Below are 144,179 nucleotides of genomic sequence, written 5' to 3'. Positions count from 1 at the left end.
GGTAATAGATGGAAATGCATACCAGCTCGAAACACTGGAGGGGAAGGTGGTGCCCCAGGAATGGAACATAGACAACCTGTTAAAGCACTACCTTTGAGAAGAAGTGTTCCAAGCTGCATCTACAAACTTGTGAAATTTTGCCAAGGTATTTAGGTTGACCTAGGCAGCAATGGTCTCGCGGGCCTGGGCCAACTCGCATTGCATCATATCGCTCAGCCCGCAGAAATGTTGGTGGTCCTCCTCTCCACTGATTTGGACGTCACACATTTGGGCCTACAACGCACTCATGCTCGCCTGTAGCACGTCTCTCTCCTTCTGGCCCTCATGAACCTAGTCCAATAGGACCTGCGCAGTGGTGTTCACCTACCGAAAAGAAGAAAAGTATGATCAGAGCATAAGTCGCAGAATCGAAAAGCAGAAACTTTGCAAAGAGACAAACCTAGGTCAGCCTCACGTCCCTCCTAGCTGACTTGAGGTTGGAAGGCAACAGGACCTGTTGAGTACTGATCATTACTCATCGGTTTGCCGCCTCCCTCAAGGTCGACGGCAGGAGCATAGTGTGGCAACCACATCTCGGTGCTGGCCGAGGTCCCCTCCATCGAGGAGAGGTGATCTGCCCTTTGCTTCTTCCTTGAAGCCTTCTTCTCCTTGGAAGCCACCAACATTGATGGCATACTTGCCATATTTGGAAAAGGGAAAAAAGAGTTAGCCAAGCTGAAAATCAATAAAATACCGAATGCAAATGCAGATGACTCAATGGCCGACCTACCTACGTGACTCAGGCCGGCTATATAAGCATGGGCTCAGCTAGAACGTTCTCTACCTCGATCATCTGGCAGACAAATTCTTGAACCACGGCATGCAACTCCTTGCTAAAACCCTCACTGAAGCTCCAGCAATCGCTATACCAAAGGAGCACCGGAGGCTCTCTTCATGTTACGCAAGCTAGTGAAGATGTCTAGGTTCAAAGGAAATTACAGTGGTGGCACAAACTAATCAGCCCCACTAGGGTCTGAATTGCACTGGGGACGTGCTGACCCAAAGAGACACCGTAGTACCTCAATACCAAGAGAATGAAAGGGTGTAGAGGGAATTGAAGGCTGGTGACCAGCGCCTCCTCATAAATGCAAACGACATCCTGATCGTGATCCCAAGGATACTGGTCCCCTGACAGTTTGCTTAGGTTGATACAATTATACTTGCTAGGGATTTGGTAAGTGTGGTATAACTCCACAATTCGCTCCCCAAACAGTTTGGTCAGGTCGAAAACAGCTATTGCCCACTCGACCTCATGCCTTCTCCCTACTAAAGATCCAACACAGAACTCCCCTATAGAGTCCTCCCCTAAGGAACTCGCTGTTAGACAGTTTTGTATGCCCTTAGCTTCAATCAAGATGATGTACTTTATGAATTTATTGTAAATGAATAAAAATGCATATTTGATTCATGTTCCCTTGGTATGTTTTTGTGTAATACCCTTAAACTGGACACTTAATGAGACTCGTGTTAGTTTAGAATGTTCACAGCTAGTGGGTCGGCCTGGGGAGACCTATCTTGACAAGGCTGACACTATGGTGCCACCAAGTCGGTTGAGGTGGCCTGTCTCAGCTGCCAGGGTGAGACCCTAGGCACATACAATGTAGGATTAATTGAATCCATGAACTGGACCAGATTTCCAGTATTGCCTTGGACTTTGGAGATTGATGGGCAAAACTGAAAAGTTACACCCGACCCCTAGACTCGATTATGATACTGCACTAGGTGTCGGATTGGGCTGTCTTTGATATACCATTCAGTGAGATCCTTAGCGGGGGTCAAAACCTGGGTATGTTGGGACAGTCTAAGAATTCATCTTAGTGGGTGATCATAGTGACAGGATCAGCCCCTTTGTCGGACAAAGGTAATGATCGGGGATACACTCTCACTAATGGAAACCAAGACTGCCGATTTCAATCGTTGAGATTTGTTTTGCAAAATATATTTTATATGAGATAAAAGTATATATATTATGGTTTCGAAATGATTTGCAAAAGGTTTTAATTCCTGGGATCCATATAAGCGGAGAGTGCAACACTGTTCCTTGCAGCCGAGGGAGAGATCCTCTCTTGTCGGGCAGTGTATGATCATTATGGGCTGAGAGGTTAAGTGTAAGACCATTGAGGATAATACCTGATGGGCTAATCTTACATCTGCCCACAATCCTTGGGTGTTACAAGGTGGCTTGGCCCAGGGACCACTTAGGGTAAGTGTTGGGCCCATAGAGCCCATGAGATGGGATTCAGGGGGTGCATTGTCCATAACAGTGTATTCAGCTAGGCCTTGTAACAAAGGTTGGGCCGAACCCATGTGGCTGATGTGTAGATCAATGTTTGGGTCTCACGCCATACAAGGAAGCCCAACTGGGCAGCAGTTAGGAAGGTTAAGTGAGTACATAAGCTTAATGGGCCTAAAGCCCATTTTGAACTGGGCTATTTAATTAGTTAATAATGGGGCGAATTCTGAGATGAATTAGTAGATAGGATAGGGTCTTGACCCTATCCACTCAGAGAGTCCAGATCTAGAAACCACGTAATGAGATTAGGAGAAAGCTAATCTAATCTGCAGATAAGATAAGAGTTTATCCATATCACCTAAAGAGAGATTTTATCCAAATATGATTTGGATAGGCATCTCCTAATTGGATTAGGAGCTGATCTTTTAGGTTAACAAAAGCAAGAGAGGGCGGTAGCCTTTAGAAGAAATCACATTCAGATCCTCTTCAGTGCTGAAATCAAGAAGGAAGAATTAAGCATCTTAGCAGAATTTTTTTCTTGCCACCTACCTGTTCTTGCCACCCTGTTTGCCAGTTCGATCTCTAGTTGTGGGAGAAGTCAAGATTCAATCTTGACATTAGTTCTTTGAGAAAGAATTAATAGAAAGCTATGCTCACGTGCCATCCAGTTGATTCTTGCGAAGGGTCAAGTTCTTTTGAAAGAACACTACTGATTCTGCTCCACCCTGCACTGTGCCATCTTTAGTGGGAGCAGATTTTGGATCTTTCCTTGGGCGTGAACACCTCCATTGTGAGATACTGCTTCTCCGTGTCAGGTATAATCCCTCCCTACTCCTTTTGGTTCAGATCTAATTCAGTTTATGGTTCAAGAATGATCATTGAAAATATGATTTTCTAAATAGGGAATTCGATTCCTAGTTGAAAGGAGATTTTTTTTTTTGAAATCCGCCCCCTTATTTCGCAATCTTTGAGCGTCCATGTGATTGATATCCTATCCCTTCACTCACTTCATCATTCAACTTTTGGTCGGATGACCTACTACTAGAAGGGTTGTGAGACATCAGAAGAGGTAAAATACTCACCAGAAAAGGTAAAGGAGACCGAAAACAACAACTAACAGAACCTCGACAGAGTGAACAAGGAGTAGTAATCGGATAGTGACCTCCAGTGAGGGGCAATTGATGAGGGGTAATTTGGTCCTCCAAATCATCTTGCAACACATGGCTTTCGAGTAAACCTTGACATTGAGCAAGCGAACTAGCTTGACAAGCTAGCTTGGAGCACCTCGTCTAGGTCGACCTCCACCTCGGCAAGGCTGAACTGGCAAGTTCCCTAAATTACGACGACCTGTCCTAGAAACTGGCCGAGCTATAGGAATCTACAGCGACTTGCGAGGAAAACCTGTTGACTTGGACTGACAATAAGTTACCAACCCGAGATATCCGAAGCGCTTATACCTTGACCTTTAGACCGACTTAATGCACTGCATGACTTAGAGTTATTCGGGTAACCGTAACCGGCATATTAATGCCCCCAGCTAAGTGGAAATGGCTCTGCAAAAAGGTGAGACCCGTTAGAAGAGGGCTCTGACCACTGACACCTATATAAGACACTCAATTTTACCTATAAAGGTATGTGTGATTACATGACCTCTAGCTCTCTAACTCTCTCACTCGCTCAAGAATTCTAAAAACATTCTCTAACTTAAGCATCAGAGTGCCCTCCCCAGGTAAAAACAACCCGGACACTCTAATCTTCTTTTTTGCAAAACATATCAGTTTGGGTAGGAAACCATTTGAATGAGCATCCGAGTTATCTAACACAAGGAGCAACCAAATCGTCCAACATCAGGTAGTTAATTAGTTCTTTGAAATCTAATAATCTCTTTTTCTCTATTAAAATATTCAGATTGTCTTTGGTTTGTTATTAGTTTGTTTTTATCTCAATTTTCATTAGCAAATTAGCTGGCCCCTCCATTCTCTTATTCATTTCTAAGTGTTCTTTATCTTGGTTTTATTTATTAGTTGTGTTCTTTGACTTTTCTTAATTATTCACTCCATCGACATATTCATACATTCTATTCTTTTTTTTTCTTAATTTAAATTTACATTATGTAATGACGTCATCCTCCACCTTAATTTTTAGTAGTTTTTGTTTACACTCATGAATAGGAGACTGTTGTCTTTCCCTTTATGCATGATAGGATACTTAACTTTTTTTTTGGTAAATTCAAATTCCACCTTTTTTTTGCTTCTACATTTCAACATCCAAAAGCATACTTTTCTTGAAAGAAAATTTCCTTTTCAATTAGTTTTTTTATTCTAAGTAGCACCGATCTAACCAGTAACCAAACATCTTTCTCATCCCACTTTTTGTTTGCACCCCTCAATCATCCGTCACACCACCAAACCATCTTCTATTAGATTCTCCATAGCACCTTTCATTTATTGGATCAACACCACGTCCGCTTCCTACCCCAACCACCTATGCATTAGTCGATCTTTAGATGGCACCGTCTTAATTTACTTTTTCTTTTTTCTTTTTCTGTTTTTATTTACATACATTCTCATTTTACTTAAATTCATTGATCTCTCTTTTATTTTCTATAGTTAATCTTTAATCTTTCTTGGAAGTTACATTTAGAAATCAATTTATTCTTTTAGTTAGGTATGCATTCTTCTTTTCGTCTTTAATGATTTATCTTGCCTAGTTGTTAATTAAATAGTTAGAGTTTTTTTTTTCTCTGGTTATTAGTGTAGTATTTATCTCTTTTAAGCCCAAAAAATTATTAAATATTTTTTGGAATATTGGTGAAGTAGAGGCCAGTTTAGCCGGGCATGTGTGGGGTGCCTAACACCTTTCCACACCATACCTTGGTCCCCGGACCCTAAGAATCTCATCTCCTTCGGGCAGTGAATCACCAAGAGATAAAACTTTTGTTTTTTCTTGAAAAATCTTGGGTTTTCTTAAATTCCCAATTTCAAAAAATTTAGGTCACGACTCTACACTCCATCCATATTCTAACCACCCTCCGGGTTGGGTAGCCACAAGACAATATCCAAATTAGAATCCGAGTAGAAAATCTGATATTCGAATTCGACTTGATATTCGAAAGATATTGAAAATTAATATTCGAATTTGAATCTGATTAATTATTTGAATATTTGATTCTATCTGAATTCAATTAATTAATTATTTTTGGTAATTAATAAATATATAAAATAAATATTTTATTTATATAAACTACATAAATATATAAAATAAATAATTTATTTATATAAATTACATAAATATATAAAATATTTATATAATTTAATTATTATTATATATAAATTATATAAAATAATTAAATATTTTATATATTATATATAAGAATTAAATAATTTGTCGAATTTAGATATTAATCGACTTGAATCAGGTCATATCCAAATTCAAGTCTAATTAACTATTCAATATGAATATGGTATCCGAATTCGATTCGATTATGTCGAATCTCGAATTCGAAATCGGATTTTCGAATACCGTTGACACCCCTACTTATGGTCCATGTACAAATTAGATTCACATAGCACATCACACATAGTTGATAAAAAATCAACTAACTAAGATCCAATTAGCTTAACACATTATCAACCCATTGTTGGACCCCATTTATCCAATAAAACTTGTCTTGGCATATGAGTCCAACTGTAAGAAGCAGTTCGGGCCATATAGCAGTCCATGCTGAAATTGGCTTATCTTACTTTAATCTAAATCTAACTTGGTTTCACAAGTGTGGGCCAAATTAGTGCATGCAATGGCCGATCAAATCACTAGCCTAGTAACAAAAATGATCACTCAATCAGTGATCTAAGGGGATGTTAACAGTTCCCAAAGAACCCTAGGTTTAGTCCATGAAAGGTGGACTAAAACTAGGTCAAATTGGCATAGGATTTGTTGCCCAAAACATGCATCAATTCAAAAGAACTATGGCCTGAAAATTTCTACAGGAATCCATCGATCTTGTTCTCCATCATCCTCTGCAATCTCCAACTTGTTCTCCAATGTAAACAAACTTAGAAAACCCTAATTTATAATGCTTAAAATAGGAAAAAACACAATACATCTTGCCTAGAAAAAATAAGAAAAAATAATAAATTACAAACCATAAATATAAAAAACCCATGTGTGCATTAAACTTGCCACCAATAAAGAATTCAATTTCTATCACACTTTCAACCCAAGAATTCAAAAATTCACCATAGAATCATTCCAAATAATATTAAAAATGTAAAGATTAAATTTCAGATCATTGGCCCCAAACTGGGAACCGAATTCTCAGTTCATATGTCAACTAGGTCAAATCAACTAGACTAGTTCATGCCGATTTGATATTTCTATCAAATCTGATTTGGTTCAATCCAAGAACTGAACCTAGTGCTCTAATACCATTGTTGCAAGGGTTAGAAATCAGGTTTCACATGGACAAACTAGGTTTAGTAGCTACCCAAATTATTAAAAATTTTCTAACCAACCTCGGAACCGATTTCCTAGTGATTTTGGAATCTGAAATTTCGGGATCGATCTTGCACAGAACTAGACTAAATTTGAAACCCAAATTAAAACTGATCATACCTGATACAGAAACCATAGTGTTCAGCACCCATAGTGGTAGTTTAAGCCAAATATCAGTCCAAAAATTGGCCTCTAACTAAAAATGTCAGAGTGTGTGCGTAAAACCGATTCAACAACACTGTTTCAGCAAAACTAGTTCTCAACTTGCTTGAATCGATGTAGGTATATGAACTTGATATCCTCTTATGTTTTTCTTGCAAAACACAATAGAGAACTGATGGAAATCAGCCCCAATCATAGCTGGGTCAAATTTAGGTTTCTCAGAGGCAAGGGGGAGGAGAAAAGAAGAGAGTAAGAGAGTGGAGCTCCCCTCTTAGTCTCTTATATAGAACACTCTCCTAATCTTATTAGGAGCTAATCCAAATCAAAATTGGATTAGGACTTTATCTTTAATTGATAAGCATTATTTTCTTAAGAGAATGGGTGCTCTATACACATATTTATACCATTTTCAACCTAAATCACATGACAACTTAAGCCCATATTATTTAATGGTTCACGTCTCAAAGTGTTGAATGGACACTTTGGGCCTAGATATTGTATAGAGTGGGATCCAAAAGTTCTCACACAAGTCCATAAGGGTTCAACCCCACTTGTGGAAGAGATTAGGTGAAATTCACTGTCAGGGATAGTGAACCCCTAACCCAATCAATTTAGGCTCAGTTTGGGCCCAACATTTACACATAAATGATCATTGAATTCAACCACCCTATGAAGGCCCAAGGATAATGGACTTAAGTAAAACAAAACCCATCAAGTAATCAGCCCTGTAGTGGTCTCTTACATCCAAGCACTCGGTCCATAATCATCAAAACACTACTCATAAGGAATGACCTATTCTCTGACTACAAAATGCAGTGTCACATTCTTTTCTCGAATGGACCACATGATTAAAATCTTTTGCAAATATTTTTCATAAAATAGTAATATAGCATATAAATACTTTTTGCAAATCAGATTTCAAATACAATTGAAATCCACTACCGGTAGTTTAGGTTTCCATTAGAGAGAACGTAAACCTTGATATTCACTTTGTCTGATAAAGGGGCTGATCCTACCACTGGTTGGTAGGATATTCACTTTCCCAAACTACCTCAACATATCCAAGTATTTGACCCTTGATGGATCTCACTAGTTGGTATATCAAAGACAACTAAGTCTAGAACCCAGTGTAGTATCATAATAAAGTTTGGGGTTAAGTGCAAATTTTCAGTTTTTCCCATCTATCTACAAGGTCTAGGGTATAACTGGATATTGTCCAAGTTTAGCGTTTCTTTTAAACACCCACTAACTATGCTTGGGATCTAACCCTAGCAGTTGAGACAAGCTGCTCCACCAGTTTAGCGGTACACCATTGTTAATCTTATCAAGGTAAACTCCCCAAGTTTACCCAATGGTTGAGAACATTCTAAACTAACATGAGTCTCATATGTGTCCAGTTTAATGAGTAATTCACAGAAACACACCAATAAGAACATGAAACAATGATGTACATTATTCATTTATTGATAAATATTTGTGTACATCAATCAATTGGAGCTAAGGTCATATGTTGTCTAACAAATAATAAGAATATAAAATATAAATAATTTAAAAAGTAATTAAATAATATTATAAATAACAAATTTTTAAATATTTTAAATATAAAAAAATTAATAACTAAATCACATTTTAAACATTATTTAAAAACAAAATATAGATTAAATAATAAAATTATGTAATAACTTTGAAAAAGTTTATCAAAAACACAAAATTAATTATAATAAATTTAATAATATTCAATGATAAGAATATAAAATATAAATAGTTTTAAAAATTTAAATATTATTGAAATATTAAAAAATAGATTAAATAACTTAGAGGTATTGAAGCTTTTTATTAGTTAGTTATTGCATTTTTGTTATAAATTTATTTTTAATAATTGTATATTTTCACTATAAATTTCCAATAATTATTGGAGATTAAGCTATTATTATTTGTTAGAGATTAGACTATTAATTTAGCTAAAATTAGGAATATTCACTAGGTAGTTCAGTTCAGTTAGGTTGTAGATTGTTTTGCCAACCAAACTGATTTGGTCGGGTTGGGGAATTGGTCACTTAAAACTGATCGACCATTAGAAAAAGTCGGCCAACTTGAGTTGTATCGGTCAATGTTTTAAAAACTAGCTCGGAGATTGACTGGCTTTTGCATCCGAGTCATGATCACCAGTTCAACCATCCAAGTCGAATGTGTTAGGTTGTTCAACGTCAACACTCTATATATTAAAATAAGTATATATTTAAATATAAATTTGTATATGTATATATGCATTATTTTATATTTTATTTACTTTTCTTAATTCAATTTTTATTTTTTTATTTATAAAATTCATTAAAAAGGAAAAAAAGGGTTTTTTCACAAAGATAACAAGGCAAGGCGCCCATGCTACACTGGGATGCATAGACCTCGAAAAAATACCCAAAATCACCTTAATCAGACATTAGAGTGCAAAGTTATGGCATCTTAAAGTTTACACATACATTAAATATGCAACATGCAACCTGGTACCAAGTTGAATGAGTCAACGGTTGAACCATCCAAATTGGGTGATTTTAAACTGAATGACAGGTTTCAATAATACCGGACCCAAAATCAAAGCCGGGTGCCGATTCAAATGATTCAATTGAACTGACCATCAAAATGGATAGATCAGTTAATCTGGCCCATCCAAATGACTTACCATATCAATCCAAAAGTCAACGTATAATGAATGAAGTTATCAAGATAATTTAATTTCCTTAGTGATTCAACGTATAATGAATGAAGTTATCAAGATAATTTAATTTCCTTAGTGATTCGACGTATAATGTTGATGCTAGTAGTTTACTTTTTAGATTTTCTTCTTATTATTGTTTTGGAGGCGGTGAAGAACCAATTCCGAGTCGTTGAGAAAACTGAAAACCAATACAAAGCAAGCAAATTAATTTTAAGCATGAACCATTTGAGAAGAATAAGATTTGTCTTTTGTCGTAATATTTATTTAAAATAATGAAAAAAAACCAAATTAGCTAGAGTAGCTCAGTTGGTTAGAGCGTGTGGCTGTTAACCACAAGGACAAAGGTTCAAGCCCTTCTTTTATAAACAATCCACTGTTCTGAAAACCTGATCGGCCGGTTGAACCGGTTGGACCGTGACCCAGCCCCTAGCCGGTCCAGATATACCCCAAAATCAGTACGGTATGTCAAAAAAAAAAAAAAATTGGGAATTACCGGTCAGCCAGCCAGTTGAACCGGCAAGCTGCAAAAGCGGCCCCGGTTTTGTATAACCGGCCTTTTTTTTTCATTTTCAGATTTAGTACAAAAAGACAAAAAGTGTTAAATTGGGCCAAACAGGCCCTTAGGTCCAAATCCATTCGAATCCCAAATCGACCATTGATCTCTGATTCTTTAAAACGGCAAAACCTAACGTAATACCACCTGACCTAACCCTCACCAGCGCCTCCAGATCCGTCGACGCCATTACCGTCGCCACCAATAGGTTCTCCTCTCTCTCTCCTTCTTTTTCTTCCACTGAATTCTTTTAGTTACACCTAAATTTAAAAATTTTAAAGTTTATTTTTTAATTATTGAACTTGATTATTTGATTAGTCATGAAATTCCAACTTGATTTTTGCTTCGTTTGGAATTTGATCATTCCTTCAAGCTTTCACTTCAATCCACCGAATGGAGTCTCCAAATAGTTGCTCAGTCTTGCAGCTTACCTAATTGTTTAAGCCCTTCCAAATAGTTGAAAATTGAAATTGAATTTAGAATTGTGATTTGTGATACTGACTTACTGAGTATTTGAGTCTTGAATTTTATTGGATTGTTGATGTATTTGTTTTCGTTGTGGGACATATTGTCTTAAACTCTGAAAATTTGAAGTGTTATTGACTTATTTCTATCTTGGATTAATTTTCCTTCATATTCAGTAATTTTTTTGATTTTTGATTTATTATATTATATTTATTACATCAGCATGGTTCAACTTCCGTTGGACCTCTTACCTGTGAAGCTCTGCCTTTGTCGGGTCGATGTCTGATCAAGTTCTCAGAACATTGAAACAATCAATCAACTGCCATAATCATAGTGGTAACTGATTAGCTAGTTTTATCAAAATTGAGGGGGGTTCTGACTTGTCAAACCTTTTTGTATCATGTCTTTTTGGCATCATAGATTTTCTTTATGGGTTATTTGAACTTTTATCGGCATTTGGGTTTACATTTGATTGGTGGATCTAAAATACAAAATTCAGATCTGAAAATGGGTTTACACTTTTATCGGCATTTGGGTTTAAACTTTTTAGACCTCTAAAGTCTGAAAATATTGCTTTTCAAATGCCACTTACATTTGGGTTTAAGCCTGATTAACAGATCTAAAACCCAAAGTCAGATCTCAATTGGTATGAGCCGGACCAGGTACTTGTGCTGTCAGACACGTTTTAAACCTTGGTGAAAGACAAAAATATCCTCATACAATTTTCAAATGACTCGTAATGCCCTTCATATAAGTCAAAAATCAGGTCATTCAACTCCTCAATTGGAACAAGAAAGGAGCTCCACCACCGTCAAGCTCTTTACTGCATATGATTTTCTTAACTTTGTGCACTTTCAATTCTTCAATTCGGTTTCATAATTTTCCTCATTTCTGACATTTTTCGTTCCTTTAGTTCCGATTTTCAAAATCGAGGGCATCAAACCTATTGACAATCTCTACAGCCATGAATATCTTTTGACTTGTAGGTGACATGACGCATTTGATTAGTATCCTGGTGCTGCTTCTCAAAATCTACGCTACCAAACTGTGTTAAGGTGATGCAAATTTCCCCACTTGGACTAGAAATTAGGGTCCTTGGCTTAGTATTTTCCAGGGTTTTTGTTAAAATCTTGTTGTTGCAATTAGGGATTTTGCTTAAGACGTAGGTGCAGGTATATAGTGCTCACTCAATCCCTCAAAGCACATTAAACACTGTATTGATACCACATGGACACTTGCAATCAGCCTACAGTTAACTTTCCCTCTACGATGAACCCGCAATACATTACAGGCCTGCGATGAACCTACAACGCACATCGCAGGAACCGCAATAAACTCGCAGTTCATCGCATGCTCTCAATGAGCCCACTCGTAGCTCGAACCAAGGCAAACCTAGTTTGAACTTGGGTTTGAGGTTTGCATACACGTAGACCTACAATAAACCCTCGGCCACTACAGTGTCATGGCTCGCCAAGAAGTTGCATCTAGACGCCACCTACGCATGCAATGTTGAGTGGACGAACATGGTGAGGCGCCACGTAAGACTAACAAGACGTCACCCGCCAGGCGGTGACGTCACTAGTGCCATGTCAATTAAGGCACGCAAGAGGTAACAGAACATGCGAATTATGAGGGTTCCTGAGTGAAAGGAAAGCCAATCCTTGGAAAGATCCCCATGAGACACATGGTGAAACCCTAGTGGTGCACTTAATGATTGACAACAAGCCCAATATTCCATTTCCTAATAGGAGACGAGCACCCTTATCTCCTTCCTTTTAGGATCTCAGGATCTCCCCCATAAATAGAAATCCTCATCATATTGAAATTCATTTGGCAATTGAGCACCCTTACCATTGACTCCCAACTCTATCACCCAATCCTCATCCACTCCCGCTCCAACTGTTGGTCTTTCTCTGTCTTTCAAAGAGACCGCTCCCCAACCTAGTCTTTACCCTACCTACAACAGGAGCTATACACATTGGTGTTCCTGGCTTAGTGCTTGGATCTCTTCACCCACTTCATGCTAAGTCCAGGGTAAGAAGAATGGAAGTGACGGTAATTTAGAATCGACTTGGTTTTACTATTTGGTCTTTTCGATTTGGGTTTAACGGATTGTATTTTGTTGTGTTGTCTCTCCTTGGTAAAAAAGGATTGATGAACAATGGTGATGGGATTCCACAATTCTTTTAGTCTTGGTTGTTGATAATTATTAATTTATTAATTTTAATTATTTTAATAGTTTTTAAGATATTAATTTTCTAATTATTAAATATTATTTCATGGATTCATGGAATTTATTTGAATTTTCAATATTATTTTATTTTTTAATTTTAATAATAATTTTTTTTATAATTTTAATGTTTTAATTTTTAATATATTTTTATCAATTAATTTTTATTTTAATTAATTATTAATTATTATTAATTATTTGTATTGTTCAATATTTTTTTTGAATTTAATAAATTCTTTTTATGAAATAGTGCAAATTGAACTCAAAATTACCAATTAATCTATATTAGGGTAAAGTATTAATATCGGGGAATTTCAGATGTTGAATGATTGATCCAACACAAACAACCTTAATTATTCAAAACCTCAAAAAAAGTATAAATGCTGCTTTTGAGATTTCAAACACAAATAGTATTTTTTTAATTTTTCAGATTTCAAATTTATCAAACGCCATTTCTTGTCTTAATCGAATGAGATGCATTTAGAATGATAAAATGATGTTCATTCCCTCATTAATATCATCTATTCAATAACAACAACAACAACAATAAATAATAGCATTTTGTTTACATAAATAATAACATTTATTAATACTATTTAATAAATAAATAATAATAATAATTCAAATAATATTATAAAATATTATTTAATAATAGAAATAAATCAATGTTGTAAATATTTATCATTAATTAATAAATATTATTATTAATTTATTTAAATAAACTATAATATTAGTAATAATATTCTTCTTATTATTTAATACTAATAAATATATTACTATGAAATAATTATCATAATAAAATAATAAATGATATCATTTTAATTTAAACAAATACTAATATTTAGTAATATGTTTATTAATAATATTAAAGCATTTTTATTTATAATTTTTCAATAATATAAATAAATTATTATTATTAAGAAAGTAATAAATAATTATTTATTTTAATAAATCATAATATTTGTTTATTAATAGAATAATATTTTTATTTAATATTCTTTTTATTATTTATAAAAGTATCAAACAATGTAAAATAATAAACTTCACAATTTCAGATATTGAAGAATTCTCAAACTCAAATGATCTTTATCTTTTCAAAAATCTCCCAAAAAATAGAAGATCATTTCTACTTCTCAAATTTCACATTTGATGTTGGCGCACATGGCAGGCTCAAGATCGCACCACGTAGCACGAGCCAAATCACATCCTGGCTGTCTGCTGCTAACTAACTCTTGGCGAGTTCAAGTATAAATAAGTGGCGTCACTATGAGGTAATCCATCTTGGCATTTATTTCTCTAAGCTCTCTAGCTCTCTGGTGACCTCATCTGAGCTATTTGTACCCAGGCCTCATCTGACCCCTTTGTTACGCCCTTGCTAACTTGACTATCAGAATCTCCACCCCTGGGATAACAACTTTGACATGCTCCATGATCCTCAAGTCAGACCTTGCAACCATCAGACACATCGGCCCTCGGTTGACGGAAGCATAATTACATTGTTGCCCTCAGCCCATCCTTGGCAGCAACAACACCCAATAATAACTTATAACATTTTAGCTTTTAAGAAATTTTTTTTGGTAAACATCTTTTAAGACATCAAATTTTAGATTTATCAACTCCACCTTACTTTCTACATGACATCTAATCAAAAAGCTCTCGAGCCACTAGGGGTGTAAACGGAGCAAATTCGAATCGAATCATGCTTGGTTCGAATTCGAAACCGATTAAATAGATGGATATTTGAATTCGATTAGATATCCAACGGTTTCTTAAAGCAAGACATCGAATTCGAATTTGCCTAAATAATCGGATATTCAAATTCGATTTGAACTCAAAATACATTTTTAACACCAACCTCTTTCACTAGGGGAAGAAGAAGAAACCTGGTTTGAAGTTTTTTTTTTTTTTTTCATTCCCTGTTGATCTAATATTCAAAAAACAAATTAATTTTTTCTTTTGAATCATAGTCATCTATTTGATATCGCTGCAACAAGTGTCGCCATTAGTGTGGTCTGCAACAAAGAGATTGTCCACCATGTTCATGTGCTCTGCAACATCAAGAGGGAAAGAGAGCAAGAGATAGGGAGAGAGGAAGAGAGAGAAAACGACTAAGGAAAAAAGAATAAAAAACACCTGTATGTAAAAAAAAAAAAGGAATGAAGAAAACAAAGATTAAAGTTAAAACTTTCAAGTTGTAGACCAAAACAAGAGAAGTTGTGAAGAAGAAATGTTGCAAGAGTAAGAACGGAAGAAGAAGAAAGATGAATAATACATGCCTTTTGATAAAAAATATTAAAATATTACTTTGATTGCTCCAAAAATCATGACATCTTATCTCTTCAATTTTTTATTATTAAAATATAACAAGTATTAAAATATTACTTTATTTGACCGAAAAATAATCATAGTTCATTCAATTCTTTATTATTAAAATAATATTATAAAAGAAAATTTCAAAAGTCATCCTTCATTGTACTCCAATAAAATAATATATTAATATATTTATTTAATATGAATATAATTGCATCACTAATATCGATATATATGTATAATATATATTATCGAATCGAATATTTATCGAATATATATGAATATATAGTATCGATACATACGTATAGTATGAATATTTATCAAATCGAATAAACTCCTACTTGAATTCGATTCAATTAATTAATCGGTAAAAACACTTCATTGGAATTCGACTTGATTATGTAAATCTCAAATTCGAATTCAAATTTTCAAATGCCGTTTACACCCCTACGAGCCACATCAATATCTCTAGAATTCGAGTACCCAGAAACCAATGTGGTCGAAGATAATTCAGCTATGCTAAACACATTGCAAACCAACCCACATTTTATAGCAATGAGATCCTAGTGCTGAGCGTACGAAGAATAGGGTGTTTGATCTGGTCGAAGAGAATTTCAGCGTAATTGAGGTTGTTAGATTCAGCAAGGTTTTAAAAATTGACCCGGAAATGGAATCATTCTGATTACCGGTTTCTGGGTCAGCGGTTCAATCGTCTGGGTCAAACGGTTCGAACGGTTTAAACATCTTATCCATTAGATTGAAATATTAGGGTAAGATGCATACTATATAAGAGAAAATAAGAGTTAAAACTTGAAAGAAAACTATCGGCTAAACTGAAAGAGTTTAGAAGAAGAAGAAAAAGAAGAAGAAGAAGAAGAAGAAGAGCACTTGCAGGCTTGCAGCGGCAATGACAATGGCGACGATGACGACGACAGCAATGGCGAACTACAACGGCAACAATGGTGGCGTTCTCAGTCTCAGATCTCACTCTCTCTCTCACCTTCTCGCTCGAGAAAGATATATATGAGATTTCTCGGTCTTGGATTTGAGATTTCTCAATCTCAGAGGTTTCTCACATCTGAGATCTGAGTAGCAAATCATTCTTCGGGTCGAATTGTTTACCGGTCAAATCATTTGGGTCAACAGTTCATTGACTAATTCAACAGTTTTTGACCAAATGCCGGGTTTGAGGTAGAATGGAACCGGTCGTCTGAACGGTTTCCGGTCCAAACGGTCCGATCGTCCAGGTCAACGACGGTTCGAAAGCTACGAGTCTGGTTGTGGTAAAGATGTCTCTGGCGAGACCCGAGGTTAGAATGCGGGTATGGATTTGTTTAAATTCCGACGAACTCATATTTGAATTCGATTCAATTAATTAATCGGTAAAAACACTTCATTGGAATTCGATTTGATTATGTTAATCTCAAATTCGAATTCAAATTTTCAAATGCCGTTGACACCCCTACGAGCCACATCAATATCTCTAGAATTCGAGTACCCAAAAACCAATGTGGTCCAAGATAATTCAGCTATGCTAAACACATTGCAAACCAACCCACATTTTATAGCAATGAGATCCCAGTGCTGAGCGTACGAAGAATAGGTGTTTGATCTGGTCGAAGAGAATTTCAGCGTAATTGAGGTTGCTAGATTCAGCAAGGTTTTAAAAATTGACCCGGAAATGGAACCATTCTGATTACCGGTTTCTGGGTCAGTGGTTCAATCGTCTGGGTCAAACGGTTCGAACGGTTTAAACATCTTATCCATTAGATTGAAATATTAGGGTAAGATGCATACTATATAAGAGAAAATAAGAGTTAAAACTTGAAAGAAAACTATCGGCTAAACTGAAAGAGTTTAGAAGAAGAAGAAGAAGAAGAAGAAGAAGAAGAAGAAGAAGAAGAAGAAGATAAGCACTTGCAGCCTTGCAGCGGCAATGACAATGGCGACGATGACGACGACAGCAATGGCGAACTACAACGGCAACAATGGTGGCGTTCTCAGTCTCAGATCTCACTCTCTCTCTCACCTTCTCGCTCGAGAAAGATATATATGAGATTTCTCGGTCTTGGATCTGAGATTTCTCAATCTCAGAGGTTTCTCACATCTGAGATCTGAGTAGCAAATCATTCTTCGGGTCGAATTGTTTACCGGTCAAATCATTTGGGTCAACAGTTCATTGACTAATTCAACAGTTTTTGACCAAATACCGGGTTTGAGGTAGAATGGAACCGGTCGTCTGAACGGTTTCCGGTCCGAACGGTCCGACCGTCCAGGTCAACGACGGTTCGAAAGCTACGAGTCTGGTTGTGGTAAAGATGTCTCTGGCGAGACCCGAGGTTAGAATGCGGGTATGGATTTGTTTAAATTCCGACGTGTTGGTGAAAGAAAGCATTCAGAGCTTGGGAGAGCTTCGGGTGGTGAAACAGAGCCATCTTTCGTGCAAGATAACCTGAAGAGTGAAGCCATAATCGAAATCAACTACTTTCATTTCATGCATCGCTAGGAGATGGAACCCAGAGAGCAAGCAGTTGAGTATCTGAGTCTGACTGCTCTTCCGTGAATCCGGTTTTGCTCCTCACACCAACCCTCACAGCATTTTCAGCTATGCATTGGTTTGGGAATGAAGTATGTTATCATACATGAGACTAGTTACTCTGTCAAATATTCACCCAATAACTTCTTCCACATGGCATAGAGTTCTCTTCACTCCTTTCTGAAATTTTGAACCGAGGAGGACCGGAATCCCTTCTGCAACTACTCTAATTTTCCATGAATAGCGGATCAAGTAAAATAAGAAATGTTTCCTCGAAAGGCCTTGTTCTTTCCTTGCTAGATTCATGCAAGAACATGAGAGAGTTTAAGCAAATACATGCTCGGATCATCAAAGAAGAAAACCCATCATATGATGTCTCGTTTGCAACTGCAAAGTTGGTCTCTTTTTATGCAGTCTCACCTAATGGAAACATAGACTATGCTAAAACTGTTTTCGACCAGCTGCAAAACCCCACAACCTTTATTTGCAATTCACTCATCAGAGGTCTGTCCTCAAGTAAAAGCCCGCATGAAGCCATAATATTTTATCAGAAAATGCTTAACCAAGGATTCAAACCCAACAATTTCACATTCCCTTTTGTGATTAAGGCGTGCACTGAAATGTCGATGAATCAAAATGGAACATTGATACATACCCATGTCATTAGAAGTGGACTGGAGTCAGATTATTATATTTGCAGCTCCTTGATTCATATGTATGCAAATGGGAAAGACCTAGAAGCTGCGAAGCAGTTGTTTGATAAGTGCTCTGATAGGGATGTAGTTTCCTGGAATTCAATGATTGATGGTTATGCAAAATGCGGGAATATGGAGCTTGCCTTATCAGTATTTGAACGGATGGTATGCAAAGATATAGCTTCTTGGAATACAATGATCAATGGGTTTGCAATTCTGGGGAATATCAAAGAAGCCAGGAGGTTATTTGATGAAATGCCTGAGAAAAATGTGGTTTCTTGGAATTCTATGTTGGCAGGGTACGTCAAATGTGGGGATGTAGAGGGTGCACGACGAATTTTTCATGAGATGCCTCAGAGGGACGTTGTGTCTTGGAATGCGATGTTAGCCTGTTATGCGCAGACTGGGCGATCAAATGAAGCTCTAACCTTATTTGATGAAATGCGAGTGGCAGGTATAAAGCCAACTGAAGCTACAATGGTCAGCCTGTTATCTGCGGCTGCCCATTTGGGTGCCTTGGAGCAAGGAGCCCACCTGCATGCATACATCAATAAGCAAAAGATCAAAATTAACACTATTTTGGGGACTGCTCTGGTAGACATGTATGCAAAATGTGGAAGCATTTCTCATGCCAAGCATATCTTCAATTTGATAGAATTTAAAGATGTTCTCGCTTGGAATACCATTATAGCTGGCATGGCCTTGCATGGCCAATTTTTAGAAGCCTATCAGCTTTTTATAGAGATGCTAGAGGAGGGCGTGAGGCCAGATGACATAACATTTGTAGCAGTACTAACTGCATGTAGTCATGCTGGGATGGTGGAAGAAGGTCAGAACCTCCTTGCTTGCATGAACAACACTTATGGGATTGATCCGAAGGTTGAACATTATGGGTGTGTCATTGATCTCCTTGCTCGGGCCGGGCTTGTAGAGAAGGCCATAGAGTTAATTGAGACCATGCCTATGGAGGCTAATGCTAACGCCTGGGGAGCATTACTCGGAGGTTGCAGGATACATGGGAATGTTGAGGTGGGTGAGAGAGTGGGGAAACGCCTTATCAACCTTCAACCTCACCATAGCGGCCGGTAAGTTGTTCTCTAATAATTTGTGATTTGTTTTCTAAAATCAATTTCTATAACTAAGCAAAAACTTGGATTCTTGGGTTTGCTCCAATGAAATCTTATTGAACAAGATTCTTCATTTTATCTACTTGAAACCATGATTTAGGGGCCATTGCTTGGTGAAATGATAAAATCTTGGCATGACAAGAGGGAATACAATTTTGAGTCTGTGAGAGCAGCCACTTTGAGCAAAAAAAAAGGGTGGGGGGGGCAAAGGTAGGTCTGCATCCAGTCAACCCATCCCAAGGCCCAGATAGCTAGTACCAACATTGGATCATGGGCTTTTTACTTGATACCTTGATTTAATTCTGCTTTAAGCATGATCTAGACTTGGTTGCTATTGCTCGGGAAGTCATAGTTAACTCTTTTATTTTGAATCAAAATATTGCAAGTAAATTATAGTTCATCTAATAATTAGAAGAACAATCTAAGGTCTACATTCTCTGTCACATAGTTGATGAAATGGCTCTACCAGAAAAAAGTTGATGAAATGACATACATGCATTCTAGTTAGATTGACCCTTTTATCGATCTAAACTAGATCTTCTATTTTCTAGGATAAAATATTACCTTAAATATATCCATGTTCAGAGTTTCCCTTGCAGTTAGAAATAAAATTGTTTTTCTGCAAATTATTTTATGGTTCTGATCATTGTATTCTGTCAGGATCTAGCATAGGAGACAATCTCCTATTTTTCAAACAGAACACTGCCCCCTACTATATAGTATATACATTACAGTTATGACTATGTTATTAAAGAAAAGAATATGTTTATGGAAAATACATAATTAAAAAAAGTACATTTATATTGACTTTTCATTTTCCTTTTCAACAGCTATGTACTCCTCTCTAACATATATGCTGCTGCAAAACGATGGGATGATGCAAGAAAGGTGAGAAACCTAATGAAAACCAAAGGAGTTGTTAAATTGCCAGGGGTAAGTATGATAGAGTTGAAGGGAATTGTTCACCAGTTTGTATCTGGTGACCAGTCCCACCCAGAATCAGACCACATTTACAACAAGTTGTCTGAGATATGTACAGTTCTGAAGAATGTAATTGGGTATTCACCAGATACACAGCAGGTCTTGTTTGACATAGAAGAAGAGGAGAAAGAGTATGCAATATCCATTCACAGTGAGAAGCTGGCTATTGCTTTTGGCTTCTTACACTTGGGTCCAAGGGACACCATTAGAGTGGTGAAGAACCTTCGAGTTTGCAGAGATTGTCATAGCCTCACAAAGCAAATTTCAAAGGTTTATAATCGAGAAATAATAGTAAGAGACAGGAATCGCTTCCACATCTTCAGTGATGGCAAGTGTTCTTGTATGGATTACTGGTAGATGCTTGAGTTCTTTGTGTTTGAAGAGAATCCAAGTTTTATTGGAAAAAAGCACTAATAACTGTAGGAAATTGGGAAATGGAGTGTTGCCACAAGGGGGCCTGATGTTTTTCTTTCCTGGCTAAGAGACAGACTGCTGGAATGGTACTTCTGGTAATGATTGAATGTATTCAGATCAATATCCTCCATGATCTCAAAGGATGTTTGTCAGTACCCAGGAGCACCATTCTACAGCAGTCCCTCTGTTAAATACACTTTTTTTCCCCAAAAACTGCAGAAAAAATGGCAATCAAGGTATTCAAGTTTCGTGGGGCTGATCATAATTGCTTTGAAAGGCATTGGGGTTGTTGCAAGCAGAATTTTACAGTGAAAATGGCATAGAAAATTGTATTAACATGATCTAGAGCTATAAAATCTTGTATCTAAAGACAATGCCTACAACAGGGAAATCCTTAAGTTCTACTGTATTCATTTTGTTCAAGAACTCACATCCCAACAATAATGACAACGATTCTGTGGCAGTTTTGATGGATCAACCATTATATTATGGGCTATCTTTTTACATTTTCCTTTATATTTTTTAGCTTATTTTTTTTTTTTTGCTGCTGCTGCTGCTCATACAGAGGTGTTACTTTAATTGTTGTATTCAGTTATACAAGTTAATGTTCAAACAAGTGGTGCTAACATTGGCTCCCACAGTGGACTGCTTTCTTCTTTGTTCTCTTCTTCTCTCTTCTCTTTTCTCTTCTCTTGTTCTTTCCCACTTTCTCTATCTATTTTTCTGGTTTTATTCTTTAGCTTTTGTTGCTGTACAAAACAACTTTGTATCGGAGCAGGATTACCTATTCTTTTACACAAGTGGGAAGCCCAAGCACTATGATTAGCAGTGTTCATGGAGAATTGAAGTGGCTGATTACTTCTGATATTGTTGACTGTGTTTTTAACATCTTTTGAAATCAAATTGATTTGATGCCAAGAAATGGTTCTTAGAGAGTGCTTCCCAAAAATCAAGAAAAATCAAAGTTTTTGAAGATCATATCGGTTCAAGGCTATAGAACAGGCCAGGAATTGCTCGGGTATTAATCAATTAATATTTTCTTGGTCTTGAGATCAACAACTATTTTGCCTTCTATTTGTAGGTAAGATAGTAATAGGGTGACTGATAGTTTGGCTCTTGCTTAAGTTTCCAGATTTCTAAATTAAATACGGATTTGTTATCTATTAGTAGCCTTACCAAAGTTTTAATGTGTTCTGTGATTTTCTTTCCTAATTGTTGTTTTTTTTTTTCGTAGAATCTGGAGTCCAAGAGATTAATTGGCAGTGTCAAACTGTCAATGAGAAGAATGAGGTATATACCTTTTGGATATTCTACCTGGGAGTTCTTATTAGAGTCATCACTCGGTATGCAGGTTTGGAGTTCTATTAATAAAGACAGAAAAATAAAATTAAAAAACAAGTCTCATTGAGAAGAAAGAAGGAAGAAAAAGGAGAAAGAAAAGGAAGAGAGGAGAAAATACGTCTATTGTTAAGCAATGGGAAGTTTTCTCTGCAAATTCCTTCTGCAAACATAACGTCCATCTCTTATCACAATCTTGTTACGGTTTTCTTCTTCTCTCTTTCATCAATCTATAAATTTTATATATGAAAGAAGAACTTGTGAACAAAGAGGGTAATAAATCATCTACAATTAAGTGCTTTTCCTCATTTGATTTGTTTCCTCTACTAAAGTGCTTTTCCTCATCAGAATTCTTGCTATATACACCATAGACCAGTATGATTGCCACATCAACACTTCACTGACATGGTATCCCATTCCCAAGGGACTATGGTCCATATAGCACGAGTACTGATGTGACGCTACCACCTAATCTCTTGTTATGTGCAATAAGAGGGCTGGCACATGTTAGACGTGTCTGGCATGTTCTGTGTTATTAAAAAGTCATTAGTGTCAAATAACAGAAATGCCCTTTGCCACATGGCTCTTGCTACTTGCTACATAAGCACTGTGCTGACATTGCATCCAAAGGTGGTCTCTGTGCTGATATGGCATTTCCATTATACATATGTTGACATGGCAGTGCCATATCATCCTGACATACTGACATGTGGCATAGGCTTCAAAGCTTCGATGGTCCTCGATACGGACCACAAAAGCCATGTGATGTGGGGATGTTCTCATCTCTTATCTCTATGTGAATCTTGGGCTTAGGCCTTGATCTTGTTCAGTTCTATGGACCTAGCATTGAGCCTTTGATTCAAGAACTCGGGTTGGGTCATTGTTCCGGCCCATGGTCCTAGAATAAGGCCAGTTTTAGCATAAAGGTCCAAAGCCTATTCACAAGGTACTTTTGAGACAAAAAGGGTTTTGCTTGTTTTGTTGTCCTTTGAGGGCCATGATTCATATACATTGGAGAATAGAAGAGTCAACAGCAGGTAACAAAGTTAATTCTTATTTTATTATTATTTCTTAGAAAGTGTGGCTTTAAATTTGACCCAAAATGCGTTAAGTAGAGGTCATTTCACCACATTCCGGGTAGAGGTCCAAATGGCTAGGGCTTGACACCTAGAGAGAAAAGCTATCCGATAAATTAAGACCTTGTCATTTAGAGAGAAACTGCCCTGAAGAAGAATAAACAAAGGGAAAGAGGGCCAAAAGTTCGCTCTTGGAGGGAGAAAGCATTCCAGAAGGTTAGATTATGGATGTTACTCTAGGTATTCAGTTGAATCCAGTATTTTGTATCTGTTTTACGTTCTAGGTAGATCTTTTTAAGGTGTATAAAGGACTTGTATAAGTTGGAGTCCATTTGTATCTGTTTTACGTTCTAGAATTGGAATTAGAATGGTGCAACCATTTGGTTGGGTGGAATTGGAATCTTCATCCCATTCCCAGTGGTTGTAACAATAACAAATGAAAATGATACCCCCCCTCAACACTTCTCTTTAAAGATTCCTACTTTCCTTCAAAAGGTGCTACACAAGATCACCAAAACAAATAGAAGCTAAATCACCTTTCCAACATTCTCACTCATCTCTCATCACTCCCTCCTTGGGCAGCTGAAGTTTGAAGAACCAAACCGAATTGAAACTCCAGTGAGGTAAGTCACACCACTGATTTCTCTCTCTCTCTCTCCCCCCTTTCCTCTTCTTCTCCCTCTCCTTCTCTCTCACACTTTCTTCCTCCCCCTGTTTTTCCACTGCAGCATACAAAACCACCAAGTCACCATTTTCGAGTGTAAACTCTCATCCCTACAATAACATATGATTTGATTTGTTTCAAGTCTTGTAGTTTGTTTAAATTCTTGTAGTCTATTTCACTAGTCTGTTGGTAAAGAACCTTCCTTCCATATTGTTTTCTTGATAAAAAAGAAAGAAAAAGGTAGGAAGAGGAGAGAGAGAGAGAGAGAGAGAGAGAGAGAGGAAGAGAGAAAAATTACTTAGAGAAATACATTTAGGAATGCAATCCTCACATTGTTCCATATAAATGTCTTCCTTGAGGAAAACATTTAGGAATGCAGTTTTCACATCCATCTATCATATTTCATAATCATAATAAATTGCAATTATCATGAGAATCTGGATTGATTTTATCATAGCTACAGGTGAGGAGGTTTCCTCATAGTTTATTCCTCTTTTTGAATGTTACTTTTGCCATATGCCTTGCCTTATAGGTTTATAGTTTCACATCGATACTTCTCTTTCTCTTGAATATCCACTTGCAACCAATGGACTTTAGGTTCTCAAGGGGATCAACAATGGTCTGGACACCATTGGAATATATGGATTCTATTTCAACCTGCATGGCTTTCTTCCAAAGTTTAGAGTCTACATCAATCATGGCCTCTTCATAAGTAGGTGGACCCAACTCTACTTCCTTTATGTTTGTTTGAAACTCACCCAAATACATAATCCATATACTCTCCCACTACAATGAGGCGCTACTAATGCAGGTTATATAGCTTCCTAGAGATCTAACTCTACAGCCTCTTGTAAGGGTGCACCTTCTTACGAGGCTTCTTGAATCTCTTCTTGCACAGTCATAGGTGTATCTTCTCGAGGTGGCACCTCCTCAACTATTGAAAACTTAAAATAGTTTATTAGGGCGTGTCCTACACAACTATAGGTGTATCAGGTTGGGTGCAATTTGGGCAATTGGTCTAAGTAATGGCATAAGAGGAGCTAGCCTCTTTGGCTAGGAGTAGGCCTATTTCATCTGAGTCCGTTAGGATTCAAATTCAAATCCAAGATCTTCAAATTTGATCGGATTTCAGATCAAATTTAGATGCAAGTTTTCAATAATGGGATCATATTTGGATTTTGTTGAATATGATTCGAATTAGATATGAGTCATGATCACTGGGGACAGTGGGTAGTTCATGCAAGACCATATGAGTAGTCTTTCCACCCAAGAGAATCCTATCCTCAAGGAACCACTGGGGACACTTGGATCATACTGTACCCTTTCATTTCCTTAGGATACCCCATGAATAGACACACCTTAGTTATAGATTCTAACTTAGTCACTTGCAACTTCTTGAGATGTGGAAGTGAGCCCCACACACAGAAGTGTTGCAATAAGGGCTTTCACCTCATAGGAAGTCTTGGGAACAAACTTAGTATGATCCTTGTTTAGGGTGTAAATGGTAGTCTGTAGTGTATATCCCCAAATGACATGGGTAGAGTTGCATGGTTCATCTTAGATCTAACCATGTCCATCAAAGTCCGATTTCTTCTCTTGGAAACACCATTGTGTTATGGAGTTCCATTCTCTCTCAATTATTCCTTAAAATCATTGCTTACCCCTATTAGAGAAAAGAGTTTTGATATCTTTTTCAAGATGCTTTTCAACTTGGCTTGATATTCTTTGATTTTTTTTTATCAACAAAAGAGAACTTTATTTAAATTTAGGGTTAAAATAAAATTTTACAGCTTGTGTATGGGATTAATGCTCCCAAACTATTACATATTTCTGTCTCACTTTACATTGCAGCCCAAAATAGTTGTTGCCTCAAAGCCCCTTGTTTGGCAAGATAATCGGCTAACGCATTTGCACTCCTTCTAACCCATTTGAATTCAGCCTTTACCTCCTTTACAATCTTTTCCACTTCCCTTAACACTTGTTTAAAGGTCCACGGAGTACTTCTATTGTTTTTAGCCTAAGAGATGATCACCTTTGAATCACCTTCAACATCAATATGCTTAAGTCCTAGTTGCTTAGCTATCTTCATCCCTTGTAGCAATGCCATTAACTCAACTTTTAGAGAGTTGCCAATGCCAATTGGTCCAAAGAAAAAAACTAATATTCTCCTTTTAGAATTTCTGATTACTCCTCCAAGAGAGCTTCCATCAAAATTCAGTTTAATCTTGTTGCCTTCCGGATGTTTTCATTCCATCCTTACTTTCTCTTTCACTCTTGAGGATTGTGCTACTTCTATCCAAGATCTTAGAATGTCTGTGATTGAGAAGTCTTGGAAGTGTTAGACAGTTATGCCCTTAGCTCCAATCAGATTGATGTATCTTTTGACATTTATTGTAAATGAATAAATTACATAATTGATTCATGTCATTGTTGTGTGTTTCTGTGTAATACCCTTAAACTGGACACTTGTGAGACTCGTGTTAGTTTAAAATCTTCACAACCGTTAGATAGAACTAGGGAGATTTATCCTACCAAGGCTGACATTGATGTGCCGCCAAATTGGTTGGGGTGGCTTGTCTCGGCTTCCAAGGTGAGACCTAAGGTACATGTAGTGTGGATTTTCTTGAAACCTTGAATTGGACCAAATTCCAGTATTGCCCTGGACCTTGGAGATAGATGTGCAAGACTAGAATGTTACACCTGACCCCTAGACTCGATTGTGGTACTGTACTATGTGTCGGATTGGATTATCTTTGATATGCCAATCAGTGAGATCTTTAGAGGGGGTCAAAACCTAGGTATGTTGGGACAGTCCGAGAATTCATCTGAGTGGGTGATCATAGTGACAATATCAGCCCATTTGTCGGACAAAGTGAATGATCAAGTAATGCACTCTCTCTGATAGAAACATAAACTGTCGGCAGTTGATTTCAACCATTGAAATTTGTTTTTGCAAAATATATTTATATAGAGATATACATACAGCCGAGGGAGAGGTCCTCTCTTGTCGAGCAGTGTTTGATCATTATGGGATGAGAGGTTAAGTGTAAGACCATTGAGGGTAATATCCGATGGGCTAATCTTGCATTTACCCACAGTCCTTGGGTTTTTATAAGGTGGTTGGACCCAAGGACCATTTAATATAAATGTTGGGCCCATTAAGAGCCCATAGTGATGGACTCAGGGGTTCACTGTCTTCTATAGTGAATTCGGCCAGGCCTTGTAACAAAGGCTGGGCTGAACCCATGTGGCGATGTGTAGATCAATGTTTGGGTCCCACGCCATACAAAGAGAGCCAATTGGATAATAAGTTAAGGGGTAAGTGAACACATAAGCTTAATGGGCCTAAAGCCCAATTCGAACTAGGCTTAAGTTTCTTAATTAAAAGGAGACAAGATATGATTTATAATCTGATTAGGATTAGCTGAAGGATAAGATAAGTCTCATCCATTCAAGAGTACAGATCCAAATATCAGATTTGGATTAAGGAACTCTCTCCTAATTAGATTAGGAAGCTGATCCTGACAAGGCAATAAATAAAGGGGGCGAAATCCTCGGTTACATAACACAATAATCTGTAGAATTCTCTCCTATTCTTGCCATCCCTACCCAATTTGATCTCCTCTTGAGGAATTGATCAAGAAATGTTCTTGATATTGTTTATTGGCTAAAAAAACAATCTGAAGTCGTGCTCACAGCCCCTGTTCAATTCTTGTTGAAGGATCCCGGTTCTTGCTAAAGAGCCATCTTGCTGATTCTGCTTCAGCACACACTGTGCCATCTTCAGTGGAAGCAAGTTTTGGTATTCTCCTTAGATGTGAACACATTCATTAGGTTTTACTACTACTTTGTATCAGGTATATCCCTTTCCTCTCTTTTGGTTTCAGATCTGGTCCGGTTTTGGATTCAAGAATTATCCTTGGAAATGAAGATTTCTAAAATAGGGAATGCGATTCCCAAATGGGAGAGAGAGAAATTTTTGAAATTTCACCCAGCCTTCCTACAGGGTTCGGCCATCCATATGATGGATCTCTCATCCCTCCAGTGGTATTGTAGCCATGGTTTGATTCTTGAACCGAAATTGAACCATATTTGATCTGCGGAAATCTGGAAGAATAGGTAATTTCAAATCTGGAAGACTAAGGTAATTTCAAATCTTTTGTCATAGAGACCAATATGTTGGTTACTTCTGCTTCTTGGTGTATTGACTCCGGGGCTTCTACTCTTGCATGTAATACATTGTAGGGGTTTAAGACAAACAGAAGACTAAGTGATGGAGAAATGATTCTTTACTTGGGGACTTCTCCAAGCATTGTAGCTATAACCATAGGAGTTGTAGAATTGTATTTTAGAGAATGAATAATTACATTAAAATATTGTTTTTATGTACCCAATTTGAGAAGAAATTTGATTTCAGTTTCAAAACTGTGTGCGGATGGTTATTTTGTTCTTTTTAGTAATATAATTACTATCAAAAGGAATAACAAATTCCTCACATATGGAGAACTTGAGAGTGGTCTATATGTTCTCTATCATTCTTTGGAAACAAATATAATTGAAACTACGTCGGATAATAACCTCAAGAGAAGAACCCGTGATACAGTTAATCCCACGTGCCTGTGGCATTACCGATATGACCACATTAACATAGGTCATATCACTAGGTTGGCAAATAATGGTCCTTTAGATTTTCTAACTATAGAAGATCTTCCAACCTGTGAACCTTGCCTTTAGGGTAAGATGACAAAACGATCATTTAACGATAAGCCTAAAAGATCAACAAGCACGCTTGACCTTATACATCTGAAGGAATGAGAGATCCATCATATGAATGGCCAAACCCTGCAGGTAGGTTAGGTAAAATTTCAAAAAATTTCATCTCCCCTCAGCTGGGAATCGCATTCCCTGTTTTAGAAAATCTGCATTTTCAAGGATCAATCTTGAACCATAAACTGAACTAGATCTGAAACCAGAAGCAAGAGAGGGATATACCTGATACGGAGAAACAATATCTCCCAATGGAGGTGTTCACGCCCAAGGAAGGAACCAAAAACTACTTCCACTAAAGATGGCGCAGTGTAGGATGGAGCAGAATTAGCAATGTTCGTCCAACGAACCGAACCCTTCACAAGAATTCGCTAGAAGCTGTGAACACACCTTCAGATCAGCCTTTCCCCAAAGGCTGATATCAAGATCCAATCTTGATTGTTCCTGCTTGAAAGAGGAGATCGAACTGGCAGTTATGGCGGCGACAGGAAGGAGACAAGGAGAAAATAGCGCAGTCTCACTGGGCGCTATGTTCTCTCTCTGAATTTGATAATGTGATCTTCTAAAGGCTGTCACCCCTTCCTCCATTTATAACCTTAAAGGGATCAACTCCTAATCCCATTAGGAGTTGCTGATCCAAATCATATTTGGATCTGAATTCCCTTTAAGAGATTAGATCAGCCCTCTCCTAATCTTATCAGGAGGTTTTTAGATATGAATCTGTATTCATATTTGGACTCTATGAGAGGATAGGGTAAGATCTTATCCTATCTATTAATCTAATCTCAGGTCCGCCCCTTCATTTAACTATTCAAATCAGCCTAGTTCGAAATGGGCTTTAGGCCCAATAAGTATATGTGCTCACTTAGCCTTCCAAACTACTGCCCATTTGGGTTTCCTAGTATGGTGTGGGACCCAAGCACTGATCTACACATTAGTCACAAGGGTTCGGCCCAACCTTTGTTACAAGGCCTAGCTGAATTTACTAGAAAGCCAGTGAACCCCCTAAGCCCATCACATGGAGTCTATGGCCCCAACAATTACACTAAGTGGTCCTTGGGTCAATCCACCATGTAACACCCAGGGATTGTGGGTAGATGCAAGATTAGCCCATCAGGTATTACCCTCAATGGTCTTACACTTAACCTCTCAGCCCATAATGATCAAACACTGCTCGACAATAGATGACCTCTCTTTCGGCTGCAAGGAACAGTGCTACACTCTCTACTCACATGGATCCCGGGAATTAAAACCTTTTGCAAACAATTTGAAACCGTAACATATATATATATATATATATATATATTTATCCGTATAAAATATATTTTACAAAATAAATTTCAACGATTGAAATCGGCTGTCAACAGTATTGGTTTACATTAGAGAGAGTGCATCCCCGATCATTACCTTTGTCCGACAAAGGGGCTGATCCTGTCACTATGATCACCCACTCAGATGAATTTTCAGACTGTCTCAACATACCCAAGTTTTGACCCCCTCTAAGGATCTCACTAATTGACATATCAAAGACAACCCAATCCGACACCTAGTGTAGTATCATAATCGAGTCTAGGGGCCATGTGTAACTTTTCAGTGTTGCCCATCAATCTCCAAGGTTTAGGGCAATACTAAAAATTTGGTCTGGTTCAGGGTTTCAAGTAAGCCTACACTGCATGTGCCTCGGGTCTCTCCTTAGTGGCTACGACAGGCCACCCCAACATTTGGCAGCACACCAGTGCCGGCCTTGGTAGGATAAATCTCCCTAGACTTATCCAACGGCTGTGAGCATTCTAAACCAACACGAGTCTCATAAGTGTCCAGTTTAAGGGTATTACACAGAAACACACCATAAGAACATGAATCAAATATGCACTTTATTCATTTACAATAAATGCCATAAGTACATCAATCTGATTGAAGCTAAGGGCATACAACTGTCTAACAGCTCCCACTTGCATTTAGGTCCAATCTGGTATAAGCTGGAGTCCCATACTTTCCACGTTTGCTACATTTTCCGCTGATGCTACCCTCTGAATCAGGACATCCCCTCTACCAACAATCTTCCGCAGTACATGGTACTTCCTCTCGATGTGCTTCGACTTCGAGTGGTCTCGTGGCTCCTTAGCCTGAGCAATCGCTCCATTGTTGTCACACAACAACGGGATGGGTGATGTGTTGGACGAAACTACTCCCAATTCGTGAACGAACTTTTTCATCCACATGGCTTCCTTGGAAACTTCACTTGCGGCAATGTATTCGGCTTTGGTTGTGGAATCTGTCGTGGACCCCTATTTGCTGCTTTTCCAGCAAAAAACACACAATCCTATCGTGAAAACATACTCAGATGAAGACTTTCTATCATCTGGATCCGACTAGAAATTAGCATCAGTATTCCCTTGGATCTGTAATGAGCTACCATCGAATACCAGACAAAACTCTTTTGTCTTTCGAAGGTACTTCAGTATATTTTTCACAGCGGTCCAATGCTCCTGCCCTGGATTGGCTTGGAATCTGCTTACCACACTCATTACCTGACCAATGTCAGGACGAGTGCACAGCATGGCATACATGATGCTCCCTACGGCTGAGGCATAGGGAGCATCCTTCATGCCCTCAGTCTCCTCATAAGTCTTGGGAGACATCTTCTTGGAGAGAGTGACTCCGTGCCTGGAAGGAACATTTCCATTCTTGGAGTTCTCCGTGCTGTATCTCTTGAAAATTTTGTCAATTTTAGTAGATTGGGATAATCCTATTATCCGCTTTGATCTATCTCTATAGAGTCAAAGACCCAATGTATAGGAGGCTTCTCCAAGATCTTTCATGGAGAATTGCTATGAAAGCCATAATTTTACCGTAGTCAACATTCCTACATCATTCCCAATTAGTAGAATGCCGTCTACATACAGAACCAGAAATGTAACATTATCCCCATTGGACTTCCTATAAACACAGGGCTCATCCGGATTCTACTCAAAGTCACTTTTTGACGGTACAGTCAATCTGGATGTTCCAACTCCTAAAAGCTTGCTTAAGTCCATATATGGATGTATTTAACTTACATACCATGTGTTCATAACCCGTAGCTATGAAACCTTGCGGTTGCTGCATGTAGATATTTTTAGTAAGATTTCCATTCAGGAACGTAGTTTTGACATCCATTTGCCAAATCTCATAGTCATGGTATGCTGCTACAACTAGCAAGATCCGAATGGATTTAAGCATGGCCACGGGCGAAAAGGTTTCCTCATAATCGATGCCCTCTTTCTGAATATACACTTTCACCACAAGACGATCTTTGTAGGTCTCAACCTTACCATCGGGGCCCTTCTTCCTCTTATAGATCCATTTGCAACCAATTGCTTTTACCTCGGGGGGCGGATCTACTAGAGTCCAAACTCCATTGGTCTCCATTGAGTCCATCTCAGCTCTCGTGGCATCTATCCACTTTAGGGAATCTATGTTCAACATGGCTTCCACATAAGTTAGGGAATCCTCCTCACTAGTCAAGGCTTCCACCAGGTAACTATCCTGGTCATAGCCAAAAGGGATTGGTGTTCTAGACACCCGAGTAGATCTTCTAGGTTGGTCAATACTTGAAACTTGTGGGACACCTCCCACTGACCCTGAGCTCTCCTCATCAAGAACTATTTCTTGACGATGTGAGTCCAGGATATAATCATTCTCCAAGAACTGTGCATTTCAGCTGCAGAACACCTTCTACTCACTTGGGTCATAGAATAGGTAACCCATAGAGCCTTTTGGGTAGCCTATGAATAGGCAACGACTGGTCTTGGATTCCAACTTGTCCGCACTCGTTCTTTTAACGTGTGTAGGACAACCCCAAATCTTCAAGTGTTTAACACTTGGTTTCTTTCCAGTCCAAAGTTTGTATGGAGTATTCGGAACCGATTTGGTTGGAACCTGATTCAACACGTATATCACAGTATCTAATGTGTAACCCCAAAAAGATGTGGGTAACTCTAAGTGTACGAGAAGTGACCAGATCATATCCAATAAAGTTCTATTCCTCCTCTCTGAGATACCGTTAAGCTGCGGTGTAGCAAGAGGAGCCATCTGTGATACTATCCTATTGACCTTCAAGTAGTCCCTGAATTCGTCTGAGAGATATTCGCCTCCTCGATCTGATCGAAGGGCCTTAATTTCTCTCCCTAAATGTTTCTCAACCTCTTGTCTAAGCTCTTTGAACTTTTCAAAGGATTCAGACTTATGTCTCATTAAGTACACGTAACTATACAGAGAATAATCATTGGTAAATGTAATGAAATACACGGGCTGGTTACGAATCCTAATATTCAGGGGACCACATACATCACTATGTATAAGGTCAAGCGTGCCTGTACATCTTTCAGGCTTACCATTAAATGGACGTTTTGTCATCTTACCCTGAAGGCAAGGCTCACAAGTTAGAAGATCTTCTACAGTTAGAAAATCAAAAGGACCATCCTTTACCAACCTTGTGATATGGTCAACAGCGACATGGCCAAGTCGGTAATGCCACAGGCACGTGGGATTAACGGTATCATGGATTCATTTCTTGGGGATATCAGTCGACGTAGTTTCGGTTATGTTAATTGTTAGAGAAGGATGTAGAACATAGAGACTTTTCTCCAGTTCCCCGTATACGATGAATCTGTTGTTTCTTTTAATAGTAATCGTATTACTAAAGAAGACAGAATAACCATTTGCACAAAGTTTTGAGACAAAAATCAAATTTCTTTTTAAATTCTGTACATAAAGACAATCTTTAAGTACAATTATTCCTTCTCTAAAAATTAACTCTACGGTTCCTATGGCCGCAGCTGCAACACTTGCAGAAGTCCCCAAGTAAAGCATTACTTCTCATTCACTCAGACTTCTGCTTACCTTGAACCCCTGTAGTGAGTTACACGCATGAGTTGAAGCCCCGGAGTCAATACACCAGGACACAGAAACTACCAACAAATTGGTTTCTATGACACAAGATTTGAAATTACCTTTCTTAGATTCCAGGTATTGAGGACAATTCCTCTTCTAGTGGTCGGTCTGCTTGCAATAGTGACAAGCATCTAATGCCTTGTCTTTCCTCTGCTTCTTGGGTTTGGTGTCCTTCTTCTGGGGCTTTCTCTTTGCCCTCCTCTTCTTGCCCAATTTGCCTGCTTCAACAAGCATGGCAATGGGCTCGTCCTTCTTAATCAATTCTTCGGTCCTCTATAACATATTGCTGAGTTCCTGCAAGCTGACATTTAGCTTGTTCATGTTGTAATTCATGATGAATTGATTGATTTAAGGACGGAGGCAAAGAGTTGAGAATAGCATCTATCTGGGTTACCAGATCTAGCCCGGATCCAAGAGCCTCCAGTTCGTTATTATAACCCATCATTCGAAGACAATGGTCATGAATTTTTTGGCCCTTGGACATCTGTGCAGTCATTAACTGTTTCAAGACCTTCTATCGAGTAGAACGGTTCTTCTCTTCATACATTGTTTTGAGACTATATAATATGTCTTTGGCAAGTTCGATCTGATCGAACTGCCTCTGTATTGGATTGTCCAACGAGGCAATGATATAGTAGCTGGCAAGGGAGTTTTTCTCCTCCCATTCTTGGTATTCTCTTCTTCGGGCCTCAGAAGCCCTATCTCCCAGACGATCCGGGGCGGGATTCTTGGACACCTTATCCAACTTCTTAGAGGTCAAGACCAGCATGAGGTTATGATACCATTCAGCAGAGTTTGGGCCCTTAAGCTTGTTGTCATCAAGAAGCTTTGCAAATTGTCCGTTTGCCATTTTCTGATAAAAAAACAAACATCAGTCCACAACCTAATTTGATTCATGTTCATTACATAGATATGACTTTTAATCTATGTTCCATTCCCATTTTCATCTCTGAGATTTTCCTCCTATCTCAGTGACGGAGACAACGACTTGCCTCTGAAAATGTGGGAAACCACATTGGGTGCATGGAGCCAACTGTTTCAGCTGCAAAACCCCACCACCTTTCTGTGAAGGATCATATCCACTCATATGAGCTTTCCCTTTGGCCTCTGTCAGACAATGTTCATAGCCATTTTAGGTTAAACATTTCTGTCCAGTGAGTGCTTACCCATCATATTCGTGAATGCCAAGGTACCGTGAGAGAGTTCCCATTCTCTGGTGAAGCCCCTCCCACATCAGTCTATGACGCCCCTATCATCTTATGAAACACTCAGACAAATCTAACAGCAAATGGATAACCCATTTTCTAGTGTGTTTCCTCATTATTGAAGTACCCATCTTCTTGCTAATGATAGAAGGCCTTTAGAGAGTTCATCATATGAATCTCCCGATCACATGCACTCATATTGCTGGAGGGAACAAGAATTATGCCCTAGCTTAATTTAGGTCAAACCAAAGTGGCTCCCATTGACTTTCATAAAGCCAGATTTTGGTGGGCCCTAATCGGCTAGGGTTCCGCACGTATCCTCTTCAGGAGGTGTGGGGCCCACCACTGAGGGAGATCATCCAATGATCTTTAGGGACACCATGGCAATGATGTGCATTCAGCCATGGTGTGCGCAAGAGCCACTATCGTATCTGCATGGGCCAAGTACTTATGGCCCATAAATGTTGCACATCACACATCCATGCATCACATGCAGGGATAAAGTGATCCAATCAATTAAATATATGTAAAGCCCATAATTAAAGCCCATTTTAATCCATAACATTATCTAAGTATTTGGGCCAAATTAGGGTTGAGTAGTTCGGCCCATATAGCTTTCTTGCAAAAGTGGGCTTTTAGTAGTTTTAACAGTTTAAAACTGGGCCTTACAGGTTGGGCCGAATTAAACGCTTAATTAATTATCAATCCTTAGGCCCATCAGTGGGAAATTAGGGCTGACAATTAGCCTTGATCGAACCCTAGATTCGGTCCAACCAGTTTTGACCATTCTGGTTCGAATGGGTCTAGGGTTTGATCTTTAATTAAACATTTAATCCAAGAAAATGATCTGAAATTAAATACTGATCAAAGAAAAGAAAGAATCAGTCAAAGAGGGTTGTTGGCACATCACATCCTACAAAATAGAGGTTAGATCACATAATGCAGTTTCATAAACTGCAAATCGCATATAGTGATATTCCCATCTACGAAATCTCCTTCCTGCGCTGCCATCTTCAATCCAAAAATAATAAAATAGAAATCCTGAAATTTCTATTAATACTACATCAGATCGAATTCTATACATTCAGTCTAAAAAATAAAAAAAATATTTTATAGACCAAAAGTAATAAATAAAACAAGAAACTACAAAATCGCAGTTTTCTACGCCAATCAAGATTTCGATCTCCAGTTGTACTAATAGCCCATAAATCAAGAAAATTATAAAGAACAATTCTAAATAAAATTCAGATTTATAAAATTTAATTTCAGACCATTCGCCCTCTATCTAGGAAACAATTTTCCAAAAAAAACCCTAATCTGCGCAAATCGGGTAGAATGCCTTCTGTCCATTTGCGTAGGTTCAGATCTGCATTAATTTGGTTCAAGACTTGAATCATGGCTCTGATACCACTGAAGGAATGAGAGATCCATCATATGGATGGCCGAACCCTGTAGGAAAGTTAGGCAAAATTTCAAAAAATTTCCTTTCCCCTCATCTGGGAATCGCATTCCCTGTTTTAGAAAATCTACATTTTCAAGGATCAATCTTGAATCATAAATCGAAGCAGATCTGAAACCAGAAGTATGAGAGAGATATACCTGATATGGAGAAACAATATCTCCCAATGGAGGTGTTCATGTCCAAGGAATGAACCAAAAACTGCTCCCACTGAAGATGGCGCAGTGTAGGATGGAGCAGAATCAGCAATGTTCGTCCAACGAACCAAACCCTTCACAAGAATTCATTGGAGGCTATGAGCACACCTTCAGATCAGCCTTTCCCCAAAGGCTGATATCAAGATCCAATCTTGATCGTTCCTGCTTGAAAGAGGAGATTGAACTGGCAGTTATGGCGGTGGTAGGAAGGAGGCGGCAAGGAGAAAATAGCGCAGTCTCACTAGGTGCTATGTTCTCTCTCTGACTTTGAGAATGTGATCTTCTAAAGGCTGCCGCCCCTTCCTCCTTTTATAACCTTAAAGGGATCAACTCCTAATCTCATTAGGAGTTGCTGATCCAAATCATATTTGGATCTGAATTCCCTTTAAGAGATAAGGATAAACCCTTATCTTATCTGCAAATTAGATCAACCCTCTCCTAATCTTATCAAGAGGTTTCTAGATCTGAAGCTGTATTCAGATTTGGACTCTATGGTGGATAGGGAAAGATCTTATCCTATCTGCTAATCTAATCTCAGGTCCGCCCCTTCATTTAACTAATCAAATCATCCCAATTCTAAATGGGCTTTAGGCCCAATAAGTATATGTGCTAACTTAGCCTTCCAAACTACTACCTAGTTGGGCTTCCTAGTATGGCGTGGGACCCAAGCATTGATCTACACATCAGCCACAAGGGTTCGGCTCAGCCTTTGTTACAAGGCCTAGCCGAATTCACTAGAAAGCCCAGCCTTTGTTACATGCACTCTCTGCTCACATGGATCCCGAGAATTAAAACCTTTTGTAAACAATTTGAAACCGTAACATATATATTTTTATCCGTATAAAATATATTTTGCAAAACAATTTTCAACGATTGAAATTGGCTACCGGCAGTCTTGGTTTCCATCAGAGAGAGTGCATCCATGATCATTACCTTTGTCCGACAAAGGGGCTGATCCTGTCACTATGATCACCCGCTCAGATGAATTTTTAGACTGTCCCAACATACCTAGGTTTTGACCCCCTCTAAGGATCTCACTGATTGGCATATCAAAGACAACCCAATCCGACACTTAGTGCAATATTATAATCGAGTCTAGGGGTTAGGTGTAACTTTTCAGTTTTGCCCATCAATCTCCAAGTTCCAGGGCGATACTGAAAATCTGGTCCGGTTCAGGGTTTCAAGTAAACCTACACTGCATGTGCCTCGAGTCTTATTCTGGCGGCTGAGACAGGCCACCCCAACATTTGACAGCACACTAGTGTCAGCCTTGGTAGGATAAATCTCCCCAGACTTATCTAATGGTTATGAACATTCTATACTAACACGAGTTTCATAAGTGTCCAGTTTAAGGGTATTACACAGAAACACACCATAAGAACATGAATCAAATATGGACTTTATTCATTTATAATAAATGCCATAAGTACATCAATCTGATTGGAGATAAGGGCATACAACTGTCTAACAATACTGATGTATGTGGTCCCATGAATGTTAGAACACATAACCAACACATTTATTTCATAACATTTACCGATGATCACTCTCAATATGGTTACGTGTACCTAATGAGACACAAGTCTAAATCCTTTGAAAAGTTCAAAGAATTCAGGCAATAGGTCGAGAAACAGTTGGAGGGACACATTAAGGCCCTTCGATCAGATCGAGGAGGCGAATATCTCTCTAACGAATTCAGGGACTACTTAAAGGAAAATGGGATAGTATCACAATTAGCTCCTCCTGCTACACCATAGTTAAATGGTGTGTTAGAAAGGAGGAACTGGACTTTATTGGATATGGTTCGATCACTCCTCGTATACTCATAATTACCTACATCCTTTTGGGGTTACACATTAGAGACTGTAGTATACGTGCTGAACTGGGTTCCAACCAAATACATTCTGAAGACTCCCTATGAGCTTTGGATCGGTAAAAACCAAGTGTAAGACACTTGAAAATTTGGGGTTGTCCGGCACATGTTAAAAGAAAAAGTGCTAACAAATTGGAATCTAAGACCAGTTGTTGCCTATTTGTAGGTTACCCAAAAGGCTTTGTATTCTATGAACCAAGAGAGCAGAAGGTGTTTTGTAGGCGAAATGTCTATTTCTTGGAGGAAGGTTACACCCTGAACAATTATTATTAGGAAGTTGTTCTTGATGAGGAAAGCTCAGGGGTAGTGGGAGATGTCCCCCATGCTCCAGTTAATAACCAACCTAGGGGATCTACCCGGGCATCTAGCTTCTATTCGTTACTGCTATAACCAAGAAAGTTACTTGGTGGAAGCCACGACCAGTGAGGAGGATCCCGTGACTTATACGGAAGCTATGTTGGATGTACATTCCTTGAAGTGGGTAGATGCCATGAGAGTTGAGATGGACTCAATGGAGACCAATGGAGTCTAGACTCTAGTAGATCTGCCCCCTAGGGTAAAAGCAATTGGTTGTAAATGGATCTATAAGTGGAAGAATAAGTGAAAGGTTTCCTATTCCCAAGCATGATATTCTTTGAATTTCTCAAAGGACTCAAACTTGTGGTGCATCAAGTAGATGTATTCAAAACCTAGAGCAATCATCATTAAAAGTGATGAAATATTCATAGCCTCCTCTAGCTTTGACATTTAAAGGACCACACACATCAATGTGTATCAATTTTAACAAATTTAGGCCCTTAGTCCTTTCCCTATAAAGGGATCCTTGACCATTTTTCCTTGTAGGTAGACTCATAGGTGGGAAACTTCTCAATCTGCAAGTTCCAAAGAGGACCAACTTTTATCAACCTTGTTAATCCTATCCACTTCAATATGGCGAAGTTTGGAGTGCCATAGAAAAATGGGATTTTGAGAGAACTTTTTCTCTTGAGCTTACTATCTCATTAGGAATGGTGGCCTCATTTTGCAAAGCAATTGGCTTTGAGTACAACTGAAACAAACCATTTATCAATCTCAATGAAGCAACTAATTTATTTCCAAAACAAATGCTATAAGTAGTTCTAAAATTAACAACAAAACTATTACCCAGGAGTTCGGAAAAAAAATTAAGTTTCTTCTAACCTTAGAACAAAATAAACAGTTTTCCAAAACTATTTTAAAACTAAATAGTAATATCTTATGGCCACCATCGAGATCTCATCCTCTAACCCAAGCCCCAACTACATTTTTCCTTCATTTAGCCTTCTACTTATATGAAGTTCCCACAAACAAATTGCAAACATGGTTGGTGGCTCTTCAATCCATACACCAAGAATCAAATAAACCAACCAAATAATTAGTTTCTACAATGAAGATCTATGTACCTTTTCCTTTCTGATCCAAGGAATCCTTGCAATTGCTCTTCCAGTGATTGGGCTTTCCATAGTGGAAACAATTTCCTTTCTATTGGCCATTTTTCTTCTTGTTACTTTGTCCTCCTTTTCCATTTTGTCCTTGGACATTTGGACATAAAGAACTCTTCTTCTTTCTCTTCTTTGTCCTCCTCTGTTTAGGTAGGAGTGGATTCGAGTTGAGCTGAGCCGAGCTATTTGAGATCAGCTCGCCAAAAAAGTGTTAGGTTCAAGCTCAATTCGAGCTAGAAACTTGAGCTCAAATTCGACTCAGCTCAAAAGTTCAAATGTTTGAGCTTGATTATGAGCCAAGCTTTTATAAAAAATAAAAATTATTTTCAAAAAATTAAGAATTATAAAAAAATATTTATTAACATACATATAAAAAATAAAAATATTATATATACAAATATTATTATATATAATAAAAATTATGCTTGCAAGCCTCACAAGCCGAGCTTCATTGGGCTCGAGCTCGGCTCGAAGCTCGATTTAAATCAATCCAAATCAAGCTTTTCACAAGCCAAATTCAAATACCTCATGAAAAGCCAAATTCAAATCAAGCTTTTCACAAGCCAAATTCAACCCTTCAGGTACTTAGAGCCCCAAGCTGCTTTTGGCTCCGTATCAATTATCAAATCCTTTGTAGTTTGTAACTAGCCGAAGAGAGCAGATAAAGAGAGAGATCCTTCTCGTTCATGTTGTAGTAGTTCAGAACAAACTTGTTTAAGGATTCAAGTAGAGATTGCAGAGCTTCATCAACTTGAAACTGGGCATTGGTTTTTGCACACCCTAAGGACCATATGTCTAGCAGAGCAAACTTCTTGCATCTTGGTGTTCAATATAGTGCCCTCATGACCATATGTCTAGCACTTTGGTGTTGTTCTCCAAACTTCTTAGGTTATCTATGATTTCCGTTGCAGTTAGGAAGTTCTAGTGTTGATGTTGCACAGCAAGTACATTTGACATAGATGCCAAAATGTGACACGTTGTCGTTTTGTTAGCATCTATCTAACCACTTCCTGTGTTTCTCTCTTTTTCGATCTGGGAAGAGAGGCTCATCCATCATCCTTAAGCACAAAGAAAATCTTTTTACCAACCATGACAAAGTCAAGGTTTCTTATCCAGTTAACATGATTCGATCTAGTCAGTTTGTTACCATCCAAGATCTTTTCAAGTGGATTAAAGTTCATCATCCCAATTACAAACAATAAATAAACCATATTAGTTGGTTAACCAAATTAAACCGATCATATTTGAGGTCTTTTGATGAATTATAATGGATTCCTAAATGTTGGTTCCCCATTAATTAGACCAATACAAATTGGGTATCAGAAACTTGTCCCTACTTTACACTGGATAATTTCTCAACTGCTTAACAAATCGGTAGTATCACTACCATATTGTTTGATTAAATGCATTCCTTTCCCTAGCAAGATACACTTAAACCTCTCCTCCTCTGGGTGATGATTCCAAGTTTTTGTGTTCTCAAAAATGGAAGTTGGCAAGAGCAAAAAATCAAAGGAGCATCTCTTTTTCATTGAGTCAAGGTGGCCTTGGGATCCTCTTTTACATGAGTTCTCCCTAGTCACATTCATTCTTTTAATGGGGATTTGGGTAATAGGCATTTTATTAGGTCAGGTCAAAAGTATCTAGCCAACATGCAATTACCCTAAGTCAATTTTGCAATGGAGAATGAAGTTTGCCTGTTGCAAACAAAACAACAATCATCCAATGCTTTTGATAAATAAGTAAATAATATATCTATATCTGTCTATCTATCTATCTATATATATATATATGTGCGAGTAGATTAGCGATCTCACGTACCAACATTTTGTGCATGTAAAACAAAGCATGACTTTGACTTTAGACGAAGGCTTCATTCATGAATGTTGGTTTTGAGTCCCCTACTGTTGTGAAGCCTTTCGAGTCCGGTGACCTTCGAGGGAGAACGGGAGAACGAACGAGTTTCCCTGTCGTTTCCGGCGACCTTCGAGTAAATGGCATCCCCTACCCCCTTCTCACTTCAGTAGTTCAGTCTCTCTTCCTGCTCCCCCACTCCCTACCCCCTCTCTCTTTTCTGGAAAAACCTTCTGTCTCTCTCCCTTAGTCTCAGGCCCTCTCACTCTCAGACGTCTAGAAATCACATTCTCTTAGTCTCAGACTGAAAAAACAACTTCAAGAGATCAAAGGTTGAACCATCTCAGCCACTCCCTTTTATTGAGATTTTCTTTCCTTCTATTTGTATGCAACCTCTCACTTCTGAGTTTTTTACGTAAGTTTTCTTCCAAGCAAAAGTTTCAGCAACTCCGGTTGCCGGCATTGAAAAATTTTCAGTTGTTACAAACGTTATAGGAGTTTCAGACGTTTTACCTCTCACTTCTGAGTTTTTTACGCAAGTTTTCTTCAAACGTTCCCAAACATGTAGGAGGTCAAACCTCTATTTTATTGAGAAACGACGCATAAATAACTGAAAAAATGAAGATTTAACAAAAAAAGAGTAAAAAAAAACAAAGAAACAGGTGCAAACTATACGGGCCATGCATCGACCCGTATAACATTTCGGGCGAAGAAGACGACGAAAACGGGTCTGCGATGGCCCATTTTTTAATGACCCGAATATGAATACTCGGGTCCAACTGATCGAAACCCGTACTCATTACGGTTCATTTGGACCTGTACACGGTACGGGTCAGTTGGAAATGTGCACAATATATTTTAAATAATAATAACAATTAAATATTTTAGTGCTCTTAATTAACAATACTAATTAACCATATTTTCAATAATTATAGTATTTTCATAAATACAGTATTTATTAACAGTTAATAGTGTTTTAATAATTATCTCTATTTTAATAAATACTTATTAAAATACTATTAACTGTTAATAATTAACCGTTAAAAAACATTGTTAATGATTATAGTGTTTTTGTTAATTTCAATATTTTAATACTGTTAATTAACAATGCTAATTACCCATATTTTCAATAATTAGATTATTTTCATAAATACAGTATTTATTAACAGTTAACAGTATTTTAATAATTAATAGTATTTTCAGTATATTTCATAATTACAGTAAATATATTATTTTAACAGTATATTTGATAATTACAGTAAATATAGTATTTTAACAGTATATTTGATAAACAGTATTTTAATAAATAATAGCATTTTCAATAATTAATAATATTTTAATAATTAACAGTATTTTCATTAATTTGGCTAAAACGTAAAAAAAAAAAAAAAAAGAAGCCGTACAAATATAGTGGGATCTTCGGCCAGATCCTACGCGTGGTCAAGGGTGAAGGGACAGTCAGGTTAGATTGAAGTGATAAGTCGGTCAATGTTCAGTTTTGATGTAATTTCGAAATAGGGAAACATGTTGCTTTAAATTTGTGCGGCCAATTGATGTTTAAGAGAGAGAGACAAGAATTGCTATTATTTCAAAATTTATATTACATCAATTATAAATGTTAACAGCAAAAAAAGAGAAATTCATAGGATGTATTGAATTTTGTTAAATTATAATTTTGCAAACTTTTTTAGATATTTCAATTAGATAAACTAAGCAAATTAATTTAATTAGTTATCTTAATTTATTTATAGTAACTTAATTGATTGAACATGAAAAATTAAATAATTTATTAACTCAGTTAATCTAAATAAAAAATAATTTTACAATCACAACTATAACTTTAAAGTAATTAAGAAATATTAGTAATTAATTGCCAAATTAATAAATTCTTTTAAAAATTAATAGTTTTACAATCACAACTAATACTTTAAAAATATTTATTAATTGACTTTTGTACAATGCAAATATGTAGAATGCAAAATCTTGTATTTTGTATTATTTATATTGTACAGATTTGTATTTGTACTCTTTCCAAGGCCCTAATTGATAATACTTAAAAGTATTTATTTAAACAAGTACTTTTAAGACATGAAATTATATATTAAGTGATTTTTAAGTATTCATAGTGTTTGGTAAAAAAGAGGATAAGAAGTATTTATTATTAAAAAAATGATTTTTAAAAAGATGACATAGATGTGACTTTTTTTTTCATTACTTTTTGAAGAAGTGCTTCTTCTTTCGAATGGGACAAACCTGTCCCTGTTTTTTTCTTTAATGATAAAACTATCTCCACTCGTGTTTATCATCTTTTCTTCATTCGAAACCCTACAACAACCGACAGCGGTGGCATTTGGTTGCAGGTCCACCAACGACGTTTGGTTGCAAGTCCATCGGTGACGTTCCACGGTGAGCAAAAGCCACCGCTGATGAAAAAAGAAAGAAAAGTTTATCATCTTCTTCTTCCATTCGGTCTCTCTCTCGTCTCTGGTAGGGACCGGGAACCCCTTTTTATTGCTCGCTTTATTACCCTCCTTTTTAGGACTATCTTTCGGGTTTCTAGGGTTTCTGATTTTCATTTCCGTTTTTTTTTTTAACCCAAAACCACCAAGTCCATTTCTTTTTCTTCATCATCTGTGTGATTGAATTCCTGGTTGCCGATAATTTTTAGTTTCCGCAGCATCTCAATGACGACTTCTGTGAAGAACAACTTTTTACCCCCATCCCTAATATCTAATCTACAAGACGTTCTAACTAGCAGAAAAGGTGGCGGCGACGAACAGTCCAAGAAGACAGACGAATCCACAGAACCTTCTTCCTCTTCTTCCTCTCCCTCCTCTTTTGATCAGGATTGCTCCAAACCTATTGTGTTAGTCACTAATGCGGATGGAATCGATGCCCCAGGCCTTACCTTCCTGGTTGAGGCTCTGGTTTGACAAGGTCAATACAATGTTCATGTCTGTGCCCCCCAATCGTGGGTTCTCTTTTTCTCTCTATTTTTCTTCTTGTCGTTTTATTTCTATCTGACCATATTGGGACGTTATCTAATTTTGTTCATTTCTGCACTGCGGTGGCTTAGTGATAAATCTGTCTTCGATCACTCGGTCACATTCTGCGAGACGCTTGTCGGGCTTTCTTCCTTTGAAAGTTGTTTTTGACACTTTCTTCACTTGAATAGGGATTTGGGAGCTTTTCTTAAGAGTTACAATTATTGTTGATAAGAATTGCTAAATTTTCTAGTTTATTACCGATTGAAATAGAGTTAAAGAGGAACAATCAACTTCTCGAGCCAACACTTGATGAAGAAAGAAGGAAAAGTTACCGATGGTGAACATACAAAAGAAGTTTTGAAATGGTAGCTCCAATTGTGGAATCACATTTGGTGGAAAACAAATCAAACGATATCAATTTTGATAGGTGGCGCTGGTATCCATAAGTATTCAAATCCTTCATCGGAGATAAAAGCAGAATGTATCCATAATAACAATTTTACATCCATTGATCTAAGAGAGAGAGAGAATCAGAATCAGAAGATAGGAAGGGTAATAAAAAATGGTTTTCAGTAAAGGAGAGAAGTAGCAAACCAAAGACAAAGTGGCGCGATACAGAAAAATTGCAATATTATAACAATGTCTTCCAGAGAAATCACAGCAGAATCATCGTGGAATGGTTGAAAAATCCAAAGAAAGGAAAAAGAAAGATAGACGGAAAAATGAGACTAGGGAGGCAGAAATGAGAATCCGAGAATTTTGTGAAGGTTGTTAATCCTGTTATCCAATCTACAGTTCCGGTGAAAAAAATAAGAGAGAAATCTGAGTGGAAGGTAAAATTGTCATTTGTATCAATATAAACACTTGTGAGAAAAGTAACCTACCAAACATCTCCCCCTCAATAAATGCTTAAATCCATAATAAGTAATCTGAAAAATGGATTATCAAACAAACTTGGTAATTGTTAAAATAAGTACTTCTAAAAATATACTTATATAACAAGTACTTAATCATCAAATTGAGCCCAAACTGAGCTACAAAAATAAAACTAAAATCCTTTGCTTCGCAACTCATTTCTCTCATGTAGCCATGGGCAGAAGCCCTTTCTTACCTTTCGTAAATAATATAAATGATATCTGTGAAATATCTTCCAAACTCTATTAAGAACACCAATTATACCATTTACAAGACAGCAACAACCCAAGGTAGGTTCTCTTTCAGCGACAATCTAAGATAGCTTTCATTTTTCCACCGACTTTTTGGTTGTATGAAAGAAGTGGAATTCTTTCTCTGTCCAAACAGTTTTTTATTCTGCATGTGAGTTGAATAACAGTAAAATGCCCTGTGGCACAATGACAGTGCCCAAGTCCTACATGTATAGTATGCCATGTAAATAGGGTGCAACTTCAGTAGGTTTGGTTGGATTGTATCAAAATTTGAATGGGCTCGGGATGAAAATTCAAGCCCAATATGGGGTAAAATTTATTGGCATCATCTCCTTGTTTGTAATTCTATCAAGAAAATTAGACAGTGAATTATCCCTCATGTCATCATCATTCCTCCAACACACATGAAGTTGGGGCCTACTATGTGGTTTACTAATTTGGTATCTAACACTTCAAATTTCACATTTTCTTGTTGATCTCATGTTTTTTCTGACATCCAGTGTAATTTGATAGTTATGGTGAGGTGTCATCTGATTCGGTTGACTTTTGGCCAAAATTCTCACTGCAGAAAACGGTGGATGATGCTTTCGAACCATTTTGAACACGCACTGCTCAGCTTCATCCCATTGTCAGTCTGATTCAAGTACAAGTAGCAGAGGGCCCCCGCATAAGTAGTTTTAAAATAAATTATTTTATACAGGGCGTTGCAAGATTGAAAGTCATTAGAAAAAGAAAAATAAACTATTTTTTTAATAAAAGAAAAATTAATTGTTTTCATTAAAAAAACAAAAAGTAGCAGTAAAAATCTGAACATGAAAGAAAGAACTCATTTGTGTTCAAGTAACTCAACCTCTCTTTCAAATGGTGAAACAATGTCCTTAAGAAATCAACATCTGGAGAATCCATATGCCTTCAAAAGCATGAGAAACAAACACACAACCAAGAATATGTTTTTTTTCTTTGTTTTTGTTTTGAGAAATTTTCAAACCAGATGGTTTTGACTTGTTTTTGGAACCGGCAACAAGAAAAGCAATTTACATTGTAAAACGCCCTTTAATCACATCGGGGTCCACATTCAACATGTCAATGTGGGACCGACATTTACTAATCAAATTTTGATGATACATAATAAGAGTACATGTAAAATACTCAATGACAGATACATAGCAGAAACAAGTGGGCCTACACCAATAAAGCATAAATTAACCATGTGGGCCCCACATCCATAAGAGAAAATATGAAAATTATGCCCATCTTGAGTCATTTTTTAATGCAATTTAGAACAAAAGAGCACTTTGCACAAAAAAAAAAAGAAGAAAAAAAAATAATAATAATGTGGGTAGTGGTAGAAGGGGATGCATGAGGAGTTTCTTCAGCATATATTTCTTCAGTTGTTTTTAGCAACAGCAAACCCACCAACACCCGTCGCAGAGGGGAAACTGTTTCACATCTATTTAATTCCTTGCAGGAAAAGTCCTGTTTCCAACGACTTGATCAGTACCACAAACAAGTACAAGATCGTCATAACTGTCGATTCTTTACCTACGATTTTGTCCAATGTTGAGAGAACCAGAGAGGGAGAGGTTCATCGGTTAGAGATTCAACCGAGGTCGAACCATGATGGCGTGGCACATATGTATATATTATAGGTTATATAAAATACTATATATAATATATTTTATAATTTTTAATATACTTAAATATGATGGATGGATGACAAATCCTTTATTTTTAAAACAACGACCAAGGTCGAAGTCTCTTAATTTACATTTTCTTTAAAATACATGTGTAACAAGGTAATATATACAATAAAGAATCATTAAATAGTACAAGTAAAGAGGTGGATTAATGGTAATTAAGCTATATGAAAATAAAAGGTCATGGGTTCAAATCTTGTTAAGCACATTTTAAAATTTCAAGTATTTAATAGCCCGGGCAGTTTCATGAAACTGGCACCAGTTTTCCGATTAAACCGGCCGGACAGTCAGTTTTCACCAGGTTTATAGCAAAACGGTTATACACAAAATTCAGAGTATGTTTCCACGCATGCCATCTTGACTTGTGATTTTCCCATTAATCTATTCTCTATACTAGAAAGCAAGCTTCCACCCTCTATAGAACAAGTCAACATAACATATCCACATTTCCCCAGCCACCCAAAAATACAATCAACATTACAAGCAACCCAACAAACTAAAATTCAAGGTATATCTAGTAAAAGCTATGGACTCACTTTATCCAAAAGACCAGTGGCAGTTAAACAAAAGCATGAGAGAGCACAAAACTTGGAACCATGTCAACATTCCCCCAGTGACTTGAAAGGTGCACAGGTAAGGAGCATTTCAGGTCCTGTGCCTGGCAACCCCTTTACAAAGATGCACACTTAGTGTACCTGGCGTGCTTGTGCCTCAGCTTAGGCGTGTGACCTTTTAAAATATTTGCTATTCATCATAATAAAAAGATAATTAAATTATAAAATCATTTTTGTTGGGATTAAGAATCTTAAGATCCTAATATGGACTTGTTTAGGCTTAACTCAAGAGGCTTGGTACAAAGGCAGCTCATAGAAATAGAAATGAAAGATGTTTAACATTGTATTAGTTATTTTGGAATAGTCTAAAAAGGAGTAAGAGAAGGGAAAAGAAGAAAAGGGGATTGCTATGAAAAAGGAATTTTTTTGGGCCTCTAAGTTGACTCAGTGAAGATCCTAAGTTTGAATGTGAGAGGTTTAAGAAGTGCAAAGAAAAAAAGATTAATAAGGAGTGTCCTTAGGAAAGAAAGGCCAAAGATTGTTATGTGTCTAAATTATGATTCAAGAGACCAAGTCATCAAAAATAGATAGAAGATGGGTCAAAAGTATTTGGGGAATTAGAGGACTTAGCTGGACTTTTACCTTTTCATGAGGAGTGTCAAGGGGAACTCTTACAATTTGGAAGAATGAGGAAATGGAATGTGTGGACAAGTTGATTAGCCAACTTTTAGTCTATTAAAAACAAAATATCCTCAAATGAAAGAGAATGGGCCTAAACAAATGTTTATGGTCCTAAATCTTACAAAGATAAAAAATTGTTTTCGGAGGAGCTATCTATAATTAGAGGTTTGTGGGAGGGCCCTCCAATGGACTAATTGACTCCCTTGAGCTGAAGGAACTCCCTGTACTGTAATTTCAGAGGAGCTATCTCCCCAGATTGTTTTCAGCTAGATAGGTTCCTCTTTCAATCTCCCCTTGTTGTAATGGGCCTTAGGCTCATTTTCTTTAATGGTTCATATCCCAAGGTGTTGTATGGCCACTTTGGGCCAAAATATTGTATGGTATGGGACCCACAAAGGTCTCACACAATTCTATAAGGGTTCAGCCCCATCTTTGGAAGAGGTTAGGTCGAATTCACTGCTCAGGGGCAATGAACCATTGACCCAATCAGCATGGGCTCAGTTTGGGCCCAACATTTACACGTAAATGATCATTGGATTCAGCCACCCTATGAAGACTCAAGGATAAAGGATTTATATAAGATAAAGCCCATAAGGTAATCAGCCCATAATCATCAAAACACTACACATAGGGAAGGACCTCTTACCTGATTGCAAAATGCAGTGTCACACTCTAATCGGATGGATCCCAAGATTAAAACCTTTTGCAAACATTTTTCATAAAATAGTAATATAACATATAAATACATTTTGCAAATCAGATTTCAAATAAAGTTGAAATTCACTAATAGTAGTTTATGTTTCCATCAAAGATAGTGTAAATCATGATATTCACTTTGTTTGACAGAAGGGTTGATCCTATCACTATGATCACCCACTCAGTTAATTTCCTAAACTACCTCAACATACCCAGATATTTGACTTTTGATGGATCTCACTGATTGGCATATCAAAGACAGTTCGATCTAAAACCTAGTGCAATAATCAAGTCTGGGATTAAGTGCAACTTTCTAGTTTTGCCCATCTATCTCCAAGGTCCAGGGCATAATTGGAAATTGGTTTGGGTTCAATGTTTCTTCCAAACACCCACTGATTGTGCTTGGGGTCTAACCCTAGTAGCTGAGACAAGCTACTCCACCAATTCGACAACACACTAGTGTCAGCCTTGTCGGGATAAACTTCCTAAATGTATCCAATGACTGAGAACATTCCAAACTAACATGAGTCTCATAAGTGTCCAATTTAAGGAGTAATTCACAGAAACACACCAATAAGAACATGAAACAATAATGTACTTTATTTGTTTATTAATAAATGTTTGTGTACATTAATCTGATTGGAGCTAAGGGCATACAATGTCTAACAAAATGTCACTTTTATTTCACTGGTGCCAAAGAAGGAAGCAAAAACCCCAAAGGGTTACTAACCAATAAGTTTGATTGGGAGTCTTTTTTTTATAAATAAAGTAAATCATTATATTAATTTAATTTAATAAGTGAAAGTTGATACAAGCAGACTTGGAGAAGCGCGGGATGCATACTCTCCAAGGCAAGAATCAAGCTACAACTGTGCCCAATACAATTGGTCCTTGGCTACCCCTTGCTTGGCTAGACAGTCAGCCATAGCATTGGCTCCCAACCCATTGTACTCTTATAGTCAAACCCCTTGCTAACCACTTGAACCTCTTGACTTCATTATTATAACACAACACTACAAACCCAGGATTTAGTAGCCAACTAAATAGCAAACTGTACACCGTGAATTGGATCTAACAACTCTACCCTAGTGGAGTCCCCAATACCTAGGGGGCTCGAGAAAAGAAGTACCACATTTCCGTCCTTACCCCTTATAACCCCACCCAATCCAGAAGGACATGGGTTGCCTTGACTACCAACATCAAAGTTCAGCTTCAAAACCCCTACAGGAGGAGGTGTCCATCTTACACTTGCTTTAGCCTGGAAGAGCTACTTTCCACTACAGCCCAATTTCTCCACAAATCAATAAAGGAGAAATGAAGGAATAGTTATGAGGATTTCAACTGATAGATTGCCTAGTTCAATATGCATTCCTTTAGGTCTTGTAAATTTCTCTCCTTCTCTTGAAACACTACATTCCTCTCTTCCCCAACAGTCTAGATCAATACTGCTCTTGCAAACCTCCACATTAATCTTCCTGTCTTTTGGTGCCGGGTAAAAGTAGAAGGATCAAAAACCATGCTTACTATAGTTGGCCTATTCCACCTACATCCAAACAACAAAAGAAGCCAATTCCACAACTTTATAGAAGGATCAAGGTGCTTTCATTGAAGCAAGGAAAATTGTAGATCAAATCTTAGTGGCCAATGAGTGTGTTGTAGAGAAAAGAAGGGGTTGGTGTGCAAATTGGACTTAGGAAAGGCTTATGATTTAGTGGGTTGGACTTTCCTTCTAGATATTTTAGAGAGAACTAGGTTTGAATCAAGATGGACAATGTAGATTGAATGTTGTATTAGCTCAATGCAATGGAGTTGCAAGAGATTTCTTCTCTGCCAAGAGAGGGATTAGGCAGGGACATCCATTGCCCCCCTTCCTTTTTATTGTGTTTGTACAAGTCTTATGTAGAATGATAGTTAAGGTGGACCGTTAGATAGTTTACGTGCCCTTAGCTCCAATCAGATTGAAGTACACTAAGTTTTATATAGTTCATTATTGTTTTTTATGTTCAGATTGGTATGTTTCTATGAATTACCCCTTAAACTGAACACCTATGAGATTTGTGTTAGTTTAGAAAGTTTCCAACCATTAAATAAACTTGGGGAGTTTATCCTAACAAGGCTGACAGTGATGTACTGCCAAAATAGTGGAGCAACTTGTCTCAACTGCTAGGGCTAGACCCTAAGTACAATCAGTAGGTGTTTGTAAGAAACACTAAACATGGACCAATTTCCAGTTATGTCATGGACCTTGGAGATAGATGGGCAAAACTAGAAAGTTGCACTTAACCCTAGACTTGATAATGATATTGCACTAGGTCTTGGGCTGAGCTACTTTTAATATGCCAACCAATGAGATCCTCTTTGGGTCAAATACCTAGGCATGTTGGAGCAGTTTAGGATATTTCCTAGGTGGGTGATTATTGTGATAGGATCAGCCCCTTTGTCAAACAAAGTGAATATCAGGACTTATACTCTCTTCAATGGAAACCTAAAACCACCGGCAGTAGAGGGTGTGACACTACATTTTGCAATCAAGGAAGAAGTCTTTCCCTGTAAGTAGTGTTTTGATCATTTAGGGCTAAGAGGTTAAGAATAAGAGACCATAACAAGACTGAAACCCGATGGGCTTTATCTTATTATATTAATCCATTACTAGCGGAGGGACCCTGCTTCGCAGGGGTTGGAATGGAATCATCGACCTGTTGACCCAGTCTTTGTCCAAAAACCGTTGAATCGGTCAACGACCCATTGACCCAAGCAGTCGAATTGTCGACTCATTGACCAGTTCAATGGTTTTTGGCCATTTTTTTATTTTTTTAATTGGGAACCATCTAGGCAACCAGTTCCACTTTATCCTAATCTTGGTCCCTGGCCAAAAATCGTTGAATCGACCAATGACCCATTGACCCAGGCGGTCGAACCATTGACCCGTTCAATGGTTTTGGGTCGTTTTTTATTCTTTTAATTTTTGTTGTCAGAACGGGCCGTCCATTCGAATCGAACAGTCGAACCGTCGACCCGAAAACCGGTGGCCAGAACAGTTCCATCTTCAGGTCATATGAGTCACATACTCAAATGACATAACACGTATTGTATTGCTTACTGGACCTCAGACACTCAATTTTTTGCCTTTAATTTTTTTGTCAGAACAGATCGTCCATTTTTTTATTTTTTTAATTGGGAACTATCCAGGCAACCAATTCCGTTTTACCCCAATCCCGGTCCCTGGCCAAAAACCGTTGAATCGATCAATGACCCATTGACCCGAGTGGTCGAATCGTTAACCAATTGACCCATTCAATGGTTTTGGGCCATTTTTACTTTTTAATTTTTGTTGTCAGAACGGGCCATCCATTCGAATCGGACGGTCGAACCAACCCAAAAACCGGTGGCTAGAACAGTTCCATTTTTGGGTTGTACGAGTCACACGCTCAAATGACATAACACGTATGATACTGCTTAATGGACCTCACTCAATTTTTTGCTTGTAATTTTTGTTGTCAGAATGGGTCGTCCTTTCGAACCGGATGATCGAACCATCGACTTGAAAACTAGTGGCCAGAATGGTTCCGTAATTTTTTGCTTGTAATTTTTTGTTGTCAGAAGGGGTCATCCGTTTAAACCAAACAGTCAAACCGTCGACCCAAAAACCAGTGGCCAGAACGGTTCTGTTTTCGGGTCGTATGAGTCACATGCTTGAATGACATAACATGTAAGATACTATTTAATGGACCTCACAAACTTAATTTTTTGCCTATAATTTTTGTTGTCAGAACAGACCATCCGTTCGAACCGGATGAACGAATCGTCGACCTGAAAATTGGTGGCCAGAATGGTTCCGTAAATTTTTGCTTGTAATTTTTGTTGTCAGAACGGGCCATCCGTTCGAACAGGATGGTCGAACCGTCGGTTGTCAAAACGTTATTAATAACATTTATCAATAATAGTAAGTAATTATACTATTTAATTAAATAATCATTAATGATAATTTTAATAATATTATTTAGTTATTTTTAATATAACAGTAAATATTAAATTTATGAATAGGATTTATTAACAATATTCATTAAATTAATAATTACCAAAATTAAATTAAATTAATAGAATCTGTCAGTAATAGTCAGTAATTATAATATTTTATTAAATAATCAATAACAATACTTTTAATAATATTTTAAAATATTTTTAATATAACAATAATTACTAAATTTATTAACAGTATTTATTAACAAAAATATTTATAATTTTAATTTAAAGTAAAATTAAAGTAAATATCTATTTATTAACAATATTTATAGTAACAATAATTATTAATTATCACTAATTATATATTTATTAAATTACTGTAATAATCAGTAATTTATTACCAATATTTTTTTAATAACAGTATTTATAATTTTAAAGTAAATATCTAGTTATTAACAATATTTATAATAACAATGATTACTAATTATAATCACTAACTATATATATTTTTTAAATTACTGTAATAATCAGTAATTAAGATATATTTATTAAGTATAATAACAATAATAACAGTAATTACTGGGGTGCTCTCACGTGGGAATCTACTCGCACGAGTAGATTCCATTTCCTGCATGGAGAGAGCACCCCTATATATATAAGATCCTTGGGCTTCACAAGGTGGTTGAAACCAAGGGTCACTTAGACTTAATGTTGGGCCCATACTAAGCCCGATTCGATTGGGTCAGGGGTTCACTACCTATGTGTAGAGAATTCAGCCCATGTGTTTCTAGACATGGGCTGAACCATTATGGACTAATATGTGACCTTTGTAAGGTCTCAAGCCATACATAATTCAAGCCCAACAAGGCTTGCAACAGTTATGTAAGTGAATCACAATGGGCCTTATCCCATTAACCAATAAGACTAGTTAGACTAGTCACATGACAACTTAAGTTGTCATGAGTCAAATATGGGTATGGATATGGTTCAGATCTCCATATTATTAATGTAATTAGAGACCTAACCCAAATCAGACTTGGGATTAATCCTAATTACATTAGGAAAGAGGCCTATATATAAAAGCAAGAGGGAGAGTTCGACATACACTACTCTAGACACCTCTTGCACTATTTCTCTTCTCTCTTGCTTCCCATAAACCCTAGTTCGAACCAGCCAAGGAAGAGGCTATTCTTCCATTATTCTCTACTATGTTTTTTAAGAAAAAACATCAGATTTGAAGTGGTTCTCACAGCTGCATAAATCCCAACTTGTTGGAGATCAAATTCAGCTGAAGGATTGTTGCAGGATCAACCTCCAAATTCAATTGCAGCATCTTCAATTAGGAGGCCAATTTGGCTTTGAGTTTTGGGCGTGAACAACCATTCTGGGAGCTATAATTTATGGACTCTATATCAAGTACACTCAATTTAATTTTGGTTTTCAAATTTGATCCACTACAGTACTAGATCAATCCTAGGAGAATAGGATTTTCCAAGTATCGAGAAACCAGTTCTCGAGTTCAAAATCCTTTTGAAATTTGGCCATTAACCCTAGTAGGTTTGGCCATTAAATACAAAACTTATCTCACTAATTCACCTTACCTCCAATTGAAGCCATCTTAACTAATTCACCTTACCTCACAAAGAAATCACTGCTATATGTAGAGTATTCACCTTCAAATATTCAGCACAACCTCACACACTTCCACAAAACTTATCTCACTTTCAGCACCACCAACTTATTCAATCACACATTACACATCAAATACAAAAGCTAAAATCACTCAGTCATTAAATCAAACACCTGTACTGCACACTGCAGAACCACTCACACACCAAATACAAGAGCTGAAATCACTCAGTCATTAAATCAAACACTTATACTGCACACTACAGAACCATTCACACACCAAATACAAGGGCTGAAATCACTCAACCATTCAACCAAACACTTACACTGCACTCTACAGAACCAACTTGTACTCAGCTGAACACTATTCATCCGAACCTGCTCTCTTCATACCATCGAATAGAGAGCTTCCTACCAATCACCACAAACAGCCACTGCACCACAAACCGGAGGCATGAAGGCCTCCTACAGAGAAAAATGACCACTCCTTTTCAACCTTCCCCTTAATCTCCCAGTGGTTCTTGAGAAATCTGCAAAACCCTAGAGAGGAGGGCGATAAAAACATTGGGTAAACCAGAATAAAAGAGCAAGATGAGCAGATATGAACTTGTTACATGCGCTCTGATACCATGTGAAAACCTTATTTAGTCCTAGGTTACAGTAGAGAAGGAGAAGAAGAAGAAGAAGAAGAAGAGGAGAAGAAGAAGAAGAAGGGTTCGGCCAGTAGAGGAAAATCAGTCCTCTCTAGTCAACCCACTTGTATTTATCTCCAATAACATAGTTACAAGAAAGACCATATTGTCCCTCATAAGTGATGGGACACATAACTTAAACTTAAATAAAACAGACCTTTCACTCTCAAATAGACAAACCCAAATGACCAAAATACCCCTGTTTTGTGTACTCTAACACTTATATTGATGCCAATTAGGCTGGTTGTTCAATACTAGATGATCAAATACAAGGCAGTGCATCTACCTCAATATTGCTCAGTCTTCTCCAGTCCTCTATTAGCTAACAATCTCAGTGCCACCAAGATTGCTTTTAACCCTGTCTTCCATGAAAGGACAAAGCACATTGAAGTGGATTGTCATTTTATATAAGACTTCCTTACTACCAGACGCATTTCACTTCCTCATGTCTCTTCTAATCTTCAGCTGGCAAAAATTTTCGCAAAGGCTATGACAAGGACTTAGCATTCTTTTCTCATGGGAAAACTAATTCTAGTGCCCCTACATCAATTTGAGGGGGAGTGTAGAGACAGGGATAATGAATGTTGAGACAGGGATAGTGATGGATAAAGCTGTAATTTTACTTCTTGTATCATTCTTTCTTTATTCTTTTAGTTTGTACATTTCTTATTGTACTACAAGGACAAAATTGTTCTTTTACCTTTCATTAACATAAATATCACTTTCTTGGTGTGGTCAATTCATTAAACGGACCCAAATCTTCCGTTTCTCTCTTGTTCGAACTGCACTAGTAGAGGCAAGCCCAAACAAATCCAATCAAAGTCTTAAATTCTTAATCCCTATATAAAAGATTTTATAATTTTAATTGTCTTTTAAAAATATCTTTTATTAGGATGAATGAATGAGCAACATTGGCAAATAGGGTTTTTTTTTGTTGGGGTCCAGGGGCTCTACCCCCGGTCCAGCCGCTTAACATAAGAAAACAGATACAATGCACAAATTTTCAGAAGGCATGCACCTAGGGTGAAGCACAAGGCACACCAAGCGTGCGCCTTTTAAAAGTGTTGTGCCTGGGATCCTAGGCAAGGTGCATACCCAAAAATGCACCTTTTTTTTTGCACCGAGGATTGCCTTTTAAATTACTGCTCAACAGTTCATCTGGTTCTGTAAAAAACTGTCAAAACCAACTCCCCAAGAGGGGGCTGTATTAAAGTCTTTCATTTTTCTCAGCCCCAAACCACCATGACTTTTTGGTTTGCAAATCAGACTCTAGATGGTACTTCTTTGAGTCCTTCCACCCCAACCATAAGAAATCCCTCATATTCTTAGTTTTTCCTGCCACCTCACAAGGTAAAGAGAAAAAAGACATAATAAGTTAGAAGACTAGCTAGAATTTTCCTCCATTAGACAAATACTAGGCCTTCCAAGAGGCTAGTTTCTTGCTGACTGTCTCCCACTGCCAAGTGCCAACATCTTGCTTTTGGCCAAATTTACCTTCAGACCCAAGACAGTTTCAAACCAAACAAGAAGGTATCCTAGGTGTACGGTGTACTACCTGCTCTAAACTACCATCACATAAAAATAGCACATCATTTGCAAATTGTATACCATTTTCTCTCACCTCAAAACCTTCCAAGCAGCTTCCTTCATTAGTTCTCTCTATCATTTTGCTTAGACCTTCCAACACAATGAGAACTAAGAGCTTAACTAAATTATGGTTCTGCTCAATAGGAAACCCAAGACTATCAAGAACATGAGAGGTGTTTAGAGAAGCAAGTGAGAAAGCATTTCTGGTCTACTCAAGCCCAATTCTCAAGGGAAATTCCCGAAGCACTGAGATAATTCTCTCTTGGTTTAGAAGGTGCTTGGTCGAGGTTGGATCAAAAGTGGTAGCAGGCTGGACTAACACAATCAGATGGCTCTTGGATGCTAATAATCATATTAAAGAAGAAAGGTCCTTGGTATCTACTTTAAGCAGCTTGTTCAGATGGATTCCCAGGTCAGCATTCATAAAATGTTGTGGCTGACGCCTAAACAAAAGAAAGGATATGAAGGGATTGGCTGAACTGAGGGGGCTAGAAACCAAGTTGTTTGTACTTCTGTATCTGCTGTTTTGTGAGTGGTTATCATTATGACTATACAATGTAGGGTTGCCCCTTGCTTCTATATTTGGTTCACTACTAATAAATTCTCAATGATTGTGTTAATGATCAAAAGGATTTGGCTAGCTTCACAGATAGCACTGGAAGAATGAAACTCCACCCATTAAGATAATGTTTTATCCACCCAATCTTTCTTTGGTTCATCGCTTCAAAGTGACCATGACAGAAGCTTCACAGGAAACTGTTAGATAGTGTGCCCTTGGCTCCAATCAAATTGATGCACATAAACATTTATCTGTAAATGAATAAAGTACGTTATTGTTTCATGTTCATATTGGTATGTTTTCTGTGAATTACCACTTAAACTGGACACTTAAGAGACTCATGTTAGTTTAGAATGTTCCCAGCCATTGGACACTTAAGGGACTGGTGTGTTGCCAAACAGTAGGAGCAACTTGTCTCAATTGCTAGGGTTAGACCCCAAGCACACCCAGTGAGTGTTTACAAGAAGCACTAAACCCATACCAATTTCCAGTTATGTCCTGGACTTTGGAAATAGATGGGCAAAACTGGAAATTTGCACTTAACCCTAGGTATTGGACTAAGCTGCCTTTGATTTACCAACTAGTGAGATCCATCAAGGATCAAATACCTGGGCATGTTGGGGTAGTTTGGGAAATTACTTGGGTGGGTGATCATAGTGATAGGATCGACCGCTTTGTCAAACAAAGTGAATATCAGGCTTTATACTCTCTTTGATGGAAACCTAAACTGTCGGCAGTGGATTTCAACTGTATTTGAAATCTGATTTGCAAAATGTATATGAAAAGGTTTTAATCCCAGGATCCATCTAAGCAAAGAGTGTGACACTACATCTTGCAGTCAGGGGAAAGGTCCTTCCTTGTGAGCAGTGTTTTGATGATTATGGGCCGAGAGGTTAAGTGTAAGAGACCATTACAGGGTTAGTTACCTGATGGGTTTTATCTTACATAAGTCCATTATCCTTGGGTCTTCATAGGGTGGCTAAATCCAATGATCATTTAGTTGTAAATGTTGGGCCAAAACTGAGCCTAAGTTGATTGGGTCAGGGGTTCACTGCCTTGAGTAGTGAATTTGGCTTAACCTCCTTCAAGGGTAGGGCTGAACCCGTATGGAATTTTATGAGACCTTAGTGGGGTCCCTCGCCATACAATATTTAGGCCCAAAGTGGCCAGCAACACTTAGAGGCGTGAGCCATTGGAGAAAATGGGCCTTAGGCCCATTACTAATATGATTAGTTAAGTGATCACACGACAAGTTAAGTTTTTGATAGGCCCCAATTAACCTTACGTATGCCAGGAAGAGGAAAGGTCAACAATCAGCTAAGGGGGGAAATAATTGAACAATTAATCACATGAGGGCAATTATAGCTGGAGGGAATAAGGAGAGTCTTGGGGCATTTATAGCTATGTCGGTTATGAAAAAAGAAGAGTTTTTGGGCATTTATAACTAGGCCAGCTGGGAATTTATAGAAGGAGCCAGTTATGCTATCAGAAGAGTATAAGAAGGGGCTTTGGGGATAGGGGGTGGTATGTTTTTCTTTGAGTAAAGAATATTGTGAGTGTTTGGGAGAGCCGGCGGTCTCTCGAAGAACCGACCAACTGTTAATGTTTTCTGCTGAATGAATACTAGTCTTCTCTGCATGTCAAATTTTTGGGTCATATCAGTGGTATCAGAGCACGTCTTTCCTCGGCCATGGTGACAGCTAAGGAAGTGGCATCGTAGGTGGAGGGATTCGAAGAACGCTTGTCTTCTCTGCATTCTGATTTTCGTCTGGAGACGGATGGCTTACGTAATGATTTTCAGCGTCTCGATCCGGATAAGGTAGCAACTGGACTTTCGAAGATCTTGTCTCTGGAAAGCTCAGTCCAATCTCTGGAGAGAGGCGTTCAAGATCTGGTGAGACGTTTTGATCTGTTGCTCCATCAACAGGTCTCTTCTGCTCCTTTGTCTACAACTGACATTGCTCCTCCTTTAGTCGCATCGAGTTGTGCGGCTGACAAAAGGAAGAGTGTAGCTTTCCTGACGTCTTCTTCAATATCAGTCCCGGAACATACTTCTGATTCACTTCCTCGGAAGTTGGAGTTACCTATCTTTGATGGGGAAAATCCAAACGGATGGCTTTTTCACGCGGAGCGCTATTTTGAGATTAATGGCTTGTTTCCGGCAGAGCGTGTGCAAGCTGCAGTTGTCTGTTTAGAGGGCGATGCATTGGCGTGGTATTACTAGGAAGATGGTCGGCGACCTTTTCGTGGTTGGACAAAATTCAAAGAGCTCCTCCTTGAACGTTTTCGATCGACTCAGGAGGGTAATTTACAGGAGCAACTCTTCTCGTTACATCAGTCTTCTACTGTTAAGGAATATCGTTGCCAATTCAAGGTGCTCTCTGCTCCCTTACAAGACCTGCCGATAATCAGTCCAAATAAGAGCAAGTGTTTTGGGCTGATAGAAAACTCCAGTTATTGAGATGAATCAGAGTCCAAATGTAGGAATTATAATGGGCACTTGGCAGCACTGACATCAGCCAAGGAACTAAGTTTTGCTGGAAAACTCTGCACTAATACAGCAAGAGGGTGCTGGGTTGGAGGAACAGGCTTCAATTCTATAGGTGGTTTTAGTTGGAAGTGGTCTGACAATGCAACACATTGGAATGAGTCCATCTCCCCTGGGGCACCATTTCACTCCAATGGCTCCAATTCATCATGCAAAGGCATTAATCTAATCAATACCTGTACCTCGGTGACTAATGGCCAGCCAAACCTTGTGGGTGAGAGATGCAACAACTCTCATGAGTTCATCTGTATGCTTGATATAGAGAACAAATGCTACCACCTGCGCCACCACAAGGAGTATCTTATCATCCTTGCAACTGTTAGTGGGATGATCCTTTGCACAACTTTGGTTGTTGTAATTTGGTTGCTTGCATACAGGAGGAGCAAGAAGGTCTCGCAAAGCATCTAATCCATCAACATCTGCATCAGTTACCCCATCATGGAAAGTCTTCAGCAATGAGGAACTGAGGCCAATTACAAAGAATTTCAGTGAAGGTAACCGCCTCGTTGGAAATGCCAAGACTGGTGGCACATATAGTGGGTTTTTACCTGATGGAACAAGGGTAGCAGTCGAGATTGAAAAGGTCTAGCTTTCAAAGAAAGAAGGAATTTTATTCAGAGACTGGAAGAGTTGCAAAGCTCCATTATCCTGCTGCCGTTCACGGTGTGCGTCCATCCACTATGCCTGGAGTTACTCATTGGCAGGACCTACCTGATTTTGAAGAATCTTGGGAGCCTTTTGACTTACTTCGAGACCAATTTCCTCATTTTAACCTTGAGGACAAGGTTAGACTTTGGGCGGCGGGTAATGATAGGCCCCGATTAACCTTACGTATGCCAGGAAGAGGAAAGGTCAACAATCAGCTAGGGTGGGGGGGGAATAATTGAACAATTAATCACATGAGGGCAATTATAGCTGGAGGGAATAAGGAGAGTCTTGGGGCATTTATAGCTATGTCAGTTATGAAAAAAGAAGAGTTTTTGGGCATTTATAACTAGGCTAGCTGGGCATTTATAGAGGGAGCCAGTTATGCTATCAAAAGAGTATAAGAAGGGGCTTTGGGGGATAGGGGGTGGTATGTTTTTCTTTGAATAAAGAATTTTGTGAGTGTTAGGGAGAGCCGGCAGTCTCTCGAAGAACCGACCAACTGTTAATGTTTTCTGCTGAATGAATACTAGTCTCTTTTGTTGAAGTTCGAGTGTGTGAACGCTGCTGTAAGTCTGTGAACTGCGTGTCAAATTTCTGGGTCATATCAGTTTTCATGTGACTTGGGTTGAAAACAGGCATGGATCTAGGTATGGAGCACCTATCCTCTGAATAGGATAATGCTCTATATAAAGGAGAAAGAGGGGAGAGTCCAATTGAGTTAATTCTCTCCAGTCTCTTGTTCTCTCCTCTTCTCCCTTGCCTCCTAGAAACCCTAGCACAACCTAGACATTGCAAGAACTGAATTTTATCAGTTTTTCCACTTTGTTTTTGCACGAAAAACATTGGGGAAATCAGGCTCACAAATCCCATTCAATCCAAGCAAGTTGGATAGCAGTTTTGCTGAAACAACGTTGTTGAATCGACTTCTCATACACTCTACGCCACCTTCAGTTGGAGACAGGTTTTGGGACTGATATTGGGTGTGAACTACCACTCTGGGAACTGCGATTTCTGGACTCCATATCAGGTATAATCAGTTTTGATTTTTGTTTCAAATCTGGTCCGGTTCAGTGCAAGATCGATCCAGAAATTTCAGATTTCAAAATCACTGGGAAATCGGTTTTCGAGTTGGGTTAGAAAAATTTTTAAAAATCGCCCATCCATGAAGCATGGTTCAGCCATCCATAATCTGATTTCTAACCCTTCCAACAGAAACACAACCCATGCCCTAGGAATTACAAAGAACTGACAAACAGCTATTTCCAAGTCTATAGCTTTGGTTTCTGTTGAGTTTTGGACCGATAACATTTGTTTTTATTTACAAAGCATAGTTAGAGAGCTATAGGGCCCAAGGCACATTAGTTTATGTTTAAACTAAGAGTGTTTACTTCCTTTTTACAAGTAGCCGACTTACTAAGGGCATACTTATCTTTTTATTCAGTTTTATTTATGAGTATATAAGCTAATGAAATGGGCAGCCAGACCTAATTTTGGCTTCTCCCCACTCTCTTCAACTTCTCTCCTCTTTCCTTCTCTACAGAAACCTTCTCTTTTCTTTCTTTCTTTCTCTCTTTCACAGATTTTATATCAAAACCGAACTTTTGCACTTTTCTACTTGGTACCAAAGCTAGTTTAGGGATTTTTTGAGTTGTTCCATCAGGCAGTCCAAGATAAGCTGACTGCATGATGAGGTAAAGTGCTGATCGAGGATTTCAGGTAAGCCCAATTTTTGGATTTTTTGGTGGATTTGCAATCCCTTGTAGCAGGTCTAGGGTTTATCACCAAAATCAGGAACTAAAGAAAGGGGAAGAATCCTGATTTAGTAGGACTCTTCAATTTTGACCTAGGAAGTGGCGCTCTGGCTTTTTAGGGTTTCTAGAGGTTTTTTGAAGAGGGCGGTTCAAGTCCCAGTCTTTTTGGAGGCCTCTCGAGGGAACGGCAACCTCTTCCTAAAGGAGATAAAATTCTTTCTATGAAGAAGGGAATCTTTGGTGGGAGGGGCTTCTATAGTACCAAGAAGGTGCTTGAGGTTTCTAAAGGAGATAAAACTCTTTCTTTTCATTTCAAATTGATTTCCTAATCTGTTTTGGGAGTTATGGAGGGTTGTGGAGTTGAAAAGAAATCTGCAGATGAAACAGGACTAGGTGGAGGAGATGCTAGCGACCTCTTCGAGGTTGGGACCATCACTACAGTCAAGTTGGATGGTACAAAGAACAAACTACTTAGAATGGTCACAATCTGCAAAGATGGCCATTGGAGCTTGTGGAAAATTGGGGTATGTCACCAATGAAGAGAAGAAACCTGAGAATAACTACTCCTAGTGGGTACAGGAGAACTACATGATGATGACCTAGCCGTGCAATTCCATGTTTCCCCATATAGGTAAAAACTTTCTATGGGCTAACATGGCTAAGGAGATTTGGGGTGGAGTAGCAAGAACTTATTCACAATGTGAGAATGTTGCTAAAACCTACCAAATGAGAAACTAGATGATTGCTACTAGGCAGGGAGATAAGCCTGTTGCAATTTATTTTTCAATCCTCAAAACCTTATGGGAAGAGATAAATCATTTGGAGGCAGTGGTTTAGGAAAGTAGCGAAGATGCAACAACTTATTAGAAGTTGGTAGAGAAGAATAGGGTATTTGAGTTTCTAGCAAGACTTAACCTTGAATATGACATTGCACAACAGCATATTCTCTCCCGAGCATAGTTTTCAAGGCACCAAGGAGAGGCTAAGCGGCAGGGGGTGCCTTGTCACCTAAGCAATGGATTTATTAAGTAAAAATCACATATCCTAGGGTAGTTCCCTAGGTTCCATAACCAACTTTCTTTAATAACTATCCATAATTTTCATAAGAAAATTATAAACTTCATGCTTAAGTCTAGAAAATCAACATATTTATGAGAAGAAAAAAAACGAAAGGAAAGAAAATACAAAAATATAGGGGCTGAACCCCTATTTTTGTTATAGGAAAAGAAGAAAAGAGAAGGTGGAAGAAGATGTGGAAGAAGAAATGTGTTGATTAGACAAAATTTTATTGGTTCAGATTTTGAAGTCATTGAGGGTTCAATACAGCAGTTAGCAATGTTTGTGTTGATTAAACCCTAACAAATAAGAAAATAATAAAAAGAAATTAGTTTATAAACAGAAAAAACGAATATTTTTCTTTAATAATGTCTATTGTATAACTATAATCTCAAAAAAATAACAATATAAAAGTATTTTATTACGCAATATGCAAAACTACTTGGCGACTGGGTGAGGAAAGCCGAGCCTCCAAGGGCACCTTGTTGCTTAGGCGTCGCCTTGACAATTATACTCCCGAGACAATGTAACTCTCTCTCAGGCGTCGCCTTGTTGCTTAGGCGTCACCTTGTGTCTAGAAAGGAGAGTAGGAGGAATGTGATGATGAGAAACCCAGGCCTTGGGCAGTCAGCTAAGGTTAGCACAATGAAGCCTAAGTCGAGTGGGGATAAGGGTGGTAATGAACCAAGGAAGGAGGACAAGAAAGACCCGATTTGTAACCACTGTAAGAGACCTAAACATATTAGAGATACCTATTGTAAGCTTTACCCACACCTTATACTGAGCCGACTCAGAAACAAGAGGGGAAATGTGAATATCGCAATGACTAGTGATTTATGAAGACCACCTACTACAACTTCTCTAGAGTTTATTGTAGCAGCTGCAATGAGAGCTGAATTGGAGAGATATGGAAAGTTTTTGAGTCAAAAGGATACAGTCAATTCTAGCTCATTATCAGGTGGGCAGCAAGATGCAGGTGGATCAGAAGGCAGTCATTCTACTTCATTTGCACATACAGGTAGTTCACATGCCATTGCAAATTATGCATCCACTACAGGTAAAGGAGAACCTCCCTAGACTATAGACTCGGGAGCCTCCGAACATATGACCAATATTTCCACCATCTTCTCCTCATACCATCTTTACTCTGGCAAAGATAGAGTTTCCACAGTTGATGGATCACATGTTCCTATTGTTGGGAAAGGGTCAATTGAGATAACCGATACCATTACCCTACCTTATGTCCTTCATGTACCTAGATTGAGCATTAATCTTTTATCTATTAGTAGCTTGACAAAGAATTTGAACTGTTTAGTGATTTTTCTCCTAGTCATTGTGTTTTGTAGGATCTGGAATCAAAGACGACGATTGGGAGTGGTCGTGAGGTGAATGAAATCTATCTTCTTGTTGTGCTTCCCAGGAAAAAGAAGAAAATGTGTTGATTAGACACCATTTTATGTTCTTCCTTATTTATTGGTTCAGGTTTTGAAGCATAATTGGTTAGGACATTTGTCTTTTGCTTCTTTGCGTATTTTGTTTCCAAAGTTGTTTGACTCTGTCAGCTTGTCCAAACTGGAGTGTGAGGGTTATCAACTTGGAAAGCATTGTAGACATTCTTTTCAAGTAAGCAATAAAAGATGTTCTTCTGTTTTTGATATTGTTCATGCTGATGTGTGGGAACCATATCATATTTCTTTTATGGGCGATTATTGGTATTTTCTTCTGTTTGTGGATGATTATTCTCGACACTCTTGGATACACTTGATGAGATTCCGTGATAAGGTACCTTCTTTGATTCAACAATTCTATCAAATGGTGTTGACGCAGTTTGGGGTATGAGTGAAAGTGTTTAGATCAGATCATAGTTTTCAAGGCGCCAAGGCAAGGCTAGGCGATAGGGGGGCGCATTGCCGCCTAGTCGCCTGAGCGGGTGCCAAGGCGTCACCTAGGCAAAGGATTATTTTAAGTAAAAAGTAAAAACATGTATTCTAGGGTAGTCCCCTAGGTTCCATTATCATATTTCCTTAATAAATATCCATAATTTTCATAAGAAAAGTATAAACTTCATACTAAAGTATAGAAAATCAGCATATTCCAACATATTCATTAGAAGAAAAAAAAAAGAAAGAAAAGAAAATTCAAAAAATATAGGGGCTGAATCCCTATTTCTCTGTTATAGGGAAAGAAGAAAAGAAAAGGTGGAAGAAGAAGAAGAAGAAGAAATTAGTATATAATCACACAAAATTAGTCTTTGAGGGTTCAATACACCATTTAGCAATGTTTGTGTTGATTAAACCCTAACAAATAAGAAAATAATAAAAAGAAATTAGTATATAAACACATAAAATGAACATTTTAGTTTTAAAATGTCTATTTTATCATTATAACCTACAAATTAAGAATATAAAAGTTTTTTTATAAAACGCTATAGAAAACTGCTTGGCGATTAGGCGAGGCAAGCCTCCAAGGGTGCCTTGTTGCCTAGGCGCCTGCCTAGGCATTGCCTTGAAAACTATGGATCAGATAATGCCAGGGAATACTTTGAGAAAAACTTGGAATCATACCTATTGGAGCATGTAGTAGTCCACCAGATCAGTTGTACGTACACTCTACAACAGAATGGTGTAGCAAGAAGGAAAAACAAACATATTGTAAAAGTAGCAAGAAGCATGATGGTGAGCTCTGCAATTCCAGTTCGTTTTTGTGGTGATGCAGTTCTTATAGCAATTTTTTTTTATTAATCAGGTACCTTCTCGTGTTCTTGGATACAACACTACATTCAGCCTTCTTTTCCCTGAGGGAGAGATGTTCCTTATTCCTTTAAGGGTTTTTGGATGTGTATGCTTTGTCCATATTCTTGGTCCTCACGGCTTAAAGCTGGACCCTAAGGCAAAAAAAATGTGTCTTCCTTGCATATGCAGGAAATCAGAAGGGGTATTGTTGTTACGATCCAATCTCCGAGAGTCAATATGTTACTATAGATGTCACCTTCTTTGAGTCCACGCCTTTTTTCTCGGGGGGTTCTTCTCAAGGGGAGTGTTTTGGGGAAGGAAGTGGGAAATCTATACCACTTCTTGTCCCAGTTCCTTTGTCCACTCTAATGTCTGACCCACCTACTCCAACCACTTTGCCACCTCTATTGCATCCTACCTCTCAATGTTTTACACAACAACGCCTATGACAGCACAGGGAGGTTGATTCCATAGCAAAGGAACCCATGTCACTCCCTATCGGCTCATCAGAGATTCTAGGTTCGATTAACATAGACCAAGGTATGCGTCTTGTTTCTTCTGATGGTTTAGTTCTTATTCATACTACTACCCCTGCTCCTAACACCATTGCAGATGACTTAGATCTTCTTATTGCACTCCAAAAAGGGAAGAGGAAGTGTAGTGCTCATTACACCTCACACTATCTTTCCTACAGTGGATTATCTCCTTCCTATTGGACCTTCCTTTCCTCCCTCGACTCTATGTCTATACCCAAGAGTGTTAGTGGGGCTCTCTCCAAACCTGAGTGGAAGACAGCTATGCAGGAGGAAACGAAAGCATTGATTAAAAATTAGGCATGGGAGATTGTAGATTTACCTGATGGCAAGGAGACATTTAGATGTAGATGGGTTTATATAGTGAAGTACAAGGGTAACGGAAGTAATAGAAAGGTACAAGGCGAGGTTGGTTGCAAAAGGGTACACTCAAACTTATGGCATAGATTACTTGGAGACTTTTGCATTAGTGACAAAGATGTGTTCAGTTCGGATTCTCCTATCACTAGCAGTTACATACTCTTGGACCTTTCTTTCAACTTGATGTGAAAAATGCTTTTCTTAATGGAGACCTACAAGGGGTGGTGTAGTGGTGTACATGGATCTTCCAGCTGGTTCTTACAGTGATGTAGCTAAAGAACAAGTATATAGATTAAAGAAGTCTTTATATGGTTTGAAGCAATCACCTAGAGCTTGGTTTAACAAGTTTAGAAGTGCATTGATTGTATTTGGCTATACTCAAATTCAATTTGATCACTCTGTTTGTGAAAAGGAGGGGGATCACTGGTGTCAATACTGATAGTGTATGTGGATGACATTGTAGTCATAGGAAATTATCTGAGTGAGATTGATACCTTGAAAAATCTGCACAAAGAGTTTGAGACTGAGGATCTTGGAGAGCTTAAGTATTTTCTGGAAAACTGAGGTGGCAAGGTCCAAGCATGGGATTTTTATTTCATAGAGGAAGTATGTTTTGGATTTACTACATAAGATAGGAAAACTTGGGGCAAGGGCAACCAATACACCTATTGATCAAAACCATTGGATAAATGCTTCAGAAGGTGAGCTAGTAAAGGATGTTTGAAGGTATCAGAAATTGGTGGGTCAGTTGCTATACTTACGTATGACACAACCAGATTTCTCTTATGCAATGAGTGTGGTGAGCCAATACATTCATGCCCTGTGAGTTCAGCATTGGAAAGCCATTGACAGGATACTTTCCTATTTAAAGGGACACCTAAGTAGAGGCATATTGTTTGCTGACCATGGACATTTGAAGTTAGAGTCTTACACAGATGCTAATTGGGCAGGGTGCCTAAATGGCAAGAGATCAACATTAGGAGTTTGCACTATTGTTGGAGGTAATCTAGTTTCATGGAGGAGTAAGAAAGAATCAATTGTAGCAATGTCAAGTACATAAACCGAATACAGAGCTATGGCACATGCTGTTTCAAAGCTCCTCTGGGTCCGATCCGTGTTAGGGGAAATTGGAGTTGAGGCCGAAGAACCTATGATGCTATATTGTGACAATCAAGCAGCAATTAACATTGCCTACAACCCAGTTCAGCATGATAGAACGAAGCATATAGAAGTGGATAGACACATTATAAGAGAAAGGGTGACATCCGAAGAAGTGTGCTTACCATATGTTGCATCTGACTTGTGTAGAGAACACTGATGTGGGCCCCACTGCAGTGGTCCCCACTGTGTTCGTAGGACAGCATGTGTAGTTATTTGTTCCAGTTATAGTAGTGTCAGTTTGAGTCAGTTTGTTAATTTAGTTGTTATTTATTTAAGCTTTTATTTACTTTATTTATTATGTAAGTACTAAGGGCAGATGTGTCATTTCCATTATGTACTAAACATAACCTATAAATAATAAGAAAGTGGCGGCGGCAGATTAGTAAGAATCTGTCCCTCCTTTCAACCACTTGTGTTCTCCTGTTTCTATTCTATTCTCTCTCCTTTTCTCTCATTTCTTCTGTTTTGTAAACCTAAAAACTATTAGGATTCAAGACTGATTACAGTCTTGATCTTCTACTTGGTATCAGAGCCTATCTAGGGCTTCTCATGTGTGTCTAGTCCAGCCGACCACATGAGGACTAGCTAGGGCTGGAAGCTTTGAAGAAGTATTCGGTGGCTGAATCTTGGAGATTACCAGGAGAGGTTCGCAACAGTTGAAGACTTGCCGCAGCTTGTAGAGAGTTGGCAATCAGGAAGAAGCAGCGAAGGTTAGGGTTCAGGTAACCCTAGAAGACAGTAAATTGAGATCAGATTTCGGATCAGATCAGATTTGTGTTGGTTTCGGATCAGTTTTCAGACCTGCTTGTTTGACTCTGTTTTCTGGTATAGTGACTCTAACAGTTTGTAGCCACTGAATCTTGATCAAAGATGGAGTTTAAGGGTCAGGGAGAAAGTAGTTTTGGAAACACAGTTATGGTAGTGTATCTGAAACCAGGTTTCAGATTACAACTATGAGATTTGATGGGTCAAATTATTTGGAGTGGGCTCAATCAACCATGATGGCTATTGGAGGAAGGGGAAAACTGGGTTACCTCTTGGGAGATGTGAAAGAACCTTCCAAGGAGGACCCAACATACACCAAGTGGGTTCAATAGAACTATTTGGTTATGGCGTGGCTGTGTAATTTTATGCAGCCACATATCAGCCGAAATTACTTGTGGGCAAAGACAGCCAAAGAGATGTGGGATGTTGTGAAAGAAACCTATTCCCAACCCCTTAATGCTACCAGAGCCTATGAACTGAAGTGTGAGGTGAACAGCCTTAAACAAGGAGAGAAACCAGTTTCTGTCTACTTCTCTACCTTGAAATCCTTGTGGCATGAGATTGACCATCTAGAGACCCTTGAGTGGGAGAGTCCCAAAGATGCACAGACTCACAAAAAGCAAGTCAAGACGAATAGGGCATTTGGGTTTCTGGCTGGTTTGAATTCAAAATATGACATTGTGCAACAACAGATATTGACAAGAGATAGTGTGACCCTTTCTCAAGCATACTCCCTGGTGCATAGTGAAGAGACCAGGAGGAAAGTCATGATGCAGCCTCAGGCCTCTTTCCCAACCTTGACAACTATTAAGCCTAAGCCAGGGGGTGACTCAGAAAGGGACCGGAAGAAAGAAGATAAACGGGATCTGGTATGTGAACATTGCAAGAAACCCAAGCACACGAAAGATACTTGTTGGAAGCTACATCCTCACTTGGTCCCAGCAAAACTAAGAAATAAGAAGGGTAATGCTCATGTGGCCGTGAACACTGATTCAACATCCTCATCAGGCACATCCCTAGAGACTTTAGCTGCTGTTCGGGCTGCCCTCATACAGTTGGAAAAGGAAGTTGGGAGTTCAGCTCCGCCATCTCAGTCACCATCAGCTCCTGCCACATCTGCATTTGCACATTCAGGTACTCGAGCCTCAGCTTACCATGCTTTAGCTCCAGGTAATACTGACCACTGCTGGGTAATAGATTCAGGTGCATCTAACCATATGTCTAGCTTGCCATCTTTGTTCACTTCTTATCACTTGTCCTCTGGCCAAGATAGAGTATCCATTGTTGATGGCTCTCTTGTTCCCATTTCGGGCAAGGGGGACATCAAGCTATCGGATACTATCTCTTTATCTTCTGTCTTGCATGTTCCTAAGCTTAATACTAACCTGCTTTCAGTTAGTAGTATTACCAAACACATGAACTGTTCAGTAACATTTTTCCCTGACAGATGTGTTTTTCAGGATTTGGAGACGAGGAAGGTGATTGGGACTGGCCGTGAGACGAACGGGATCTATCTGCTTGAAGAGAGTTCTCGTCGGGAGGAGTCAATGGATAAGAAGTCTTTTGTTTCCCAGTCTGTGAGTTCGGTTATGCTTTGGCATAACCGATTAGGTCATTTGTCTTTTAAGTCTTTGAAGAGTCTGTTTCCTGCTTTATTTGAGTCTGTTGAGTTATCAACGTTGAGGTGTGAGAGTTGTGAGTTTGCCAAACGTTGTAGAACCTCTTATTCTTTAAGTAATAAAAGGAGTAATTCCTCTTTTGATATTGTGCATACTGATGTTTGGGGGCCATATCATATCTCTTCTATGGGTGGGTACAAACATTTTCTACTGTTTGTTGATGACCACACCCGTTTTTCTTGGGTCTATCTTATGCGTTCTCGGGATGAGGTTCCTACTCTGACCCAAAACTTCTATCAGATGGTTCTCACTCAGTTTGGGACCAAAATCAAAGTCCTTAGATCTGATAATGCAAAGGAATACTTTGCTCAGCCATTGACCTCCTACCTTCTCAGCCATGGAGTTATTCACCAGAGCACTTCCCCTTATACACCACAGTAGAACGGTGTTGTCGAAAGGAATAATAGGCATATCTTGGAGGTGGCTAGAAGCATTATGTTTATCTCCAACGTACCTATTTGCTTCTGGGGTGATGCTATCCTCACGGCAGTTTATCTCATTAATTGAGTTCCTTCCCAGGTTCTTGATATGAGAACCCCCTTTTCCCTTCCATACCCATACGAAGAGTTGTTCATTGTTCCCCTTAAAACCATTGGTTGTACCTGTTTCGTTCAGCTTCTCGGGCCTCATCATTCCAAGTTTAAACCTAAGGCCTCCAAATGCATTTTCCTTGGTTATGCACAAACTCAAAAGGGTTATTGCTGTTATGATTTGGTTTTAGGGAAACGATTTGTCTCCATGGATGTCACCTTCTTTGAGGAGACACCCTATTATCCTAGGGTTTCTCCTCAAGGGGAGAACAGTGAGAGTGGGGCTGTTTTGAGTTTCTTTCCTCAGGGGGAGAGCAGTGAGAGTGGAAGTGGGGCTGGTAGAAGTGGGGCTAGTAGAAGTGGGGCTGTTCCTTTACCTATTCCACTGGATAATGAAGGTTGTAGTGGTGAGGGTGGTCAGAGGGAGCCGGAGTTGAGTCTATCATAGGCGATGCAGGCAGGTTGATCCTAGTCATCGGCAATCCCGGCCAGCTCTAGTTCCTTCCGCGGCTCCAGATCCAAAGCCTACTGAGATACCTCTCACTGTTGCCACTTCCCCTCTTGTGGATGACCTTGATCTCCCTATTGCCATTCGCAAAGGGAAACAACATTGCACCACCTCTACAGCTCACAGCATCTCACAGTTCTTATCCTATGATCGTTTGTCTCCATCTTACCGGTCCTATCTCACTTCCATTGTCAATGTCCCTATTCCAAGAGCAGTGCAAGAAGCCTTATCAATTCCATAATGGAAAGATGCAATGCAAGTCGAAATGGATGCCCTGATGAAGAATAATACTTGGGCACTGGTTGACCCACCAAAAGGAAAGAAACCGGTGGGATGCAGATGGGTGTTCACTGTGAAGCATAATGCTGATGGCTCTATTGAAAGGTACAAAGCTCGGCTGGTTGCAAAGGGGTTCACTCAGACTTATGGTATAGACTACTTGGAGACCTTTGCCCCAGTAGCCAAGATGACCACCATCCGAGTTCTGTTATCCCTTGCAGCAAATCGTTCTTGGCCCCTGTTTCGAATGGATGTTAAAAATGCCTTCCTGAATGGAGACTTACAGGAAGAAGTTTACATGCAGTTGCCTCCTGGATTCTATGATACAAAGACAGGTAAGAAAGTTTTCCGACTGAACAAGGCATTGTATGGTTTGAAACATTCACCTAGAGCCTGGTTTGATAGGTTCAGATTAGCCCTTGGAAAGTTTGGTTATGTACAGGCCCAGTCAAATCATACACTATTCATCAAAAGGGTGGAGTCCTCTCTAACACTACTTGCGGTATATGTTGATGATATTGTGGTGACAAGAAATGACAGGCATAAGATTAAGTCTTTTAAACAGCTCTTTCATCAAGAGTTTGAGGTGAAAGATCTTGGTGCACTACGGTACTTTTTGGGTATTGAGGTTGCTAGATCCAAGCAGGGGATTTTTATCTCTCAGAGAAAATATGTTCTAGATCTGTTGGCAGAAATTGGAAAGTTGGGTGTTAAGCTGGCTGATACACCCATCGAACAAAATCACAAGATTAGTGCAGAGGGCGGAGAGCCTCTTGAAGACAAAGTTATGTTCCAACGGTTGGTTGGAAAGCTCCTATATCTCTACCTCACTCGCCCGGATATCAGCTATGCAGTTAGTGTTGTTAGCTAGTACATGCACTCCCTAGAACTTTTCATCTTCTTGCGGCAGAGAGAATATTAGCATACTTGAAGAGATGCCCGGGTAGAGGTATGCTGCTCAAGAACAATAATCACATGAGGGTGGAAGTCTATACAGATGCCGATTGGGCTAGGAGTGTTGATGACAGAAGGTTTACTCTGGATATTGTGCCCTTGTCTCTTGGAGGAATAAGAAGCAGAGTGTTGTTTCCCGCTCCAGTGCTGAAGCGAAATACAGGTCAATGGCTAATAGAGTGGCTGAAATCTTGTGGCTGAGGTCACTACTCGAAGAGTTGAGTATTGACTATGAAAAACCCTTAATGTTGTATTGTGATAATCAGGCAGCTATCAACATAGTCCACAACCCAGTGCAACATGACAGAACTAAACATATCAAAGTTGATCGACATTTTGTGCGAGAAAGAGTCACATCACAAGAAGTGTGTCTTCCGTACATCACATCTAATATGCAGCTCACGGATGTCCTCACCAAGGTTGTACCAAAGAAGAAGTTAGAGACAGATCTATCCAAGTTGGGAATGATAGATATCTACTCCCAACTTGAGGGGGAGTGTAGAGAACACTGATGTGGGCCCCACTGCAATGGTCCCCACTGTGTTCGTAGGACAGCATGTGTAGTTATTTGTTCCAGTTATAGTAGTGTCAATTTGAGTCAGTTTGTTAATTCAGTTGTTATTTATTTCAGCTTTTATTTACTTTATTTATTATGTAAGTACTAAGGGCAGATGTGTCATTTCCATTATGTACTAAACATAACCTATAAATAATAAGAAAGTGGCGGCGGCAGATTAGTAAGAATCTGTCCCTCCTTTCAACCACTTGTGTTCTCCTGTTTCTCTTCTATTCTCTCTCCTATTCTCTCCTTTTCTTCTGTTTTGTAAACCTAAAACCTATTAGGATTCAAGACTGATTACAGTCTTGATCTTCTACTACTTGCAGCTTGTTGATGTTCTTTCAAAAGGTGTTGCAAGAAACAAGTTGGAGCATGATCTACGCAAGTTGGGAATGTATGACATCTATTCCCAACTTGAGGGAAAGTGTTGAGTTTTGGGCTGATAACATTTGTTTTTATTTACAAAGCATAGTTAGAGAGTTATTGGGCCCAAGGCCCTTTAATATGTTTAAACTAAGAGATTTACTTAGCTTTTACAAGTAGCCAACTTATTAAGGGAATACTTGTCTTTGTATTCAGTTTTATTTATGGGTATATAAGCTAATGAAAGGGGCAGCCAGACCTAATTTTGGCTTCTCCCCATTCTCTTCAACTTCTCTCCTCTTTTCTTCTCTGCACAAACCTTCTCTTTTCTTTCTTTCACAGATTTTATATCAAAAGAGAATTTTTGCACTTTTCTATTGCTTGTATAGAAAGGAATCTTCTTTAACAACTTTTTACCATGAAACAAAATATATTAAGTTAAAATGAAAGACACTTTGTTGAACAAAAAAGGCCCCAGAAATTATTTTTTTCCTCACTGAAGTGAAACAAACTGTTAGTTCTCTATGGGTTGTTTGATCAGTTCCAACAAAAGACAGGTTATTCTTCATGGAACATGTAAAGCCATCAAACAATTTATTGCACATTGAACTCATGCAAATTCAAAATCAAAATTAGAAAATGATTTAGTTTCTAGTTATACTGGATGTTTACCTTGATCAGGAGTCACATTACGCACATGGAGGTCACCTTTTCTAATGAAGCCAGAAATGTTGTATTCTTTCTGTCTATCTCTATAACACCATAAGCAGTCCAAATCCTGCAATTTCTCCACCACCTTAGTTAACCGTAATAGGAAATGTTTCCTAAGATGCACTGAAATTGCTATGAAGGTGCACAAAGCCAAGTACCATGAGTCCTTAAATTCAACCAGGAAGTTACAACAGGTCATACCTGCAACATTGCACTAATGCTGAGATAAGCAAGCTTAGAAAGAATAGACTGACACCACGTCTCATGCATCTCTTAAAGTCTCATAGAAAACAGATATGAACACAGAAGGGTATCAAGCAATAGATTTTTGTGGCCCTAGGATTGACACCCCTCTTAGACTGCACACTAGCTGCTCCTTCCTTGCTGTACACAAATCTATGAGATTGTAAAGATCACTGTTAAGAAAAATAAAAAATAAAATTGAAGTGTCAACAGAAAAGCGATAAAGAATAGCACTTCTACCTGTAATGCAGGATAAAGATACGCACATCAAACATAGACAGCCAAGATGCCTCATCTTCAACTTTGCTACCCATAGATCCCTATAAGTGCTAACAGCATGGCTGATGGCTTAGTAAGGCAAGGGGTTAACCAATCTAATATCTATTAGGATGAGGTTCCAAGGGGAACCTGATGTAAAATACATGGGGGTAGACAGTAATGCTGGTCTATGATCTTTTTCTTCTATCTTTGCTACCCATTGGAGTAAACATAACCAAATACCTAATACATCACAAATCTACTCTTCTCTTTATGAAATCCATATTATGTGGAACAATAAAACCAAACACTTCAGATAAAATAAGAACATGCATTGTGCCTTCATAAATTGCAGAAGAAATTGGAGAAGATACAAAGGGATTTCCTGTGGATAGATTAGCAGAAGAAGGATAAAATTCACCCAGTACAATGGGAACAAGTGTGTCTTCAACCAGCTTTTGGTTCTGGATATTTTCCCCCCAACCACATCTCCTGTGGATACAAATTATTGCAGAAAAATTTGGTTTTAATAACTTCAACTGCGACCCGTGAGTGGCTGAAGGCCCCCATGGTTGCTCTATTTGGAGAGGAATTTGAAAGTTTCATAACAAGATCTTGCAAGGTATTGAGCTGAAAATGAGAAAGGGTAAGAAAGGACCTGAGTGACTCTAGAATTGAGGACCTGATTGTTCTGCTCAATCTTATAAATATATCTGCCCCTCATCCAGATCAAGAGGATGAAAGGAGTTGGAAATGATAGAAATCATGTATTTTCTCTGTTTTGGAAATGGGAAAAATCATGTATTTTCTCTGTTAAACGGTAAAGCAAAAAAAGTGACAGCTGCTTGAATTACCCGTCACCTTCCCATTTGGAGACGTATCATCACGTTAGTACCCGTAGCCTAAACGATGGCTACACACCCCATCATCTGACACACCCACCAAACAATCAGTGTTTGATTATCAGAACTCAAACTGACAGTAGAATTCAACACCATGCACAGCAAAATATTTACAGTGTAAACAAAACATGGGAGTTAGCTCACACTACCTGGTACTGCATTAAGAACAACATTGACACGGACATCCCACTTCCAAAACATTGGGGGGTTGTCACCCCGCCAATCAAAATATATCACCCCAATGTACCATTTTTGAAAACTAGAACACTCGCATAACCTAACCAAGTAAATACATGTTTCTTGCCAAGAAGCCCTCTGTCAAAAGTCATGGGGGGCTGCAAAACCAAAAGTAACGACACCTATGACTTTCGACAGAAGCCTTCCAGCCAAGAAACAGGGAGCTAATAATGCAAGAGTCGAGTCAGACCTCAAAGCGAAAATAGACCAATCGCACCAATGCTAGAAATCCTGGAACTCACAATTGCGTTCTATCAAAAACCCCCGAATTCAAAACAAACTTCTCAACCCACTGTAGCCTTTCAAAACGCATTGACGACACAAATGCTTATTGATAAGCTTACCCTTACCAATAAGAAAGGGGGCTAATTATAAGTACATGTTCACCACGACTGCGATTGCAATGAAAGTACCAAATTGGAACCACAGAAACACCCATGGCGACATGCGAGCCAACGTGGATTTGCGGCGAGTCCATAACTCGTTACAGACTTGCGATGAGCTCAAGAACGTTGTGGACCTGCGATACACTTAAGAACTGACGTGCATCTACAACAAGCCAAAGACTATTCACGACAGAACAACTAGCCAATGATAGAACAACTAGGCCAACACGTTAGACTAACTCCGACATCACCCACGCCACGTCGACAAAGGGGATCCGCAAAAGGAAGTAGCACATGTGCACTAGGAGAATCCTTGGAAGAAAGGAAATGTTGTCCTAGAAAGATCTTGTGTGACACGTGGCGAACCCCCAACAGTGCCCTCCTGATGGCCGATATCGAACCGAGGATACCCTTTCCAAACAAGAGTCAAATCCCTTTTGGATCCTTCCCTTCAGGGCCTCGGGATCTCCCCTTATAAAAGGGAGTGTAGACCATAACAGACACACGATTCTGTCAATAGAAGATCCTAGCCTACCCCTATTACCCAAGACTCCTAGCATTTCTACGTCCTTCAAGGAGATCACCACCCTTTGCCTTGCCACCCCCCATTTACACTTTGGATTTGACATTTTATACTATTCCATGCACACCTCTCACCAGTTTATTTTTGTTTCTGAAATAACTAGATATGATACATGCAAACCTCTCAATCATGTCTTCTTATTTACTTTGGCCTCTTCCATTTTATTCTTTACGTTTGTCAATTTCTTACATTTTTCCTTCATGATTTTTCCTTAGAAGATTACTTGTCTTCCTCTGTTATACTTAATTGGCGATATTGTGTATCAGTAATCCTGGTGCTTGCACTTGATTCTGAAATCAGTTCAGTATTTGCTTTTAAGAATTTATGAAAATGAAATGTTTTACACTATAGCTGCCAAAGTTGGAACTTGTAATCATGGTTTTCATTATCAAAAGAAAACATCCATCACCAAAAAAAGGAAATAACTGAAACGAATGGAGACGTAAAAGGGGGAGGAAGAGAGTTGTTAACAAGTTCATTTCAGAAAATGGAGGATCTTTTTTTCTAGCTACACCCTGGTCTTAGAAGGAAAAAAAAAATGTGAAAAGAAGAACCAATGTTAAAGCAGAACACTACTATAAAGCCATTAAGTTTTAAATTTTGATGGTTCTTTTTCTTGATAAGTAGAGAAGGTTGAAACACACAGTAATAGTTCCAGGACCAGGGATAGATCAGAAATCTTCTTAGCTAGATCCTTCTTCAGGCATCTGAACTCCATCTTCCTAGCTTCATTTCCCAGTACCATGATCCAGTTTCTATTCATTCCATTCAAAGTAGCATATACAGTGTGTTTGGCCACCTTGGGGAGAAGCTTAACAATTGAAAACTTAAATAGAAGAGGCACAGATCTTACCAACACTGATTGTGTAGTGTGCTCCCTTAAGGCCTTAACCCAGAGTCAGCTAACCACTGCTTATTTGTCCATTGCCAGGTTTATCAGGTCACATATTTTTTGTGCAAAAGTAACTGAGATTTTATTCAAGGAAAAGGTACATGGGAAAATGTACATCAAGAGCCAGAAATGGCAGAAAAAAAAGTTACGGTCATAGCACTAAACATAACTTCCCTATGAACACCAGATTTAGCTTGGCCGTCTGCTATACTATTTAGTTCTCTGGGGATCCAGTTCAGCTTCACATTCATTGAATCCATAATATCTCTAGCCTCAGAATCACTTTCAATGGTTAGAGAGGAAAAACCTAACACTAGCAATTTGAAGCCCTGTGAGTACAGCCAAAATCTCTGCCTTTGTAAGTCAGCAGTCCCTATCGGTCTACTGAAATCCCAACAGATACTCCCATCTCTCCCTGGCCCTGCTGCACCGGTGTTCCCTTACGAACTCCCATCAAAGTTTAGTGTCATCACCCCCTCCTCCTTTGAAGGTAAGTGTTTATGGGTAAAAGCACAACCAGGGAAGAGTAGAGGACTTCTACTATATTTCTTTGAAGGTCATTCAAGAAGATTCCGTTGAACTCTCCAGAATTAACCACCCAAAAGTCACATATGATGGACATTGTGGCGAAATATAGAGGGAGAGAAGAAGAAATTTTTCTTTGTTGATCATAAAAACATATTGAGCATACAACTTAAATAAGAAAAGATAGGAAAGACAAACCCCTAGAATCTCTCTCAATCAGGGATTGACTAAATCTTTCCCTTAATCCTAGGATATGACTTTCCTAAATTTATTCAAATCTAATCTTTCCTAAATTTATTCAAATCTCTTAATCAATCAAACCATATCTTTCTTAATTTGCCACAAATCCTATCTTTCTTAATTTGCCAACACTCCCCCTCAAGTTGGTGCAAAGATATCTATCATGCCCAACTTGCTAACTTGAAGTTCAAATGGCTGTCTCAACAAGCCCTTAGTCAAAACATCTGCAACTTGCTGCATGGTTGGTACAAACGGAATGCAAATTATTCCTTCTTCAAGCTTCTCCTTTATAAAGTGTCTGTCAATCTCAATATGTTTAGTCCTGTCATGTAGAATCGGATTATGAGCAATGCTGATAGCTGCCTTGTTATCACAATACAGTTTCATAGGAAAACTCACTGGTCTCTTAAGATCTGCTAGCACCCTCTTTAGCCAAAGAACCTCACAACTCCTTGAGCCATTGATCTGAATTCAGCCTCAGCACTACTTCTAGCAACTACACTTTGCTTCTTGCTTCTCCAAGTAACTAAATTAGAAATGTGCAGTACCCCGAAGTTGACCTTCTATCAGTGATCGAGCCTACCCAGTCCGCATCTGTATATACCTCAACCCCTCTCTTCTCATTTTTCTTGAAGAAGAGTCATTTTCCTGGTGTGCCTTTTAGATACTTAAGAATTCGATACACAGCTCCAAGATGTTCTTCATACGGGGGAGTGCATAAATTGACTCACCATGCTCACAGTGAAGGCAATATCAGGACGTGTATGTGACAAGTAAATCAATCTTCCTACCAGCCTTTGGTATCTACCCGTATCTACTGGAACCCCATCTTTAACTTCTCCAAGTTTAGCATTAACTTCTATCGGAGTGTCTGAAGGTTTGCATCCACTCATTCCAGTTTCTTTCAAGAGATCTAGAATATATTTTCGTTGCGAAACCACAATACCCTTCTTTGATCTTGCCACTTCCATTCCAAGAAAGTACCTTAGCTGGCCTAAGTCTTTAATCTCGAATTCCTTGACTAAGCTCTGCTTTAGTCTACTCATCTCTTCAATATCATCTCCAGTCAAGATTATGTCATCAACATAGACAATCAAAACCGAAACCCTGTCTTTGGTGGATCTTTTTGTGAAAAGAGCATGACAGATTGTCCTTGACTATATCCTTGATTTTTAACGAACCTTGTGAATCTTTCAAACCAGGCACTAGGAGACTATTTAAGTCCATATAGAGACTTTTTTAGCTTGCATACCTTAGTTCCAAACTTCTCAATGAAACCAGGTGGAGGCTTCATATATACTTCTTCTTCCAAGTCTCCATTCAAAAAGGCATTCTTCACATCCAGCCGATTCAGTGGCCAGTCAAGATTAGTTGCAATAGATAAGAGTACTCGAACTGTATTTAGCTTCGCCACTGGAGAAAAGGTCTCAGAGTAGTCCACTCCATATGCCTAAGTAAAGCCTTTAGCTACTAGGCGAGCCATGTATCTCTCCAAGGATCCATCTGAGTTGTACTTCAGAGTGAACACCCATTTACAACCAACAACTGTCTTTTCAACCGGCAAATCCATTTTTTCTTCACATCCAGCCGATTCAGTGGCCAGTCAAGATTAGTTGCAACAGATAAGAGTACTCAAACTGTATTTAGCTTCGCCACTGGAGAAAAGGTCTCAGAGTAGTCCACTCCATATGTCTGAGTAAAGCCTTTACTAGGCGAAACTTGTATCTCTCCAATGATCCATCTGAGTTGTACTTCAGAGTGAACACCCATTTACAACCAACAACTATCTTTCCATCCGGCAGATCCACTTTCTCCCAAGTAGCATTCTTTTCCAAAGCTCTCATCTCCTCAAAAACAGCTTCTTTCCACTCATGAACATTTAGAGCCTCCTAGATACTGTTAGGAAGGGATACACTAGACACTTGTGAAATAAAAACACAATATAAAGGAGAAATATTTTTGTAAGATACAAAATTTGACAGAGGATGTTTTGTACAAGACCTAACACCTTTCCTAAGAGCAATGGGAAGATCAAGCTGACTGGAAGAATTAGAATTACCTAGAGGAATATTTTCAGGAATTTTTGGAGAATTATCATGAATTTCATGATCCAACCTCATATCAGAATCTTGTTGATGCAACAGAATAGTGCCTCTCCTTTTATGTGCTAGATATTCCCTTGAATATACAAGGCCTTTATACTGTTTCGCACGCATCTCTGTTGTTTCAGCTTTTTCATTTTGAAATGGCATCACCAAAGGTTGTTCATTTTCAATATTTAATTCATTTGTTTCCACTAATTTTGTATTTTTTGCCTCACTTTCTTTCGGTGACTGGTTGTGAGGAACATCATTATGGACAAATTCAAACATTAAATCGGAACCATCTAAAAAACCATCTTCACTAGTGTTGCTCTCCCCCTAAAGATGGGAGTTGTTGTAGTACAAGGTTCCTTCAAAGAATGTGACATCCATAATCACAAACATCCTTTTCAAAACTAGATCAAAGCATTTGTAACCTCTCTGATTAGTGGGATAGCCTACAAAAATACATTTATGTGCTTTCGGATCAAGTTTTGAATGTTTAGGATCATGGTTATGAACAAATGTGACACTTCCAAAAATTTTTAAGGGAATGTTTGTCACTAGCCGAGAGTTTGGAAAACAGTCAATGAAAACTTGTATGGGTGTTTTAAAATCCAAAATTCATGTAGGCAGTCTGTTAATCAAATAAGTGGCTGTTAAAACGGCTTCTCCCCAAAGATACTTAGGAACCTTAGTTTTAAAACTTAGAGCTCTAACAACTTCAAGGAAATGTTTGTTTTTCCTTTCAGCCACCCCATTTTGTTGAGGTGTATTGTTATACGAACTTTGGTGTACAATTCCTTTCTTAGCAAAAAAATTCCCTAACACATTGTTAAAAAATTCCTTTCCATTATCACTTCGAAAAATTTTAATCTGAGTCTGAAATTGTGTTTGAACCATGTTATAGAAATTTTTGAACACAGTTTCAGCATCAGATTTCTTTTTTAAAAGGAAAACCCAAGTGACCCTAGTATGATCATCAATAAAAGTAATGAACCAACGTTTTCTAGAAAGAGTTGTTACTCTAGAAGGACCCCAAACATCACTGTGAATCATGGTAAATGGTTTTGATTTTTTATATGGTTGAGACTAAAAAATAGCACGATGATGTTTTGCTAATTCACAAGATTCACACTTGAAAACTGAATGATTTTTATTCATGAATAACTTGGGAAATAGATGCTTTAAATATTGAAAGCTAGGATGTCCTAATCGATAATGCCATAACAAAATTTCACTGTCACTAGAAACAAAGATAGAACTGAAACAAGTCTGTCAGTCTTACCTTCCAAAGGTTGATCCTTTATTAAAAAGGTAGAGACCACCATCCTGTTTAGCACCCCCAATCATCTTCCCCGAGGTTAAATCCTGAAATTCACAACAAGAAGACCAAAAATTAACTCAACAATTATGATCAAGGGTTAGTTTGATGACAAATAAGAGATTGTATGATAGGTTAGGAACATGCAAAACATCTTTGAGGTTTAGAGAAGGAGAAATAGATATATTTCCTTTCCTAGCAACAATAACAAAGGAACCATCTACAATCTTAACCTTTTGATTCCTTACACAGGGTGTATATGAAGAAAAGAATTGCGAAGTGCCGATCATATGATCAGTGGCACCTGAATCTAATATCCAAGAGCCATTAGATTTGGTACAAGCAATGGCTGCAATGAAAAAATTACCTAACTGAGCTAAAGAACAAGATGGGTTAGAATTTCTTAACGATTAAGATTGAAACATTTTATATAAGTGCTCTATTCGTTCCTTTGTGAAAGGAAGAGACTCTAAGGATGATTGCTGCCCTAGATCCGAGTTGCTTACTTGAAGTGCGCGGACATTTCCCCTGCCTGATTTTTTCTTCCAACTCGCCGGTTTCCCGTGTAGTTTCCAATAGGTTTCCCAAGTATGCCATGGCTTTCTACAATGATCACACCAAGGCCTCTGCTTTCCTCCTCGTTTATCTCCATCTAAGTCTGCACCTCGGGCCACAAGAGCAGACCCTTCATTCTCTGTTTTTGTTTCACTAACATTCTTCAACATCACTTGTCGTCGTGCTTCTTCTCTATGCACTTCTGAAAAAACCTCTCTTATAGTAGGCAAGGACTTTCGCCCTAAGATACGTCCCCAAACCTCATCGAGTTCTTTGTTCAAACCAGCCAAGAAGACAAAAACCCGACCTCTTTCTATCTTCTTTTTGTACCAAGCACTGTCACTCGGAATTTCCCATTCTTCTTCTTCAAATAAATCCAACTCTTGCCAAACAGTCATCATCTCATTATAATAAGTTGTTACTTCACGTTCACCTTGTTGCATCTTCCACATTCGGGTATTTAGTTCGAACAGTTGTGAATGATTGTCCAAATCTGAATAGGTTTCCCAAATAGCTTCCCACACATCTCGAGTCGTCGGCAGGAACATGAACGGTTTTCCAACCACCGGATCCATAGAGTTGATCAACCAGGCGGTAACCATCGAATTTTCAGAACGCCACTGCCTGTACTTTGGATCTTCAGTGGCTAGCGGTTTCACTTCGCCGTTCAAATAGTCGAGTTTCCCTTTGTCGTCAATCACCAACCGCACGGACTAAGACCACTAAGATATTTTTTTCCATTCAATTTGTGAATGGTAATTTGAAAGGAATTCTCAGAAAGAGAAATAGCCGCTGACTAAATACCTCCCTCTGGAGACGTCACACCACTGGTAGCATCCGAAGATGTTGAACGCCATCCATGGCGGCCTTAAAATTCATGATCGAACCCTAAAGCTCTGATACCATGTGGCGAAATATAGAGGGAGAGAAGAAGAAATTTTTCTTTGTTGATCATAAAAACATATTGAGCATACAACTTAAATAAGAAAAGATAGGAAAGACAAACCCCTAGAATCTCTCTCAATCAGGGATTGACTAAATCTTTCCCTTAATCCTAGGATATGACTTTCCTAAATTTATTCAAATCTAATTTTTCCTAAATTTATTCAAATCTCTTAATCAATCAAATCATATCTTTCTTAATTTGCCGACAGACATATATACAGTTAATTGGTGTTTTCCATAGACCATAGAACAACTCTTCATGGCTTCGTAAACAAAGGGACTAAGCAAACAAAGAAAAGCATTGTGGTCAATGATTCCCTTTGCGTTTTTTCACCATATGGATGAAAGAAACTTTTGCACATATGAAAACACAACGATCCCATATAACAAAAACTTAGGAGAGCAGTTAAAAGTTACGATACCCAGAGTCCCAGATAACCTGTACGTGTCTAGTATACTTGTATACTTATAGGATATGATACCGGATTAGAAAATTATGGCACCAAAATATGCTTTGGTCTGAAAACACAAAAAAGGAACTGAGTAGGCATAAATTTTGGCACGATTTTAAACTGATGAAACAGTCCATTGATGCCTCTTATGTGGTTAAATTGCTGAGACAATCCGCCAATTTCTCTTGCGTGGTTAAACTGTTGAAATAAGCCCAAGAGAAAACAAAGAAGTCCCACCATTTGTTCTCATGTGGTTAAACTATAGAACATGAACTATATCGGCTTGATCCCTAAAAGGGTACATAGGCAGCCTAACAGATATAGGTACAGCCACAACATTATTAAACATATATTATTGTTATACTCTTGGCACACACTTGTCTAACCTATGAACTGCAAAATGAAAATATAAAAAAGGGGGCATTCATTCCTGGAATGAAGAAAAAAAGTGTAAATAAATACTTCATTAAATATGATGAGGAATGAAAATAAGCATTCCTTAAAAAAAATCGCTTCACTAAATTTAAAAAAAAAAATGCATTACGCACCATAAAAAAGAATACCCCAAGAGGAGTACTTCTCTACTAGTGAATCTTTGGCCCACTTCTTTTCTTCAAATTCTGCAAGAATGTCTCCACTAGCCTCAAGCTTTGCAATCTTGAGTTCAGCCTCAACCTTTTCATGCTCTTCCAATTCTTACTTCAAAGTCTCAATATTGCCTTGAAGTTTAAACTTAAATATCTTTTTCTATCAATAAGTTTTGTGAAACTTTAATTACAAAGGGGGAGGTAAACTATCTTAACTCCCCAACAACAACAAAAAAAAAAGAAAGAAAGAAAGAAATTAAAAATTAGCCCAAAACAGAGATTCCCTAAACGCCCCTTGCTTGGCTAACCCATCAGCAATTGAGTTAGCACTTCTCTTCACCCATCTGTACTTCACCTCAATATCCCTACTCAGCCATTTAAATTTTTTCTTTTCATTGCTATAGCTCCACAAACCACTGTTGTCTCCCTTCAGCCACCTAATCACCACCTCCGAGACCCTTCAAGGACCAAGCATCTGATGTTTAATTCTCTTGCTCTTTGGATTCCTTCCAGAACTGCAAGAATCTCAGCTCTAAGAGAGTCACCCTCTCCAATTAGGCCTGAGAACATGGCAGTAATAACCCCATCCCCCTTCCTGAACACTCCCCCAATCCCAGAAGGCCCTGGATTCCTTAAGCTACTACCATCAAAATTCAGTTTTATGAATCTAGAGGGAGGAAGGGACTAAGAGGGCCTAGGAGTCCTCTTCGTTGGGCAGAGGTAGCTATCTCTTTCCAATTTCTCAATAAGTTGGCCATGGAAAAATCTAAGAATAGCTTCATAGATTTCAGCCAGTGAGCTACCCTTAAGTGTATCAATTCTAATAAGTTTTCTGTAGTTCTTTCCTTGTTTGAAATAATTCATGAGTTTCTCTCTTCCCATACGAACCAACACACTGTTGCCCTAATGCTTCTCCACATAATCTTCCCTCTTTTCTTAGGCCATCTAAAGAACAAAGGAGAGAACAAACCTTGCACACTCACAGGGGGATTCCAAGTACATCCAAAAAGGGAGAAAGCCCACACTCAAATAGTTTTAGTAACCAGACAAGTAACCATAAGGTGGTAACCCAATTCCCCATCAACTTTGCAAAGATTACACCTATTGGGAAGTAAAGAAGAATTGGGTCTCTTTCTTTGAAGCAAGTCATTTGTGTTAATTCTTTCCAAAAAAGCTTCCCAACAAAAACTACCAACCCAAGGAGGAATGGGCTTGCTCCAAATCTCTTTAACAAGGAAGAACAACCCAAGAGGAACAGAAGGCTGAATTAAGCCTCAAAAAACAAAGCACAAGAGAAAGAACTAGAGTACGAAGGGGTCTAAAATCTGGTGTCTTCCTTACTAGGGTCCAAGAAAACAGTTTCAAGGATGGCTAGCAAAGACGAAATACAGCCCAAGTCTTTATCCCTAATTGCTCTTCTTAGGCCCAGGTTCCACCCAAAACCAGAAGTAGATTCTAAAGGAACTAAGAAAGAGGAGATGGGTTCATTTCTTAAATCTAACAAAGCGTACAAAGAGAAAAAATGGTCCATCAAAGGTAAGTCCCCAAACCAAGGTTACTCCCAAAACTTTATTCAATTACCAGATTTCAAATCATACCTGATCCAAGGGGAGAAAACTGGAAGCATATCATGAATGGCTTTCCAAGGATAAGCAGCTATAGCCCTTGCCATAATTCCTGGATCCTGGTCGTTCTCTTCCAACCCATGTATGCTAGCCACTATCTTCATCCACAATTTGTCCCTTTCCAGTGGAAACCTCCACAACCATTTCCCCAACAACGCCATGTTTCTTTTCCTAATATTCCCAATCCCAAGCCCTCCTAGCTTCTTACATCTAGTTACCACCTCCCAACTCATCCTGTGATCTTTCTTCTCCTCTCCTGGCTCCTACAAAAAATCCCTCATTAACTTTTCCACACTGTTAGAGACCTTTGTAGGAATCTTAAACGCTGACAGGAAGTAAACAAGAAGGTTAGCTAGGGTAGACCTAATCAAAGTGACTCTCCCCTCTTGGACTTCAAGCTTGTCCTCAAGCTCGAATTCAGGATGGTGTCTTGAAACACAGTCAAAGGAATCCCGAATGGGTGGAATGACTTTGCCCTCCCAGATCGGGTTCCAATGAAGAAGGTTCATCCTCATCTTCCTCTTGTTTCACCAGGAGGCAGAAAAGTCTCTTGCACTTGTGCCCTGCTTTGTAGAGTTCATCGCAATTAAAACATTGTCCCCTCGCCCTGCATTCCGCCATCTCAGCCCTGGACAAGTGCTTAATAGGGGGTAAAACGACGCTACTCCCCACACTGGATGCTGATCTGGAATTGTTGCTCGTCTGTGGCTTCTGTTCTTGGCTGGTTGCTGAATATGGAGCCATTCCGAGTGGTTCCGGGAATGCCCATGTTGATGGAGCCCGCCCCATACTGAAGGTTCCACGGCTGAGTTGTACCTTGCATTCGAAGGCGCGAGCTATATTCATGGTTGTGACCAGGTTGGGAGGGTGTTGCATCTCCATGTCCACCCTTAGGGGTTCTGCTAACCCCACGGTGAACATATCTACTTGCTGATCTAGTCGTACCGAGGCTGCCCTGGAGAGAAGGGTTTGAAACTAGCGCTGGTATTCAGCCACGGTTCCAGTTTGCTTGAGGTTAATTAATTCGCCCAGCGGGTTGCTCGTCAACGGGGGTCCAAACCTGAGGAGGCAGTAGGATTTAAACTGTCCCCAACTAAGCCTGGGTTCTTCCTGCTCCAGACGGTAGAACCAGAGCTGTGCCTCTTCCGTTAGGTGGAAAGCGGCCAGACTGACCTTGTCTCCGTCATCCGTGCGCTGGTTACGAAAGAATTGTTCACAGCGATATAACCATCCCAGTGGATCTCCGGTGCCGTTGTAAGACGGAAATTCTAGCCGGCTACACTTGGGAACAACCACGGCTGCTGGGGCGGCGGTCTGTTGTTCGTCGGACGTCTCTGCCCAGTCTGGTCGGTGGCTGTTGGTGGTGGCGGTTCCCTCGGAGTTCCTTTCCTTGTTAGAAAAATACGATTCCAGCAAGCGTTGTAGCTCCCAGACATCGTCTTTGACCTCACGAACCTCCACACTGGTTTCCACGAGCCTATGCTCCAATTCGTGGACCCTGGATGATAGCTGCTCCAGATCTCCCATGACGCCTTGCTCTGATACCAAAATGTTATGGGCCCGAGAATAAGATCTCATCACGGGTCGGTCCACGGGGAAAACCTCCTGTTTTCCCTTGTTCCTCCCCTTTCTTGCAGAACCTATCTTGGCTTCCTAAGGGTGATTTGTCCAAGAGATCACCTAACTCTCCTTTTACTCTCTTTCTTGACTGAAATTCGATATTCTCATTCAATAATGGTGTCTCCTTAAATAGGAGATTACAAGAGTCCTAGTCCAAGGGAGTCTCCTTGCTGAATAGGGAGACTTCCAACTCTATCTTGATAAGATAAGATAAGTTAATCCTAATCTGATAAGATAAGATAATCTAATCAACTAATAAGATAAGATAAGAACAATAAGATAAGAACAAGAAATCTAATCTGGATAAGTCTGCTACTGCTGAACTGGGTAGGATGAGAACATTGAATCACTGCTGCTGCTGTCGGCAGCAATGATACTTCTTCCCGAGGAATGCGTCCATAACATAAACAAGAAGGTTAGCTAGGGTAGACCTAATCAAAGTGGCTCTCCCCCCTATGGAGAGATAATTTTTCCTCCAAGAAGCAAGCATTTTCTCAAATCCCTCCAATATTGTGTTCCAAAAGCTTTCATTCTTGGGGTTATCTCCTAAGGGGAGGCCCAAGTAAATCAAAGGAAAATCCAAGAATGCACAACCTAACACACCTGCATATTCACTTACTTCCCTCTCCTCCAAATTCACTCCCACCATACAACTCCTATCAAAGTTCACTTTGAGATTAGACATCTAGAGTTGTATTGCCAATCTTAAATTCCCGATCCAATTTATGTCCCCACCTTCACAGAACAGGATTGTGTCATCTGCAAACTGCAAGTGTGTAAGTGGTACTTCCTCCCTTCCTACTCTCCATCCTTTTATTAAGTTCCTCGAGTCAGCTCTATGGATCAGTCTCCCTAGGACATCTACAACCAAAGTGAATAGAAAGGGGAAAAGTGGATCTCCTAACACAAGAGAGAGTAGTGACAACTCCTAACACAACCCCAAATCCATTTACACCATTTGTCTCTAAAGCCAAAACTTCTCAACACCTCCACCAAGAAGGACCAATCAACTAGGTCATAAACCTTCTCAAAGTCTAATTTGCAGACCACTCCCTTCTTCTTGGATTTCCTAAAGCTCTCTAGACTCTTATTTGCAATCAATATTTGATCAGTGATCTGCCTTCCCTTCACAAAAACTCCTTGTTTGTGTGCAATAATGGTAGGAAGAACTTTCTTTACCCTTAAAGACAACACTTTTGCAATTATCTTGTACAGACTGTTCACCTTCTTTGAAGCCTTCTATCATATATCAAATTAAATCTAAAGTTGAACTAAACTGTTGTGCTAATATATCATAAAGTTTATAATTTCTCTACAACCTAAATCCAACCATTTATTGCAAGAGATTCCTAAAATAAAAAATGTCATCAGTTCAAAATCTGCCATGATGGTTATCAAAGCATCACCAAGTTCAAAATAATCCTGAAATACTTAATGTCTCCAACAAGAAATTTCTGGACTGGATAAGCTATAGTCTAGAATCTATTATAGGAGAATTTTAGGTTGAATGCTAGCCCAACCAAATAAATTGTCAGTCAAAATCTGTAATGAACTGACAATAATATCATAAAACATCAGCTTAAATTGCTCCCTTTAAGAGCCAAAAGACCTCAACTATGGATAGCTCATTAAACAGAACTTAAATTTTGAGAAAATAAAGGAGTTATCATTTAGAACATTTATGACATTATCAGTAATATGATGTTTAATGTTTTAAACATTGAACCCACCAGTTTTTAGAATATTCTGTTTTTACCCTATGGTGGGTATTAAAGCTACATAACTTTTTTATGTATGGAGATTAGTGCTCCCTTTGTGATTTCATTTTGTTTTAATTGAGTCTCTCTCTATTTTATGTAGATGGCACATGCAAGTTCATCAGTTTGGATTGTTTCTGGACATGTCAAATATGAATGTGCTCCCAATGAGAATGGTCAACAAGTTAGTTTTGGGAGAGTATTATAGGTCCATCCCAATTTCAAAGTTGAGTTTAAATGCCCCAAATGAATGTTTCATCAATTGGATACAAATAGTGAAAGCACAATCTGGTGACTTCAAGATTGATCATAATAAATTCATTGGACAAGTAGAGTGTTGTTCAATAGATGGAGCAAGATTTAAAGCTCTTACACTTGAGAATGCTAACAATTCACCAAATGCCCTTGTCAATGTAAAGATGAATGAGAACTTGTATCCAACATTGGTGCACATGCTAACACAGAAACGGAGATAAGGAGATAAATTTAGGTTTAGAGGTTTAATTGACTTTTGCTCAGGTTTGCTAGAGTGGACTAAAGTGATTTTGAGAAACTATAAAAAGGAGTTTCAACAAGATAGAATTTATGTGGTTGTTGCAGTTTCTAGATATCCATATCATCGCTTGGTGAGCCTTTTGTGAGATGTGGATTGTTCGGACCAACTCTCTTCATTATTGTAGTGGTGAACTTGGGATTTCTTTGCTCGATATCAACCGAATAGGTGGGTTACCTATTCTAGGTATTCCGAATGAAGAATTTATACCCACCAATCAAGATTTATTTTCTCTTATGGAGAGTGGTGAGTTTTCTAGATATCCATATCATCGCTTGGTGAGCCTTTTGTGAGATGTGGATTGTTCAGACAACTCTCTTCATTATGGTAGTGGTGAACTTGGGATTTCTTTGCTCGATATCAACCGAATAGGTGGATTACCTATTCTAGGTATTCTGGATGAAGAATTTATACCCACCAATCAAGATTTATTTTCTCTTATGGAGAGTGGTGAGTGCATGTATTCTCCTGTTGTTGAATTATTATAAATCAATACACAGTTATGCCATCATTTCAATAATGATGAAGTTGATTGGATCCATTGGTTCGAGCATTTCTATAGGGGATAAATCATTTATGAAGAACATGGAGAAGACCCACCTTTAGAAAGGTAGAAATAGCAAGAGGACTAACTCTGGCTCCAAGAAGGTGATTGACTCTTCTTCTTCTAAAGAGAAATCATCTTTAATTGTTCCAAAGACGGGTCAACTGGCAGCTTATTTAGCATTTTGGATGAGTCACTTTGTTCTTCCATATAATAGATGTGGTAAGGCCAGAGACATTTTATATGGCCTATTGATGGCCCAAGGTACTTGCATTTCTTTAGCCCAAGTAGTTTTGGGTTTTATTTATCATGGTATGGGTGTTTTTCTGTTTTGAAGATAAAGAAAGAAAAAAATTTATTATTGAAAAGAGATTACGGTATTGGTGTTTGTGCTACACATCCTCAAGGACTTGGGCATATAAATGCCAAATTTCCTATTCATTATGTAGTGGGATGGCTTATTGAAAACTTCCACCATTTGTACCGATGTTGATCAGATAATGAATTTCCATAGAGTTATCCTCATTTGGCTAGATATGCAGGTTTACAACCTGAATTCCAGAATACTTTCAAGGCACGAATGACTTTTCGTAACAGCAACTATTTTACTTTTCGGCCTTTTTTATATGTTCGAAATGAAGGTGTGGAAAAACTTGACACAAATGACCTCTCAAAATCAAATCTATATCCGATCGTGGCTTCTTCCTGTGTGAATAGGTTTAGATCTTTGTTTAGAACCTTATTACCCAAGCCGCTTTGCTCGGCAAGTTGGCTTTCATCAAGGCATCCTAAGAAATACCCTCAAGTTCAACTTTGAGCTACATGAGAAGCACACCTTAGAAGAAGTTGCATTGGCTTAACAAATGTTATTTCATATCAATACCCACTTGTTTCATCATGCCGAGGATGAGTAGATATGGTGTATGTACATACTCATATGTGAGATGGTGGTTCCGATATACAAGTCCCTTTTTTATTAGACCACTACGTGATGTTATTTCTGTTGTAGTTGGTCCTAAGGACACACCAACTCCTAAGGCATATGTATGCATCATAAATTTGAGGCAAGTCTCTGCAAACATAAGGGGTGCCATTAAAATTGGAGAATGGTAGTGTGATTTGCAAGAAATTGAAAATCCCAAGCAGTCTTCACCTATTGTTGACTCCTCAAGTTCAAAGGGATGTGGTATTTGCCGTCCCTTATGTCTCTCAAATGAAGAAGATTGTGACATAAATTTCAAGAAGACAAGATATCCAAGACCTAGTGAATTATAAGAGACAAGTGATGTCACAAGGGTTGTTGACTCAGATAATAATTTTTTATGAAGAACCATTAGATTACAGAGCATATGATGATGTCACGCTCCCACCTGGTGACCTTGATCCCATTCTCATGCCAAGTAGCAATATAGTTGGACATGATTCTTCAACTGACATTTGTATAGTGCACCATGTTGATTATTCTTCTCGAACGAAGATAATAGGTGGGATCGTAGCAGAAGATTTGGAACAACCGAGTAATGCAAAAGAAGAACATCCCTCTATTGATGCAGCATCTAATATTCATAGCAGCATAGATTCACTTATTTCAAATTTAATTGAGACTACCATAACTACAATAAGGAGGGAAATTGACAATGCATCACCTACGACATTGGTTTTGGGTAGACAAAAGATTGAGGATGCAATCAGTTTGTTAAAAGGTATGGCCCTTCAGTCTCCTTTATGGCAATCTAAAGTTGAATCTACCATCAAAAACACCCAAAGCATCATGCAACAAGCTGTTGGGATTGAGGAGTTAAATGGTATTATTCGGGCAGGTCCACTAGAGTATTAAATCCTTACTATTAAATTTTGCTTTTGTTTATGGTGGATGGGACCAACCAAGCCCAAAAACAATTCATACTTTTTTGTAACAGTGGATGATTCATTGTTGATTTTCCTTTGAGGTGGATAAAATTCACCAAATATTACAATGGATTAATTTCTAATTATTAAATCTTATCTTTGTTTATAGTGGGCGGGACCCACCAAACCAGCACACCTGTTATAACAGTGGATCCACTATTAATTTGCTTTGGAGGTGGATAAGATCCACTGATAGTGGGTCCCAAATGTATGTCATTTACATGTGGCAATATATGCTACAACAGTGGGCAATAACTGATACATTTGTCCCCTTTTCAGGTGGATAATACCCACTGATAGTGGGTCCCAAAGGTTTGTCAGTTTATTTTTGTTTAGCCCAATGAAAGTTCTTTTGAGGTAGATAGAATACACCGAACATAACAGTGGCTCCTAAGTATTAATCCTTCCCTCTCCCTCCCCTTCCACCTTTTCATTATCCTCCTTTACAATTAAGTTCTCCTTCCCAATCTTCTCATTCGTGCCCTCTAAATCATTTCTTTTCGACTTCTCTCTTGAGGAAACCTCATCTTTTTGAGAGGACAGAACAAAAACTTGCATCATGTTAGCCGGGTCTAACTCAGTAGGAAAAACCTTGTCTTTGTCTTTCGAAGAGGATTGTTTAACCTTCACTTCCACTCCTTTTCTTCTATAGATTCTCTTGAATCTGCCACAGGGGTCATCCCCTACAAGCCCCTCCTTAAGCCTGTGAAAAAAATTGGTCACATGGACCAGCTGCCTGTTTCCGGACTCTTTGGATTTCCTGAGCCCCCCCGTCTCAAGTGTGCCATTAACAGGAAACTCCGAGGTTCTTGCATTCCTTCTCCTGCCCAGATCCACCCCTATTTACCCACTACCACCGATTTTCTTCCACCTCCCTCCTCATACATCTTATCCAATTCCGCTACAATTGTTTCCCTCCCAGACATCTAATCAAACTCCCTACTGTCAAACATTCTTTGGCTTACATAGCTCTTCGACGCACTGTCAAGACCATTTGTACCATAGATTCAAAATCTAGATATAAATGCAAGAAATAAGCATATTACATGAAACAACTATACCCTTATCATGTCCATAACTTTAGGAAATGGAGGATCATATTCCCATTTCCCGTATCCATGTCAATGCCCTTATCAATATATGGCATCATAGGTCAGAACTCTCCCATATTAGCTACCAGTACAACAAAAATTCATGGAAGTTCCTTATCAGTCCTTTTATTTTGAGCCTTATTTCTTTTCTACAATACAAACTGAACTTGTGCACAGAGCTTCATTGTACATGACTGAACATGAAACTTTTTGACATTGAAAAAACATTTAAGCGTCACCTTTTTCAAAAATGAAAAATGATTAAAACACAATGAAACAAAGGGAGAGAAAATCTGAGCAACAATGAAAAGAAAGGAGTAGCTAACATCTGTATTCAAGTAAGAAGAATAACAGAAATTCAAGCAGAAGAATAGAAACCCAATCGAATATAAAGGAACTAAAATTACCTTTAATGCATCTGATGAATCATTCCATATGTCTGACATTTTGTGAGTGATGCTGGTAACAATCTCAGGGTCCTTTCGAGAATGAGAGCTCTTCCCACTTCACGCATCATCCAGAAGTGCATGCCACATACAATAGTTTCATTTTATACAAAAACTGCTAAAGTATAGCACAGAACCATATGCAGGAAGAATCTTCTCATCAAGAAACTGAAACTCTGTTATCATGTTCGCTTACATCTGCAGTTTCTTTGTCATCAACATGAGATGGATGGTGCTTAACCCCATGAGTTTTATAGTCCCAAACCATCTTTGATAGCTCATCTTGAGGAAAACTCAAACCTTGGCGTTTCACTGATTTATGCAATTCACAGAAGAATCTTGGATCTTGTAACCTAATATACTCATGCAACACCTGCTCATGATATGGGACCCAATTCCTAGGGAAAGGAGTGTAATCACATGATGGAATTAATGACATACGAGAAAACTGAACACCTTCAATAGCATCAACTAGTCCCATCCTCAATAGATCTGAATACTCAGGTGCTGCATTGTTCCTACTTTCTCTCAATGGCCGACTGAGATTACGAGTAGCAATCTTATATACCTTAGCACGGGATTTAAGTCTATACCGTGCAGCATAAAGCTTAGCCAAGGAGCTCCGTATGACATAAGCACAAAATCCAACTACTTTCTTGCGGTTATCTGCATATCTATACCAATCAGCCATAGTCTCTAGGAACTTGTTCATCTGGGAATTTGTATGAGCTTGGCTGGCATAGAGCATTGGAGTGCAAGGCAATGGCTCAGGATCCCTGTCACCCTTAACAAACTCAAGCCGCCTAAATTGGCGAATACAATTTTGTAAGCTAGCAGTAACAGAAAGCAATGTTCCAACACCCTTCTCGCTCACAATTCTCCCCCCAGTTGCAGTATAACGCAATGTAGGATGTATCACCCTACGACAAATTATGTGGTCCAAGAACTGAATTCCCCTACTAATGTGTTCAATCTCCACTTTAGAATTGTCTAGCCTTAATCCATATTTTCTCTCACAAAATTCAATCAAATTCTTCCTTATCTCTACAGCATCCTCTCTAGGTCCTCGGATCCCAATCAGGAAAAAGGCCCCATATCGGATGTAATCCATTTTACGAGTTTTCTCCCTTCCACTTGATGGAACAAATTCGGGCCAAGAGGGGTTATGGTTACCATCATTATCTGCATCATTCCATATAGAATCAAGCTTAGATGGGAGGAAAATTTCAACTATCTTTTCTTCCATCAAACTATCTAATTCATTCAGGCAGACATTGGCAAGTAAAGGGCTTAAGATACCACAGTGACCATAAGAAGGGACCTTTGCAGCTTCCTCTGGAGCAAAGTTAAAGAAGGTTCTTAACCAATATGGATCAGGTTTCGGTTCATTCTCGTTCAGAATTTTCTTCTTCGTCCCCTTCTTCTTCTTCTTCTTCTTCTTCTTCTTATTTGTCAACAGATCATCTCGTGATTGAACTCTAACCGGTGTTCTTAGAGCTGACTTGATCAAACCCAAGATTTTCTTATCCTTGACGGCATTCTCTATTGAGCCCATCAATACATTCACATCAACATTTTCAAAAATGTCGCTCAAGTCACCTCGTAAAAACCATAAATACCCAGCAAAATTACTCCGAATCGTCCTAATGACTGTGTGTGCATTCCGACCAGGGCGAAATGCATGTGACTTGGAAGAGAAGCGAGACTCAAACACAGGCTCCAAAACCATTAATAATACCTCCTGAACAATGCGATCTTGGAAGCAAGGCTTATCAGACTCTAATATGGCTTGAAGTTTACGTCTTGAGATCAATTTGGTCAAAGGCTTATCACTGGGGGAGCGGATGAAAAGGTGCGTCTTCATACCCCAGACAAACTCATCTTTTAAAACAGCATTCCGAAGGGAGAGGAGATTGTGAAGGACGACAGAGTGGATAGCATTTCGAGGAGGGAAGGAGCCCGTCTCCTCAGCACAAGAGCGTTGGTAAGCCAATACCCATAAGTCGAATTCTTTTAGGAAGCCCGTCAGGTTGGAAAATGGCTTCTTGGTGGGATCAGAGAAAGCCCGGACCCAGATATCAGAGCATACCTGAATTGGGTCTTCTTTCATTAGCGCATACGGGTCCTGCTCCTGCAGCCGCTTCTGTTGTTGTAGTTGGAACTGATTTGGTTGGTTTTGCTGTCGGAGTTGATCTGATAGAGGAGAGAGAGAGGAGATACTAGTAATGGCTCGACGGAGAAAATGGGAGGGTAAGTGTTTGATGGCTGTTCTCAATGACATACTTTGCTGTGATGCAGGGAACCGTTGTGATTTCTACTAGACTCTTTCAATAATCTCCCTTTGCCTGTAAGCAATCATCATTAGAGGGGAAAGCCCAAATTAATAATAGAACCACACAAACTCAAGATGGGGCACAATCAAGGTACACTAGCTATATTTAAGAACAGAAAGCAAAAGAGACCATAAATAGAACGACCACTTGGTTACCGATTTTCTTGTGCTCCTTCTAAGCATCAGGCCTTGGTCGGAACAATCCTAATGTCGTCGGAATGTTCCTACCTACGGCTACAAGTAGCCGCGTCAAGCATCCACTGTTCGATGTAGAGTTCACGTGGGCAATGGCTCTGAATGAGTATTAAATTTGTAGTTACAGTTGGAGGTTGTGAGCGTCGATTTCTTACCGGTAAATCGGGTTCCAGAACTAAGAAATTCCACTCCCAGGTTCTACTTTTCACATCGAAGAAGGCAGTTTAACGCTTTAGTTTAGACTTCGTCTGAAATATATGATCTGCTCTCAACATTCAGCAAGCCTGAACAGACCATGGAAGAGTTCAGTGTTAGTTCCATCGCCTTTCCACGGGTAAATATCCAACGGTTAAGCATAAATATAAATAAAAAGGATAAATTTCTTATACTCTCCCCTATTCTATATTTTAGTAATGGGAAAATTTCGGATAGGTACCCTATATGCAAAAAGCCAAAAAAAAACTCCGAACCTTACTCCTTTTTGTAAACTACCAACCTTCCACACTTCTGACGACTAAGGTTCTGAAATCAATAGTGTGCATTTGGTCACTGATGTTCTCTCATCGTGGCGACGAATTTGGAGACAAAGGTGGTGGTATTATGCCTTTTTTGATGCCTGCAAAAGATTTTTACTATTTTGGTTCTTGGGTCTCCTACTATTGTTTTCAGTAGTAGAGATACCATGAAAAAGAAGAGAAAAGATAGCAAAGGAGCTGAGGCCGACTTCCTTATCTTTTCTAAATTGATTCCTGCAATTTAATATTTTATAAAAAAAAATCCTATTCAATCATCATGAAATCAGAAGAATTAAGTGATAACTATGCCATTAGGGGAGGATGGGATTGATCCAACGTCCACATGAAATCAGTTGGACATTGGACATCCCTCTGTATATTTATATTTTTATTGGGAAATTTATTCGAAGGGTTTTGGGATTTTCTGTCCACATGGATTCATCCTTTCTATGTCCTATGTTCATGACTAGGCTCATCCATCCTAACTTAGAAACCAGATTTTTTCCTGATAGGCCGTGCTCCACACCAACCCTAAAGTACATCGCAGCTGTGCATTTTTCTTCATTGTCAATGGGTCTTATCCACCTGAAAAGGGGACAAATGTATACCCACTATTGCGACATATATTGCTACCTGTAAATGGCATACATAGGGACCCATGACGAGTTATTGAAGCCCTCAAAATTAATGCTAGTCCCACAATAAAATTTTTGTAGTAATAGTGATACTAGGTCGAATCCTATAGGGAACTAGGGATTAATTTCTTAGCCGAATGCGCAATATAATAGAGTGGGAAAATTAAATAATTAAAAATTATAAAAGAACAAGAAAGCAAGTAGAAACGAACAAACAAAAGAAATCAGTCTTACCGAATTCTGATTCAAGGGTTCAAATTGATCAATTGGTCATCAATCATAGGTAGACTTCGGCAGTCTTGCAATTCAAGCATTAAACCTTAGATTTATTAGGATAGCCATAATAAACCTTGTGTTTTCCTAAATCATCTGACCAAACCCAGCATTCGATCAACACTTATCACTAATCGACTAGGTACGATAGTGTTTCATATCAATTAGTGATAGCATTAAGCTTTGTGAAAACAATTAAACCAAAATAACAATAATTGAGATAGCTACAATTATTGAATCTTGTTCCATCGATTCCCCTTAGGTTAAAACATGTCAATACATTGGTCAAAGATAGTCACGAACAATTGACCCAGAAAGATATTAACATAATTACTACTTATATCACTATTCGTAACAATTATGGATCACCGAACCATGGATAGCAGTAGAAAAATCAACATTAATTAATTTGTTAGACTAATTAACATTAACATCCAATGAGAATATGCACAAGAACCAATGAATACTTGAATTAAAAACAAGAACTTGAATTAAATACAGAACCTCACGGACACAATCGAACCTCCCCCTTGAACTAGAAAAGAAAATGCTTAGCTGCTCATGATTTTTGCACCCTCCAAGCTTTGCTTCTCAGTAGGCCGAACAGATCTTCTTGGTAGCTTGAGTTGCTTGATGATTTTTTGGATGCTTGGGTGATGCTTAAAGCTGGTCCGCCCCCCTCTTTATAGAGCAGAGGGAGAGAGTTGTTTTCCAACTCCTTCTAGGAGATTAACTTTAGCTAGATAGTCCTGATCTGTTTTGAACTAATCCTATCCTATCTCTTATCTGATGATCTAGTCTCAATCTTCTTATCTCTCTAGGATTACATTCAAAACTTTATATCTGATAAGACTCTCTCTCAGGAGTTTATATTCGAAATCGGGACTCTTGGCTCTTGAATTTGAGTTGGGTTGCTTTAAAATTTGGGCTGCTATAAGGCTCTTCTGCAAGTTGGGCTTCAGCTGTGAAATGGGCCTGGCTACGAATTTGCTCTGACTTCAGGCCCAGTTTCATATTCGATGCAGATCGAATCTGTGAAAACCCAAAACATAAAAGTTGTGGGTATTTCTTTCATCTTTCTTATGCCTCTTGAATAGTCCAATTCGGAGTCCGGAATTGAGAGTTATGCCCAAAATACTGACTGTTGCTGAAACTATGCAAAATCATCCGATTTGCCTTGTTTTCTTCCAATTGCCTTCTTCCTTGCCCTGAATCGAAATACAAGAGTAATGAGACCAACTAAGTGATAAATTAATGAAAAAGAGTGAATATTTGGGGAAAAAATAGGGTACTTTTTAGTCTCATCAACCCACTATTAGTGGATCTTATCCACCTTACAAATTAATAGTCAATTCATTTGTTATAACAGGTGTGCTGGTTTGATGGGCCCCACCCACTATAAACTGAAATAAGATTTAATATTTAGAAATTAATCCATTGTAATATTCGGTGGATTTTATCCACATCAAAGAAATTAACGGTGAATTGTCCACTGTTACAAAAAAAATTGAATAGTTTTTGGGCTTGGTGGGTCCCATCCACCATAAACAAAAGCAAAGTAAAATAATAAGGATTTAATACTCTAATGGACCATACCTATAATAGGTTACAAGTAAACTGATTTGGATCCATGCAACATAGTGGGTCCCACTATCAAGCCAGTATTGCGGGTCCCACTATTAAAACAATTAAACTTAAAACATTAAAGTGGGCCATGCCCACTATTAAAACAGCATAGTGGGTCCACTATTGAAATATTCGAGTTTAAAATCAGTAGTGGATCCCACTTATTTGTGAGGCCCACAGTTAAAATATTTAAGTTGGCCATGTTTGCAAGTAAATGAACATAATGGGTTCCTCTGATTAGCAATCAACGAGACCCATTGTTAAGATGTGCAAGTTTAAAACACACAAGTACTCAATAGTAGGTGGGTCCCACTCATTGGTATAACCTAATGAGAGCCCAAGTTGATGGTCCTACTTATACCTATTATTGGGTGTAACCCTTACAAAGTAATTCTTTCACATAAAATCAAAATTAAAGGATATTTCCTCTAAGGAATATAATTAAGCGGTTTTAGCAGACTTAGTGCATGACTATACTTACCAAAATTAAGTTTTGATCAGAAAACACAAAAAAGAACTTGAATAGAATTTGGGTTTTTCTATTAAGAGTATTTAAGTATACACTATGTCTACTAGAACTCCTTAATTATATTCCTTAGAGGAAATGCCCTTTGATTTTGATTTTATGTGAAAGAATTACTTCACAAGGGATAAACCCGATAACAAGTATAAGTAGGCCCATCAGCTTGGGCTCTCAGTGGGTTATTCCAATGAGTGAAACCCACAATCGGTGGATGGGTCATGGGACCCACCCACTATTGGCTAATGTATTTTAAACTTAAACATCTTAATAGTGGGTCTGGTTGATTGGTAATAAGTGTGATCCACTATGTTGATTTAATGGTGGTCACGACCCACTTAAATATTTTTAACAATGGGCCCTACTTATAAGTGGTACTCACTATATGATGTGAATAAAAATTATTATATTCTTATCTATGAATATTCAATCTTTATGCATTTAATTAACACTTAGTTGGACTCATTACGCTGGTATTTTGAATCAGGGCAAGGAAAAAAGTCATCAGAAGGAAGACAAGGCTAATCAGATGGTTTTTCACAATTTTGGCACCGTTCAGTAATCTGGGTCTAACTCTCATATCCAGGCTCCAATTGGGCTGATTCAAGATGAGCTAGAAATATAAGAGTGAGATCTACAACTTTCATATTTTGGGTTTTGACAGATTCGGCCTGCACAGAAGTCAAAATCGGGCCCAAAGTCAAAGTGGATCCTTAGTAAAGCCCAGCTCACAGCTGAAGCCCAATTCGTAGAGAAGCCTTGTAGCAGCCCAACTTATTAAAGTAGCCCACTCGAATTTAAGAATCCAGAATCCTCTTAGATTTGAATTCTAATTGTAATTCTAGAAAGTTAAAAGAAGATTGAGATCATTAGATAAGAGATAAGATAAGGTAGGATAGGATCAGTGTAAAACTAACCTGGATTATCCATTCTTGAGATAACTCCAAGTAGTTGTAACAACCCCTCCCCAAAAACTATGTAAAGGGTGGGCATACCAAACCTAGAAGGAATCAATCTATCAATTACTGAAACTCCCTCTGAAGCAATCAAGAATACCATCAAGAAAGTTTCAAGAAAGAGATCAATAAGGCAAGAAAGCTTCAAGAAGGAAGTGGCGGCAAGAAGAAGAGAGGATCTCAGCTCCAAGGCCGACATCATGAACTCTTTCTTTCCTCTTGTTTGTTTTATTTCCTTTATCATGAATTGATTTCTTTATAGTTAGGGATATGGAAAGCCTAACCATGACAATGAATATAGTTTAATTATGATTTATCCAAGATTGTGATTTCCATATAGTCTATGAGTTATTATGTTTAATGCGATTAGGAGTGGTCATCTCTTAATTGATTGTGTTTATATGAATGAATCGGGAAAGGAATTCATATAGTGGACCGAATAATTCATGGTGTGAATTGAATGGTATATAGGGATATATACACATGATTCATCTGAACGTATACGTTTTTCTTTGAACTTAATTTATTTCTATCTTGAGAAATCTAGTCGAGGGATCGAAGGGTTACTTGAAAGAAGTAGATTTGATATATCTTGGGAAAGAATACTAAATAAAATTGGAGAAAATTCAACATATGGAAATGCAAATTATCTTGGTTAATCTCATCCATTAATATTCATTGGAATGGTTAGGCGGACCAATGGTCCTAGCGATTTCAATTAATCGTTGCATATTCAGTTATTGATTACCCTTGCTTTTATTTTCTTTTTCTACTTTTAATTTTCAATAGTTCTTATTGTTGGATTTGAATTTCGGTTGTCCAAATAATTAAGGAAGGTTGTAGTTCTAATACTTATTTTGTTAAATCCTCGTGGGAATGATATTTTTATATTACTTGATAACTAGTGCACTTGCTAGGGCTATATAATTATAGCTATCAAGCTTTTGGCGTCGTTGACGGGGATTTAATCCTAAAATAATATTAGAACTTATTAAGCTTGGTTAATTTGTATTTTTATTTCTGTTTTTATTTTTTTATTTGTTCGAACTCTTGGTGTATTCAGATTTATTGGCGTATGACACACACTAGAAGAGAAGGACTAGCAGAATTCGATCCTGAAATAGAGAGCACTCTTCGCCTATTGCAAAGAGCCAACAAAGGTAAAACGAGAGAGGAGGTTGAAGAAAGCGAACCAGAAGTAGAAGTTGAGGAAGAAATGGAGGCAAATCGGACCCTTTTGGACTATGCTTGTCCAACAATTGATGGGGTTACTTTCAGCATTTGCAAGCCCACAATTCAAGCCAATAATTTCGAAATCAAGCTTGTAATTATCCAAATGATTTAGACAAGTATTCAATTTAGTGGGTTACCAAGTGATGATCCTAATGCACATATTGTTAATTTCCTAGAAATATGCGATACATTTAAACATAATGGAGTTAGCGATGATGCTATTAGGCTTAGACTATTTCCATTTTCATTGCATGATAGAGCTAAACATTGGCTTAACTCACTCCCTACAGGAAGCATCACCACTTAGAATGACTTAACCCAAAAATTCTTGGCTATGTATTTTCCACCCTCTAAAACAACAAAATTAGAGAGGGAATCCTTGTATGAAGTATGGGAACGATTCAAGGAGATGCTTAGGAAGTGCCCTCACCATGGGATACCAACTTGGTGTCAAATCTAAACTTTTTATAATGGCATTACCCCCTCTAATCGTTCCATTATTGATGCAGCTGTAGGTGGCACGATCATGAGGAAAACGCTAGAGGAAGCTTATGACCTGGTGAAAGAAATAGTGTCGAACAGTTACCAATGGAGTAATGACCGAACTGATCGAAGGGGAGTACACCATATTGATTCCTTTGCAGCTTTATCTGCTCAACTTGCTAGTCTGAATAAGAAATTAGATACTCTTAATGTTGCAGCAATAAATACATCATCTAGCAATCCATGTGATTTCTGTGGCCAATTAGGACATTAATTCTGACTGTCCATTAGGTAATCCTTTTGCTTCACCTGAAAGTGCTAATTTTATTTCTCATGATGGCAGGCCAAATTTCAACCCCTATTCGAACACATACAACCCAGGGTGGAGGAGTCATCCAAAATTTTCATGGAACAACGATCAACAAAAAGCACCCAAGGGATTTCAACAACAGCTGCCCCCACAAGAAAAGAAGGGTAATTTAAAAGAAATGATTTCTAAGTTCATTAATGTTGCTGAAGCAAAATTTCAAGAACATAAAAAAATATTTTTAAGTCAAGAAGCATCAATTAAGAACTTAGAAGTCCAAGTGGGGCAGATTGTGAGTATATTGTCAGAAAGAAAAGAGGGACGATTACCTAGCAACACAGAGAATAATCCAAGGGAGCAAGTGAATGACATTGCTCTAAGAAGTGGGAAAACAATTGGCGAGACCCAGAATGATGATCGAAAAGCTGAAGAGGTCGATCCACAAAAGGAGGCTGAAGGGAGTACACCTAAACTGAATTTAGATGCTATTAAACTTCCTCTCCCCTACCCCAAAAGAGTTTTGAAAGCTAATTTGGATAAACAATTTGAGAAATTTTTGGAAGTGTTTAAAAATATACATATTAACATCCCTCTTCTTGATGTATTGTCGCATATGCCTAAATATGCCAAATTCTTGAAGGAGGTGATGTTGAATAAAAGGAAATGGGAGGAATGCGAGATGGTGAAGTTAAATAAAGAGTGCTCAGTCATTCTTCAAAATAAATTGTCCCCAAAGCTTAAGGATCCAAGGAGTTTTTCTATACCTTGCACCATAGGGAATACCGAATTTGAAAAAGCTTTATGTGATTTGGGTGCTAGTATAAATTTAATGCCCTACTCTATTTTTGAAAAACCCGGATTGCATGAACTAACATCTACAACTATTATCGTAGCATCAAATATCCTAGGGGAATAGTAGAAGATGTTTTAGTCAAAGTAGGTAATTTCATCATTCCTACTGATTTCATTGTGTTGGATATGGAGGAAGATAGGACAATGCCATTAATTCTAGGGAGACCCTTCCTGACTAGTGGTAATGCTTTAATTGATGTACAAAAGGGTCTACTTACTCTTAGGATCAATGGTGAAGAAGTGGTGTTTAATGTATTTCAAACCATGAAGTATCCCAACACAAGTGAACATGAAATATATGCAATCGACTGTATAGATGTTTGGGCGGCTGAGATTAACTCATCAAAGTTAGATGATCCCTTTGAAAGCTGCATTCTTAATTCGTGTAAAAACATGCAGGTCATGGAGGAAGAAGCAAAGGAGGCAGTGAACTATTTAGAGGCCGGCCAGGAAGGGTGCAAGCCTAGACAAGGAAAATTTTTGCCACTAGAAGGGCCGACCTCTACCAAACAATTGCTACCCTCCATCAAAGCACCTCTAACTTTGGAACTTAAACCTTTACCTTCTCATTTGAAATATATATTTTTGGGAGAAAGTTCCACCTTACCCATCGGATGGAGTATCGCCAACATAAAAGGGATTAACCCTTTGGTATGCATGCACACAATTCTAATGGAAGAAGGCTGCAATCCCAAAGCACAACCACAAAGGAGGCTAAACCCTAAAATGCAACAGGTAATGAAGACAGAAATTCTAAAATGGCTCGAAGCAGGTATTATTTATCTGATTTCTGATTCATCATGGGTAAGTCCTATTCAAGTTGTACCAAAGAAATGGGGGACTATTGTAATTCTAAATGAAAATAATGAATTGACTCCCACAAGAACAATAACTGGCTGGAGGGTGTGCATAGACTATCGGAAGTTGAATGAGGCCACTAGGAAATATCACTTCCCTTTGCCATTTATTGATCAAATGATAGAGAAACCTGTAGGGCACGAATATTATTGCTTCCTAGATGGTTACTCTGGGTATCTTCAAGTATCCATTGCACTTGAAGACCAGGAGAAGACTACTTTTACTTGCCCATATAGAGCATTTGCATTTTGGAGAATGCCATTTGGACTATGCAATGCACCTACCACTTTCCAGCGTTGTATGATATCGTTGTTTGGTGATTTCATCGATGACTTCATGGAAGTCTTCATGGACGACTTCTCCATTTATGGATCATCATTTGATAAATGCTTGCATAATTTAGAAAAGGTACTTCAAAGGCGTGAGGAATCTAACCTTATTTTGAACTAGGAAAAATGTCATTTCATGATTAGGGAAGGAATCATTCTAGGACATAAAGTATTCTCCAGGGGCATCGAGGTGGATAAAGCTAAGGTATAACTAATTGAAAAGCTCTCTCCACCTCGATCACTAAAGGATGTTAGGGGTTTTCTTGGGTATGCAGGTTTTTATAGGCAATTCATTAAAGATTTTTCTAAAATAGCAAGACCCTTGACAAATCTGCTAGTTAAAGATGTACCTTTTGAATTTGATGATAATTGTTTGCATGCATTCAACACTCTTAAGGAGAAATTGATTCAAGCCTCTATTGTATCAGCCCCTGTATGGGAATTATCCTTCAAAATCATGTGTGATGCAAGTAATGATATCTTGGGCGCAATTTTAGGGCAAAGAAAAGATAAGAAATTTCATACCATTTACTATACAAATAGGACCATGAATTAAGCACAAAAAAACTATTCCACTACCGAAAAGGAATTACTTGCAATAGTATTTGCTATTGAAAAGTTTAGATCTTATTTGCTCTTATCTAAAGTCATCGTATTCACTGACCATGCTGCCTTGAGATATCTATTTGCTAAAAAAGATGCAAAACCTAGGTTGCTATGATGGATCTTACTGTTGCAAGAATTTTATATAGAATTTAAAGACAAGAAGGGTAGTGAAAATACAATAGCTGATCATTTATCGAGGCTAGATGAAAATTATGTTGAAAATATTAATAATTCAGCATTGCATGATGAATTCCCAGATGAGCAATTGTATGTGATTAGTAGAAACGATGAACCTTGATTTGCTGATTTAGCTAATTTCTTGTCAGGAAAGGTGGTGCCACTTCACTTGACATATCAGTAGAGAAAGAAATTTTTCTCTGATGTGAAGCATTATTTATGGGATGAGCCTTACTTATACAAAATCTGCGGGGATAGAATGATAATGAGATGTATCTCTGAGGAAGAAATGCGAAGTGTTATAAATTTCTGCCATGACAAAGAAGCAAGAGGTCACCATGGCACATCAAGAACAACTTCAAAAATTCTCCAAAGCGGTTTTTATTGGCCTTCGCTCTTCAAGGATGTCTACACATATGTAAGTGCTTGCGACCATTGTCAAAGGACAGGTAACATCTCCTGACAAAACAAGATGCCCTTGAACAATATTCTTGTTTGCGAAATCTTTGATGTGTGGGGCATCGATTTCATGGGGCCCTTTCCAAAATCTATTAATAATTCATACATACTTGTGGTTGTGGATTATGTGAGCAAATGGGTGGAAGCATGTGCATATCCCACTAATGATCTTCGGGTGATCATTAAATTTATAAAAAAAAATCATATTCACTCATTTTGGAACACCTCGAGCTATCATAAGTGATGGGGGGAAGCATTTCTGTAACAAACAATTCGAGCAATTATTAAACAAGTATGGCATTGCGCATAGAGTTGCAACCCCCTACCACCCCTAGACTAGCGGCCAAGTAGAAGTCTCTAATAGAGAATTGAAACAGATTTTGGGAAAGACAGTTACCACATCTTGGAGAGATTGGTCCTTGAAACTAGACGATGCACTTTGGGCTTACCGTACTGCATTCAAAATCCTAATTGGTATGTCCCCTTATCAATTAGTCTTCGGCAAGGCATGCCATTTACCCATTGAGCTGGAACATAAAACTTACTGGGCTACCAAATTTTTGAATTTCGATTTAAGTAATGCAAGTGATAAAAGAAAGTTTCAGCTCAACGAAATGGAAGAATGGAGAAATCAAGCATATGAGAAGTTGAAAAACAGGTGGAGCGGACCCTTTGTAGTGGCTAAGGTATTCCCTCATTGAGCGATTGAACTGTATAGTGGTAAGGGAAAAACGTTCAAGGTAAATGGGCAGCGGTTAAAGCATTATATTGAAAGAGAGCAACCCATCCACCATGGGTCCATTCTCTCCTTGAAACAGCCATGAAAGAGAGGATAAAGTCAAGCTCATGACTTAAAGGGAGTGCTTGTGGGAGGCAACCCATTGAGTTCAATTTTTTTTTCAGTTTTTTCTTGTGTTTTTTGCTACTTAGGATTGTGTTTTTCTCTTAGGAACTTAATCGTGTGTAGCAGCTAATTTCACATATGAAGGACCTCAACAAGACGTTCAAGGAAGCCCCCTTAAATCTTTCTATCTTATGTACAATCATATACATTGAGGATAATGTATACCTTAAGTGTGGGGGGATTAAGGGAAATTGATAATTTTTGGATTAACTCTAGCATGCTTCGATCATCACTTTTTGACATTTCTTGTTGAAGCCTCTACTCCCTATAACTTGTTTTTGAATGATTTCAAACTATCATGGATTATGTGCTTACATTGAATAGACAAGATAGGATGCAAGCATGAATAATTGAATTTTTTTGGGCTACGATAGGTTCCTCATTATTTTGAATGATCAATAGGCAAGACTCAATACAAATTTAACCCTTATGTGAGCTTTTAAGCCAATGAGCATCTTGCTTTAGTTACTTCTCGATTGAGTGATTGTCAAACACAGTTTGATTATTCTAGAACTTGCTTTGTTAGACATGTTGAGATCACATTAATGAGTTCATGGATTAGAATGAAAACGGTGGTGCTCCTGTGAAATTTGAAGAAGGATAGTGCAAGCTGCTTTTATGATAAAAAAAAAAAATTGTGACAAGTGTGAGATGGAGCATAAAATTCACTCACACTAAAAGCGAAAGAAAAGGGTGAGATGGAGCATAAAATGCACTCACCCCTAGAACCCCAAGCCCCATTACACCTTTCGATTTTTAATACATTGAACTCATGCTAAATGGTGGAGATGTGATGCATAAACAAGCTTATGGTAATAACATTTATTGTTTTGACAAAAAAAATTATGAAAGGGTATTTTGGATCTTGTTGCATTTTGAATGTTAAAGCAATGAGTGCTTACTTTATTCCTAAAATGTTCATGCGGTGACATGCTTGCTCCCCTTAACTGTTGATTTGACTTGGGATCATGAGGATTGGCGATTCGAGATTATTCTTTGATGAGTTAAAAAGGAGGAAGAAGTGGACAACAGAAAGATTATTAAATCTGGATTAAGGCATGCGAGAGGACAAGCATCTTGTTGAGAAAAACCTAAAAAATCAGTAGATAGTCAGCTTGTTCCAGTTTTATTTTTTACTTGAGTTTTGTCTTGCCCAAGGACGAGCATAAGTGTGGGGGGATTGAAGTGAATAAAAATTATCATATTCTTATCTATGAATATTCAGTCTTTCTACACTTAATTAATACTTAATTGGACTCATTACACTGATATTTTGATTCAGGGCAAGGAAAAAAGTTATCAGAAGAAAGACAAGGCTAATCGGATGGTTTTTTATAGATTCAGCACCATTCAGTAATTTGGGCCTAACTCTCGTATCCGGGCTCCGACTGGGCTGATTCAATATGAGCTGGAAATATAAGAGCGAGATCTACAACTTTCATATTTTGGGTTTTGACAGATTCGGCCTGCACCGAAGTCAAAATCTGGCCCAAAGTCGAAATGGATCCATAGTAAAGCCCAGCTCACAGCTGAAGCCCAATTCGTAGAAAAGCCTTGTAGCAGCCCAACTTATTAAAGTAGCCCACTTGAATTCAAGAATCCAGAATCCTCTTAGATTTGAATTCTAATTGTAATTCTAGAAAGTTAAAAGAAGATTGAGATCATTATATAAGAGATAAGATAAGGTAGGATAGGATCAGTGTAAAACTAACATGGATTATCCATTCTTGAGATAACTCCAAGTAGTTGTAACAACGCCTCCCCAAAAACTATGTAAAGGGTGGGCGTACCAGACCTAGAAGGAATCAATCTATCAATTACTAAAACCCCCTCTAGAGCAATCAAGAAGACCATTAAGAAAGTTTCAAGAAAGAGATCAACAAGGAAAGAAAGCTTCAAGAAGAAGAGAGGATCTCAGCTTCAAGGCCGACATCATGAATTCTTTCTTTCCTCTTGTTTGTTTTATTTCCTTTATCATGAATTGATTTTCTTTATAGTTAGGGCTGTGAAAAGCCTAACCATGAAAATGAATATAATTTAATTATGATTTATCCAAGATTGTGATTTCCATATAGTCTATGAGTTATTATGCTTAATGCGATTAGGAGTGGCCATCTCTTAATTGATTGGGCTTATGTGAATGAATCGGGAGAGGAATTCATATAGTGGACCGAATAATTCATGGTGTGAATTGAATGTAAATGACAAATTATCTTGGTTAATCTCATCCATTAATATTCATTGGAATGGTTCGGCGGACCAATGGTCCTAGCGATTTCAATTAATCGTTGCATATTCAGTTATTGATTACCCTTGCTTTTATTTTCTTTTTCTATTTTTAATTTTCAGTAGTTCTTATTATTGGATTTGAATTTCGGTTGTCCAAATAATTAAGGAAGGTTGTAGTTCTAATACTTATTTTGTTAAATCCTTGTGGGAACGATATTTTTATATTACTTGATAACTAGTGCACTTGTTCGGGTTATATAATTATAGTTATCACTATACTAATTTGGTAGTGATTATTGCCCACTTCGATATTTTAAATCTAATTGTTTTAACAAACCAATATGTTGATTTGATAGTGTGTGTGGCCCATTTTGGTATTTTAGACTTAATTCTTTAACAATAGGCGTTGCTAATAGGTAGGACCCATTATGTTGATTGGATAGTGGGCATGACTCACATTAATGTTTTAAACAAGTCTGGACCTTCTCCTCACACACACACATTGACCTTACGGGCACATCCCACCATGTATCAGGAACATTTCTTGTACTTTTGTGTTATTATTCATGGAAGATGTTCCCAATGCATGGTGGGGTGTACCTGCAAGGTCGGTGTGAGATGCGCTTTGTGAGGAGTAGATCCCAATTTGTTTTAAATTTGAATATTTTAACAGTGGGCCCGCTGATAAGTAAAACCCACTATTTTGATTTGATAGTAGGTATGGCCCACTTTGGTATTTTAGACTTAATTATTTAATAATGGGTCCCACTAGTAAAAAATAAAAAAATGGGCCTCGTTAGTAAGTGGGACTCACTATGATGATTTGGTAGTGGGGGCCCAATTTAATATTTTAAATTTGAATATTTTTACAATACGCCCCACTGATAAATGAAACCCACTATGTTGATTTTATTTAAGATAAAATATAATTTTGTTAAAAAAAAGAAATACACCAGACCAAGATGGTGATAAGGAATCACCATACAAATACAAAAGGCCACTAAAACATCAAAACAATCCAAATCCACACGGCAACCCAAAACGAGCCAAAATCACAACAACAAACTACAACAGAAACAAAATCTTCTACCCACAACTTGAACCTCTACGCAAGTTGCATTGCAAACACCAGGTTTAATCTTTCCTGATACATGAAAAAGGTTGGCAAGAAGCGAAACCTTGTAGGCATCATAATAAAAAAGAATACTGATAAAAAAAACCATAACAAAAAATGAAAATTGATAAAAAAACATAACAAAAAAGAACACCCCATCAAACCCTAAACATCTACAACTCCTCAAACAACTTCCTCCCTCCCCAACGGCAACTTTGCAAACTCTCAACTGTTCATTATTCTTCATCTACTTCTCCTTCTTCTCCCCCTTCACCTTCCTCCCAGGCCTCTATCTTCCCCCAAGACTCTCGACCGCTTCCAACCCCCTCCCCCCCCAAGAAAAATAATCCAAGAGACTTTCCCAATTTCCACCTGTCAATCCTCTAGTCTGTCGATGCTCACTTTTTCCTTCGAATCCACTTCCCCCTAACTTCCTTCCCCTTTCTTTTCTATCACTTTGTTTTTTAGGCTGACATTCTATGGCTTTCCTGTTTTCCACCACTCCCATTCTTTCATCCTTCCTTCCCTCCCTCCCCCCCTCCTCTGCCACTTTTTCAAGAGCCTCCTTCTCAACTAAGTTCTCCTTACCAACCTTCTCCTCGATGACCTCTAAGCCATTTCTTTCCTTTTTCTCCCTTAAGGACTCCTCGTCTTTTTGAACGGATGGAAAAGAATTTGACATCGTGTTAGCCGAGTCTAACTCCACCAAAATTACCTTGTCTGTGCCTTTCAATAAGGGCTGTTTAGCCTTCATTTTCAAACCTTTTCTTTTATTAATTCTCTTAAATCTATCGTGGGGACTGTCCCCAATTAGCCCTTCCTTAAGCCTATGAAAAACCCTGGTCACATGAACCAGTTGCCTGTTTTCGAACCCTTTGGATATTTTGAGCTCCCCTATCTTATGCGTGTTATTAACAAGATTCTCTGAGGTTCCTCAAATCCCTTTCCTACCTAGATCTACCCCTAATTTACCCACTACAATCGATTTTTTCACGCCTTCCTCCTCATACAACTGATCCAATTTTGCTGTGTTCATTTCTTTCCCAGACAATTGATCTAATTCCCTATTGTCAAACTTTCTTGGGCTTGTCTTGTATTCGACACATTGTCAAGAACATTTGCACCAGCCCCTTCAATCTCAGCTCAATTTGTGGTCTCAACTATCGTTGATTCCCCATGATTCTCCCCTACTTCGTACATATCTTTTACTAAACTCTTAGAAGAATCCAATAAAAGCACTTGAGAATCACCTGAACACTTATATGATCCTGCTGCAGAGTGAGATCTTCTCAGACATTTTGGCGAGCTCATCTCTCCAGACTTGATAAACCTTGTGGTTACCCACTTCCATACTTCTTTCTTCCTCTTTCCTACACTCCAAGGTATTTTTGAGACTTGATTTTTAAAGCCCATTGATCTTTTAGCCTTCAACCGATTGAAGTTACTAGCCCTTCCCCAACTTCTTCTAACCCAAATAGCTCTTGCCAAGCTTCTTTGTTGTCTTAGACGATTCGCGAAAGGAACTTGTTCAAGAGTTAAAAGTGATGAAGATGGACGTAACTAACTGTCCATATTGCTCTATTGTTTGGTGGCATGTGACTGATATGCCCAACAGGAAAAAAGACTGACTTGGGCCCAACACCTTTTGAGTTGTCTTGTCCATTCAGCCCGAGCTAGCTCTTTGAGCTAGCGAACCCACCTGATCCAGAATTCTTACTGAAACAAGGAACTTGTTTGGCACTTGTCCCTTTTTTTACTCTCTCTCAAAATTACCTCGTCCCTTGGAAGAAGCACCCCATTGTTCGCCTCTTTAAAAAATTTTAAATTGCTTTCCATTTTCGATAATCTCTTTTCTTGACCAAATATTTTAGCAGTGGGCCCTATTGAACAGGGTATATAAATATACTTAAACAGGGTGTTTAGCAGACATAGTGCTTGGCCCACTGTACTATTAACACTTGAATATTTTAATAATAGGCCCCACTAATAAGCGGGCCCCACTATGCTGATTTGATAGTGGGCATGACTCATTTTAATGTTTTATAGTTGAATATTTTAACAGTAGGCTCCATTGATAAACGAGACCTACTATGACGATTTGATAGTGGGCATGACTCACTTTGGTATTTTAGAGTGGGCCCCGTCCACTATGTTGCATGAACCTAGAGTATTAAATCCTTATTATTAAACTTTGCTTTTGTTTATGGTGGATAGGACCCACCAAGCCCAAAAACAATTCAGACTTTTTTGTAACAGATTAACCGTGGATAATTCACTGTTGATTTTCCTAAGGTGGATAAAATCCACTAAATATTACAATGGGTTAATTTCTAATTATTAAATCTTATCTCTATTTATAGTGGGTGGGTCCACCAAACAAGCACACCTGTTATAATAGTGAATCCATTGTTAATTTTCTTTGGAGGTGGATAAGATCTATTAATAGTGGCCCATATCTATATGCAGCAACCGCAATGTTTCATAGCTACGGGTCAGGAACACATGGTATGCAACAACCACTTCTAAGGGTTGGAACATCCGGTTTGACTCTACTGTCAAAAGGTTTGATTTTGAACAGAATTTGAATGAGCCTTGTGTTTACAGGAAGTCTTGTGGGGATAAGGTTACGTTTCTGGTTCTGTATGTAAACGATATTCTACTCATTGGGAATGATGTATGAATGTTGACTACGGTGAAAGTATGGCTTTCACAGCAATTCTCCATGAAAGACCTTGGAGAGGCCTCCTATTTACTGGGTCTTCAACTCTATAGAGATAGATCGAAACGATAATAGGATTATCCCAATCTGCTTACATGGAGAACTCCAAGAAGGAAAATGTTCCTTTCAAGCACGGAGTCACTCTCTCCAAGAAGATGTCTCCTAAGACTTCTAAGGAGATTGAGGGCATGAATGACGTTCCCTATGCCTCAGCCGTAGGAAGCATCATGTATGCCATGTTGTGCACTCGTCCTGACATTGTGCAGGCAATGAGTGTGGTAAACATATTCTAGGCCAACCCAGAGCAGGAGCACTAGACTGCTCAGAAGAATATACTTAAGTACATTCAAAGGACAAATGAGTTTTGTCTGGTATTCGTTGGTAGCTCACTACAGATCCAGGGGTATATTGATGCTGATTTTTACTCGAACCCAGATGACAGAAAGTCTACATCTGGGTATGTTTTCACTATAAGATCGTGTGCTGTTTGTTGGAAGTGGGGTCTACTATAGATTCCATGACCAAGGCCGAGTACATTGCCACAAGTGAAGCTGCCAATGAAGCCGTATGGATGAAGAAGTTCATTCAGGAATTAGGAGTAGTTCATCTAGCACATCACCTATTCCACAATTGTATGACGACAATGGAGCCATTGCTCAGGCTAAGGAGCCACGAGCCCACTCAAAGTCAAAGCACATCGAGAGGAAGTACCATGTACTACGGGAGATAGTTGGAAGAGGGGACATCCTGATTCAGAAGGTAGTATTAGCAAAGGTTGTAGCAGACCCATTGACTAATCCACTCACACAGAAAGTGTTTGAGAAACACGTGGATAGCATGGGACTCCGACTTATACCAGATTGGACCTAAGTGCAAGTGGGAGCTGTTAGACAACGTATGCCCTTAGCTCCAATCAGATTGATGTACATTATGACATTTACTGTAAATGAATAAAGTACATATTTGATTCATGTTATAGTGGTGTCTTTCTATGTAATACCCTTAAACTAGACACTTATGAGACTCGTGTTAGTTTAGAATGTTCATAGCCATTGGATAAGTCTGGGGAGATTTATCATGTTAAAGTTGACATTGATGTGCGGCCAAGTGTTGGGGTGGCCTGTCTCAGTTGCCAGGGTGAGACCCGAGGTACATGCAGTGAAGGTTTACTTGAAACCCTGAACAGAACCAAAATTCCAATATTGCCCTGGACCTTGGTGATTAGTGGGCAGAACTGGAATGTTACACTTGACCCCCAGACTCGATTATGATACTGTACTAGGTGTCGAATTGGGTTGTCTTTAATATGCCAATCAGTGAGATCCTTAGAGGAGGTCAAAACCTGGGTATGTTGGGACAGTCCGAGAATTCATCTGAGTGGGTAATCATAGTGACAGGATCAACCCCTTTGTCGGACAAAAGTAATGATCGAGGATGCACTCTCTCTGATGGAAACCAAGACTGCCGGCAACCGATTTCAATCATTTAAATTTGTTATGCAAAATATATTTATATACGGATATACATACATACAATATATATATATATATATATATATATATATATATATATATATATATATATATATATATATATATATATATATATATATTATGGTTTCAAAATGTTTGCCAGAGGTTTTAATTCCCAAGATCCATGTGAGTAGAGAATGCAACATTGTTCCTTGCAGCCAAGGGAGATGTTCTCTCTTGTTGGGCAGTGTTTGATCATTATGGGCTGAGAGGTTAAGTGTAAGACCATTGAGGGTAATATCGATGGGCTAATCTTGCATCTGCCCACAGTCTCTGGGTTTTTATAAGGTGGTTTGGCACACGGAGCCCATTAGGAGTCCATGTGACGGGCTCAGGGGGTGCACTGTCCATAACAGTGTATTCGGCCAAATCGACCACTGGAAGATGAACTATCCTCAGTACCTAGGGACCAAGAAACAAGGTAATTTTGAATCCTTTGTCATAGAAACCAATATGTTGGTGACTTATTCTTCCTGGTGTATTGACTCCGGGGCTTCGGCTCATGCATGTAACATATTGCAAGGGTTCAAGACGAGCAGAAGACTGAGTGACGGTGAAGTGATTCTTTACTTGGGGACTTCTACAAGCATTGTAGTTACAACCATAGGAACTGTAGAATTTTATTTCAATGAAGGAATAGTTACATTAAAATATTCTCTTTTTGTACCCAATTTGAGAAGAAATTTGATTTATGTTTCAAAACTATGTGCAGATGGTTATTATGTTCTCTTTAGTAATGTGATTACTATAAAAAGGAATAACAAATTATTCGCATATAGAAAACTGGAGAATGGTCTCTATATTCTCCATCATTCTCTGTAAACAAACATAATTGAAACTACGTCGGATAATAACTCCAAGAAAAGAACCCGTGAAAAATTTAATCCCACATGCCTTTGGCATTACCGAATTGGCCACATTAACACAAATCGTATCACAATGTTGGTAAAGGATGGTCCATTGGATTTTCAAAATGTAGAAGATCTTCCAACCTGTGAACCTTGCCTTCAAGGTAAGATGACGAAGCAGACTTTTACCGGTAAGCCTGAAAGATCTACAGGCACACTTGGCCTCATACATACTGATGTATGTGGTCCCTTGAATGTTAGGACACGTAACCAATACGTTTATTTTATAACATTTACCGATGATCACTATTAGTATGGTTACTTGTATCTAATGAGAGATAAGTCTGAATCATTTGAAAAGTTCAAAGAGTTTGGGCAAGAAGTCGAGAAACAGTTGGGGAGACACATTAAGGCCCTTCAATTAGATCAAAGAGGTGAATATCTCTCTAACGAATTCAGGGACTACTTAAAGGAAAATGGGATAGTATCACAACTAACTCCTTCTACTACACCACAATTAAATGGTGTGTTAGAGAGGAGGAACTTGACTTTATTGGATATGGTCCGATCACTTCTCATACACTCGGAATTACCCACATCCTTTTGGGGTTATGCATTAGAGACTGCGATATACGTGTTGAACCGAGTTCCAACCAAATCCGTTCTAAAGACTCCCTATGAGCATTGGACCAGTAAGAAACCAAGTGTGAGACACTTGAAGATTTGGGATTGTCCGACACATGTTAAAAGAACAAGTGCTGACAAATTGGAATCTAAAATCAGTCGTTGCCTATTAGTAGGTTACCCAAAATGCTTTGTAGAATATTTATTCTATAACCTAGGAGAATAGAAGGTTTTCTGTAGTTGAAATGCCCATTTCTTGGAGAAAGATTACATCCTGAGCAATCAGCGTCAGGAAGTTGTTCTTGATGAGGAGAGCTCAAGAGTAGTGGGAAATGTCCCATAAGTTCTAGTTAATAACCAACCTAAGAGATCTACCTGGGCATCCAAGCCTCTGGTTCGTTACGACTATGAGCAAGAAAGTTACTTGGTGGAAGCCATGACCAGTGAGGAGGATCCCCTGACTTATACGGAAGCTATGTTGAACATAGATTCCTTGAAGTGAGTAGATGCCATGACAGCTGAGATGGACTCAATGGAGACTAATGGAGTCTGGACTCTGTTAGATCCGCCCCCTAGCGTAAAAGCAATTGGTTGCAAATGGATCTATAAGAGGAAGAAGGGCCCCGATTGTAAGGTTGAGACCTACAAGCCTCGTCTTGCGGCGAAATGGTACAATCACAAAGAAGGAATTGATTATGAGGAAAGCTTTTCACCCATGGCCATGCTTAACTCCATTAGGATCCTACTAGGTGCAACAACATACCATGACCACGAGATTTGGCAAATGGATGTCAAAACCGCATTCCTTAATGGGGATTTTACTGAAGATATCTACATGCAACAACTGCAAGGTTTTATATCTGCAAATTAGGAACACATGGTATGTAAACTTAATCGATCCATATATGGACTTAAACAAGCTTATAAGAGATGGAACATCTAGTTTGACTCTACTGTCAAACAATTTGACTCTACTGTCAAACAATTTGACTTTGAGTAGAATCTGGATGAGCACTGTGTTTACAAAATGACATTCTATTCATTGAGAATGATGTAGGATTGTTGACTACAGTGAAAATATGGCTTTCACAGTAATTCCCCATGAAAGATCTTGGAGAAGCCTTATATCTTAGGACTTCGACTCTATAGAGATAGATCAAAGAAGATAATAGGATTATCCTTATCTACTAACATTGACAAAATAGTTAAGAAATACAATATGGAGAACTCCAAGAAAGGAAATGTTCATTTCAAACATGGAGTCACTCTCTCCAAAGGTATGTCTCCCAAGACACTTGAGGAGATTTACGACATGAAGGAAATTTCCTATGCCTCTATCGTAGTGAGTTCATGTATGCCATGCTGTGAAAAACATATTGAAATGCCTTCAAGGAGAAAAGAGTTTTGTTTGGTATTTGATGGTTGTTTACTACAGATCCTTGGGTATACCAATGCCGAAATCAATTGAAACAATATTTTGGGAAAATTCTTGTGGACCTAGTAATAAGGTACAATTAAGGAGTACATGACCTTTCTGAAGCCATTCCCTTTTAAGCTAGTCCTAAATTCAGGTTTAAGTAAACAGGGCAAATACTTTACCATTGCTACAATTGGTAGGATGGAGCATAAAATGCACCTACCAGCCAAGTCATCCGATAGTAGGACGGAGCATAAAATGCACCTACTAGCTAGTAATTCAAACAGTAGGATGGAGCATAAAATGCACCTACTGACCTAATAATTCAAACAGTAGAATGGAGCATAAAATGCACCTCCTAACCAAGTAATCCAAAAGTGAGATGGAGCATAAAATGCACTCGCTTCTTTAAAAGAGAGAAAAAGAAAATAAAAGAGAGAGAAGATAAAAAGGTTTTCCCTGATTTACTACCTGGTTTACAGTAGCAAAAATTGGATTGACTGATGAATGAGTCGTGTATGACTCGGTTGTGTTGATTTAACGATTCACAATAATTAACCTAAAATATTTGTAGAGAAAGACAAAGGAGAGTTGAGTTTAAAAATTGGTAGGAGAGCTAGTTTGTTCTATTTTTACTTGAATTTTGACTTGCCCGAGGACGGGCAAGGTTTAAGTGTGGGGGAATTTGATAATAATAAAATTTGTCATATGTTTATCCCTCAATATTCAGTATTTTACACTTAATTGGTACCTAATTGGACTCATTACTCTTGTATTTCGATTCAGGGCAAACAAAAGACAATTGGAAGAAAATAAGGCTAATCGGATGTTTTTGTACAGTTTCGAAACCGATCAGTGATATGGGCCTAACTCTCAATTCCAGACTCCGATTTGGATATTTCAAGAAGCACTGGAAAGATAAGGAAATGGCCCACAATTTTTATGTGTGGGGTTTTGGCAGAATCGGTCTGAATCGAAGACGAATTTGGGCCCAAATTCAGAGCAATTTCGCAGCAAGGCCCATTTCACAAGCTGAAGCCCATTTCGTAGAGAGTCTTGAAGCAAGCCCGAATTGTTTAAGAAGCCCAGTTCGAATTAAATATCCAAGAGTCACATCAGAATACAAGTTGAATGTAATCTCAATAAAAGAGTTTTACCATATTTAAATTCTCAAATTGTAATCCTATAAAGATAAGAGATTAGAGTTAGATAGGATAAGTTCAAATTAGACTAGGACTTTCCAATTTGAGGTTAATCTCCTTAAGGGAGTTGGAGAGCAGCCCTCTCCCCAAATCTATATAAAGGGGGGGGGGGGGGCAGACCAGCACCCATTGCATCAATTCCTCGAGGAGAGCTTCAGTCTTCAGAGAGGGAAATCAGCAACCAAGGAGGAAGAAGCAAGATTTCGCCCCCCTTTCTCATCTACAAGTTGAGTATTCATCATGAAATGTCTGTATGTTTTTATTTCTGGTTGAAGGGTTAGGGAAGCCTTGATACTGTAATATTGTGAGATGTAATTGATTTTTTTTTAGTTCATTGTTTATGGGTATTCATATGTTTTTTGCTAATTAACTGTGAGGATTATTTTTGTTGATTAAGCAAAAAGGGCCCTTTGCTCATTCAATGGAAATAATCTATGGCCGATTGAACTTCCTGTTTCGTATATGATTGGTAGGTTCAATAATGGTAGCAACTAACATAAATTGATTACAAAAAAAGTTTTCGATCTATGCTAGAAAAATATATGATCTGGTTTAAACGATCCGAGCTTGTGAGATCGCTGACCAGAATTGGGTCTATCCCCTCTTAATGTTATTAATAGGTTAAATCTTAAGAGCTTGTTTAGGACTGCATATTAATAAGGGAAGCAATCAAAGAGCTTGTTTTGGTTGTCGAATAATAAGAGTAGAGGCTGGCTGTTAGAGCTTGTTAATAGTTATAACCAATTTATTCATAAACATATGAATCTATCTTTGCATCAAGGATCAATGCTACGTATGAAAGCTGAACTTGTCCCTTCAACCGGAAGCCATCTCCCATCGATTTAATCTTTGTTTTCTGTTATTTTCTGTTATTTTCTTATTATCATTAACTTTACAACCCCCCTTAATCCATCTACTTGGAAATAAATTCACCCAATCCCTGTGGAAAACGACCTTGCTCATCACTATCTGCAAATTATTAACCCAGAGCAAGAATATTTATCTTTGGTTGGGTTCGGCACCCACCAAAAATTTGGCGCCGTTGCCAGGGATTGGTGTCCTAAGTAGATTTATTTCCTTTTTCTTGGTTTATGCCTCGTTCTTCTCATATAGGTGAGCTCCAATATGATCCCGAGATTGAAAACATGGAGGCCAACTCTCTACAGTTCGACGATAGGCTTAATCCTCCAGCAAACCATGATAATGAGGTAAACATCTCTTCCCTAGAACAAGAAATTGCAAGTCTGACCTCTCTTGTCCGTCAAATGGCTGTAGATAACATGCAAATGGTGAAGGCTTGTGGGATTTGTTCATCTACGGGACATCCAACCGACATGTGCCCTACACTTCAAAATGAATCCTATGAACAAGCCAATGCTGTTGGAGGCTTCCCACAGAAGAGATACGATCTCTACTCAAATACCTACAACGCAGGATGGAGGGATCATCCTAACCTGAGCTACGGAGCCAAGCCCTTTGGCTTCCACCAACAATATCGGTCTAGACCACCGGCTCCACAATATTCATCGTCTAACCTAGGTATGTCTCTAGATGAAATTGTTAAAGCACTTGCAACTGACATTCAGCAATTTCAACAGGAGACAAGGACAAGCATCCGAAACTTGGAGAATCAAGTCAGCCAATTGACAACTGCTATGAGTTGAATGGAATATCAAGTATCAGGAAGGCTACCCTTCCAGACCATGGTCGACCCTAAGCAAAATGCTAGTGCAATCACTTTAAGAAGCAGAAGGGAGCTAAATAGGCCTAGCAAGGAAGTACCTAAGAATACAATTGAAAAAAAATAAAAAAGGAAGCACCTCCCCCCCAAACTCAAGATGCAAGCAGTGAACAACCCCAAGCCATAGTGACAACTCCACCCTTTCTTAGCCGCTTTGCAAAATCCAAGGAGGAGCAAGAGAAGGAGGAAGTTTTTGAACTTGGTGGGAAGGAGGGATTCAGAATTTCCATTACTAAGCATCCTGAGAAAGAGGAGTCAACCTTGAGTGCTAAATTGCAGGAAACCGTTGCAGCATTAAATGGTTCTCGAGAGCTACAACGGTCAGGTAATGCTCCTTATATTTTATTACCGATTTCTGATAGGAAAGTTTTACCCTCTATTTTGCAGGCTCCTATTCCAGATTTGAACCCACCCATGATGGATGAACGGGGAAGACACCGGAAGTTGCAACTACAAAAGTTAGAGGATCCGGTTTATGATAGGGAAGTTTGTTTTTTTTCTTCTTGTTTTTGCATCTATTGTTTAGTTATTTCCCCTTTTCTTTACATTTCAACAATGCATAAATTAAGTGTGGGTGGGGGGGGGGGGGGGAGTATAGGATCTGATAAGTAGCATTTATTTCCGTCCAAAAAAAAACACTAAACTCTTTCAAAATCAATTGAAACAATATTTTGGAAAAATTCTTGTGGACCTAGTAATAAGGTACAATTAAGGAGTACATGACCTTTCTGAAGCCATTCCCTTTTAAGGTAGTCCTAAATTCAGGTTTAAGTAAACAGGGCAAATACTTTACCATTGCTACAATTGGTAGGGTGGAGCATAAAATGCACCTACCAGCCAAGTCATCCGATTGTAGGACGGAGCATAAAATGCACATACTAACTAGTAATTCAAACAATAGGATGGAGCATAAAATGCACGTACTGACCTAGTAATTCAAACAGTAGGAAGGAGCATAAAATGCACCTCCTAACCAATTAATCCAAAAGTGAGATGTAGCATAAAATGCACTCGCTTCTTTAAAAGAGAGAAAAAGAAAATAAAAGAGAGGGAAGATAAAAAGGTTTTCCCTGATTTACTACCTGGTTTGTAGTAGCAAAAATTGGATTGACTGATGAATGAGTCGTGTATGACTCGGTTGTGTTGATTTAACGATTCACAATAATTAACCTAGAATATTTGTTGAGAAAGACGAAGGAGAGTTGAGTTTAAAAATTGGTAGGATAGCTAGTTGGTTCTATTTTTAATTGAATTTTGCTTTGCCCGAGGACAAGCAAGGTTTAAGTGTGGGGGAATTTGATAAGAATAAAATTTGTCATATGTTTATCCCTCAATATTCAGTATTTTACACTTAATTGGTACCTAATTGGACTCATTACTCTTGTATTTCGATTCAGGGCAAGGAAGAAGACGATTGGAAGAAAACAAGGCTAATCGGATGTTTTTGTACAGTTTTGGCACCGATCAGTGATATGGGCCTAACTCTCAATTCCGGACTCCGATTTGGATATTTCAAGAAGCACTGGAAAGATAAGGAAAAGATCCACAATTTTATGTGTGGGGTTTTGGCAGAATCGGTCTGAATCGAGGACAAATTCGGGCCCAAAGTCAGAAAAATTTCGCAGCAAGGCCCATTTCACAAGCTGAAGCCCATTTCGTAGAGTGTCTTGAAGCAAGTCCGAATTGTTAAAGAAGCCCAGCTCGAATTCAATATCCAAGAGTCCCATTAGAATAGAAGTTGAATGTAATCTCAATAAAAGAGTTTTACCAGATTTAAATTCTCAAATAGGAATCCTATAAAGATAAGAGATAAGAGTTAGATAGGAAAGTTCAAATTAGACTAGGATTTTCCAATTTGAGGATAATCTCCTTAAGCGAGTTGGAGAGCAGCCCTCTCCCCAAATCTATATAAACGGGGGGGCGGACCAGCACCCAAGGCATCAATTCCTATAGGAGAGCTTTAGTCTTCAGAGAGGGAAATCAGCAACTTAGGAGGAAGAAGCAAGAGTTCGCCCCCTTTCTTATCTAGAAGCTGCGTTTTCATCATGAAGTGTCTGTATGTTTTTATTTCTGGTTGAAGGGTTAGGGAAGCCTTGATTCTGTAGTATTGTGAGATCTAATTGATTTTTTTTAGTTCATTTTTTATGGGTATTCATATGTTTTCTGCTAATTAACTGTGAGGATTATTATTTTTGATTAAGCAAGAAGGGCCCCTTGCTCATTCAATGGAAATAAGCTATGGCCGATTGAACCTCCTGTTTTGTATATGATTGGTAAGTTCGATCATGGTGGCAACTAACATAAATTGATTGCAAAAAAAGTTTTCGATCTATGTTAGGAAAATATATGCTCTGGTTTAAACGACCCGAGCTTGTGAGATCGCTGACCAGAATTGGGTTTCTCACCTATTAATGCTATTAATAGGTTAAATCCTAAGAGCTTGTTTAGGACTGCCTATTAATAAGGGAAGCAATCAAAGAGCTTGTTTTGGTTGTTGAATAATAAGAGTAGAGGCTGGCTGTTAGAGCTTGTTAATAACTATAACCAATTTATTCATAAACATATGAATATATCTTTGCATCAAGGATCAATGCTACAAATGAAAGCTAAACTTGTCCCTTCAACCGGAAGCCATCTCCAACCGATTTAATCTTGGTTTTCTGTTATTTTCTGTTATTTTCTTATTTTCGTTAAGTTTACAACCCCCCTTAATCCATCTACTTGGAAATAAATCCACCCAATCCCTGTGGAGAACGACCTTGCTCATCACTATCTGCAAATTTTTAACCCAGAGCAAGAATATTTATGTTTGGTTGGGTTCGGTACCCACCAAAAACTTTGGCGCCGTTGTCGGGGATTGGTGTCCTAAGTTGATTTATTTCCTTTTTCTTGGTTTATGCCTCATTCATCTCTTATAGGTGAGCTCCAATACGATCCCGAGATTGAAAAAATGGCGGCCAATCTCAACAGTTCGGCTATAGGCTTAACCCTCCAACAAACCATGATAATGAGGTAAACATCTCTTCCCTAGAACAACAAATTGCAAATCTGACCTCTTTTGTCCATCAAATTGCTGTAGATAACATGCAAATGGTGAAGGCTTGCGGGATTTGTTCATCTACGGGACATCTAACCGACATGTGCCCTACACTTCAAAATGAACCCTATGAACAAGCCAATGCTATTGGAGGCTTCCCACAGAAGAGATACGATCCCTACTAAAATACCTAAAATGCAGGATGGAGGGATCATCCTAACCTTAGCTACGGAGCCAAGCCCTTTGGCTTCCACCAACAATATCAGTCTAGACCACCGGCTCCACAATATTCATCGTCTAACCCAGGTATGTCTCTAGATGAAATTGTTAAAGCACTTGCAACTGACATTCAACAATTTCAACAGGAGACAAGGACAAGCATCCAAAATTTGGAGAATCAAGTCAGCCAATTGGCAACTATTATGAGTCAAATGGAATCTCAAGTATTAGGAAGTCTACCCTCCCAGACCATGGTCGACCCTAAGCAAAATGCTAATTCAATCACTTTAAGAAGTGGAAGGGAGCTAAATAGGCCTAGCAAGGAAGTACCTAAGAATACAATTGAAGAAGAAATAGAAAAGGAAGCACCTCCACCCCAAACTCAAGATGCAAGCAGTGAACAACCCCAAGCCATAGTGACAACTCCACCCTTTCTTAGCCGCTTTGCAAAATCCAAGGAGGAGCAAGAGAATTAGAAAGTTTTTGAACTTGGTGGGAAGGAGGGATTCGGAATTTCCATTACTAAGCATCCTGTGAAAGAGGAATCAACCTTGAGTGCTAAGTTGTAGGAAACCGTTGCAGCATTGAGTGGCTCTCCAGAGCTACAACAGTTAGGAAATGCTCCTTATATTATATTACCTATTTCTGACAGGAAACTTTTACCCTCTAGTTTGCAGTCTCCAATTCCAGATTTGAACCCACCCATGATGGATGAAAGGGGAAGCCACCGGAAGTTGCAACTACAAAAGTTAGAGGATCCGGTTTATGATAGGGAAGTTTGTTTTTTTTCTTCTTGTTTTTTCATCTATAATTTAGTTATTTCCCCTGTTCTTTACATTTCAACAATGCATAGATTAAGTGTGTGTGTGTGGGGGGGGGAGTATAGGATTTGATAAGTAGTATTTATTTCCGTCCAAAAAAAAAACACTAATTTCTTTCGAAATCAATTGAAACAATATTTTGGAAAAATTCTTGTGGACCTAATAATAAGGTACAATTAAGGAGTACATGACCTTTCTGAAGCCAGTCCCTTTTAAGCTAGTCCTAAATTCAGGTTTAAGTAAACAGGGAAAATACTTTACCATTGCTACATTTGGTAGGATGCAGCATAAAATGCACCTACCAGCCAAGTCATCTGATAGTAGGACGGAGCATAAAATGCACCTACTAGCTAGTAATTCAAACAGTAGGATGGAGCATAAAATGCACCTACTGACCTAGTAATTCAAACAATAGGATGGAGCATAAAATGCACAACCTAACCAAGTAATCCAAAAGTGAGATGGAGCATAAAATTTACTCGCTTATTTAGAAGAGAGAAAAAGAAAATAAAAGAGAGGGAAGATAAAAAGGTTTTCCCTGATTTACTACCTGGTTTGTAGTAGCAAAAATTGGATTGACTGATGAATGAGTCGTGTATGACTCGGTTGTGTTGATTTAACGATTCACAATAATTAACCTAGAATATTTGTAGAAAAAGATGAAGGAGAGTTGAGTTTAAAAATTGGTAGGATAGCTAGTTTGTTCTATTTTTACTTGAATTTTGACTTGCCCGAGGACAAGCAAGGCTTAAGTGTGGGGGAATTTGATAAGAATAAAATTTGTCATATGTTTATCCCTCAATATTCAGTATTTTACACTTAATTGGTACCTAATTGGACTCATTACTCTTGTATTTCGATTCAGGGCAAGGAAGAAGGCGATTGGAAGAAAACAAGGCTAACCGGATGTTTTTGTACAGTTTCGGCACCGATCAGTGATATGGGCCTAACTCTCAATTCCGGACTCCGATTTGGATATTTCAAGAAGCACTGAAAAGATAAGGAAAATGCCCACAATTTTAATGTGTTGGGTTTTAGCAGAATCGGTCCGCATCGAAGATAATTTTGGTCCTAAGTCAGAGCAATTTCGTAGCAAGGCCCATTTCACAAACTGAAGCCCATTTCGCTGAGAGTCTTGAAGCAAGCCCGAATTGTTTAAGAAGCCCATTTCGAATTGAATATCCAAGAGTCTCATCAGAATAGAAGTTGAATGTAATCTCAATAAAAGAGTTTACCAGATTTAAATTCTCAAATTGTAATCTTATAAAGATAAGAGATTAGAGTTAGATAGGATAAGTTCAAATTAGACTTGGACTTTCCAATTTGAGGTTAATCTCCTTAAGGGAGTTGGAGAGCAGCCCTCTCCCCAAATCTATATAAAGGGGGGTGGGGGCAGACCAGCACCCATTGCATCAATTCCTCGAGGAGAGCTTCAGTCTTCAGAGAGGGAAATCAGCAACCAAGGAGGAAGAAGCAAGATTTTGCCCCCCTTTCTCATATAGAAGTGGCGTTTTCATCATGAAATGTTTGTATGTTTTTATTTCTGGTTGAAGGGTTAGGGAAGCCTTGATACTGTAATATTGTGAGATGTAATTGATTTTTTTTTAGTTCATTGTTTATGGGTATTCATATGTTTTTTTCTAATTAACTGTGAGGATTATTTTTGTTGATTAAGCAAGAAGGGCCCCTTGCTCATTCAATGGAAATAATCTATGGCCGATTGAACCTTCTGTTTCGTATATTATTATTGTTTTCTGTTATTTTCTGTTATTTTCTTATTTTCGTTCACTTTACTACCCCCTTAATCCATCAACTTGAAAATAAATCCACCCATTCCTTGTGGAGAACGACCTTGCTCATCACTATCTGCAAATTATTAATCCAGAGCAAGAATATTTATCTTTGGTTGGGTTCAGCACCCACAAAAAATTTGGCGCTGTTGCCGGGGATTGGTATCCCAAGTAGATTTATTTCCTTTTTCTTGGTTTATGCCTCGTTCTTCTCATATAGGTGAGCTCCAATAAGATCCCGAAATTGAAATCATGGCGGCCAACTCTCAACAGTTCAGCTATAGGCTTAACCCTCCAGCAAACCATGATATTGAGTTAAGCATCTCTTCCCTAGAATAACAAATTGCAAGTCTGACCTCTCTTCTCCGTCAAATGGCTGTAGATAACATGCAAATGGTGAATGCTTGCGGGATTTGTTCATCTATGGGACATCCAACCGACATGTGCCCTACACTTCAAAATGAACCCTATGAACAAGCCAATGCTGTTGGAGGCTTCCCACAGAAGAGATACGATCCCTACACAAATACCTACAATGCAGGATGGAGGGATCATCCTAACCTTAGCTACGGAGCCAAGCCCTTTGGCTTCCACCAACAATATCAGTCTAGACCACCGACTCCACAATATTCATCGTCTAACCCATGTATGTCTCTAGATGAAATTGTTAAAGCACTTGCAACTGACATTCAACAATTTCAATACGAGACAAGGACAAGCATCCGAAACTTGGAGAATCAAGTCAGCCAATTGGCAACTGCTATGAGTTGAATGGAATCTCAAGTATCAGGAAGGCTACCCTTCCAGACCATGGTCGACCCTAATCAAAATGCTAGTGCAATCACTTTAAGAAGCGGAAGGGAGCTAAATAGGCCTAGCAAGGAAGTACCTAAGAATACAATTGAAGAAGAAATAGAAAAGGTAGCACCTCCACCACAAACTCAAGATGCAAGCAGTGAATAACCCCAAGCCATAGTGACAACTCCACCCTTTCTTAGCCGCTTTGCAAAATCCAAGGAGGAGCAAGAGAAGGAGGAAGTTTTTGAACTTGGTGGGAAGGAGGGATTCAAAATTTCCATTACTAAGCATCCTGAGAAAGAGGAGTCAACCTTGAGTGCTAAGTTGCAGGAAACCGTTGCAGCATTGAGTGGTTCTCCAAAGCTACAACAGTCAGGTAATGCTCCTTATATTATATTACCGATTTCTGACAGGAAACTTTTACCCTCTATTTTACAGGCTCGTATTCCAGATTTGAACCCGCCCATGATGGACGAAAGGGGAAGACACCGGAAGTTGCAACTACAAAAGTTAGAGTATCCGGTTTATGATAGGGAAGTTTGTTTTTTTTCTTCTTGTTTTGGCATCTATATTTTAGTTATTTTCCATTTTCTTTACATTTCAACAATGCATAGATTAAGTGTGGGAGGGGGAGTATAGGATCTTATAAGTTGTATTTATTTCCGTCCAAAAAAAAACACTAAACTCTTTCGAAATCAATTGAAACAATATTTTGGAAAAATTCTTGTGGACCTAGTAATAAGGTACAATTAAGGAGTACATGACCTTTTTGAAGCCTTACTTTTTTAAGCTAGTCCTAAATTTTCAGGATTAAGTAAACAGGGCAAATACTTTACCATTGCTACAATTGGTAGGATGGAGCATAAAATGCACCTACCAGCCAAGTCATCTGATAGTAGGACGGAGCATAAAATGCACCACTAGCTAGTAATTCAAATAGTAGGATGGAGCATAAAATGCACCTACTGACCTAGTAATTCAAATAGTAGGATGGAGCATAAAATGCACCTATAACCAAGTAATCCAAAAGTGAGATGGAGTATAAAATGCTTTCGCTTCTTTAGAAGAGAGAAAAAGAAAATAAAAGAGAGAGAAGATAAAAAGGTTTTCCCTTATTTACTACCTGGTTTGAAGTAGCAAAAATTGGATTGGCTGATGAATGAGTCGTGTATGACTCGGTTGTGTTGATTTAACGATTCACAATAATTAACCTAGAATATTTGTAGAGAAAGACGAAGGAGAGTTGAGTTTAAAATTTGGTAGGATAGTTAGTTTGTTCTATTTTACTTGAATTTTGACTTGCCCGAGGACGGGCAAGGTTTAGGTGTGGGGGAATTTGATAAGAATAAAATTTGTCATATATTTATCCCTCAATATTCAGTATTTTACACTTATTTGATACCTAATTGGACTCATTACTCTTGTATTTCGATTCAAGGCAGTCAAGTTGGCGATTGGAAGAAAACAAGGCTAATCGGATGTTTTTGTACAGTTTCGGCACCGACCAGTGAGATGGGCCTAACTCTCAATTCCGGACTCTGATTTTGGATATTTCAATAAGGACTGGAAAGATAAGGAAAAGGCGCACAATTTTTATGTTTTGGGTTTTGTCAGTATCGGTCCGCATCGAAGACGAACTCGGGCCCAAAGTCAGAGAAATTTCGCAGCAAGGCCCATTTCACAAGCTGAAGCCCATTACACAAAGAGTCTTGATGCAAGTCCGAATTGTTAAAGAAACCCAGTTCGAATTCAATATCCAAGAGTCCCATTAGAATAGAAGTTGAATGTAATCTCAATAAAAGAGTTTTACCAGATTTAAATTCTCAAATAGGAATCCTATAAAGATAAGAGATAAGAGTTAGGTAGGAAAGTTCAAATTAGACTAGGATTTTCCAATTTGAGGATAATCTCCTTAAGCGAGTTAGAGAGCAGCCCTCTCGTCAAATCTATATAAACGGGGGGCGGACCAGCACCCAAGGCATCAATTCCTCCAGGAGAGCTTTAGTCTTCAGAGAGGGAAATCAGCAACTTAGGAGGAAGAAGCAAGAGTTCGCCCCCTTTCTTATCTAGAAGCTGTGTTTTCATCCTGAAGTGTCTGTATGTTTTTATTTCTGGTTGAAGGGTTAGGGAAGCCTTGATTCTGTAGTATTGTGAGATCTAATTGATTTTTTTTAGTTCATTGTTTATGGGTATTCATATGTTTTTTGCTAATTAACTGTGAGGATTATTTTTTTTGATTAAGCAAGAAGGGCCCCTTGCTCATTCAATGGAAATAATCTATGGCCGATTGAACCTCCTGTTTTGTATATGATTGGTAGGTTCGATCATGGTGGCAACTAACATAAATTGATTGCAAAAAAAGTTATCGATCTATGTTAGGAAAATATATGCTCTGGTTTAAACGACCCGAGCTTGTGAGATCGCTGACCAGAATTGGGTCTCTCCCCTCTTAATGCTATTAATAGGTTAAATCCTAAGAGCTTGTTTAGGACTGCCTATTAATAAGGGAAGCAATCAAAGAGCTTGTTTTGGTTGTCAAATAATAAGAGTAGAGGCTGGCTGTTAGAGTTTGTTAATAACTATAACCAATTTATTCATAAACATATGAATCTATCTTTGCATCAAGGATCAATGCAACGAATGAAAGCTGAACTTGTCCCTTCAACCGGAAGCCATCTCCCATCGATTTAATCTTTTTTTTCTGTTATTTTCTGCTATTTTCTTATTTTCGTTAACTTTACAGCCCCCCTTAATCCATTTACTTGGAAATAAATCCACCAAATCCCTATGGAGAACGACTTTGCTCATCACTATTTGCAAATTATTAACCCAGAGCAATAATAATTATCTTTGGTTGGGTTCAACACCCACCAAAAATTTGGCGCCGTTGCCGGGGATTGGTGTCCTAAGTAGATTTATTTCCTTTTTCTTGGTTTATGCCTCGTTCTTCTCATATAGGTGAGCTCCAATACGATCCCGAGATTGAAAACATGGTGGCCAACTCTCAACATTTCGACTATAGGCTTAACCCTCCAGCAAACCATGATAACGAGGTAAACATCTCTTCCCTAGAACAATAAATTGCAAGTCTGACCTCTCTTGTCTGTCAAATGGCTATAGATAACATGCAAATGGTGAAGGATTGCGGGATTTTTTCATCTATGGGACATCCAACCGACATGTGCCCTACACTTCAAAATGAATCCTATGAACAAGCCAATGCTGTTGGAGGCTTCCCACAGAAGAGATACGATCCCTACTCAAATACCTACAATGCAGGATGGAGGGATCATCCTAACCTTAGCTACGGAGCCAAGCCCTTTGGCTTCCACCAACAATATCAGTCTAGACCTCCGGCTCCACAATATTCATCATCTAACCCAGGTATGTGTTTAGATGAAATTGTTAAAGCACTTGCAACTGACATTCAACAATTTCAACAGGAGACAAGGGCAAGCATCCGAAACTTGGAGAATCAAGTCAGCCAATTGGCAACTGCTATGAGTTGAATGGAATCTCAAGTATCAGGAAGGCTACCCTCCCAGACCATGGTCGACCCTAAGCAAAATGCTAGTGCAATCACTTTAAGAAGCGGAAGGGAGCTAAATAGGCCTAGCAAGGAAGTACCTAAGAATACTATTGAAGAAGAAATAGAAATGGAAGCACTTCCACCCCAAACTCAAGATGCATGCAGTGAACAACCCCAAGCCATAGTGACAACTCCACCCTTTCTAGCCGCTTTGCAAAATCCAAGGAGGAGCAAGAGATGGAGGAAGTTTTTGAACTTGGTGGGAAAGAGGGATTCGGAATTTCCATTACTAAGTATCCTGAGAAAGAGGAGTCAACCTTGAGTGCTAAATTGCTGGAAACCATTGTAGCATTGAGTGGTTCTCCAGAGCTACAACAGTCAGGTATTGCTCCTTATGTTATATTACCGATTTCTGACAGGAAACTTTTGCCCTCTATTTTGCAAGCTCCTATTCCAGATTTGAACCCACCCATGATGGATGATAGGGGAAGACACCGGAAGTTGCAACTACAAAAGTTAGAGGATCCGGTTTATGATAGGGATGTTTTTTTTTCTTCTTGTTTTTGCATCTATAGTTTAGTTATTTCCCCTTTTCTTTACATTTCTACAATGCATAGATTAAGTGTGGGGGGGGGGGGGGAGTATAGGATCTGATAAGTAGTATTTATTTCCGTCCAAAAAAAAACACTAAACTCTTTCGAAATCAATTGAAACAATATTTTGGAAAAATTCTTGTTGACCTAGTAATGCGGTACAATTAAGGAGTACATGACCTTTCTGAAGTCATTCCCTTTTAAGCTATTCCTAAATTTAGGTTTAAGTAAACCTGGCAAATACTTTACCATTGCTACAATTGGTAGGATGGAGCATAAAATGCACCTACCAGCAAAGTCATCTGATAGTAGGACAGAGCATAAAATGCACCACTAGCTAGTAATTCAAACAGTAGGATGGAGCATAAAATGCACCTACTGACCTGGTAATCCAAACAGTAGGATGGAGCATAAAATGCACCTCCTAACCAAGTAATCCAAAAGTGAGATGGAGCATAAAATGCACTCGCTTCTTTAGAAGAGAGAAAAAGAAAATAAAAGAGAGAGAAGATAAAAAGGTTTTCCCTGATTTACTACCTGGTTTGCAGTAGCAAAAATTGGATTGACTGATGAATGAGTCGTGTATGACTCGGTTGTGAGCCAATGTCAATCTGAGGTTGTGGGGACGTACCTGGCCAAGGTCACAAAGTGTTTCTTGTCTTGGTGAAGTAACTTATCCCTTTTAGTGTGTTTGTTTGTTAGGTAATGGGTCGACGTCGTTGGCCGATAGGTGTATGACTGGTTGAGAGTCACGTGCCTCGGCCGTCATCCAATCCGAGCATATAACCTTGGTGAATGTTGTGTGCTTTGGCTAGTCTCACGGTCGAGGAGTCGTGGCAATTAAACATAGTAGGAACGTTTACACTAAAGTTGGAGCCAAGTTGGGAAGAACTTTGCACTTTTCTTTGATAAGCCTTTTTGTACAAAAGATTATATTCCTGGAAATACATTTGGAGGTTCTCAGAGTTCCAAGTACAAGGAACTGGTATTCCACCTAAGTATTCTACCCAATATTTGCTATGACCGATGACCTGCTTGATTTTGTAGGGTCCTTCCCAGTTGGGGCTGAGCTTTCCAACACCGGGCTTGGGCACCATGACCTTTCTAAGGATGAGGCCACCTTCTTTGAAATGCCAGTACTTCACTCAAGAGTTATAGTAGCGAGGACCCTTTGCTGATAGGACACCACTCGTAGTTGAGCCTGCCCTCGGATGCCTTCCAACAGATCCAAGTTGTTTCTAAGTTCTTCATTATTCAGGGTCTCATTATACATGTTGGATCGAAGCGTCGGTTGGCCAATCTTTGTTGGAATGACAGTCTCGGTACCATAAGTCATGTTGAACACGGTATCACCTATAGCTGTCCAAGGTGTCGTCCAATAGGGCCATACGACATTGTATAATTCGTTAGCCCAAAGGACTTTGGCTCTATCCAACATTGTCATTATCCCTTTCAGGATAGTTCTATTGGTGACCTCAGCTAATTCATTGGTTTGGGGAGTTAGGCAGTGTATGCCCTTATCTCCGATCAGATTGATGTACATTATGTCATTTATTATAAATGAATAAAGTGTATAATTGGTTCACATGATTTGGTGCATTTCTGTGTAATACCCTTAAACTGAACACATATGAAGCTCATGTTAGTTTAGAATCTTCACAGCCATTGGATAGATCTGGGGAGATTTATCTAGCTAAGGCTGATATTGATGTATCGCCAAGTAGGTTGGGGTGGCTTGTCTCATCTACAAGGGTGAGACTTGAGGGACATGCAGTGTGGGTTTTCTTGAAACCTTGAACCAGACCAAAATTCCAATATTGCCCTAGACCTTGGAGATAGATGAGCGAAACTGGAATGCTACACCTGGCCCCTTGATTCGATTATGATACTGCACTAGGTGTCGGATTGGATTGCCTTTGATGTACCAATCAGTGAGATCCTTAGAGGGGGTCAAAACCTGGGTATGTTGGGACAGTCTGAGAATTCATCTGAGTGGGTGAACATAGTTATAGGATTAGCCCCTTTGTTGGACAAAGTGAATGACCGGGAAATGCACTCTCTGATGGAAACCTAAACTACCAGTAGTTGATTTCAACCATTGAAATTTGTTTTTGCAAAATATATTTATATAGAGATATACATATAAATTATGGTTTGAAAAAGTTTTTAAAATGGTTTTAATACCCGAGATCCGTGTGAGTAGAGAGTGCAGCACTGCATCTTGCAGCCGAGGGAGAGGTCCTCTCTTGTCGGGCAGTGTTTGATCATTATGGGCTGAGATGTTAAGTGTAAGACCATTGAGGGTTATACCTGATGGGCTAATCTTGCATCTGCCCACAGTCCTTGGGCCTTCATAAGATGGCTGGACTCATAGACCATTTAATGTAAATGTTGGGCCCATTAAGAGCCCAAAGTGATGGACTCAGGGGTTCACTGTATTTAGCAGTGAATTCGACCAAGCCTTGTAGCAGAGGCTAGGCTGAACCCATGTAGATGATGTGTAGATCAATGACAGGCTCCCATGCCATACATAGAGAGCCAACAGGGAAGCAGGTTAAGGAGTAAGTGAGCACATAAGCTTAATGGGCCTAAAGCCCAATTCGAACTAGGCTTAAGTTAGTTAATTATAAGGGGCAATATATGATTTATGATTTGATTGGGATTAGCTGAAGGATAAGATAAGCCTTATCCATTCAAGAGTCTAAATCCAAATATCAGATTTTGATCAAGAAACTCTCTCCTAATTAGATTAGGAGGTCTATCTTGAGGAGGCTATAAATAGGGGATGAATTCCTCAGTTTCAACACATAACAGTCTGCAGAGTTTTCCCTGTTGTTTCCACCCCTACCCAACTCAATCTCCACTTGTGGAAGTGATCAAGAATTGTTCTTGATATTGCTTCTTGGTAGAAGAAGCAATCTGAAGTAGTGCTCACCATCCCCTATTCAATTCTTGCTGAAGAATCATGCTTCTTGCTAAAGAGCCATTATTTTGATCCTATTTCAACACGCATAGTGTCATCTTTAGTAGAAGCGGGTTTTGGTTTTCTCCCTAGGCGTGAACTCTTTCATTGGGAGTTACTACTACTTCATAACCGTCACTTCCTAATGGTTTTTGATGGAAGACGATTTGGCCCGACCTACAAAACGATGACACGTGGACCTGACTCAGCACGAGCGACAACTCAGCATCATAGCCTGATAATGGCCAAGTAACAGGCCTATAAAGCAGCTCACCATATCACAACTCGCTAAAGAAGGAACTCACTACAACACGAGCTCCGGGTTCCCTGAGCTACCCCGAAGGGGATATCCCGAGGCTACCTTAGCTCGCGATCTAGGGAAATCAGCTCGCTCAAGCCCCTAAGCAGATGAGTCATTAGAAGGGCAACCCTCAAGTATTCCTAAGCTCGCTACAAAATAGCTCGCAAGTGAGCAGCACAAGCGTTTTTTAGGAAGCTTCTATTTGACAGACCATACCGATTAGACAGTGCCACGTCCCTTGATTGACGGCGCAGTCCCTATCCTTTCAACTGTCTGCACCCATGTCTCTCAGCAGGCAGAGGCGTGCCTGCCCCTTTGGAGACGTGTCACCCACCCGAGCAAGGGGTATGTCGCAACGACCACTTGTGCAGCCCTGGCAGATAACGGTTGTGGCAGGGGCCCAGTGGCAGTTACGCTCGCTCTGATAAGAACACCCCTATAAAAGCCCTTGAGGCAGAAGGGGAAAGGATCTTCAAACTTTTGAATTCTTTCGCACTCTCACACTCTAACTGAATACATCTTTGCTCGCGAGCTAATCTCTCGAGCACAGTGATAAAGCGCGACCTACACTCTTAGCTTTTGCACTATTCTTTCCTCTTTCCCCTACGTTTTGACTTAAGAATCAGAGTATTCCCACCGAGTAAACCCTTGGGAATCCTTCTTTTCCATCTTCTCAGGTGTTGTCCATTGCCAGCAAGAAGCTAGTTCACAGCGAGCTAGGAGTGCCCGGATCGTGCCGCATCAATTGGCGTCGTCCGTGGGAAATGCTTCAAAAAGCCTCCCCTTAGTTTCTGCAACCCCCATTTTAAGACTTAGCACCCATGGATTCTTCAACCAATGTCGGACGCAGCATGGAGATGGACATCGCCGGGGAACAACTCCAGGTTCTCGTGGTCAGCACCGGGCAGTTCACTATTCCCCTCTCCGCGGATGGAGTCCCCAGCTTGAACGTGCCGCAAGTAGCGGTACCCTTGAGTGTCCCCCTACCTTTTTCAGTTGAGACAACCATCATTGAGCCTTCCATCGTCCCCCTGACGACTAGCCAGAGCCAACTCGACAACCTGGTGCAGTCCATTTGGGCCATGCAAGCCCAAGTGCAGTAGTTTCAGCAATTCTAGCTCTACCAGCAGCAGGTGCTGCACCAAGTCTCTCAATATCATTATCAGCAGCAATTCCCTCAGCTACCTCAGCCTCAGCCTCAACTCCCTCCTCGGCACCCGGCCTCGCGACAAACCAGGCCTCATCACTAGAATGAGCGCCTTTCTCACCAAGATGAGGCTTCCCAGAACCCCCTAAAAGCCAAGCCTTTTCCCGCTGCAGGAAGGAAAGACCAGCCACTCCGGTCTCACCGCGGGCAGTCGGGTCGAGAGTATCCCAGCTTCCTAGGCCTATGTTGCCCCAGCAATCGAAGTTCAAAGCCCCACTTCTGGAGAACCAGCTCGAGATCTTGGCCGTAGGCTCTAAGCAGGACCTCTCCATCCGCAGCCATCACCAGCAACCCGAATCGCTTCCTGCAAAAACTATCCCTGACAGTACGGAGGCGAGTAGCACCAACGCGGAGCCCGCCAAGAAGCAAAGACGCCACTGCCGAGCTCGCCAAACTGCCACCTACAACCTGCCCGAGCTCAGAGGCAGGGAAGAGGTAAGCTCAGGTGAAGTAAAAGCTCCCCACCTTTCTGTTCCATCCCCTGTCTCCCGAGCTTCTGGCTGTTCCAATGCCCAAGGACTTCAAGCTCCCCCCTCTCGATAAGTATGATGGGTCGTTCGACCCGAATGATCATGTAGATGCTTTCCAGTCACAGATGCACCTGGCAAGGGCCAATGAGTCTTGCAAGTGCGTGTCCTTCTCCACCACTTTCAGAGGAGCGGCCCGCACGTGGTATAAAAACCTTGCACCCTGATCGATAAGAAGTTGGGCACAGTTCGCTCAAGCCTTCACGTCCCACTTCGTCACCAGCAAGCGGTGACCGCAAATTGAGGAAAGCCTTCTCAGCATAGTACAGAGAGAGGGAGAGTCCATCCAGGGCTACAGCAAGCGGTTCAACGATGCATGCATGCAGATACCGTGTATGGACCCCGCGGTGTGCCTTGTAACAGCCAAGAAGGGCGTGACGCACAAGGAATTCAAGTGGCACATGGTTGTCAACCAGCCGATGACCATAACTGAATTCCTCAAGCTTGCAGACAGGTTCATAGCCATGAAAGAGGAGATCAACCAGAAGGGCGAAAGTGTGCCCGAAAAGAGAAAGAGGGAAGGAGAACTTTTCAGCTAAGGAGTCAGCTGAAAGAAGAAGGATTTAGCTCGGGGGGCAAAGCCGAGTCAGCCATTCCGAGCCCCTGTACTGGACAGAACTGACTACACCCCACTGAATGCTAAGCGGGTCAAAATCCTGATGGCAATTAAGGATGCCCCGTACGTGAAGTGGCCACCCTGCCTGAGGGGGAATCCTAATGAAAGGAATAAAAATTTATACTGAAGCTTTCACAGAGACCACGGTCATAGTACTAAGAACTGTAAGAATCTCTGCGACGATATAGAGGAACTCATTCGTCACGGATATCTAAGGAATTTTGTACAAAATAATAATAATAATAATAATAAAGCAGGTCGGCAAGGGGAGCACGATAAGGATGTTCCTGAGTCCGGCAATAGGCTGCCAGAGCAGTCACAGAGGCAGCCCCCGGAAGAAAGGCTAGTTCGGGGCACCATCCACATGATAGTTAGAGAGTCAATCGTTGCAGGTTCTACCTCGGTGGCAGCTTGGATATTAGTTCGCGAAGCTGCCAGAGAAGAGCAAAATCCTCCTAAGTGGCCGAAGATAGAGGAACCAATCTTCTTCACAGAGGACAATGCGCACGAGGTCCACTACCCCCACGACAATGCGCACGAGGTCCACTATCCTCGTTGACTCAGGCAGCTCGACAGATATCCTCTTCAAAGCTGCGTTCGACCAAGTTCAGCTATAGGTAAGTGACTTGAAGCCCGCGAATACTCCCTTGGTAGGCTTCAGTGGAGAAGAAGTCAGGTCCCTCGAGAAAATAACAGTACCTGTGGAAGTTGGCACATGGCCCAGCATAGTCAGACTCAACCATGACTTCTTAGTGGTCATGAACCCCTCCCCGTACAATGCCATAATAGGCCGGCCGATCACCCATGTCCTACGGGTGGTGGTCTCCACTTATCATTTGGCGATGAAGTTCCCTACAAACTTCAGAGTGGGGGTAGCGCGGATGGACTAGCTTGAGTCTCGCAAGTGCTATGTTGCCGCTCTCAAGGGAAAGGCCAAGGTGGCTGACAATCTCGAACTAGAGCGACCTACGGAGCAAGGTGAAGAATGAGTTGTACCCACGGAAGAAACAATTGTTGTTCCAGCTTCAGTGGAAGACCCAGCTCGGATGCTTCAGATCAGAGTTTCAATCCAGGAGCCCATGCGATCCAAACTAGTAAGTTTCTTACTTCAAAATTTAGATGTTTTTGCATGGTTCGCGGCAGAGATGCCCGACATAGACCCTAATCTCATAACTCACAAACTCAATACTGATTCTGTAGTTAGGCTCGTTAGACAGAAGAAACGCAACCTAGCCCTACAGCGCTGGAAAGTAGTCGACGAGGAGGTCGGGAAGCTCGTCGCAGCCGACTTCATAAGAGAAGTCTCTTACCCGAGCTGGGTAGCCAACCCCGTTCTGGTAAAGAAGGCTAATGACAAATGGCGCATGTGCGTCGACTACACCAACCTGAACAGAGCCTGCCCAAAAGATTGCTTCCCCCTCCCCAGAATCGACTGCCTAGTGGACGCAACCTCGGAGCACAAGTTGCTGAGTTTCTTAGATGCCCATTTCGGCTATAACCAGATCAGGATGGACCCGGAGGACGAGGAAAAAACTGCCTTCATAACAGAATTTGGTCTGTATTGTTATAAGGTTATTCCCTTCGGATTGAAAAATGCTGGGGCAACCTTTCAAAGGCATATAAATAAACTATTTGAGCCATTAATTGGCAGAAAGATAGAGTGTTATATAGATGACATGGTCGTCAAAACCCAATTCTCACATGAATTAATATAAGACTTACATTTTTTCTTTCAAATTCTGTCATTTCAACATGAAATTGAATCCAAACAAGTGTGTTTTCGGTGTTACCTCGAGTAAATTCCTAGGGTACATCGTCAACCGGCGCGACATTGAGGCCAATCCAGATAAAGTTAAGGCCATCCTAGATATGAGACCACCCTGAAAATTGAAGGAGGTTTAGAGGTTGAACGGCCACATAGCTGCTCTGAGACGCTTCATGTCCAAGTCGGCAGACCGCTGCCTACCTTTCTTTAAGGCAATTAAAAGCAAAGGGTTCGAGTGGACCTAAGATTTCTAGCTCACGTTTGACGAGCTCAAGAAATATCTCTCTAGTGTACCCATCTTAACCCGACCTGAAGAAGGTGATGTATTAGAGTTGTACCTCTCAGCAAGTGACGAAGTGGTCAGTTCGGTATTGATAAAGGAAGTAGATCGGCTCCAACGACCCATCTACTATGTTAGTAAAGTATTGCAGGGAGCAGAGATGAGATATCTAGAGATAAAGAAGCTAGCCTACGCACTGGTCACCGCAGCTCGAAAGCTCCATTCGTACTTCCGAGCTCATACTATTATCGTCCTCATCGACAAACCTATGAGGTAAGTCTTACTTAAGCCCGAGGTCTCTGGTTGACTGACGAAGTAGGCCATTGAGCTCAGTGAGTACGACCTCCAATACAAGTTGCAAACTGCTATTAAGGCCCAAGCCTCAACAGACTTCATTGTGGAGTGCACTTTTAGCTCCGGTGTCCCTAGGCCGATTGAGCACGAGGTCCCCTGTTCGGGCGAGCCCGGAGCTCCCAGGCAAGTTGAGTCTGAGCCCTGTGAGGTAACAGCCAATGTGGCATCTCTCCTGGTTAGGCCAAGCGCGAACTGGGATGAGGAGCCTTGGATCCTTCATGTAGATGGCTCCGCAAACCAGCAGGGCAGCGGAGCCGGAATTGTTCTACATGGCACAAGTGACACAAAACTGGAGTACGCACTACACTTCGAATTCCCGGCATCTAACAATGAAGCAGAGTATGAAGCGTTGATAGCCGGGCTAGCTTTAGCTAGAGAAGTAAGAACCAAGCACATCCTCATCTGCAGCGATTCTCAGCTCGTAGTTAACCAAGTCACAGGAGATTATGAAGCTCGCAAACCAACCATGGTTGCCTACTTAGCCAAAGTAAGAGAGGCTCTGCTCAATTTTCAGTCACACTTCATCAGGCAAATCCCGACATCAGAGAACACTAAGGCCGATGCCCTGTCCTGGTTAGCCAGCACCAGTGATAACACCATGAGAACCGCATACATAGAGAACCTACCTCAGCCTAGCATTCTCGGGGGGGCAGAGGAGGTTGCTCCTACCATTCAACCAGAGCCGAGCTGGATTGACCCACTTGCAAGCTTCCAGCTACACGGGACCCTCCCTGCAGATCGCAATGCCGCTAGAAGGGTAGAGCGTCAGGCAGCCAAATACGTCATGATAGATGAATGGTTGTACCAAAGATCCTACACGCTCCCCTACCTACACTGCTTGCGAGCTTCTGAAGCCTAACTCGTACTCTATGACACTCATGAGGGCCTGTGCAGCAGACACGTGGGGGGTAGGGCCCTCGCCCAAAAAGCACTACAACAGGGATACTACTGGACAACAATGAAAGCAGACACCATTGAACTCGTTAGAAAGTGTGACAAGTGCTAGAAGCATGCCAACATCCACCATCAGCCCACAGTTGATCTCAAGTATCTCACCAGCCCGTGGTCTTTCGCACAATGGGCATCGATATACTCAGACCATTTCCACCAGCAACAGGCCAGAGGAAGTTCCTAGTGGTAGTAGTGGATTATTTCACCAAGTGGGTAGAAGCTGAACCTCTTGTAACTATTCGGGTTTCCTCGGGTACTAATTTCTAACAATGGCAAGCAGTTCGAGGACATCAAATTCCAGAACTGGTGCCAAGATATGGGGATATGATAGAATTTCACTTCGGTTGCACACCCTTAAACAAACGGTCAAGCAGAGGTCACGAATAGAGCCATCCTCCACGGACTGAAGGCACGTTTGGACTAAGCTAAAGGATTGTGGGAAAACGAGCTACCTAGTGTTCTATTGGCTTACCGAACCATGGAGAAAACTGCCACCGGAGAGACTGCATTCAACCTTACCTACGGCATTGAAGCAGTTATCTCGGCAGAGATCGAAGTACCTACGCTGCGACTAGAAGCATACAATGACAAGACAAATGAAGATGAGGTACGTACCAACCTCGATCTACTCGACGAAGGGACCTCGCGTACATCAGGACCGCAGCTTACCAGCAAAGAGTAGCTCGGTACTATAACGCCAAGGTTAAGAAGCAGAATCTCCGCGTCAGTGACTTGGTCCTCCATAAAGTTATGGTACCCGAGCCCGGCATTGGCAAACTCGGGTCTAGTTGGGAAGGACCTTATCGAGTGAAACGAGTGCTCGGGGAGGGAACATATGAGCTTGAGACCCTCGAAGGGAAACAAGTACCTTGGGCATGGAATATTGTCAACTTAAGACAATATTACCTTTAACAACTGAGTAGACCACGAGTCACTCCCAGAGCCTAAGGGCCAAAATGCCGAGCTAACGTGACCTCGGCGTAATAAGACCCAGTCATCTCCGCAGCATGGGCAAACTTCAAGGGTAGACTATAAGTCACCCCCCCAGCTTACAGGCTAAAACACTGAGCTAACTGAGACCTCGGAATCAAGAAAGACTTAGCCACTTCAGTGATGAAGGCAGAGTATGAAATATTAGAGGCATAAACAACTTGGGTTTAAACGCCACGAAACATAGCTCATCTCAGTGCGTTGGTTGAACTAAGGAATAACCGACAAGTATACGGTTCGGGCACACATGGTAATCACTTTTCCATGCACCATAGAGATGCCTCAAATGATTAATGGATAGTTTGGGATAATGACTATCGTGAAGTCCAACTTTGGGTATGTAGCTCTAATAGCTTGGGTGTTGAGATCGCCTTAGGAAAAATAAAAAGAGCACCCGGGAGCCACCAGAAGTCCAGAAAAATGCCACCAATGCCTTAGGGATCTACCTCCTCGTCCTCGTCCTCCGGAGAGTCAGGCTCCTCTTCCTCCGCCTGGTCTGCAGTCTCGGGAGATAGACCTTTCATGGTGATGCCGTCAAGGCGGAGCCCAGAGAATTTCTTTCGAACCAACCACCGACAGAGCTTAAACCCATAGCAGTACGAACTCGAGCCATATTCTACCTGGAGGTCATGATATTCCTGGGAATCTTTGAAGTCCCAAACCGCCTTTTCTCGCTCGGCCTCCACCATGTTGTCAAAATTTTGAGTTCGATCCAACAGAGTGGACTCTAAATCCTGAACCTGATGGCAAAGGAGCTCCCTCTCCACCACCACCCTTGACGACTCCTCCCTGTAACGCGCTCTCTCTTCAGAAAGCCTGGCAATTTGCCCTCCTAGTCCCGAGTCCGGTCAAGCTCACCTGAAGCTTCTGAAGGTTGACCTTCTGGTTATGAGCATCGTAGGAATGGACGTGCATCTGGAGGGCCATGACGTGTATGGCGGTGTTTACCTGCCAACAAGAGACAGGAGTCAAAAGACAACAAAAAGGGAAAGGAGGGCAAAGGAAGAGAGAAGGACCACTTACCACCATACAGTGAGAAGCAGAGAGGGCGGGAAGATCCCTGGGCTCCATCACCCCCCACTTAGCGACCTCCTCATTGCATATCACTCTTCGGCTCCTCCTGCGAGCCACAACGAAGTTGTTTATGCCCTCCCAGTTCCCCACTGGGAGCCGCGGATAGGGAAATGACCGAGAGGAACCTGGAGGGGCTACCTCTTGCTGTGGGAGCTCGCCCTCCTCCAGGCTGGCCCCACCGGCACCCCCTTCGGATGGAGGTGGTGGGACTTCAGGCGGCGGAGAGATGAAACCCAACTCGGCAGACCCGAACTCAGCACCCCCGGAGGGGGGAGTCTGGTCAGGGCGCGACCTCTTTACTTTGCGCCTCTGGTTGCTTGACAGAAGGTGGCGCGAATCAACACCAGACATGATGGCTGCCAAGAAGAAACCATAAAGTGTCAAGTTCAGTAAGAACAAAGTAAATGTATATATACAATATTGTGACAAGGTGCTATGCGACCTAAAGAGGCAACCTATCCGGGCTCAGGCCGGCCTGCACGAGCTTCTCCTCGGCCAAGTAATCCAAACAGAGGAAGACAATTGGTGCCCAGGACATCATCATTTTTTGAGTGTCGGGGTCCAGCTTGACCCCAGAATCAAGGATGGTGCCCCCATAAGAAGTAGGGAAGGGCCACCCCTTAGGGTTGCGACCAAAAAATAATCCCGTTTTCGGGCGGGAATTTTATTCGGAAGACCGTATAAGAGCTTGTAGCCACGACGGGGAGAGAAGTAGTAGAGACGCCTCTCCGGTTGAGCCCCGGGAGTGGCATTCTTTATATAGAGGATAGCAGAAAAAATGTCGAGGTTTAAGGGAA

The 144,179-nt window shown here is 39.3% G+C and overlaps 2 protein-coding genes, 1 long non-coding RNA gene, 1 other non-coding gene and 1 pseudogene across 26 annotated transcripts; 3 read left to right on the top strand and 2 right to left on the bottom strand.

Moving 5' to 3' along the window:
* Positions 1-9,935: 9,935 nt before the first annotated feature.
* TRNAN-GUU (transfer RNA asparagine (anticodon GUU)) lies at positions 9,936-10,012 on the top strand. The gene has a single exon. It is a non-coding gene; the product is annotated as a tRNA-Asn (tRNA).
* Positions 10,013-10,346: 334 nt separating this feature from the next.
* Positions 10,347-14,411, top strand: LOC148866854 (uncharacterized). The gene is made up of 3 exons (XR_016109332.1): positions 10,347-10,405; positions 14,061-14,163; positions 14,284-14,411. It is a non-coding gene; the product is annotated as an uncharacterized LOC148866854 (long non-coding RNA).
* Positions 14,412-17,595: 3,184 nt separating this feature from the next.
* On the top strand, positions 17,596-21,592 carry LOC148866853 (pentatricopeptide repeat-containing protein At5g66520-like). The gene is made up of 2 exons (XM_088975454.1): positions 17,596-19,518; positions 20,391-21,592. Exons 1-2 carry the CDS (start codon positions 17,975-17,977, stop codon positions 20,896-20,898), a joined length of 2,052 nt encoding a protein of 683 aa, XP_088831580.1. The 5' UTR covers positions 17,596-17,974; the 3' UTR covers positions 20,899-21,592.
* A 24,087-nt stretch (positions 21,593-45,679) lies between these two features.
* On the bottom strand, positions 45,680-98,081 carry NMAT1 (Intron maturase, type II family protein). 23 transcript variants are annotated; one of them, XM_088974530.1, is made up of 8 exons: positions 97,906-98,081; positions 97,565-97,693; positions 97,371-97,474; positions 94,844-97,227; positions 82,764-82,846; positions 75,330-75,512; positions 75,090-75,195; positions 45,680-46,567 (listed from the first exon to the last, which is right to left on the bottom strand). In XM_088974530.1, the coding sequence occupies exon 4, from the start codon at positions 97,161-97,163 to the stop codon at positions 95,043-95,045; it is 2,121 nt and encodes a 706-aa protein (XP_088830656.1). In that variant the 5' UTR covers positions 97,164-97,227; positions 97,371-97,474; positions 97,565-97,693; positions 97,906-98,081; the 3' UTR covers positions 45,680-46,567; positions 75,090-75,195; positions 75,330-75,512; positions 82,764-82,846; positions 94,844-95,042. The 23 variants fall into 23 exon arrangements, with proteins under 23 accessions (XP_088830656.1, XP_088830636.1, XP_088830639.1 ...); XM_088974510.1 differs by having other exon boundaries at positions 75,330-75,524; positions 97,371-97,693; XM_088974513.1 differs by lacking the exon at positions 97,906-98,081 and adding an exon at positions 76,484-76,558 and having other exon boundaries at positions 75,330-75,524; positions 97,371-97,761.
* Positions 98,082-103,512: 5,431 nt separating this feature from the next.
* Positions 103,513-103,605, bottom strand: LOC148866851 (small nucleolar RNA R71; annotated as a pseudogene).
* Positions 103,606-144,179: the final 40,574 nt, after the last annotated feature.

This window comes from Nelumbo lutea, chromosome 3 (genome assembly GCF_056320005.1).
Source record: "Nelumbo lutea isolate HS-2025 chromosome 3, American lotus-T2T, whole genome shotgun sequence".
NCBI lineage: Eukaryota > Viridiplantae > Streptophyta > Magnoliopsida > Proteales > Nelumbonaceae > Nelumbo > Nelumbo lutea.
This window is presented reverse-complemented; position numbering and strand designations above follow the sequence as displayed.

What these genes read in the sequence shown, in the direction of transcription:
- LOC148866853 (XM_088975454.1), top strand. Translation starts at nt 17,975, where the DNA reads ATGAATAGCGGATCAAGTAAAATAAGAAATGTTTCCTCGAAAGGCCTT. An exon ending in CAACCTCACCATAGCGGCCG is followed by an intron (nt 19,519 to 20,390) that starts GTAAGTTGTTCT and finishes CCTTTTCAACAG; the next exon opens with CTATGTACTCCTCTCTAACA.
- NMAT1 (XM_088974510.1), bottom strand. Translation starts at nt 97,163, where the DNA reads ATGTCATTGAGAACAGCCATCAAACACTTACCCTCCCATTTTCTCCGT.